A 138,378-nucleotide genomic window follows, 5' to 3' on the forward strand; every position below is an offset into this window, starting at 1 on the left:
CATCGGTGAATGATGATATCGACGCGGCCCTGTGCTCTGTATCCTATACATCATTCGACAATGCTGTTGAGTTGGTTCGGAGAGCGGGGCACGGGGCACTGATGGCTAAGGTAGATGTGGAAGCAGCGTTCAGGCTGCTTCCCATACACCCGGACTGTCATCACCTCCTAGGATGTTACTTTGAAGGGGAGTTTTTTGTGGATCTATGTCTGCCTATGGGTTGCGCTATCTCTTGCGCCTATTTTGAGAGGTTCAGCACATTCCTAGAGTGGGTAGGCCCGAAGGAGTCGGCAGGGGGTGCGGTGGTACACTACCTTGACGACTTCTTGTGCGTCGGCTCGTCAGGAACAGGGCGCTGTGGCCAGATACTGAAAGTATTTCAGTGGGTGGCGCATAAGTTCGGGGTACCGTTGGCAGCGGACAAAACGGTGGGACCCGTAACGTGCCTCAGTTTTCTAGGCTTAGAAATTGACTCGTTGCGGGGGGAATGCAGGTTGCCGCTCGACAAGCTGCACGCCCTACGTCAATCGGTGGACATGGTCGCGAAAGCGAAGAAAGTGACTTTGCGAGGACTGCAGTCGTTAATAGGGAGCCTTAATTTCGCTTGTCGGGTGATTCCCATGGGGAGAGTTTTCTGCCAGCTGCTAGCTCGCGCGATGAGCGGTGTGAAGCAACCGTCGTATTATATTAGAGTGTCGGCAGAGATGAAAGCGGATTTAAGGATATGGGCGCGTTTTCTGCAGGAGTTTAATGGAAGGGTGTTTTTTCGGGAACCAGTGGGGTAATCTGAGGATGTAAGGTTGTTCACAGACGCTTCGGGTAGCGTAGGGTTTGGGGCCTTTTTTACGGGACGATGGTGCACGGAGGAGTGGCCAGAGGCCTGGAGGGCGAGCCCGCTGATTAAGAACCTGGCATTCTTGGAATTCTTTCCGGTAGTTGTGGCAGTGGCACTGTGGGGGGAGGAGCTATCTAACAAGAAGGTAGTGTTTTACTCCGATAATATGGCGGTAGTACAGGCAATTAATGGCTTGTCGGCATTCTCGCTGCCGGTTGTTTGGTTACTGAGACAGTTGGTTTTGTTATGCATGACAGTTTATATTGTGTTCAGGGCTAGGTATATTCCGGGGTTGGAGAATGTGGTGGCTGATGTGCTGTCTCGTTTTCAGTGGGACCGTTTTCGGGAAGCGGCACCGGAGGCGCAGGAAATGGGGCAAGCCTGCCCGGAGGAGGTGAGGCAAGCGGTGCGGGGCTTTAGGAAGGGTAAGAAGGCTCGTGACTCAAGGAGACCGGTTTCGTTTTAAGGTGCTGCAGGGTTTGGTGGAGAAGTTGCCGGGTCTATGTTTTTCCGTGTTCAAGGTGGCGCTGTTCACGACGGCGTTCGTGTGGGCCTTTTTTGGGGCGTTTAGGATAGGGGAATTGGTCAGCGCCAACAAAGCAGGAGTGGGTGGGCTGAGATTGGAAGATGTAGCGGTAAGTTCGGACAGGGTACGGATACGGCTGGCCCGTTCAAAGACGGATGTCTTTGGGAAGGGTTGTGCGGTTACACTGTTCGCTTTACCTGGGTCGGGGTTGTGCCCAGTGGCTTGTGGGGCCACTACCAGAGGTCAAAGGTTGTTTCTTTCTTCACGCTGATGGTTCAGCGCTGTCGCGCTTCCACTTTACAAGGGTGTTTCGGTTGGGGTTGCAGAAGATGGGCCTAGACCCCTTACAATTCGGAACGCACTCATTCCGCATTGGGGCGGCCACGGAGGCCGCGCGACTGGGTTTAGGGGATGAGCGGATCAAGCGTATTGGTCGATGGGAATCGATGCGGTTTCGCACATACGTGCGCCCAGACAAGCTGGTTTGAACCCAAGGAAGTGGGGAGCAGCAGGGCTGGGGGTGTGCGCTGCTTATCTTTGTTTTGTCTCTTCTAGGTTGGACGGCATGGATAATTGGTCATTCGTACGTTTATTGGGCTCAGAAGAGGGCTGCAGTTCGGAAAAACGGAATACAGCTGGGCTTTCCTTTGGAGCAGGTGGAAATATACTGGTTTGGTCATCGGGGCTTCGACTGGCAGCACATCGGTATGGAACTTTTTCGCAAGGTGGCAGAGGGGGCGTTGCCTGATGTGGTAGTGGTGCACGGTGGGGGTAATGACATGGGTTTGGTGCCGCTGCGTGATCTGGTAAGGCGAATGAAGAGGGATGTGGATCGGCTGCGGGTGCTGGTCCCTGGTGTGACGGTGGTATGGTCTGAGATGGTGCCTCGGTGCAAGTGGAGACACGCCAGGGACACGGCTGCGGTTGCACGATGTAGGGGTAGGGTCAATAAGATCATAGCTAGCTTCATTCGTAGAATAGGGGGTGTAGTAGAATTGGAGGAGAGGTTACCAGGTTACTTTAGACCGGACGGAGTGCACCTGTCTGACGTGGGTTGTGATTTGTTCAATTTAGGTTTACAGGATGGTACCGCTCAAGCCCTATTTATGTGTGGTGGGGGTCGCACATGAGCTTAAGGGGTCAAGCCATGTGCTGTGGTGGAAATAGGGCTTGGGTAAACAGGTATTTTGTGGGTTAGGAAAGTGTTAGGCCAAGGTCTAGGCTGGAGTAGGCCGGACTTAAAGTGTTTGGTAGCTTCGAGCCCGTCGGTGGCTACGAACCAAGGGATGTAGGGGTGTCTGGGTAAACCCCTGCAGGTAAACAAATGTTGGGGGCCTCTTTGGTAGGCCGGGTGTTATTCGTTATGTATTATTTATAATGTTCGTATTGTTTTGGTATAGTTATTACTGTTGACAATGACCCTAAATTGTTAATTTAAATGTTTTAATAATTAATAAAGCTGTGGACGTTATACTCCAACAGAGTAAGTGGTGTCAGTGTTTTATTTAAGTTTATTTAGCACATGCCGAATAACGTCTGTGCACATGTCATGATTTTTTTCTTTCATATTTTCTGGAAATAAGGACAGAATGAATTCCTTGAAGAAAACTGACAAGACTCTTGGTCTTTCTGTATTCCAAGTTTGTTCCACTGGAGTGGTCCCCAAGATCTGTGACCTTTAATTTTAATTGCCAAACCTCGTTAAAGAAATATTATAGCATTAGGAAAATACAGATGTGCATTCCTAAAGCTATAGGTGTCCCTGTTGCTAATTGTTTTTATTCCTCCCCCCGTGTACATTAAAATAATAATTAAAAAAAATAATAAAACAAGTTTTACTTAACTTTTTCCTGCATCAAGTCGCCCTCGGAGCTGCTTATTTCTCCACCTCCTGACACGTGACGGAGATGGCATGGCCTCCCCTGCCGATGTCCAATCTAATACTCCTCATAGAGGTGCTTTGAGGACCTAATGTGGATGTGTAGTGAGCACTGTGTGCACATTCTATCTACCCCATAGGGAAGCGTTACGTTAGTGCTTTTCTATGGGGGCTTCTGCATTATTTGAAGTTTAATTGGCCGCTGCCATGGAAGTGCCTCTAGTGGCTATCACACTGACAGCCACTAGAGGTAGTTTTAACACTATAATTTAAACACTGCAGTTTTTACAAATGTTTTACACTGTATGGTTTAAGGGACACTTCATTAAGATAAAGTGATCTGAGTGGCAATAGTGTCCCTTTAACTAGAGCTATATGTTGATCTGAAAAATCATCATGTTGGGAGGAACAAGAGAGCTTTGTTAAATGGTTTAATTTACACCTCATCTATGGCTGCATGCTGGGATCTCATAGACCTTGGCATGCACTTTTTCAGGTTTGGGGTGTTTTAACTACAAATAATAAAAACGTTTTATGGCTTGGAGCTATAATCAAAGAATTACACCAGTTTATTTCTTGCTATTTTCTTTTTAATTTTATTGTTAAATTTTTCCACATCACAAGAGAAATTAAGCACAAAAATATATCACAATCAGATAAAAAGCATCTGGACAATACGTGCATATATGAAAAGTTTACTATATGAGAGGTTTTTGAATACAGTAAAGAGAAAACAACGATTAGCTTAAATCACATGTTAGAATTAGATAAGTAAATTACTCATGTCGAGAAAGCAGAAACTCGTGTTAGACCACCGGATGGACACACAAAGAAGTTGATAGCTAACTAATTAGTAATGTAACGCAGGGGGTTGAGCGCCCCCAACCTAATCGGCTTTAACCTACACCACACTGGAGGACCCTAATTTCTTGAAAATGTATTTGTGTGAGGGCCCCACTGGATTCCCAGGGTGAATCCCAAGGAAGCAGTAAGTAGCTCCTCCCACCACCCACCAGTAAGTCGAGTCCAGGCTTTGATTCTGCAATCCCCGGAATGTTTTACTTTAAACCCTACTAACTTCTGGTGGCAATAGCGATATCATCGCCGAAGAAGTGAGTGGCCCCCATAGGAGACCCCCTGCTTGGCTCTGGAACAGAATGCAACTTCTGATATGCTGGAACTTGCTGTAGATCATCCAGGTTGGCCTCCGGTTTAGTTGTAGAGTTGAAGGCTGTAGAACTCAGCAAACTGGGAGCAAGCAATGTCGAATACTTGTAGGGTAGCTTTCATTAATTCTGAGTGAACCACCTCCTGCTGCACATAACCAGCATATTGCTGTTGAAGTTGGTGTTCCACCATGTACACATAGCCAGCAGCCATCTTAGGCAGGCTATGTCGGTATAGGTCTGTAGTCGCTCTTGTGTGCTTAAGTAAGTTATTAAGCCTTGATGGATAACCACCGCCACTCTGCGTTTCAGCTGGAAATAGGGTCGGTGTAACGAAAATATACCCCAACACGCAGGATTCAGCTAAACAGAAGACAACACAGAGGGGAGATATGTCTACCGGACCTTAGAGTGGTCAGGAACGATCCGAGGTCAAGGGCACAAAGAGACAGCGTAAACTAGGACTAGCCGGGGACTGGTACACAGGAAACAGCAAGCCGGCAAACAGAACAGATAAGGATAAAGAGATAACGTAGTCAGAAAACAAAGCCATGGTCAAGTACAAAGGAACACAACTGAATACAACAAGCGCGAAAGGGAACTTTAACAGAAACCACGATAGGGCAAGGAACTAAGGGAAAAAGGTGAGTATATATAACTAAACACCTATTTTGATTGGCCCCTGTCATATCCACGCCCCCAAAAGGTAAGTGTATGGGGAGTGTGGCATGACAGGGACCAATGGGAGGCCTTTTCCAATTTAGGCTCCCGCTGTCCCTTTAAGAGCGCGCCCGAGACCCGCGGCGCGCTCTTAGAGTCAGGCGGAACACATGACCGCTTCTCGCGGTCACTGCCCGCCTTCCTGTTCCAGCCGTCGGATGAGCGGCGCGCGGCTCGTGCAGCAGCAGGACCGCGCGCGGCTCGAACAGAGGACCCCGGCCGGCCCCTGGAAAGGGTAAGTACCGCTACAGTCGGTAACCGCTTCACGTGTACCAGCCAGTTCGAAGATCGTGTAAGTCTCTACCAATCTCTTGAAAAAAGCTCTAAGAGGAGATTAAACCAGAAACCTTAAAAGATTAGCGAGGATCTCTTTCACAACACATCTGTCCGACATGGAAGTCAGGCCCTGCACCCCTTTATGCAAGTTAAATAATACGCTGAGTTACACTAAGTAAGGCTGCAAGCTGTGTTAGTAAATATCATGTAGCTTGGAAATAACTTCTGAGTGTAACTTATTTTTTTATATTAGCTGCTAAATTGTCCTAATGGTAATATTATAAGGTATATTTATACCTTAGTATCTTCAACTATTCAAATTGCCTTTCGATCAACTGTTGTTGCTACATATGTTAACATTGTGGTCCTCTGATAGTACATGACACAAGAAACATTAATGCAGGTTTTCCTAGTGGCTATCAATTTCTTAAAAGAATATTTCATGGCATAGTAGAAAGAGAACATGCTGTGCTCTGCATATATTATGTTGGCATTCCCTCTACACGAAATGCAAATTTCCCCTAATTATTGGTCCTGGTGATATTCATTATCTCTCATTTTCTACATATTCAGTCTTAAGACATAAAATGGATTCCTTCAGGCGACTCTATTTGAAAACATGCAGAATGTTCACAGATTAACGCAGAGCCTTCCTGAAACAAGTAGATTCAAGTTATGGGCATCGCATTCAAAAAAACCTGCAGAATTGTGCTGTGGTGATGTGGGAAAAGGAAAACGTATTATTTTGGAAAACGGCACATTCAACAGCCCCATTTAAAGAAAAACTAAAGCATTAGGAATACAAACCTGTATTTTTTATTATAATGTTTTTTTATTGAAGTAAATATATCACAGAGTGCTTTTTGTCATGGCCGAATTAACATGGGGGTTGATGGAGCTGCAGCTCCAGGCCCATGGAATAGGCCCATTTATATATATATATATTTTTTTTTAATAAAAAAAATTTTCCCTGTTTTTTTTAACTACTCTTCACATGCTCTTCTTTGAGTATGGAAACTTAAGAGGGATGTATGGGAACAAAACTTGTGTGGGCTAGCTGACCATGCACACTATGCAAGTACTTTTTGCTGCTTCAGTTTCTCTAACACTGTAGCATGTTCACTTTCTTCTACACTCACTACATCCATCTTTCCTCTATCCCAGGCTGTATACCAGGAGCTTCTGCCTGCTAGTAAGAAAGTAAGGAGAGGACTGGACCAGTGAGTGCTATGGGACAGTCCTTAGAAAGCATGGAGCGAGCGCATCATTAGACGCATATATGCCAAGCTCAGGGTGCTGTCTACATAGTATGCCCTTAGTTGGCCAGCCTGTATGATTGGGAGGCAGCATGACATGCATTCACGCCAGGCTGACCATCTAATTCTTTGTGCAGACACGCCCCCTTTTTAGGCATGTTCACCTCTGTGGGCGGTTCTGGTTACATGATTCGCATCAGTGGCCCAACCTTTTACGCCGCCCACCGACCTCCTGCTTCACTGGACCTGCTGTTAGGGGGTATGGATTTACTTGAAAGATGAAAGTGAGAGATTAGCATAGGGTATGTGTTTTCTTCTAGCTTTATCCTGTGGGTTTCCCTCCAGCACCTTCCAACCAGCTACATGACGCTTAGGAGGTATGACTGTTTTAGTGTTTTCTGTCGATAAGATTCTGTACTTAGGCCCATCAATCTGGCCCTGCTTTTTGTAAGTTGAGTCAGGCAATAATAGCATAAGCACATTGCATAAGGTTCACAGAGAGACATGTTGATAATTGTAACTCAATTTCAATATAGTAACAGAAATACCAAATTTTTTGTATAATAAAACTTTTATATAGAGTCTGAAAACAATAAATTCTGAGTTGTCTCATAACAATTATAAAGATAAAGACTCTCTGGGTCAACCTATGGGACTGAAAGAGTGGGTAAGATGTGAGTAGTAAAACGATCCCAAGCAATAAGTAACCTAGTATAAGCATCAAGAAAACTAGCATGCTAAGGTATATACAATTTATTTTCTGACTTAAATCCAGATTAACTCAAAGTATCGCTGCTATAAGGTGAACAGCAATGTGTTTCATTGCTGTTCACCTTATAGCAGCGATACTTTGAGTTAATCTGGATTTAAGTCAGAAAATAAATTGTCCCACAGGTGAGTAGTAGGGAATCAGTCTATACCTGTTTGGGCAGCATAGGTCTATGAGACCCGATATCCAAGCAACCTGCCACTACAGGAGCCCATGAGAATCCACCAACCAGTACAATCTACCAAATATATGGGGAGCCAGCTGAGATATAAAAAAATTAAACATAACATGTGTAATACAGTTGATATACACAGTGGAGCACTTTATTTAGTAGAACTCACAAGATTAAGATGTATATTTGAATTCAGGGTGCCTCTCCCAAAATCTGAGCGAGGACATGATACCCTCCAGGCCAGGCACTCCAGAAGTAGGCATCAAATAGTAAAGGCGGTGTGTAGAGGATATTCACTGTGGCAGGACCTGCTTTGTATGCATAAATATCTCTCTAAAGACTATATCACTCACCCTTGCTTTCCCTACCTTCCCTTCTGGACATACATCGAGAGCGCTCTCCCCACCCAGCAGTTCCAGGGAACCGGAATAAGCCATTAGTACTTCAACAGGACTTAGCTGTAATTCTCTGGAACTTTAGCTTGCCTGCTATAAGCAGCCCCTCCCGGTCAAGTCCCATCCTTGTTTTCCTCTGCTTCTACTCTGTCTAGAAGAGTGCTAATTGGAGGGAAGGTACAATGAGCACTTAGAATCGCTCCCCGAAAGCCAGAGGGGAGCTCCCTTTTGCCACTGCACAAGAGCGCCCGTAAAATGGCTGGTGAGAACCTGGTGGCATTTTCCCAATCCCTATGGATCTGAGTGCTCTTTTGCCAGAATGGGCGCTCAGATCAGACCTTTCCAACGATATATTGCTTGTGGGAGATCGGGGTTGTTTTATTAATGGTTCTGTTTATGTAAGAAGTTCTGTATCCAGGAGATAATTGATTTAGCGAGTGGTGACTCAATTATCTCCCAAACACAGAGACGCCAGGGAGGGACTACCTATGTGCACAATGGAGACTCCCACCACCATGTCCCATTAAACTTTGTCATTGTCCCACCATCAAGTGTTGTCTGATGTGTGGGGGGAATAAGTTCTTTAACACTACACAGCACTTTCTTCCAGCTCAAGGGATATTCCAGCAGAGATACCCAGCAAGGGTATAGGAGCTCCGCTACAATCACTCTATGTCTCCAGGAGAAGGCCAAAGGCCTAGGTAGGTTTTGAAAAGCATGCAAAATGTCAAAAGCCCCTAGAAAGCCTTGTGTTGGTTTCAGACCTGCACTTCATTATGTGTTTCAAGGGTAATCCTGACATGGACCCCTTGCTCACTGTGCCTAAAGGGTTATCGACTATACCTCACTGACAAGGCCTAACAAGGCTGAAAATATCGTCTGGGGTTGTATCTCGTGCAGAGAGAGCCAGCCTACATTTCGAATCTGGACTGCCCTTTTGGGTGGGATCAGTATGATATACAAATGGTCTAGGTTCTCTTTTTAATGGTCTAGCTCTTTTGATGAGCTAATACCAGCTTGAGCATTGGAAACCTGAAGCGCATGGTTGGTGAGCACAGCAGGTTCGTCCAAGCTTCCCTATAGGTAAGTGCAATGAAAGCGACCTTAGTGGCTTAAAGGAAGCTGCTAAAAACCTATAGTGTTTTACATTGCATGGTTAAAAGGACAGGACCACTTCACCTAGGCCATTTAATTGAAATATAGTGTCAGGAATAGGGGGGAATCCTAACACAGAGTGTAAGTAAAGTAGTAACGTACCGGACCTTAGAATGGCTTGACTAATGTTACTGAGAGAAAGAGAATAAACAGGACGTGCCGAGGTCAGGGAAGCCAGAGGTAGTACAAAACGAGAATACCAGAGAGAAGAATAGTCAAGACAAGCCTAAGTTCAAAACCAGTAATAAGGTACGATTCCCCTTTTTATATATATTTTTACATAGAATTTACCATTTGCAATGGGAATTATGCAGGGCCATATTGGGAATATGCTGGGCCTGGTGCTGACAATTATGATGGGCCTAATTACAAAATCTTATTGACCAAAAACACTAAAACAATCCTACCTCCTAAGCGTCATGCATCTGATGGAGATGGTGCTGGAGGGACCATGCAGCTATGAGAAAATACATACCCTATGCTAATCTCATGCTTTCATCTTTCAAGTAAACCCATACCCCCTAACAGCAGTGTCCAGTAAAGCAGGAAGTCTATGGATGGGGTAAAAGGGTGGGCCACTGACACAAATCACATAACAGGAACTCCCAAAAGGGACGAACATACACAAAAAGGGGGCATGTCTGTGTCCCCATGTCACTAGGACACTAGGGGACATTGAGAGACCTGGGGACACCGAGACTCTTGGGGACACTGGGAGACATGGAGAAATGGGGACACTGGGTGACTTTGGAACACAAGGGGACACTGGGAGACATGGTGCACTGAGACACTAATACATAGGGCACACTGGAGACTTGATAAAGACCTGGGTACAGGTCAAAACTTTGTGTTGTCCAATAAACCTGCTTAAATCTATCACAGTGAGTGCCTGAGATTTTTTTCTTCTATACTAGGGGAAACTGAGACACTTGGGGGCACTGTGAGACATGGGGACACTGAGAGACTAGGGGATTCTGAGAGACACTAAGGACACTGAGACACTAAGGACACTGAGACACTATGGACACTGGGAGACATGGGGCACTGAGATACTCTGATACATAGGGGACACTGTGATACATAGGGGGCACTGGAGACTTGGTAAAGACCTGGATACAGGTCAAAATGTTGTGGTGTCCAATAAACCAGCTTAAATCTATCACAGTGAGTGCCTGAGATTTTTTCCTTTTGTACTAGGGGAAACTGAGACACTGGGAGACATGGGAACACTGGGAGACTAGGAAACACTGAGACACTAGGGACACTGGCACACTACTGACATTGAGAGACACCAGGGACACTGGAAGACATGGGGATACTGAGATACTAGGGACACTGGCTGGGAGACATGGGAACACCATGGGAACACCATGTCTCCCAGATCTCAAAGTCGCCTAGTGTCCCCATGTCTCCCTGTGTCCCCATGTCTCTCAGTGTCCCCTAGTGTCTCAGTGTCCCAATGTCGCCCAGTGTCCCCTAGTGTTTGTATCCCCATGTCTCCCAGTGTCCCAATGTCACTAGGACACTAGGGGACACTTAGAGACATTGGGACACTGTGAGACATTAGGACACTGAGACACTGGGAGAGACATGGGGACACTGAGATACATGGGTAGACTGAGAGAATAGAGGACTCTGGGAGATTAGGGACACAGACACTAGGGACACTGAGAGACACCAGGGACACTGGGAGACATGGGGACACTGGGAGACATGGGGACACTGAGAGATTAGGTGCCACTGAAAGACATGGGGCCACTGTGTCCCTAGTGTCTCAGGGTCCCCATGTTCCCCAGTGTCCCTATGTCTCCCAATGTCTCAGCGTCCCCAAGTTTCTCACCGTCCCCAAGTCTCGCAGGCTCAGAGCTGCTATCTGCATTCTCTGTGCAGAGCTGCTCCCCCGCGGAACAGTGAGTAGAGAGAGGCAGGCTGTAACTTCTTATCCCTGCCTCTCTCCACACAAACAGCTGGCAGGCGCTAGTATTGCAGAATAATCTCTGTTTATACTGAGACAGACATTTGTATTGCCGGTATTACTGCAATACCGGCACCGGCTAGGCAGCCTTAAATACCTGAGAAATACTTCTGAGAAATATGTGGCAACCATAAGAAATACATGAGAAATACCTGGCAACCCTAAGAGTAGTGTGTGTTAAAAAAAAATAAAAATGTTTTTTTGTTTTTTTAAATCAATGGGCCTATTCCAAAGGCCTGGGTCTGGAGCTGCAGCTCCATCAGCCCCTATGTTAATCTGGCCCTGGGAATATGACCGAGTGAAATGTACAGGCAGTATACTGCGTATACTCAATGTGTGCCTCTTTCGTGTTTGTTTAAATTTAGATATCAGTTAGAAGATATCAAGAAGGTAACAGTTCCCTTATCAGTGAATGCATGCAGTACTCTGTGTTTCTATGTACGCATGACAGTTTTTAGTGCTTTCTTTGGTATCTATTCAAATGCTCTCTGCATAAAAAAGGGTGGATAGTATTTATTTTCATTTACTTTTTAAATATTTCTTCTTGGTCCTATCTTGGTAACAATGACACATTGTAGACTGATGACCTCAACACTGAGTGACTCCAGAGTTAATAGATTATAAAATGTGTTTTCCATGAACACAGGAGTAAATAAGGTAACAGCTCCTAAAATTTGCTTAACAGATTGCAAAGATTGTCACAGAGAGAGGTGAAAAGTGGAGGGGGTATTATATTTAGAATCGTAGATTCTTAATGAAAGTTCCACAACACCATAGGATTTAAAATAAAAAAAAACAAAATAAAAAAAATAAAATACAGCGTTTGGAAAGAAATGAAAATACAGTGGGTAAATAGTTCACTATTTTACATACGTTTTTCTTTGATCTATTACAACTACTAATGTAAATTAGTAACAGAAATCTTGGAAAGAGATTGGAAGGAAAATAGGTCAATTAGAGGATGGAATGAAATATAAAACCAGAACAAATTAACAATAAAAATAAATAAAAGAGAAAAAGATTGCAATATATAGAGAAAAAAATAATGGGATTATAAGATTTAAAAAAAGAAACAGGGATAAAGGGAATTACTTAACACTGGCTACTCCTCAGATGGCTGCAAGAGGTGCTTCCTGGGGCAGTGCTGCACAGTGTGACTGCCATTCAGTGTCTCCACCTTCTGCATGCAGACACTGAACTCTTCTCATAGAGATGCATTGATTCAATTCATCTCTATGAGGAGATGCTGATTGGCCATGACTGTGTTCGGCTTGTGTTGGCTCTGCCCCTGATCTGCCTCCTTGACAGTCTCAGCCAATCCTATGGGAAATAATTGTCACTGACTCAGAACGCCACTTCTGATGATGTCAGCCAAGCAGGCAGATCGGGCTTACTATATTTAGGAGGGTTAGATGGTGGTTTTAACACTATAAGGTCAGGAATACATGTTTGTTACTGTTGTTCTTTTAGGCAGAGGCCCTCTAGACTTCTGTACCAGTTTTTAGCTGCATGTACACAATATTCAAGTTGATGGAATGTTTATTAAATGCCAACTTATCTGCAACCCAGTGGTATAACAGACAGCTGTGTAATCTGCTGGCATTTCAGAATGAATTATAGTACAAAGGGCTAAATTATGTGCCTATAAAAGCACTCATTGTTTCAGTTTATTTATGGATGCATTTTTTTGTTGAATGTTATCAGTTTAAATATATTTTTATTAAAAACTATGTAAAAATCAACACTCTATTACATCAAACAAAGATGTCCATAACAACTTTGAAGCCAAGTTTTTCCTTATCTGGGAGCTGGAGTGTTGAGGGGGATCAAAATATTTTTAGACATGTTGTCGTGAGTTGGTTCTGGAAAATTTTTGGTGACTTATTAATGACAATTTATGTAACTAAAATGTAATTTACAACAATAACAATGTATTTTATTTATACAGACTGATTCCTAAACACATGTATTTACAGTTTAACCCCTTAAGGACACATGACATGTGTGACATGTCATGATTCCCTTTTATTCCAGAAGTTTGGTCCTTAAGGGGTTAAAGACACATTACTGTGAGTATTATTGCGGTAAAGCTCTGGTATAAATGCAGACACATTTGGAGCTCCTAAAAAAGGGATATAAAACAGAGACAGAGGTATTTGGGCCTAAAATAGGGACTGTCTCATCTTAATAGGGACACTTGGGCGGTTTGTCATTTCTAATTCTCCACATCCATCTGTCTCTCTCCCTTCCAGCCAAATCTTTCCATCTTTCACCAGGCCTTTGGCTTGCGCATCATAAATTTACTTGGCCTTATGTGAAGAATGAAGGACCAGACAAACAGATAACCAGGCCAGGCCTCTGTGGGATCCTTCTCTGACCTCCACCAGTACCTCTCTCTTCCTCCTAAACCCATCTTGCTCTCTCTACACACCAACTCTATCATTCTCTCCCTTCTCCAGCCACATTGCTTTTTACTTGCCTGTTTGCACAGCTCAGCTCCTTATTGTTAAATGCGTGAGGAAGCCTGTTGAGGGAATGGGTGGGCTTAAAATGCCCTGTCCACGCACTCTACCTCAATTTTAAACATTTAGACAAGGGGATTGTGATACTTTACAAAGTGTAATAGTTGAGCTAATAGAATATTGTTATACCTATTATACATAACAAATTGAAATATTGAATTGAAACATAAAAGCCTCTTACATAAAGCTTATGTTGTATATGATGAATTTAAACATTCCTATAGTGAACACCCAGGACAAGTGACTGTTTTTAAAGTACAACAGACTTGTTGTATGTGGGGTTAATTTGTGTATTTGTACACAATAATTTAATATTTAAAAGGTTTGTTAGCAAAACATTTTTAGGAAAGTGAACGAGACAATGCTGGAATATATAATCGGAATACATATTGTAGTTTTATCTGCAGTTATGTGGAACAGTTATGGGCACAAAGTTTGTCTCCAGATATACCAATCTCTTTGTAGTGGGTTTGGAAAAAAAGGAGCATATACAGTGTATATAAAGAGCATGCATAATTATTAAAAAAAACTGATTTTAAAGTGTTTATTGGGCTTAATAAAGACTAATAACTATGGTTATATGATGCATATTTATAGCATGTACAGAGAAGATCAGGAGGGGTTTATGTCAATTGTCTGGGTGGGTTAGCATTTTGTACCTTGGACCTACTTTCCCTAGTTCTACCCTAGGTAGGATGGTTGTTCTAATCTTTTATGAAATAGCGTCTCCATGTATGTGGATCAAAGGATTAAGCATCTACCTATTATTAGGCTATGGTCTTTGCAAACCCCATATTATATTACCCCATATTATAACATACTATTATTGTCATCTGTCACAGAGCAGATGGTCGAGTAAAGAGCAGAGACCTGGCATTCATTATCTTCCACACCACATAGCATGTAGGAAGAAATAATTTAACAAGATATATATAACACAAAATGGTGTGGACAGATATTGGCGCTTCAAATTATTTTTCTAATAGTGGTTTTGGTTAAGCTGCTGAAAACACTCCGTGGGAACTCCAAAAAAATCCCAAGAACACATATAACTTTGAGTCTGGTTAGTGTTTATCCCACCCACCAGACTCTCAGTCCGAGTGCAGCACTATATCAATATTCTTTCAATACACGTACAGTGAAGTGCAAATAAATATAGAAACACTTACCCCTATAAGATTATCTCTTAGGGGGTTTACATGTAAAAAAAGTAGAAAAAAACAAAGAGACACATAGAATAATTCTGTGAGGTATAGAGGAATGAGTGTTGATCGGATATATATGAAAATACACACGTTTTTTAGAGCCTTTTGTGATATAGACTCTAAACAATAGCGTATATGTGTCTTTAAGGTAGACAGCATTGACCCCTCTTGTGACTTTATTTTCCTTTCAGTTGTTAATGTTATCCATGGTGTACATTGTGGGATAGAACAGAGTAGGGAAAAATCTAGGTGTATCACCCTTGATTGTAAATTGTATGGTAAGTATATAACAGAAAAAACTGCTCACCTTTTTTAGAGCTTTTTTGTAACTGGCTCTAAGTATCCTTACTCAGTGTCAAATTTCAGGGTGACACCTCCCTTACTGGAACTAGGTACAAGATGCAGATGGTGTAATGTAAGAAAGATTTATTGCATATGAATTAAAATAACCATGCCAACACACAGAAACACAGGCGAAACGCGTCTTGGCGGATGGAGAAAGTTCAATATATTATACATTTGTATATATATATATTTTATTTGGTAATATTTTAGTGTGTTATTTTAATTCACGAGCGATCAAATTAAAATAAATGTGTGTGCATGAATGTATGTGTATACAAATACAAAGAAAATAGTCCTGCGCTCAAACTCCCATTACTCCTGGGCGGCAGCAATGACCATAGTACACATCAGCCAAAATACATATAGTAAAAAACAAAGAAAAAAGGTACATGCACTCTTTCCACATCCCTATGTATTTTTAAACAAATGAATGTATGTGTGTTTGCATTTGAATGTGAGTGTGATTATTAATGTGAGTGTGTGACTATGTATGTGTATATATAAATGTGACTGCATGTGTATGTAATTTCACTTACACTAGGGTGTTAGAGGGATTACATATGCCTCTGACCCCAGGTAAGAAGTCAAACCATTAATAAACGCATATGCGGGGGGAGTGAGGGGGGGTCAGCAAGACGCTCCTGGCACCATAGCCACTGTAGTGGTTATGGTGCTTGGCATGTTCCTTTAAGAGAAAAGCAAACTCCGAATGTAATTCTGAATTACTTTTAGTAAATACACAAATTGCAATGTTTATGTTTCATTCAGGCATTTTCCCTAAATGTAAGCACATTTAGACATTACTATAAAAAAAAAAAAATCTCCTCATTAATTCATTCATGTTGCCCAGCATATTATAAACAAATAACAAGTTTTTATTTTTACATTAATAAATGAACTTTCCCTTTATCTATGCTTTAAAACCATTAACCTTTTAGTGTTAGGCCAGGTGACATATCCCTATCTGATTGTGGATTTCCCCTTGGCTAGGGTACATTAAGCACTGTGAACTTTTGTGTAAATGTAAGTTATTATATTGATTCAGTACCATTTAGCATTGTCTTTTATTCTCACTAGATTTGTTTTAGTAATCTTTATCCATAGCATTCAAAGTGTATCAACCACAGCCTCTCCCCCCTTGCCAACCAAGCATCCCTCCATGGCTTTCCACGCTTGACATCCCCAACATGGCGGCGGTGGGCGGACCAGCATACGCCCTGCTCACAGCCAGTCCGCGCATGCGCACCGCGGCGGGCGGATCGGATCCCGTTTCCTCTGTCAGGGCCGCGATTGAAGAGACACTGAACGGAGGCCTCCACCCCCCCAGGGTCACAGAAACCTGCAGCAGGAGCCCAGACCCAGCCACCCCGGGGCCACGGACCCTGCACCCTCCATCCTAGGGGCCCCTGAATGGGAGGTCCGTCAGGCTCATTGTTCCCCCTGCTCTGATAGCCCACCCTGGCCATTAACCCCTGCCCTCCTGGGACTGCTCTGAGCATTGTACCCCCCAGCAACATCCCCCCAGCTCTATCCAGACCTACTGCTCCCACTGCAATGTCATTATAATTATTATTAATATTCCATTATTTAATACCAGCAGCCCATCTCCCTCTGCCAACATAGCAAATCTCCCCATTGTACCCCATTATCTCCTCTCCCTCCTCCTATAGACCCTGATCTCATACAGAGACCCCCCATTATTATCATTGGATTATTAAATCCCTACCCCCCCTCCACACCCTTTCATCAGTACCCTGATTTCAATGGGAGACCCTGGACATCTCCACCTCCAGGTAAGACCACCACTGAGCATGTCATATTGCAAATGGAAAGTGTCAGCTGCATATCAAAAAAATAATAATTTATTTATATATATATATATATATATATATATATATATATATATATACACACACACACACGTATCTTGTACATTCTTAATTTTTTTTATTGCTTTTATACAGGTCTGCACACGTGTTTGTATCTGTGTGTATATATATATATATATATATAGATACATATTTACTTATTCTCATGTTTCAAGCTCATTGTTTACTTTTTTTTTTTTTTTTTTTAAAGATATAGCCTGCAGGCTAGCATTTTACATTTTGTAAAAATACATTTCTGGGCTGTGATCACATGTAGTTAAGACATTGTACACATTCCACTCAAGGCTGCAAGATCAGTAATATTGTTTATTGAGCGATCTTTAATGTGATTGTGAGCAGTGCACACATCATTAAAAAAAAAGGATTTAAACAGATTCATGCTGTATTTCCCTTTTGTGGATATATTTTTAGGTTTTTAAGTTGAAGGCCGGTTGCCCATTTTTGGTATTTTAGCGTTTTTAGTTTAGCAATGTTATTTAGAAAACTTCCTTCCTCTTGCTCCAATGAAAATTGCTAAAATGTAAACTGGTTCTGGTATTTTTAACTGCATATAATGGCAACTGCTGTATATTTTAAAGAACCTTCTTAATGACCTAATAAACATATAGGAGTATGATATAAATATGAGTTTAGCTTATTTTTAGCCAAAAAATAAATTTAGCAATTACCCATATAACCATTTGAAGGGTGCTGCTGTTTAATGGACTTAAAAGCATAGTGGTGAATTTCTCTTTCATATTGTATGCGGGTGCCTACGATAATTGTCAGCTCTGTGGGGACAGGTCAAAACTACAACTGGAGTTGGTGAAATTTGATTGTATGAATTGTAATGGTGAGGTAACGAGAGCACAGATTATCTGTATATCAGCAATGATTTTAAAATATATATATCTATTGCGTAAGTATATCATATAGCCTCAAATTACATACTATTCCCATTATGACAGGCAATTTTGTAATTTAAAGAGAAGAGTAGTTTTCCTGTCACTTTTTTAAAGTACAAACACATACCGTACTATACGTTAGTTTTATAAAGGACAGTTTAGACGTTATATATATATACACTGCACTACATATTTACAATTTAAATGAGAAAGTTTTGAAACTTACATTTTCCCCCGATTTGCATATTTTTTTTTTTAAATAACTCGTATCCGTAGGTTTTTCAATTTTTTTCAGTTACATGTCATACAGCAAAATAAGCACAGTCTTTAAAGCTAAAAGTTCTAAAATTTGATATGTCTAGAATCTAATGGGGTTATTCAGTAATCCCTGAATTGTAACAAATAAAAAAACAAATTGCAAAACTGAGGCTGATAAAGCCAAGCTGTCATTAGAGAATTTTTCCAGGTAAGACATTTATAGAGCACATTTTGCAAATTACTTTTCATTTGTTGCAATTTGGAGTTTGGGGAATAACCCAGTAAGATTAATTATGTTAAGTGATTAACATATCTGAACGAAAATATATATTTTGCAAAAAATATACATCCGAGGAATTTACCAAAGGGGCTTTTGACACTTGCAGCTGTTTTATCTTTTCTGACTATTTTTGTTTTTAAAAATACACTTTGCCTAACCTAATTTGTTCTACTACAGTAACATATCCGATTCAGCTTTTATTTAAACCTCCCGGGTACGGAAACGTCCCTTATGATAGATAACCTTTTATCATGTTATTTGAATTTATGGGGTGGAAACTGGAGTATAGCCTTTTTGATATAAAATTTTGACAGTGGGCCTACAATTCACTTATGAGCAGTTCGGAATGCCACCTTTTTAAAACTGTTCAAATGGTTGTAAATGTACCCCTAAACCTCACTCTATCTCATCCATGTACTCACTAAAGAACTGGTGATTAGACTTAGCCAAAGCCTCTAACAGTTCAGTTATAGAGTTGTGTCCCCTTCATTCCTGTAAAGTGAAAGGAACATTATAAGGTTAGGAATACAAACATGGATTCCTAATTCTATGCTATTCAACTCACTATTTTTCTAGGGCCCCCTAAATTGAAGGGGGAAGAGGAGGGGGAGGGGGGAAAGTCCCCCCCCCCACATTTTTTCCTGCGCAGAGACTCACTCTGTGCAGCTGCCCTCACCGCCCCTGGTATCGTCGTCACCTCTTACTCTTGGGCATGAGAAGCATGTGGACGGCAAGTGCCACACTCCTCCAATCAGATGCTTCTAATGGGGAAGCATTGAATCCAACGCTTCCTCTGTTAAGCATTTGAAGATATTCATCATGCAATGCATGAGGACATCTGACTTGTTCGTAACAGCAAAAGCAAACTCCAGTGACTGTTGCAGACTAGAGGTTTGTTTAGCACCTGCATTGTAAACATTACACTATCTACAAAAATGACAATATTTTTAATTGCAATAGCAAAACAAGAGGACCACTGCACCCAGACCACTTCAACGAGATGAAATGGTCTAGGTGCCGATATTGGTCTTTGAAGCACTGAAGAAGCTAAATATTTACAGGTGAGAGATTTTGACATTGGGGGTGATGGATACAGAATCCCGTTTTTATTCAGAGTCACTGGTAGTGTGAAGGGGTGACATGGAGTCCCTCTAGGCCACTGAATGACTTATTGCTCAAGGGTTTAATTTCTATTTGTTTATTATTCATGGTACTGGGAAATTTGGAGACAATGCCTGCACTTACTGTCAAGCCTTTCTGTAACTCCTAGTCACTGTATGGTAGATACGCTCACACCCCCTATGTCACTATATAATGGTGGTGGTGGTATTTTGTTATAAGGAGGATAGTGGAAAGATTTGTGGAGTGTCGGGGGAAACTGATCAATGAATAACGTAGTGATCAAGTAGTTAATTTTCTTTTTTGATTGGGGCACCCAGAGAGCCTGGCATGCTTATTTCTAGTGGAACAAAAACAGAGCATTTAAAAACTTTGAGAACGGGCAAAACTTAGAGAAACTCAGTATTTTGTCCTTCGTTTAGTCCCATTTCAGGCCTCAAAAATGTTTTTTCTCACTTGTACCATTGCAAATAGAAAACTATACTACTTGCATATCTGACTGATCCCACTCACTAGGGCAGTCCACAACCGAAATGCTGGCAAGTTCTTTCTGCACGCGAGATACAGCACCCCCGGATGATTGTTTCGGCCTTCTTTGGGCATCGTCAGCGAGGTGTAGCTGATACCCCTCTAGGCACAGTGAGCACAAAGTCCACATCTGGATAACCTTTAAGCTTAGGGAGAGCCCAATCAAATGCATTGCATCAAAAACAGAGAACATTTTTAGAGAGACGGAGAATATATTCTTATTTACCTGCCATGTTTGTTACAGAATGTCAGTGAAAGTTACTTGACCTCTAGGGACCATTTCATATGGCTGCACTGGTCATTATAGGGCCTGGAAGTGGTTAAAGATTCTGAGCAGGGGTGTAGACACACATATCTACTGAGTCTTATCAATGAGAAACACATAATTTGCTTAGCCATGGTAACTTCCTGACTTCTCTATTATTGTGGAAGGGGCAGAATCAACACTTGGTTCCAGTAAAACTCATTTCAGATGCACTTCCCATTCATTCTCACAAGTCATTTTAATTGAGTTATTTAAAATAATTCTATTGCCAGTTCTCTGGTGATATTGCCATTTATTATGGCAGCTGTATTCATATCCGGTCGCAGTTTCTTATTTCTCATTGAAAGTTGTAGAATCAGTTTTGAGGAGTTACAGTTTAAAACTAATTATCCTTAATTAGAACTCGACAATCTGGCCTCCATATTAAATGAACACTATAGTCACCTAAATGACTTTAGCTAAATAAAGCAGTTTTAGTGTATAGATCATTCCCTTGCAATTTCACTGCTCAATTCACTGTCATTTAGGAGTTAAATCACTTTGTTTCTGTTTATGCAGCCCTAGCCACCTCCCCTGGCTATGACTGACAGAGCCTGCATGAAAAAAAACCAAAAACTGGTTTCACTTTCAAACAGATGTAATTTACCTTAAATAATTGTATCTCAATCTCTAAATTGAACTTTAATCACATACAGGAGGCTCTTGCAGGGTCTAGCAAGCTATTAACATAGCAGGGGATAAGAAAATCTTAATTAAACAGAACTTGCAATAAAGAAAGCATAAATAGGGCTCTCTTTACAGGAAGTGTTTATGGAAGGCTGTGCAAGTCACATGCAGGGAGGTGTGACTAGGGTTCATAAACAAAGGGATTTAACTCCTAAAGGGCAGAGGATTGAGCAGTGAGGCTGCAGGGGCATGTTCTATACACCAAAACTGCTTCATTAGGTTAAGTTGTTCAGGTGACTATAGTGTCGCTTTAAGATCGGGTAAGGTTGCACGCTATGAATTTAAGATGCAGTGAAGCTCCCCGGGTGACGCTATTATCAATTTGTTCCTTTTTTTGTGTTCCTTTGTAGCCCGAACACATTGACTGGTGATTCTATTCTGAAATGTGGTAGCAGGGTTATACAGTCAGTTGCTAGATTTGGTGCTGATATGAAGTTGTACCTACACTACCTCTGTTTACTGCATTAAACATTTGGATGAACACCTACACTTCCTCCGTCACACAACGATAACCATGGCATCTATTTAACTTCATGAAATTAATTTTCTTACTAAAATGTTAAGGTGAAGGTGAGTCTCGAATGCTTCCTGTGTCAAAGAGATAAGATTCCTAACTTTGAAGTTTGATTTCCTAGCGAAGGAGCATTTATACCATGTTCTAACACCCAAATGTTAAAATTAAAACGTGCCTATTCCTTCCTAGGAGCAGCCTTTTACTTCTCTGGTAGTTTATAGTTGCTATAAGTTTAGTTTTTCTTGACAGCATTTAGGAATCTAGATGAAATAGATACTTTCTTGTTATTTATAAATTCTAAGCAATATTATGGGTTACTGTAAGAGGCATACTTTTATTAAAGGAACACTGTAGTGTTTGAAATTCAAACTCCGCATTTAGATTGCTTTAAAAGCCAAGTCTTGACTCTGTTCTCACAGAGAAATTGCCGCCAGTGGCTGTCAAGAAGGCAACTACTAGAGGTGTTTTCAGCCCAGCAATGGAAACAAACAGCAATGTTTTACATTGGAGGACCACTACACTCAGACCACTTAATTGAGATGAAGTGCTCTGGGTGTCTATAGTGTTTTTTCGACACAAAAAGCAAACAGCACCTCCGATTACTACAACTTGTGGAATGAAGCATGCAGACGGTCAAGAAGTTATATTTTTGTTTGACAAAATGTCAGCATAGGGAAGATGCAAGATTGAGGGCTTTTAAGTGTGGATTTATTTTACAATAACCGTGATGCAATAAACAAGTGAATAGCAGTTCAGCATACTATTATTATTATTTTATTATTTATATAGCGCCATCACATTCCGTAGCGCTGTACATTGAACGCCTTGATTTCATCCAAATTGTGACGAATGATACTAACTTTCAAACATTTAGAAAAGAATCCCTATTTATCTCAAGTGGATTTCTTTTCCACATTCTCGATTTTATTTAGATTAAATTCGGAACTCATCACATATCATAACTGGCTATTTTAAAACTGGAAATTTTTGAGAATGGCTAGTTTTATACTAACATTGCTAATCTGGGGGGAAAAAGTGAGCTGGAAAGGTTTATTTGCTAATTTTGGCCTAAAACACACAATTTCTTTGTCAGTTCTACTCCGGGATAATGGCCAGACTTATTCAATGTGACATGCCATAAATTATCAGCCATTCATTACAAGAGTGGGATGCTGAATGACTCCTGGAAGCAAGATAAATAAATGATGAGATTTGCGCAACCAGACGGAGTAGTGTAGATAAAAGTGCAACAAGAAATTTATTGAAGGACACAGGTTGTAGACCGTTTTTCGGTTGCCCCTTAGTCAGTGCACAAAATGTCCTTAAGTGTACAAGACAAACTCATACATATTAAGAAAACAAGTGATTGCATATCCCTTAGTACCTCCCCCAAAAGCAAAGCATCCTGCTGCCATTGCCCTGGCTTCCCCGCCACCGCCGCGCAGGATCCTGTGGAAGCAACATTTATACCAGCATAAAGCACTCTCTTTTTTACGGTTTGTTTTGTTAAAGGTACATTCTAAGCACCTTAACCAAATTACTGTCCTTATGTTTAGTTGTTTTTGCCAACTGTTTCAAGAGGTTTGACAAAAATCAGCTATGTTTCGCCAGTAGCCTAAGCCTACCTATGTGACTCAGACATCAAAATAGAGAATTTCAGTTCCTCATTTTCTGTAGAATATTTGAATCTGTGTGAGTTCACATTACATTGATGGCCTGTGAGTGCCATGCTTTTACACAATTTAGCCCTGTAGAATGGCTGCAGTCCTTTCCATAACACCTTCAAACAGTGATTTGGCAGTGCATGAAGGGTTGCAGATCTTGATAATGCCTTCAAACGCATTTGCTTACCAGATTCAATTACTATCTTTCTATTAGGGTAATTAGTCCTGTTGGTTTAGCAGTGTTGTTGGAATTATTTGGAGTCCAACAATACTCTTTTTGTTTTGTTTTGTGTTGTTATTAATTATTTTAAGGTTTATTTTCGCAATATGTGATGAAATAATCAGGACATAATTGATTATTTTGCAAAGTGCTCCTTGTCTGCATGGTTAGACTTCTCCTTCACATATACATTTTACCTGTCTTTGCACAATAGGAAGATATGTGTAGGTCAGTGCTTTTACTGCAGAAGTCCCTGTGTGCACACTCCCTTGGGATGTATGTCAAATATTAGAGTAAGCTTGGCATGCTGTGCTGCTCCAGCTGTCCAGCCAAGCCAGGGATGAAATATTCCTACGATGGCCTGTCTTGTCTCTGGGTTATTTTTACTCTGGTCCTTGTGTCATTGATGCTTTTTATATTTCCCGTCTCACGCTCTTTTCAAATTCCTGCCTTTCATCATTGTGCAGATTTATTGAATCGCCCATGCCTGACATCAACATGTAAATCTATTGTTTGCACAGTATAAGCTAGGGTTGCAAGTTTACATTGCTCTCAATTAATATTGTGTAGCGTTGGAATAATCAAAAGGTAATTCTCCGGTTATAGTACCCTAAATTAACATCAACCAGCCTAAAATAAAAATTTCTGTGGATGGCTTAGCGTTTTAAGAATTGTGACACAAATACTGGATAGCTACATGTTAGGTTGCTGATGATTGATTGCATATTCAATTAAACTTGCAGCCCTTGTCAGAATGACTTATATTTCCTGTAACTCAATATCGACACTTTTTATATGAACCTTTTACTGTACGTGCTTCTTTTCCATAAGGTTATAAGTTTATGTACAAAACTGAACAGGCTCTTTTATTTTCTTATCAACTATTACATAGAAACATAGAATGTGACGGCAGATAAGAACCATTCGGCCCATCTAGTCTGCCCAGTTTTCTAAATACTTTCATTAGTCCCTGGCCTTATCTTATAGTTAGGATAGCCTTATGCCTATCCCACGCATGCTTAAACTCCTTTACTGTGTTAACCTCTACCACTTCAGCTGGAAGGCTATTCCATGCATCCACTACCCTCTCAGTAAAGTAATACTTCCTGATATTATTTTTAAACCTTTGTCCCTCTAATTTAAGACTATGTCCTCTTGTGGTAGTTTTTCTTCTTTTAAATATAGTCTCCTCCTTTACTGTGTTGATTCCCTTTATGTATTTAAATGTTTCTATCATATCCCCCCTGTCTCGTCTTTCCTTCAAGCTATACATGTTAAGATCCTTTAACCTTTCCTGGTAAGTTTTATCCTGCAATCCATGAACCAGTTTAGTAGCCCTTCTTTGAACTCTCTCTAAGGTATCAATATCCTTCTGAAGATAGGGTCTCCAGTACTGTGTACAGTACTCCAAGTGAGGTCTCACCAGTGTTCTGTACAATGGCATGAGCACTTCCCTCTTTCTACTGCTAATACCTCTCCCTATACAACCAAGCATTCTGCTAGCATTTCCTGCTGCTCTATTACATTGTCTGCCTACCTTTAAGTCATCAGAAATAATCACCCCTAAATCCCTTTCCTCAGATGTTGAGGTTAGGACTCTATCAAATATTCTGTACTCTGCCCTTGGGTTTTTACGTCCAAGATGCATTATCTTGCACTTATCCACAAATGTTTACATAAGTCCTATACTGACCTATACACCAGCCTCAGATTGTGGAAACTTAAGTGGTATATTAATTTAGTGGTAAACTGCTGAAGCTTGTAAGTCTTATAAGCGATCATCTTTGGGAATTTGGTAAAACTCAATATAGCTCTGGTGCTGCCCAAACCCCTTGATGACACTGGAACCCGATGAGTGATTATAATTGTATACAAAGTGAACATATCCTGTCGAGATGTAGAATGAGGCTATAAAGGAGAACATGGATGGTGGTCCTACTGTGTCATGCTATCAGTGGAAGTGGAGTATAAAACACAGGAGCAAAATAACTGTGTCCAGAAGGGAATAGAAATTGGCAGATGTTATGTACGTATTTAATGAAGCATAAAAAATTCAAGACTTGAGTGGTTGGTGCAATGTGAAAATGTAATTCAGCAGTTTGTTTCACCCCATCTTACAAGTTGAGAGGAATTCTAGTGATGTTTTTATTTTTTATTTTTTTATTTTTTAATGTATTGATGTGTTGAAATTGTGGAGGCTTGGATTTGCGGGTCCAAATGGGGGCAAGTAACTTTTTTGCAATTTGTTATCTTCTGTCCTGACTTGTTGAGCTTGGGGAGGTCTCACTACAACTTTGGGTGTGGTGTTTGCCAAATCAAACACTTTCATTGAATAGATGTTTAGTCAAATATAGAATTATTCAGCAAAGATTGTTAGAACAGATTTGTTTCTTCACCAAAAAATAAAACTACCTTGGACATTTATTCCAGTGGATCACAAGTGAACCAAACTGGTATATTTTAGAGATTCATATGTAGAAACCAACAATATAAAATATTTGTTTTAAATATCTAATGTATGCATTTTGAACGTGTATGCTAGTAAATGTATAGTGTAGTTGTTAGGAAGTGTCCACTGGGTGGAAACCTATAGAAGATGTAAACCTATACCTCTACCGTGCAAATGGGTTTTTAGGTGCCGCCATCTTGGATCCCTTCTTATAACTCCCAATGAGTTAATCAATTGTTTTCACATTCATGGCATCAGAATACATTTAATATTCTTACTTATAAGTTGACTATATCAGTTCCTCTTTAAATACACAAACTCATTAACCGGCTCCATATATGTGAAATACAACATATTCAATGTGATTCTCTGCTAAGTCTGCAAGTTAGCATTGTAGGTGAAAAGAGAGGAAGAACGTGTAAGAGGAAGTAATAACATTACCATGTTTATAAGCACAGGGCAAAAAAATGAGAAAATCAAAGAGGAACGAAATTTATGAGATTAACAGAGAATGTATTCAATACACGGGGTGGGGGAGCATTTACTGGTTCCCAAGAGAAAGTGGGAGACAGTAGCACATTTTAATTATAATTTTTTTTTTTAATTCTTTATTTTTGCTTGCAATTCTTGACAGTGCATCTTGCTTATCCACGACGGCCAGAGCAAGTACTTTGAGTACATAGGCATATAGAATGATAACATAAGCACAATATTAAAAGTATAACAAGCTGTGTTAGGTGTACTACTGTACAGTGTTGTGTGGAGGCAGTCTGTCTAGGTGCGAGGAAAGGGTGGTGTTAATGTTTAGATCTCTCGACAAGAGACTGATAGTGAGTGCATTAATGCGTAGGTGCCTCACGAGGGTGGGATGAGCAGTTGGGGGCTGTGTGCCTGAGTGGTGCTTTTTATGGTTTGTTCCCCTGATCTGCTGTCTCCCGTGTGCGTGGGTTTGGTGAGAGAAAAGTTGTTTCCTCAAGCTAGGTGAGCGTTTGCATATTGTGCGAGGTCTGAGCCTGTGAGCCCGGTGTGTGTATTGTGTGGTCTAGCATATGCAAGCGCGTTTGAAGCCCCTGACCAAGGTGGCTGCGGGGGGGAAGGGGGGGAGGGAGGGAGGGAGAGTAGTATTATCTGTTACTGAATGTGGTTACTATATCCGCCGTCTTGCCGGCGTGTTCGTGTCTTAAGCCTGTACCTAGCGGAGCTTAGGCAGGTAAGTATGAGCATGCAATTAAACAAACAGGAAAACTTTTAGTAGTAGTGTGGTTGCAAAAGTCCCATCTGTGCTTGTCATTCGGGGTTGTCTGTCTCCTGCTGGTTCACTGCTCTGGGGACGAATGGCTTTATGGAGGCCGGGTACCATGATGCTGCCGATGTTCCCGCGGTGGCGGGTGTATCCGGGGGTGTTAGTCCCAGGGTCTCCAGGAGGTTTGCCGCTTCTGACATTCCAACGATAGGTCAGTCCTGCGGCTTGCAGCAGTGTCGTGACCGGTTTAAACGATTTGCGGAGCATGAGCGTGGATCGTGTCAGATCTTGGAAGAAGGCCAGGTTCGAGTTTTCAAAGGTGAGTGGTGTTTTTGCCTTTTAGGGCTGAGAGTATTTGGAGTTTGTCAGGTAGGGAGATGCAGCGGAGGATAACATCTCGCCCCTTGGTAGACCGGAGGTGGGGGGGATTCGGGAGGCGGTATACGCTGTCAATTGCCACCTTCTTGGCCGCTGCGTGTAGCAGAATTGTGGCCAGCATTCTCCTAATGTAATGAGGCAGGTCCTCTGCCGTAATCGTTGTGGGAATGCCCCTTATCTTGATGTGAGTGCGTCTCTGGCGGTCTTCCAGGGTGGAAAGCTTAAGTGACATAGATTGTTGCTGAGTTTGTAGTGTTTTTATGGAATCCACCATCTCGGTGAGCTGGGACTGTACCTCCGTTAAGGCGACTTCATTAGTTCGGACTCTCTCCGACACTGCTCTTTCTTCTGTTTTGAGAATGGCCGAGTTGGCCGCTAGCAATTTGTGGATTTCAGCTAGCATTAATTTGAGATCCTTTTTGGTAGTCGGTGCGGAGTCGTCGGATGGTTCCAACGACACAGCCGAAGATGTTTGTGAGTGTCGCGGGCCCTCGGGTCCGTGTTGTGGCGCCATGCTCTGATCTTTGTTGGGGTTTCCGTTTGCGATAGCGGGCCTAGGCTGCGACGGCCGCTGGAGCATGGCTCCTATGTCTCTGCCCTCCACCGGGGTGTGCGACTTTTGGGAGCGCCTGCCCATGCCTGGCATGATGGTCGGCGAGGTAGACTGAGTTAGGGCGTGGGGTGTTTCAGCGCTGGTTGTTGCGATGCCACCAAGGAAACTCTCGAGGCCTGGCAGCGTGGGGTAGGCCCCGGTTCTGTGCTTCCGTTGTGCCGACTTTGGTGGCTGAAAGAAAGGCATCGATGCTCCCTGCCTTTCTGGTTCTAGTCGTTTTATTGTGGAGTTCGGATTGGGCTCGGTTCTGCCGCTATCCGCAGGATTATGTTTTTGATTTAGGGAGCTTTGAGAAATGGCGTCTGGTCAGGATGCTTGGTAAGCCCCGCCCCCTTAATTGCCTTTTTTTTTTTATTCTTTCTTTTGTAATTTTAACATGCACATTGCACATACAAAAAACATTTTAAACAATGAGGTATAAGGGGGTAGCATGTATTATATCGTCATACAGGCCTAGATTACATCTTGATTACTCATGAAGGTATTAAAGCATGTAGTTGTATATTTAACTTAATTTCTTTTGCTATGTTGACACTTGCCATAAAACAAGTTACAGAACTAAGGGGAACACATGTACAAACAAAATTCTCAAATAAATAGAGAACATTTTTTTTTATTTTTTTTAATTCTTTATTTTTGTTGTGCACAATATTAACAAATAACCTTGGTGCACCACAACTGCGACATCAGCGTGAATTGGTGAACATTTGCAATACTAGTTGTGACATTCGCTAAACAGGCACATTTTTATGTTAGAGACATCAGTATTTCAATAGTTTAGGTTCTCGTTTAAGTGGGTTAGCGAGGTGCACATGTCAGGAAAGGGTAAACAGAGGAGTGACAGAGACGAAGTATGACATGTGCAATCATTGAATGAACACGGCTTTACAATGTAGTATATGTTAGGTTGATTCTATCCTATCTCTTGTCTGGCTAGGCTGGGAATAAGTGGTTGCATATTGCGCTAGACTTAAACCAGAAATAAGCCTAAAGAGCCTAAAGGAAGCATATAATAAGCATATAATGTGAAAATACTACTGATGGTTGTAGATTTGAGGTGTTCTAAACAAAGGAAATAAAAATAAAAGTGAATGCAATCTAAGTTATAACATGTAAGCAAGGTAAAGCACTTGGTTTGGTATGATTCCACACAGGACATTTAGCCAATGCCACTTAGAGTCCAAGTCTGATGAGGTAGCTTGCTACCGGGTTCTGCCCCACCTTGTTGCTCTTTCTGTGTGCGGCATCGAACTTGGAAAGATGGTGACCTCCATGGGCCGATGTTCTTGTGTGCCAGGCAGCTTAAGGGGACTACCTCTGGGTCATGCTGCTCCTGCCGAGGGAGTCCAGATATCCATGGTCGAGGTGGTTAGTAGCGTCCATGCTGCTGGGTTTGTCGGAGGAGCGTTGCCTGCCGCTGTGGCTTCTTGCGCTTTCTCGCTTTGTTAGCCGTGCGGGGGGGGGGGGAGGGGGGGTTGTGCATATGCTTGCCACTTCGTGTAGTAGGATGACCCCCGGGACCCGCTTGGCTTTTAGCAGGCGTATAGAGTGACTCTCTGGGTTGCTCTCTTTCACGAGATTCATTTGGTGTCGCTTCAATAAGAGCCTCCAATTTGGCCCAGAAATCAGCAAAGGTCGCATCCAGTCGCTCCAGCACATACTCAGCCGCACCTCCTTGTGTCTCCATGGGCTGATTCAGACCCGGCTGGTGGAGCAGAGGCCTGGCCGCCATCTTAGGTGAGTCAGCCGTAATCAGGCGTCGTGGTATGATAGCTGTGTAGGGTCGACAGAGGTGCCAGCCAGTGGATACCGGGATAACCCCTGCCGGTCTGGGGGGGGGGAGAGAAGATAGCTTTGTTCACCAGGATCACATAGCAAATGAAGGAGCTCGGAGAGCGGAAGTCTCTCCAGAGCTCAGGCTTGTGTAGGCCGCTGGCCACTATCAGGACGTACTGGGTCCAGAAAGGCTCACAACGAGTATCCTCCGGTGCACCAAAGACCCCTTGGCAATTTGAGTGCGTATTGCGGTCTGATTGATGGGTGGCCCGGGTGTAAATCTTGATTTATTGGGGCCAGATGCAGGAGCTCTTGCAGAGCACGTCTGGCTTCCTTGGCAGTCAAGCTCCGCCCCAATAGAGAACATTTTTACAAACAATTACTTTATTTGTGAATGCTACCTGCTCGCTTCCATTTAAATACTGTTGCACCATTTCCATATAACGATTGTATGCAGTCTTTTTGCTTCTCATTCTTTATATTGTCTTGCCCCGTTATGCCGCCATTTAATGGCCAGTCTTTTTTCATCTGAACACATTTATATGTGGATTAAATTTCCAATGAAACAGGGGACTGAGACAGCCTTGTTTAGACCGATAACCATGAGAGACCCCAAGTGGGAGATTTTATGTAGAGAAAACATGTATTCGGCTGTTCACATTGTCTGTGCATTAAATTTTTTGCAGACGTTACTGGAATAATGTTGATAGTTTATATTTATTTTTTTGTACCACATTGGGTTTCAGAGCTCCATATTTTGAGCCTTACATTACTAGACAGACCTTATGTGACTCACTACTGGAAATCTGGAGTGTCCATATCACACAAACCAGGAGATTTCTACTTGCCAATGGCTGATGGGCAGGTGGTAATGTTGAGCCCTACTGTATTATAAGGTCAGCCCTCAGCCTATTATTGCTGTCCAAACAAGGAGGCATTTATACGGGTAATGAGGTTGTGAAAATTCTGCATTATATTAGTGGACACTGAGAGACACTGAGCTTTGGGTGCAAGGAGAGAGACTTTTTTTTTGTGTTGTTAAACCTTTCAAATGTCACCCCTTGACTCGGTATACCTTGACCAGCACTATAAACTTGTAGTTGTTATGATGCTACCTTAAGGACCTCACATTGGTGGTTTTTGTTCGAACGTTTAATTGTTGCACGTCTAAAGAAATGCATTCCTTATTGGACAGGACCCTGCGTTAATACCTTCTGGTTGTGTGAGGCACAATTCCTCCAACAATAAAATCGTTTATGAAGTGGGTAAACCCACAATCTTATAATGTGTCCTTCAATTTTTTATTAAGTCGGCCAGCTAAAGCTATGATTCCGTGTGAACAATATTACATAGATTTAGAAATATGAGAAGCAGAATGCCAGGCCAAGAAAAGGCATGGCAACAAAGAGGCAGTATATAGTGCCTGCGCCCCCTCCCTTCATTCTATGTCTCAGAGGAAGTTATTCGTAACTTGTAACCTGTTCTCTGTTAACGGAAGCAACATAGCCCTGCAGAACTGTTTAATGAGCCTGAATGATATATTTAGCAACATTACGCAATAGAAGTTATTCTACCTACTCACTTTACTATGCCTTGTTTACATCTGTCCTGTGTATGGCTCCTAATCCTCTTAAAGTTGAAGAAACTAATGTTAAAGAAGAATAAAAATATATATAATTTGTGTTCCTTTTCTACTGCCTTCTGCTTGTTCTAAAAAAGAAAATGTACAAAACAATTATCATACTTGCCTTCATACCAGCTAATGACAGTCAGTCCCCTGTAGCTGTTTTCCTGGCTGTGAAGTCATCAAAATATATATACAACCTTTCAATAGCGAAGTAGGCGATATCTATATAAAAATAAATAAATCGCACATAGTGTATTACAGAATAAACATAGAGGACACGCAGGATGATAATGTGGAACTCACAAGATTGCAGTGATAATCGAGCCCATCATCCTCAGTCAGAAAAAATCTTCAGAATATATGAAACACAATCTTCTATTTTTCCGGATTATACTATTTGGGGGACTTACTCTGTATGCTGTCGTTACCACTTCCGGAGTGGATTACATGCTTTTTTATTTGGACCCTGTTGTAAGTGCATTGAATAATAAATTCTGTCAAGTTTTATTTCCATCTGCACTATTATTTGGTCTCTTTTACCTTACAAGGAAAAATAGAAGATTGTGTTTCATATATTCTGAAGATTTTTTCTGACTGAGGATGATGGGCTCGATTATCACTGCAATCTTGTGAGTTCCACATTATCATCCTGCGTGTCCTCTATGTTTATTCTGTAATACACTATGTGTGATTTATTTATTTTTATATAGATATCGCCTACTTCGCTATTGAAAGGTTGTATATATATTTTTATATCTGCACCTTAGAAGTGTATCTCTGGTTTTGCATCCCTACTTATTTATTTGTTACATTATTGTTTTTGGTGTTGTAAGAGGGCACACTTTTTGGTAGGTTTGCTGTCTTTGTTTTTTAGTGGTTTGGGTATCTCTATTGCCTTATCTGTGAAGTCATCAACTCTGACTTTTAGCTAGTCAGATGCTTCTTTTTAAAAAAATATTGAGGACACACCGCGCATGCACGGCAATCACCGCAGTACACCACTTCAGTGATTGCAGCAGCCAGCCAATATTGGCGTGTTTTTAGTAAAATGTAAACATTGCTGTTTTTGGTTGTGGTTTTTGGTGCTTGGTGACCCTTTTACCACTCAGGACCCGTGTTAAAGGGACACTATAGGCACCCAGACCACTTCATCTCATTGAAGTGGTGTGGGTGCATTGCCCCTGTCCTCGTAACCCTGCAATTGTAAATATTGCAGTTTTTATGAAACTGCAATCTTTACTTTGCAGGGTTATATGTCTCTCTATTGACTGTCAACGAGACAGGCACTTGCGGGTCCATAGCAGACTTTTGGTCTGCTAAATGACAGTGGATATCCTCACGCTTTGCATATGGACATCCAGCGTCACTGAGAACAACATAGGGAAGGCCTAACTCGCCTTTCTGTATATAGTGGTCAGCTTTTTGGTACCAGGGAAAGCAGAATCTGTATGCAGACAGTGAACCAAACATGTATAATGAATTGCTGTTTGACATACATTTTAGAAGTGTATTCTTAGCCACTGTAATGAAAGACTTGAGTCCATATAGATGCAGGGAATTATGGGGCATGGAGCTCAATGTAGAGCAGTTAGGGAAGGCATCCCTTTTGGTTTCTATGGTAATTGATGTATATTTTGCACATGATTCTAAAATTACTTCAGTATTGCGGTGATCTATATTGCTGTTGCCTTAATGAATCCAAACATTAAAATGAACTGGACATTAGCAAATTGAGTGCATGTTAAAGGGTTACTATAGTGCCAGAAAATTACAAAACTGTAATAACAGTAAATCTGCCCGGTGCTAAAGAAAGGATTAGAAGCCCGTTGTTTACTTACTTGATGCCAGCCCTGATTTCCCTTGGCACTGGGTCACGGCTCCACCTACTCCAATGCTACAGATGAGGGGGGCACTAATACGCGCGCATTAGGCCCTCCCTATATGAAAACATTGAATCAATGCTTTCCTATGGGAAAATAGCTGACGCTGCAGAGCGTGAGGACGTCCAGTGTCGGTTAGCAGACCAAAGGTCTGTTAACAGCCAGGAAGTGCCTCCATGAAGCTGCCACATTGCAGCACTAAGTGCAATAGGGACATTGTAGTCAGACCACTTTTAATGAGATGAAGTGGTCTGCGTGCCTATAGTGTCCCTTTAAGCTCACATTCTGATATGTATACATCTCCCCTGATGCTTTGCATTCTATTCTTGAATAAATAGCTACATGCCTGTCAACATTAACCTTAAAATTGGCTGAGGTTCAGATGAAAGGCCATAATCTGGTTTGCGTAGGCCCTCATCATGGCTTGCTCCCGTATACAGAACTTATTTTGCATCATTTACTGTATGGCTTGTTTACCCATGGTACAGCACTGGGGATGTTATGTCTATGAGTAGTGTGCAGGGAACACTGTATGAATGGCTGTGAGATAACAATCCAAATTAACTCCTATAACTGCTCACACACTAGCTTTTGGGGAGTGAAAACAGACCCCAGGAAACTCAACACGAAGGGTTTGACAGTGGACCACCACTGCTCTCAATGGCCATATTGTAACTGTGACAACTAAGCCGCACCCCTATATTTCACCATTCTCCCAGCCACCAGTGCCTGATGGGAAACACATTTTTTCTGTGATTGATCACCTTTTAAAAATTTCCTCTGTCTTCTTGGAACACACAGGGGCTTTTTTAATCCTGCAGCAGGGACTTTTTTTGATGCCCCAGCACTGAGAGACAAGGGCAACCTATACTACTATTTAACTGGCATTTCAAAGCACTGCGGAAAATGTAGAAACCTGCTGACCACCTCCCATTATTCCATATCAACGCCATAAAGAGAATACTACAAAGTCTACATGTCTTACAGGTAGGGTTCAGCAGCGCTACAGGGGAGAAAGATCACAAGTAAGTTCCTCTTCTCTCCTCATACACGTAGATGTGCAGGGACATTTATAAAAGTTAAGTCAACAGTAAACAATGTATACGTTTATTGTGTATTGAGTAAATATGTAGCTGAAAAGTTATTTCCATTTAATTTAATTTTTTTCTGACATCAGCATAGTGTTAACGATTTCAGATACGGAGCCCGCTGGCAGCCTTGGAAGGATTCCTGCAACTTCTGTCATGCTCCAACATGCTAGGAATTTTTGGATGCCCTGCAATCCGTATGTGGTCAGGATTGCTGCGTGTTCTGTAGCCTTGTCCATTAATAGTGGTCGCACAGGATGAAGAGGTCTGCCGTGGTGCATGAATTTTCAGTTTGGCTAGTAGTTTAGGAATTGAAATTCTGAGCTTTTATATATTATGCCTGCTTTAAATTATAGCATTATATGAGATATAGAAAGAAACCACCCACCTCTTGGTTGTCAATCAAGGGTGCAAAACCGGATCCGAGGCTGGCAAACTCCAATATATATCAATGGAAAAGCGAAAATGATTCAAACACTCATGGTGAAGATCATTTGAGGTCGAAACGTTGCTGCTGTTACTTTATGCACTTCAGTAAATCTGCCATTTGACCATAATTGAGTGCCTGGATAATTTTAGATTTTCGATTTATAAATTATAGGGACTTTAAAGGACATCTATAGGCACCCAGACCACTTCAGCTTAATGAGGTGGTCTGGATGCCAGGTCCCCCTAGTTTTAACCCTGCAGCTGTAGCCATAGCAGTTTCAGAGAAACTGCTATGTTTACACTGAGGGTTAATCCAGCCTCTAGTGGCTACTAGAGGCCGCTTCCGCAATTCTCACTGTGAAAAATCACAGTGAGAAGACACTGACGTCCATATGAAAGCATTGAGTAATGCTTTCCCATGGGCGTTTTGAGCCGTGCGTGCGCATTCGGCACTGACGTCGGCAGGAGGAGGAGAGTTCCCCAGCGCAGAGGGAGCCCGGCGCTGGAGAAAGGTAAGTGGCTGAAGGGGTTTTAACCCCTTCAGCCCAGCAGAAGGGGGGGCAATGAGGATTGGGGGGACCTAAGGACTACATAGTGCCAGGAAAACGTGTTTGTTTTCCTGGCACTATAGTGGTCCTTTAAGTTCTCTCAAGATCATCTTTGAGCTGAACTTTTGTTCTTTTACAAACTGGAATGATTCATAACCGTTTGGAACCCTGCCTTTTTTTCCCCTTCTAATTCTTGACACTCTCACAGTTAACATCATTAAATTAGTTGTTCTGAAACTTACCATTTGTTGGAAAAAGACTATTTCCTCCAGCCCAGCTATTATTATTGGAGGAATAATTGTGTTCATATGCAAATAGAACACAGTGTGTTGTCGCTGCAGAAGTTCCTCTTTTTATTAAAGATTTGCATTTGACTATTGCCATCATGCAAGCCTACTTCCTCCTCCACCCCTTCCCCTTCTTTGGTGGGGAACTAAACCAAATTCAGCATCATTTTACATCTCTTCTCTACCTTCTTTTGTTCAACAGAATTATTTATTCCTCATAATGCTATAGATATGTGAATGTATGAAATGCCATTTAATTAAAAATGCAATAAAAAAAATTCACTGGCACTCCAAATGTGAAAGCCGCAGGCAGATTTATTGTAACAATCTTGAGAAAGACCTCTTGTTAGGTCGAAACGTTGCTGTGCATTTTGTTGCGGCTTTCACATTTGGAGTGCCTGTGAATTTTTCTTATTGCCTTATCGTGTTGGGATTGCTGGTCCTGTTCCAGAGCACCCGTGGCCCTTGGGAGTGAGTGCGGTTCCTGCGACCAACCCTTAATTAAAAATGGTCTGTCTTGCATAAAATGTGCGGATAAAAAGCTCACTTTTGGGTTAGTATATATTTAGTAGGTTTTGCATTGATAAATAAATAAAGTACCATTAAATTTATAGATTAAGCGCGTTTCTAACATTAAAGGGACACTATAGGCAACTACATTACTTTATGTAATTGAAGTGATCTGGGTGCAGTGTCCCTGTACCCCGTAGCCCTGCAATGTACAATATTGCAGTTTTTCAAGAAACTATCAGACAGCCAGTAGAGGCACTTTCTCAACTTTCACAAAGTTTGACTTTGCATGAGGACGTCCAGCGTCTTCTAAACCCTTTAGGAAAATATTGAGGCAATGCTTTCCTATAGGGAAGGCCTAATACGCGCATGGCACTCACTGCGCATGTGCATTAGGCCCCTCCTTCTCCAAAAATGTCTTGCATACTCTACAGATCTCTTAACTGTAGCTTTTGCAAGCCCTCATCTTCCTCAGCCCAGACTTTCTGTGGCCGGGCAATCCCAGACTTCCCAACGCGACTCAGTGTGTGGTCTTAGACAAGCAGGTGCCCTGGACAATTGCCTGTCTTTTGAATTTACCTCCACTGAGCTAAACTACCAGGAAGTAACAGGACCGGTTGTCTGATTGACAGTGAGGGGGTGTAACAAGGTTAATTTTAAACAGTGTGTGTGTGTGTGTGTTTTTTTTCCAAACAAGATAACTTATACTTACATAATCTTTTTTTTTTTTTATCACCTTTTTTTTTAATTTTATTTTTTATAATTGAAAATTAATACAAAATATCAACTTTCTGTTTAGCAACAACCAGGTTTGTGTACAATTACAGTAAATGATCATGTTTTGCTTAATAGTGAACTACAGTTGGTACAAAACCAACCTAGATATGGGATTGAAAATACAAGTCAGCCAGTATTCAGATGAACTGGGCTCCCCTTCCTATTATCTATGAAACTAGATCACTTGTCCTGCACAGATTCTATAATAAATTGTTAAGCGATTCTTGCCCTTCCTTGATGCTCTGTTCTAAATGAAGCAGTCATTGAACAGATTCAGTTTTCTGTGCTTGTCTTTACAAGATTTGCTTACATTCTACTGCCCTCTTGAATTGATGTACCTCTCACATTTCAGTTGACATGTCTTCTAGAGGAGCATGACCTTGGCATTTTTCTGATTAGGTATCTATACAGTTTGGGCTGTGAAAGAGTATCTGCACCTTTTGCTAGGTTATTGTTGCAACCTGACATATATGTGAGTTTCTCCTTATAATACATTTCAAGAGCTGTAACAGTAACATTTTTCAACTCAGCCCTTGTCACTGTGACAGGATGCTGAGCAGACAGTGTCATGGGACAGTCTAATAACTGCCTTTTTCTCTCATTCATCCGTGACAATGACACACTGTTTTCTGCTCCCTCAACCAGAAGGCACACAGATTGAGTGTCCACACTGACAGTAGTAATGGACGTGTTGCCACACTTTCTGATCGACTCTTTGTTACCATGGAATAAAGTCAATTTAAAGGATCATGAAGCTGATATATAAAACCAACTAAGCCACGCATTGCATATTGTATGGGCTATGCTCCCATAAGCTATTTCAAACACTTTCTAAATAGCCTGCAAACGCTTGGTACACTTTAATACACAAATGTCTTATTTGGAACCCTTGTTAAAGCGTAGTAAGCACAAAACGGGTTGTATTTCGAAACATAAATTGGCCTAGCAATTTAGATTTAGGACAAGATAAAAGAGCTGTAAACAGCTAAGAATTGTTTATTAAGTCAACTATTTTGGCCTAAAATGTTATATTTTCATAGGAGTTCCCAAAAATTACCGTTAATTGGATAACTGTTAAAGAACAGATTTTGTTTAGAAAGGTCAGACTATTGAAATCAGAGATCTGCATTATTTGGAATGGGTAGTTTGTTTAAAACAGACCTCCATTGATGACAGGATTTGGCACATGGTGTTTTGGGAAGCAAAGATCTACGTTGTTTGGAATGGTCTGTCCGTGTGATGCAGAAATCGTCATTGTTTGGAACGCTCTGTCTGTGTGATGCAGATACCAGATATCAGGTTTGTTTGGAGCGGTCTGTCCGTGTGATGCAGATATCATCGTTGTTTGGAGCGGTCTGTCCGTGTGATGCAGATATCGTTGTTTGGAACGGTCTGTCCGTGTGATGCAGATATCGTTGTTTGGAACGGTCTGTCCGTGTGATGCAGATATCATCGTTGTTTGGAGCGGTCTGTCCTTGTGATGCAGATATCGTTGTTTGGAACGGTCTGTCCGTGTGATGCAGATATCGTTGTTTGGAACGGTCTGTCCTTGTGATGCAGATATCGTTGTTTGGAACGGTCTGTCCTTGTGATGCAGATATCATTGTTTGGAGTGGTCTCTCTGTGTGATGCAGATATCAGCGTTGTTTGAAGCGGTCTCTCTGTGTGATGCAGATATCAACGTTGTTTGGAGCGGTCTCTCTGTGTGATGCAGATATCAGCGTTGTTTGGAACGCTCTGTCTTCGTGATGCAGATATCAGCGTTGTTTGGAACGCTCTGTCTTCGTGATGCAGATATCAGCGTTGTTTGGAACGCTCTGTCTTCGTGATGCAGATATCAGCGTTGTTTGGAACGCTCTGTCTTCGTGATGCAGATATCAGCGTTGTTTGGAACGCTCTGTCTTCGTGATGCAGATATCAGCGTTGTTTGGAACGCTCTGTCTTCGTGATGCAGATATCAGTGTTGTTTGGAACGTTCTGTCCATGTGATGCAGATATCAGCGTTGTTTGGAACGCTCTGTCCATGTGATGCAGATATCAGCGTTGTTTGGAACGCTCTGTCCATGTGATGCAGATATCAGCGTTGTTTGGAACGCTCTGTCCATGTGATGCAGATATCAGCGTTGTTTGGAACGCTCTGTCTTCATGATGCAGATATCAGCGTTGTTTGGAACGCTCTGTCTTCGTGATGCAGATATCAGCGTTGTTTGGAACGCTCTGTCTTCGTGATGCAGATATCAGCGTTGTTTGGAACGCTCTGTCTTCGTGATGCAGATATCAGCGTTGTTTGGAACGCTCTGTCTTCGTGATGCAGATATCAGCGTTGTTTGGAACGCTCTGTCTTCGTGATGCAGATATCAGCGTTGTTTGGAACGCTCTGTCTTCGTGATGCAGATATCAGCGTTGTTTGGAACGCTCTGTCTTCGTGATGCAGATATCAGCGTTGTTTGGAACGCTCTGTCTTCGTGATGCAGATATCAGCGTTGTTTGGAACGCTCTGTCTTCGTGATGCAGATATCAGCGTTGTTTGGAACGCTCTGTCTTCGTGATGCAGATATCAGCGTTGTTTGGAACGCTCTGTCTTCGTGATGCAGATATCAGCGTTGTTTGGAACGCTCTGTCCATGTGATGCAGATATCAGCGTTGTTTGGAACAGTCTATATATATATATATATATATATATACTCCTATAATTCTTCAGTTTCTAACCCTAAGTCTTAGTCAGATGTATAAATCTAGGGAGGTTTATTAATGTATTGCTAAAATAGTTTTTTTTTTGTTTTTTTTTGCTCCTTTTTTCTCAGATGGAAAGTATTTATAACCATACTCAGCATGGACTTGCACATTTCCATGCCTGAAGATATTTCAAGTGACTCTGACTACATCATCTGTCCTTCTACTTTGCTCATATAATTATGTTTTTTCCTGGTAAAATATTTGCATTCTTGGGCTGGAATCCATTTTAACTAAAAGGTGATAAGCCATAATATAAAGACACTAGCAACAAGCAGACAAGAAACTGCACAGAATTTTAAATTGTAGGGTGTCCCCATTCATACACAGTGAGTGGTACAAACGAGCAATAAACATGCAATGAGGAAAAAAAGAAACAAAAAGAGAAAAGATGAGAAGAGGGTACTGCTGTGAGGTAAAGACCTAAAAAGGATGTGCAGGCTCCTAACAGTCACTAGGCAGGAGAGCGACTGATATAGAATCATGGGGGTTCCACATCTTATGGTAGAAAGCCATGTTTGAACCTTATGGCCATCCAGTTATCCATTCACTAAATTTTGCCAATTTGAGCCTTCACGACAGCCATGGTAAGGACCTCTCTCACCCAATCAACTGCTATTGAAGTGACTTTTGTTTATCCATTGCCAAAAAGCTAGGGGGAGAAACACATTTAGTGATGAGAGAAGCCAGAAAGCTTTATATCCTGGCTAGTAGCATAAGACTTGAAATTTGAAGCCCTGATTGTACGGAACCCGATGGAAAATTTGGAAAAGCCGCTGAATATCAAAATGTTGTGACACAGTGCTCACATACAGTCATTACAGGAACACTGCATTCATTACTATCACTATCGCAACCTAAGGCCTCAATTCTTTCTATGCTAGAGTGAATCTCTAAGAGACCTAGTAAAATGGCTGCCTACGTGCACAATAATTTTGAGCAGTAACCAAGCCAACAGCATGGACAGGTCATCCAGTGAACTGATGGATAAAGTAAAAGCAAAAATGAGACCACATTTACAGTAAATTTCAAGGAGTTTGCTATTGAGTTTACTCCAGGTTTTAAAGGGATACTATAGGGTAAGAATACAAATTTTTATTCCTATCGCTATAGTTCCCTTTGGCACCCTGGTCAATAAAGGGTTAAAAACCCTTGGCACTGGGTCGAGGCTCAGCCTCGTCTACCCTTATGCGACGCGGGGGCTAATGCGCAATACTTTTACTGTGCGGATTTAACTGAAACTGTATGTACTCATGCAGAGTGTAAGGACGTCCAGCGGTAGTTAGGCGACCTTTAGTGGTGGTCTTGTAAACAGCCACAAGAGGCCGTCTCAGTGCTGTAGTTTCTTTAAAACTGAAATGTTAAACATGGCAAGACTTGGCAAGACTAATAGGAACATTGTATCCAGACCACTTCAGTGGGCTGAAGTTGTCTGTGTGCCTATAGTGTCCCTTTAACTACAAGATGTAAATCTCAGGGAGATATGCGAAAATAACTAATGTAAAACAAATTGCCAACTTTTTACTACACAATGCATATAGGGCTGATGGAGTTTACAAGAGTCTGAGAGGAGGGTTGCCACATGCCAAGGTACAGATTTGAGCTGTGCTAAACATTTCTGTTTGCAACGTGAATAGCAATGCTAGGGCAAAGGAGGAAGCAAAGGGCGGCTAAATGTAGTTTTGCTATGCAATATCAAACTTGGCACAAGTATACACATTGGTGGAAAGAGGATGTTTTAAGCATATTTTTTTGTTTAATCTTCAATTTGTGGGAGATGATTTTAGATAAAATGATGTATAGATAAAAAGTGTATATCTGCCTGAAACAGACACAGACTTTATAATCCTTGATGATTCATTTTAATATTCTAGGCTGAGTACTTTCAATGTATGTCTGTTTTATCCTTAAAGTACTGCAAGCAGGCAGAATATCCTCCATATATTCACTGTAATAGGAATGACCAGAATTCTATCCTCCGTAATAAACGGTATTCTGGCCTGTTACTTACCACATTGTAGACCGTTCCTCTGACCTGTGCTGCTCCGTCTATGGCCAAGCAGGTTAAGATGTGCTCCCATACTGCATTTTCTGCTCTGTAGGTTAAAACTGATTTTATGTTTAATAACCCGCATACACTTGCTTTAATGCAAACTGTCCGTTTTTGTTTTAAACGTAGACTAAATGTATTTTGGTAACTTTGCACAAGTATTTTTGCATGTGTGATAACACTCTGTACTTGGATAACTTCCTCTTAAATAGAGCAGAATTTGTCTTCCGAAATAACGTCTAAGTGAGGAGCACAGAACTTTCGAGTGTATTCTGATGTTCCTTTTAACGTTCATTTCAGATGTACTTAGAATCTTAATTATTGGCTTAGATGACGGGTGGCTCAAAGGTAGGTCTTCCGTTTTTGCAGAACTACCATTATGCTTTGCTTCATTTAGAATGCCAAGCATTTTAGTAAACCTGCCACGTCACAGGGTTTGTGACACACAATTTCACCTCCGTTCTCCTGATCACCTGACAGCCGCCACTGTCACCTAAAGTCAGGAGGACTGAAGGAATGTTCACTGTCAGCGCCTGCTTAACCGTACTCCTGGTGCAATTAGCGTTAAATTCGGGGACATTTAAAGATAATCCGACACAGACTTACATATGTCAGGAGCTTACCTTCCCCTTCACATCAGAGCCGCCATGTCCTCACTGAGGACAGGGTTACTCTTCTGTAACTCTGGTCTGCCCTCTCTCATCCTGCAGTCTTCATTGAGTTCTCCTGCTTGAAGATGCTTTCTCAAGCAGGACATAACTCCTCTCTGACACCGACATGCTGGCATCTGATCAGAGTGACATCAGTCAGTCCGTTTCTTTTCTCCCAATTTATACAGGTGTTTGCAAGATGTACAGATAGAGTTTAATTCTCTTTAAAAAGAGTGTTAGTTGCAGTTGGTACATGCTAGTACCCATGTGCTCTCCTTTTTTGGCCAGAACATTGTCGTTGATGTTAATTGTATCACAAACACGCCCACACTCTGGCATCGCCACCAATCACCTCATATTAAAACCGGCCAACGTTGGTTGTTCTGTCACACGAATTTAACTTCTAGATGGGACTCCACCTTTTGCCCTCCCATGGTTTAGAGCAGGTGTAGGAAACCTTTGGCAAAACCGATGTTTTGGACTGCATCTCCCCTGAAGCTTTGCCAGCATTATGGCTACAAGCGCATTATGGGACATGTAGCCTGCAACATCTAGTTTAGGGCATTCCTAATTCTGTTTTTTTTTTTTTAAATACAGCTGATGATTTGCTTTTTAACAGGAATTGTTTTAAAATCAGGAACTGTTACTTTCATTCTGAACTGATTAAAATAGGGAGGAACTCTGAAATCTATAAAAGGAGAGGCTTCTATATCAATTTGTGCCAACTTTCATTTATTTTGGGTTGGCTCTTCTCTTCTCGAAAACAACCACTGTGAAATTGTAATGCATGATATTTTGTGTTTTGTTTTTTTAACAACCTGTGTTGGCCTACTGCAGTGGTTACACAATTCGCGTAAGAAGTGGTCAAGGGTCAGATATAAAATGGCATGTTAACATGAGAAGACAAAGTTGCAAAGCCATAGAAGGAAATGCCTTTCATTGAACTTGTGCACAAGATGTGAAAATGAAACTCACCTTTTTAATTCTGTTGCAATTTAAAGTGCATTAAATAGACATACCAGGTTGGGACATTATTCATTAGCCGAGTGTGTCAATAAATAATATAAATAATGTCCCATCTTGGTGTGACAATGAGAAAGTCTGAACTTCCATTTTACAAGGCTCACAATTTCCAGTGAAAATGTAGCCCTGGCGAGTAGAATTTACCTTTGTTGTGGATGCCATGGAGTCTCCAGGCTTGCAGTGGCAAGTAACTTTTAAGACCTGGCTAGTAGCGTAGGACTTTTAAGCCCTGCATTATACCATTCCAGTTCAGACCAGAAGCAGTGCAGACACCCCAAAAAAGGTACGTGTCAAACCTTTAAAAGGGTTCGACAGAGCTGGGGGACTATGTGCACCATAACCAAAGCATCACACTGTAGTGCTTATAGTGCATAGAGTATCCCTTTAAAAGTCACAACAAACTTTGTTCAGATATCACGCTAAAATGTATAAGCTACAAAAAATGGGATGCATGGCCTCACTAGGAAGTATCTATATTTAAAAAGACTCTATTGTTTAAGGCATTATAAAGATAATACATTTTAATAAAAAAATAATTAAGCAATATAAGAAGGTTACTCACCTCTCCTCGATGCTCTGTTGTGGGCCTCTCTTTTGTCAGTAAGAGACTCATCATAAACAACAAGGATTTATTTGATAAGTTTATTTACTTTTTATCCCCAAGAACAGTTCCACTCATTACATAGGATGATTGGAACTGCTCTGTAAATGGGAAAACAACCATACTGTAACTGCGGTTTAGTGAACTAGGCTGTGTCCAATGCCTTTTAGAACTGCAGGCCTCACGAGGATAGCGAGAACCAGGCCGGAACCAGGGGTAGGCAGCCTTCAGCACTCCAAATGTTGTGCACTACATCTCTTATACACCCTGTTCCAAATTATTATGCAAATTCTATTTGTGTCACAAAGATTAAATATTTTGTTTTTCAGTTTAACTCGTGGATGGCATTGTGTCTCAGGGCTCTTTTGATCACTGAAAACAATCTCGGACACCTGTGATAATTAGATTGCGAGGTAATTCCACATTATTAAGCAGAGCACCATTTTCATGCAATATGGGGAAGAAAAAGGATCTCTCTGCTGCTGAAAAGAGTGAAATAGTTCAATGCCTTGGACGAGGTATGAAAATATTAAATATGTCACGAAAACGAAAGCGTGATCATCGCACTATTAAGAGATTTGTGGCTGATTCAGAGCACAGCCGAGTTTGTGCAGCAGATAAAGACATATTGAGGAAGATTTCTGCCAGATCCATGTATCGGATCAAGAGAGCAGGTGCTAAAATAGCATTACATAGCAGCAAACAGATATTTGAAGCTGCTGGTGCCTCTGGAGTCCCACGGGCATCAAGGTGTAGAGTCCTCCAGAGTCTTGCAACTGTGCATAAACCTTCTATTCGGCCACCACTAACCAATGCTCACAAGCAGAAACGGCTGCATTGGGCAGAAAAATACATGAAGATTAATTTTCAAATAGTCCTGTTCACTGATGAGTGCCGTGCAACCCTGGATGGTCCAGATTAATGGAGTAGTGGATGGTTGGTGGAAGGCCACCCTGTTCCAACAAGGCTGCGACGTCAGCAAGGCAGTGGTAGAGTCATGTTTTGGGCCGGAATCATTGGAAGAGAGCTGGTTGGCCCCTTAAGGGTCCCTGAAGGTGTAAAGATGACCTCTGCAAAGTATGTGGAGTTTCTGACTGACCACTTTCTTCCCTGGTACAGAAGGAAGAACTATGCTTTCCGTAATAAAATCATCTTCATGCATGACAATGCACCATCACATGCTGCAAAGAATACCTCTGCATCAATGGCTGCTATGGGGATAAAAGGAGAGAAAGTTATGGTGTGGCCTCCATCCTCCCCTGACCTCCATCCTCCCCTGACCTCAATCCTATTGAGAACCTTTGGAGCATCCTCAAGCAAAAGATCTATGAGGGTGGGAGGCAGTTTACATCCAAACAGCAGCTCTGGGAGGCTATTCTGACATCTTGCAAACAAATTCAAGCAGAAACTGTCCAAAAACGCACAAGTTCAATGGATGCAAGACTTGTGAAGCTGCTATCAAATAAAGGGGCCTATGTTAAAATGTGACGTGACCTGTTAAAATGTTTAAAAAGTTAAAATGTTGTTATAAGTTTGATTGAAATAGCTTTTGATTTCAGTAAATATGCTGCAAACACAACAAATGACGATTTTCAGTTCTTTACAACCTATAAAGTGTTTTGAAACTTACTGTGCGTAATAATTTGGAACAGTGCATTGTAAGTTTTTTATGTTTAAAAAAAAAAAACCCAATGTTATCATTAGGAGGTTTGTTTGATAAAATTTGAATTGTACTCTTAATAGTTGATAACGAGAATTATGCTGACTGTTATTTACATCAATTATTTAGGTAAATGAGAAAAATATCATTTGCATAATAATTTGTAACAGGGTGTAATGCTGTTACAGCCATAAAGCTGGCAAAGCAAGGTAATCTACAGCATCGGTAGTGCCAAATAATACCTTCTCCTGCTATAGACAAGATCAAAACAGGTAAATAGATGACCCTTTAACGGAAGAGCAAGAAATTGGCACGTTTTGGGATACTGGTGTCCCGAAATATCCACATGTTATTTTGCCCTCCTGTTAAATGTGGGTAGCACTAGAGAACCCGGCTGTACAGGTTTACATTTTTTGTGTTTGTTGTACTATTTTATCAGGAGGAAGCAGCGCTGGTCTTTATGTATTGCAGCAGCATTGGTTAGATTTTTGTTGTTGTTGTTGTTGAAATGTAGACTGTAGTATTGTACTTTTTTTCTTTTTTCTTCTTCTGAGCGGTTATAGGGACTGCATTGGCAGTGTATTAATGAACTCATGGATTGCAATGGCAAAACAGTCGTGCACTTTAGACAACTTTCCAGATTTCTTCTTTCACTGGCAACTGTGAAAGTAAATGTCCTGGTGATATTTCCGTTTGTAACACTGTTTGGAACTTAAAAAAAATGTTATCTGACTTCCCCCTTAAAGCAAAATACCAATTCAAACAATGTCTAGCGTAATTTCAGGGGGACCCAAAGAACCCCTAGTACAAGGGATTGGACACTAGATGACCACGTCATCTAGTGTGCCGAACAGCTGCTAAACCAATTAATCCGATTCACCAATAATTGTGTTCAGTAAATGGAAGCTTTGCTACAACTAAAGAAATTAGTACCTTCTGACGGTCTATACATGCTTTCATTGCAGTGCATTAGAGAAAGCTGTCCTGTGATTCGGCTTGGCTGAGATGGATGGGTCTCCATTCACTGAACGCCAGCAATTAGCCCAAGTATTAAAGGCCATTTGTGTTTAAAAAGGGTCTATTCTCTTTTATTGGTTGACCTCATGTTTCCATTGTAGCCGGCAGCCCATTGATATGCTAAGTACCAGAGAGACTTCAGGTCATGCAAGTATCTGATGGAGACTCGCTTGAATACTATTTGTCTGCAAATCTACTGACCAGCTTGTTATAGTAGATCTATACGGTAAAACTAGAATCTGTATATTCATAGCTAGAATTGCCGTGGCTTGGTGTAAGGGACCGGTAAAATGCAGTGCATTGAGAGACTCGCTGCTCACCACTTCTAAAAGAGGTTCAACTTCGTGCAGTTATAAAAATCTGTCTCATCTACAATCTGAATTTGAAGTTTCAGATCATATTAGAAGTCTTAGTCTATTTGCAATCATTTGTTTGTGATTGCTCTCCACTTTTACTTTTCATTTCATGATTCAGTGCATGTATTTTCAAAAATGCCCTTTTGAAAAAAAGAATAAAAAAAAAAAATATATATAAAATATATATATTTTTTTACCATATCCTTAGTTACCATCAGTTATTCCTTTGAACTTTGTATATAGGAAGTGAAATTGTGTTGCTGAATTTCCACCCTTTTAAAATATGCAACAGAATTTACAAGGGCTGCTGATGCAAATATGGCAATATCTGATACAAATATACAACCTATTATGTTGCAGTACACAGAGGTTTCTTTTATTCAGCATAAATGTTATATATTTTTAGTGTTTAGTGCTCGTGAAAATAAATTAAAGTTTTTTTTTTTGCTGTTGTCAGTTTTATCATTAAATATTCTATTCATCCATTAACTGGATATTCAAGTCATATTTTTATTAATATTAAATTGAGCTACAGAAGAGAATGGTGTTAGAAACCATACCTCATCTGTAGCATGCTCACAGGGAGAACTGTATGTTGAATTAATGTATTGCTTGACCACATTAAGGCTGAGAAACAGTTTGTAGGAAGATATTTACACTCATCTGCTTTTGGATGGTTTGCCTATCAACATAATTGTCCTATTTGAACACATTAGTCTGTGCCGTTGGATGTTTAATATCATTTGATAAGCCCTTCCGATAAAGCTGAGACATTTACCGCACACGTAGAAACATCATGAAATGGTTTTGTGTTGTGTTTGATGCATATGATTGGGAATATTTAGTGTCCATTCATCATTGGCTTCCAATTTCCAATAACCATTGGTGAGTGAACACTTAGCCTTTGGCAAGTAGAAATTCACCCCTGATCAGTATTCTGTGGCATCCGGTGGCGAGTAAATTTCAAGGCCTGGCTAGAAGCATCGGACTTCCAATTTTAAGCCCTGGATTCATAATCTCTTAAAGCAATAACTTTGTAAATTCACAGATGTTTTTGTGAGCTCTACTTTAGTGGGTTCAATTAAAATTAGCTGCAATGTTAAGATAAGCGCAGCCAGTTATGGCTTTTTAGTACACTGTTATGTGAGAAAAAATATACTAAAAATACTGTAATTCCCTATTTCAGATTGCTTGGTTTTAATGTTCCTCAGAGAGTTTCTTTCATCTCGAATCTTCTTATCATCACAGAAGCACAAGGCCATATACGTGTATACTAATTAGAAAAAAAAAACCACACAGATCATAGTGTAATATTGCTATATTTTGAGTTATTTCAGAAGTTGATGAAATTAAGGCACTCCTGATATGATCTTTGAATCAAACTTCCAAACTATATCCCTCAGGTATAGGACATGCAAAGAGAAACTAATCACAGTGCATACTGGGGTAAAAAAAATACCTGACTTTTATTTGAACTCACAAAGAAAAAAAATGCTGTACATCCTTCCCTTTCTTTCTCGGAGGATAAAAGTTAATTATAATAAAATACATCCTAAGCAGCTTTTTCTACTGATATAAAGTTTTTCATGGTGATACCAAGGAACATGTAATTGTAGTTACAGAGTGGAAGGCCACATTCCATGGTTTACTGCCCACTGTTTTTTTTTTTAACTCTATGTGATTATTGCCCTAGGATAGAGCAAGGTAGGCTATCTTCAACAGTCCAGATCTTGTAGACTGCATCTCCCCTGATGCTACGCCAACATTATGGATGTAAGAGTAGGAGGTTATGGGAAATGTAGTAATAAACATCTGGTGTGCCAAAGGTTGCCTATCACTGCCCTAGGTTATGCTACACCAGAGGCTGTTGAAAACTGACATCTCCCATGAGGCTTTTCCAGCTTTATTACTGGCAAAGTATCTTGGGTATTGTAGTTCTAAAACATGCTAGTCGTCCTTTGGTAACTTGTATGTTTGATCTCCTTTGCTAATTTCTGACCTTTTACAATAACACCCACCCTAATATGCTTTATAATTTGCTAAAATGAGCGGATGTTTTCAAGTACGTTTGCATGAGCAGCGCAATCGTGCCATTACTGGAGAGACAGTTAACTGGTTTTACTATGGTTTGTCAGAAGTTCCATCCACACACTATAGCCATGGTTGATTGTAGGTCAATGGTGGGATCTCCATGCCAGTGGCTAGATAGCCAAACATGGCATGACAATTCCCCATTCCTCAAAGCAGGGGCCTGGACTAAATCTAATTAAAAGAAGCAATTCCGAGACGGACCTGTGTTATTGGCAACACAAGTGACCTGGCAACATTTCCACCTAAGAGTAATTTGTCAAACCCTTAGGGGTTGGAACATCGCCGGGTCCCTTGTGTGATGACTACAACTATCCGCACAACTCCACAAACACAGTTATGTGTCTGCATTGCAAACAATGAGGTGGAGATACTTACTCACAGGTGAAGCATACTCAAGCATTGAATAGGAATAAAACACATAAAGCCTAAGTATGCATCTATACCACACTCACTCAGCCACCACAAAAGTCCAACTCTGGTGTATTGCTTAGGGGGTAGTTACACTGGGTTCAAGTACACCCATGCCTGAAGGACTTGTAATTTAGACCGTATTTCCTCAAACAGTTAAAGATATAAAGCCTTACCATCCAAAGCAACAGAAGAAAGGAAATAAAAAAATATTCTACTACGGAAGTGTAGAATAGTACTTCAATAACTTGGCAGCATAAAATGTGTGAAAACTCAGATTTATTTACTAAATACCAGATTGTAGTGACTGGATTTGGGCTAAAATAGTCCAGCTTTGACTGTGTCTGAGTTTATTCTGGCTTAGATCTTGCACTTTGATTTTCAGTTTGCTTCACCTCGTAGTGTAGAGCTGTATGTAACCACTTTCTGTGAAAATGCAGCCATTACCATGAACTGAGCAAGGCAGGCAATGTAGGGGAGAATGATTGGTGCATTTATTATGCGCTGTCTGAAATACATAGAGGTCTTATAGAAACTAGAGCGTTTGTAAGATTTAGATTTAAATTGGGGATCCAGAAGGAAACTGCAAATAAAAATGCTGGTAAACAGAAGTAAGTCTCTGTTACATAGTTACATAGCTGAAAAGTAGCTGAGTTAATGTGAATGTTAGTAATGCTGTGTGGGAAAGGATAGAAACTGACCCTTCCTATTACAGATTACGAAATTCTGAAACAGTCATTTCCCGAGTTCCAAAAATGTCTACAAGAGCAGGAAACTGCTCAATTCAACGTGAGATGGTAGGAAGAATGTCACCATACTATTTTATATATATATATATACTATTGTACTTGTGGTGCCTTGAGTGCCCTCAGGAGAACTAAGGGAAGCTCCTAAGCAGGAGTTTATGGGTCTCCTGTACGTGTAGTTGAGACTAGAAGAAGTGCCTGGTGGGGACTTCGAGTAAGAAGGTAAACCATTTGACTTCTACAATGGGGGGACTCCAGGGCATTACCACTTCAGCACACAAGTAGTACCCTTTTTATGAATGGGGAGACAATAAGTGCTACCCCTGCCCAGAGTTAGAGAAAGCGCATGTAGATGGTTACAGGGAGGAATGGCGCTGGAGAGCCAACATAGGCGCTAAATGGTTTAATTCCTAAAGGGAAGGAAATGTCAGGGGGCTCCTGACACCATGACTTATTTTCGATGAAGCTGTTATGGTGCCTGGCGTGTTCCTTAAATGAAGAAAAACAAATAATGAATCAACACAATTTCATTTCGTTTCCTCCTGGTGTTTATTCATTGTGTTGCGTCATGAAGCTTAAAGATGCTTTATACGAACGATGAATTCTGGCCTGCATCTCTTAATAATTGATTCTGAGGAAAACATGGAAAATTCTGGCATGTTTAGCTGCAAGGCAAAAGACGAAATGGCAGGTAACAAACTAGTTTGAATTATGATTTGTAGAATTGCTGAATGTTCAACTTAACCTGCATTAACCCTTTCGCTACCTCGGTATTGGGGGGAACGGGGAGTTTTTCATTCTGGAAAGTAAAATGTAAACTTACAATTCATGTCAATATGCATAAACAATATGCTATCACTTCTGAGATTTTCATACAGATGAATTCTATAAAAAGATCTGTTTATGCTTCAACAGAATCCAACATATCTACAAGTGGCTCATGATCAGCCATCTTCTCTTGTATTGCACAATAAATGCCTACGGCACCTTAGTACACAAGTACGAGACTATTATTCTTTGTAAGATCCCCCAGAACACCTTGTTTTTGTACTCTTGGACATGTGCAAGAGTACACGGTTTATCCATCCAAGCTCTTGGCAGCTAAAACTACCAGAAGCTGAAGAAACATGACAGCAGGAAGATGGCGGGGCTATGGAGGAAGAACATCACCAATCGCCCACTAGCCACCTCCATACAAGCTGACATGTCCCCACTCTGTAAAAAGTGTAAAGACTGCTCAAGTGACAGTGCTGCTTTAGACACAAGACTGCAATTTCTATGTTGGACCTTTGGTAAAGAAACACTCCAAGTACCATAACCACTACATCGTGCTAACAGTTTGACAATTTACTTGGGGTCATGTTGGTTGCTGGTCACCTCCTCCATTCCGAGCTGGGATCTCTCTAAACTGAGCAGTTCTATCTTCTGTTTAAATTGAAGAATACTTTCAATGCCGTTAGAATTTTAACTTTTATTAATATTGCAAAAAACAGTGATTATTAGTAGTCGAAAACTGCTAATGATGCAGTTGCACCATGTGCTATAATGTTGTAGAAACAATTATTGATTGGGAAGGCAAAAGCAGGATAAACATAATGAAATACACATTATATTGACACCAGATATTATTCTAGTATTTTTGTAATGGGATATTTGCACATTTTAATGATCTAATTTCCAGCCCATTTTCATTTTTCCTCCTCCTCCTCCTTGCTAAAATAGACAGGCCACATTAAACAAAGCCAGTCCAGTCTTTACTGGACTGTAAGTCTGTAGCCTACTTAACGCCTTCTCTTCCAAGTTATTTGGAAAAATTAACTCTGGAAAGTAATTTGTACATTTGTTCTGCAAATCAACATGCCAAAATAGATCATTATGTATCACTTTTTATTTTTTGTTTTAAAATGATGAAACATATTAAAAGTGTTTTGGAATGGATGGGTACATATGCCCACTTTATAAACATGGTATTAAAGCGTTCCTAACTTCATTACGTTGGGATTCAGAGCAAGACTAGGAGCTAATCATATTTGCATCCAAGCAGCAAGAACAAAACATAATGTAAACACATTATTCACGTGCGAGACATTATGAATTTATACAGTAAATGTCCTGTAGTGGGAAGTAACATCTAAATGCTTTGTATTAAAGGTACACTCCAATCACCATAACCACTACAGCCCACTATAGTTGTTATGGTGCCAGAAGTGCCCTGGCTCTCATAGTAAGCAGTGACAACTTACTTTGGTCCCCCAGGAGATCAAGTCGCAACCACTATCAGTAGACTTTTTAAAGAGTATACGGAAGGAAACTTTAAACGTATGAATCTTTTCATTTTTTGTATAATTTTTCACAACATTTTTTTTTTAATGCGTTGTATAGATAAAAAGTAGGGAGATCAATATGACTGCATATTTCCCCTTTAAGGATGAAGTAGCTGCATATTTTGTGCAGCTGCCCACCCGAGCAAGCCTCATTCAAATCACAAATCTTTTGCGTTCTCTGCCCACTCTTCTTGTCCTTGACAGCTGTCTGCGTACGCCTAAATAGCAAACAAAACAGATGTTGGTTCCATCCAGGATTAGAGAGGTTAAATGCGCACTTTATTCCATCTAGAATGACCTCCTATGACTGGGTTGGCATATAAGGCTCTGATTGTCACAGCACAATGGGCATTTTGTGCCATTGATGAGTGGGGAAGCAAAGTTTAAAGGCATGCTTGTTGGTAAGGTTGGCCAGAAATTTTGCTAGGATATCTTTGGAAGATCTCTGACAAGTGACAGTTCTTGATTCCCTCACCCCAGTAAATGCTTCTGATGTTTTTAATTGAGTGAGATGTGTAGAAGACGAAAGTATAAACAAACCACACATACTCATGCAGCACTTTTGAGCTGCAGGTGACACCAAAATTCCATGCTGGGAAAGTCTTGGGACAGTCATCCCATTGTGACACATACACACACATTTTCCCCCTCTGCATCATGTTAAACTCACTCATGACGTGTGCTATGGTGGTGTAAAAGGGAAAATAGACATTTGTTAATATATATATTCATATAATATATATATTCATATTTTATAAACAAGCTTCTGCTGCAAAATGTAAAGTGACTGTGACACTTTTTGTAAATGCATATTCTTCTTAAATATTAAACATGAAGGGCAGGCCATTTGGAGTGTAACTCTAATCTATCTCAGGCAGCCTGGGCCATATATTCTAGTGTCGAACTGTCGTAAAGATGCACCATGAATGTGGAATTCCAATTGCCAAACATCATGGACATGTAGATCCTGCACCAGACAGGCAGCGTTTTTTTCCCATTTATTTTTGCCCATACTTAGATTGCGGCATTACTAATGCCATCATTGTCTTGTCTGCATCAGGCATGGCCAGGCTGACACACAGCCCAGATCAGAAGTAGTTGGGTGGACTGCTTTCATGACCCTGCTTCTTCTAAACTCACAACACATGGACCAGGTGGCATCATTGTTGAAGTTATTTAAAAATTAAACACAGTGCATCACACAACATGTGTACATTTACATCACACAATAAATGTGTATCCCACACATACACCTCTGCACTCGCACACAGACACTGCACACAAATACACCTCTGCACTCGCACACAGACACTGCACACAAATACACCTCTGCACACTCACACAGACACTGCACACAAATACACCTCTACACTTACACACAGGCACTGCACACAAATACACCTCTACACTTACACACAGGCACTGCACACAAATACACCTCTACACTTACACACAGGCACTGCACACAAATACACCTCTACACTTACACACAGGCACTGCACACAAATACACCTCTACACTTACACACAGGCACTGCACACAAATACACCTCTGCACTCACACACACACACACTGCACACAAATACACCTCTGCACTCACACACACACTGCACACAAATACACCTCTACACTTACACAAAGGCACTGCACACAAATACACCTCTACACTTACACACAGGCACTGCACACAAATATACCTCTACACTTACACACACACACACACACACACACACACACTGCACACAAGTACACCTCTACACTTACTCACAGGTACTCACACACTACACACAAATACACCTCTGTACTTACACACAGGCACTGCACACAAATATACCTCTACACTTACACACACACACACACACACACACTGCACACAAGTACACCTCTACACTTACACACAGGCACTGCACACAAATATAGTTCTGCACTCACACACAGACACTGCATACAAATACACCTCTGTACTCAGACACTGCACACAAATACACCTCTACACTTACACACAGGCACTGCACACAAATACACCACTGCACTCACACACAGACACTGTCATGAGGATCCCTGGGTTTGGAATCGGTGTGAATGCTTAGCAGCCTTGCGTCTTCCTGTACTCTGATATGCTCATTGACTGGGATTTAGCTGTACAGAAATAGACTTGCTTCTGCTTAGACAGCTGTAGGAATGCAAGGAATGGTCAGCATCCGCCTACTAACTGACCATTTTAACCCTATCTAGCTTGTCATTCAGCACAGTAAAGAGTGATGATTGCAGAGTTTTACTTGTTCAGTTTACCTTGGAAGGTCCTGCACAGGTTTCATTTTAAGATTCACTTTTACCATCTTGTTTGTCAGTTGTATTGGCTTGCATTGTTGGAGGAATAATTTTAAAGGGGCACTATGGCGTTGGGAATAGAAACATGTATAAATAACACCATAGTGATTTGTTAACTTATTTAGGTGTTGCCATATCACTTCCCCCATGAGGGTTTAAAAGGTAGTTTTACTTGCCTACACTCCCTTGCCGTGGTGGTCTCATTTTGGCCAACCTGGCAAAGATCATCAACATTGATGATCCTCGCCAATCCAGTGTTTCCTCTTTGGGAATTGGTAGGCTAGTGTGCATGCGCGATAAAATGTTGTGCTGCTCCAACAAATGTTCTCTACGAGCAGAATTTGATTGAATAAATCTGTTACTCTGCACAAGCACCCTCTAGTGGCTTTCAGGAAGACTATCACTAGAGGTCTGTTTAACCCTCATTATATTGCTGCCATATCTACTAAACTGCAATGTTTTAGACTGCAGGGTTAAATCTAAAGGGCCACAACCCTCAGACTAATTCTTTGAGGCAAGTGGTCTGGGTGCTTTTAGTGGTCCTTTAAAATTAGGTTTGAAGTAGCACGGTCACTAATGAGGTATTGTGATGAAAAATCTGAACCATGTGTTAAATGAACAAGACAAGATTTGTACTACTTTTGTGCCATGTAAGAGATTAGTTGGGGCATACAGGAGCTTCAAGCAACTTCTTGTGCAATTTCCCATAAGCCTTTGATACGTTGCCATGAGATGCACTGCAGAGGCCTGGGAAAACTTGCTAAATCTTTCATAGACCTCCATTTTGTACTTTCATGCATTGTGTGAAAGTACCCGTGTGAAGCAGGCTCCCTGCAGGTGATGCCATCAGGAAGCTGACTGAGGATATAACCGTGCTGATAAGAGTCTGGATCAGGAAAATATTTCTACTATCCACGCCTCTTCCCCAGGGCACACTTTATGGAAGCCGACTTGGGGAGAGAAATGCAAGGTGCAACAAGTAAGCATTTTCGTGTGCTAGTTGGTGGCTTCTATTTACAATTCACTAAATTTCCTAATTCTGTGTGCATATTCAAAGAGTACTGGGTACTAAGTGTGCAAGGAAATGGCAACAAAACCCTACTGGTTTAAATAAATTATCTTGTGGTGCCTTGACATTTTTTTTTATTCATTGTGGTGCCCAGAACAAATGGGTTAGGGGGTCTCTCAGCCATGATGGGACCTGACCATCATGGCTGAGAGACCGTGTTCTTCACGAGCTCCCGCACAAACTCGTCAAAAATAAGAAAATATGGCTCCTACGGGCAACACAAGCGGCAACCCCAGACACCCTCCTGCCACCCACAACAGGGGGCACACGAGGGGTCATCAGGCGACCCGACTGGGGCCAGTTGGAACCGCGTCTGACATTGCGGCCTGGTGTGCAACAGGCGGGGGAGGCAGTCGCTTCCTCCCCCCAAACCGGCGGGGGTGATCCCAGTCCACCCGGGGGTGGTGACCCCGGTCATACGGAGAAGCAGAGTGGCGCCAAGGCGGGAAAGAGGAGACCTACCTAAAATGGCGGATGCGACAAGTGACGATACTTCACGAGATATCCTCACACTAATCCACAACCACTTTGTGGCATTCTGGAGGGTAAGCTGTACATATATGTCCCACCACAGCCCTTTGCAAAGCGATCACCGCTACCCAACTCCCAGCAAGCGAACCAGCGCACGCACAGCCGCCCTACTCCCTCACTCACCCTGGCACGGCGCCAACGCAGACCCACTCACAACCCCATCACAGCTTCACCACACGCCGACCCGGCACAGACCGACACCACGCTCCCAAATCATCCCGGCAGAGGGGACACAAGGCACAGCGCCAACTACAGGCACAAAGTGGACTCAGGGGAAAACACCCAGGACAAAAACCTTGCTGCACGACAGCAACCATGATGCAGCGACATAAGAGTTTGGGACTGGCAGCACAAGGGCACAATGAAGGGAGCGAGACTCTCGTGGCAGAACGTAGCCTGGCCCCAACGGGGAATTGGCTGACCCTACATATATGCAGAGGACTCTCCCACCCCTGGCAAGTAATTCCAAGGGCACCAGTAACAGACTCAAAAGTTTTTACAAGCGCATATTTTTATTTTTAATTCTTATTTTTACTTTATATTTCTACTTTTTATAACCCTTGATGATACGACTAATACTGTAAGAGAACAGAATTGCAGATAGCCAGGGCCAGCTTATTGATTTGGCTTCCCTTATGTACGCCTACTACGAGACACAATCGCCTCACAGCTTAGCGAGTTAAGCATCTATGCACATTAGCATTGCCACATCGTTTTATGTACCATTAAGGTCTTATTCCTCTTTCCTTAAAAATGATTGGTTGCCGACCTATGCCTACAATTAACTATGAAACCAGAGGCGCACCAGGGGTTAAACCTGCTGCTAGCCTATACCAACCATTCGTAATCCACTCTTGTATAAAAGCTAGACTAAGCCTATATTAAGCAGATCGAATGTTACTCTATGATGCTCGAAATTAGCTGACTGGATATGAATCAGAATTAGCTGTTAGACCCTCTACTGTTTACTATTCAAAATATCTCTAAACAAATTGTGCTAGAATTCTCATGAACCTCTATGTTCAAATGTGTATAATGCGGTGGAGGAATGCCTTTGGGGTACCTCACAACCATCTGTTTGTTATAAGCTTATGCACTACAAAAATAAAGAATTAAAAAAAAAAAGTGTGAAATTTACAGAGCTTGGGATATTTAACAGACTTTGCCACATCTTTTGTTGCCTTTTTCATTTCACTATTCAATTTAGTGTATTGTGCGTGTCTCCTGACATTTCATTTGGACAAAGAAGGGGACACGTTAATATTAGGGGTGTGTGTGGGGTTTAGGCCAGGGCAGAGCTGCTCTGAGAAATTGTAAATGACTTACTAATAACAATTTATACAACTAAAATGTAATTTAGAACAAGACCAATGTATCTTATTTACACAGACTGATTTCTAAACACATTTATTATAGTTTAAAGACACATTACTGTGAGTATTATTGCTGTGGAGCTCTGCTTTACACTCTGTCACACCAACAATATGGAGCTCCTTGAAAAGAGGGACATTAGGTCAGAAACAGGAACAGAGAAAATAAGTTCAAAATAGGGACTGTCATTTCTAAATAAGGACACTTGGGAGGTATGATTGTGTTACTTAAAGGGACACTATAGTCACCTGAACAACTTTAGCTTAATGAAGCAGTTTTGGTGTATAGAACATGCCCCTGCAGCCTCACTGCTCAATCCTCTGCCATTTAGGAGTTAAATCCCTTTGTTTATGAACCCTAGTCACACCTCCCTGCATGTGACTTGCACAGCCTTCCATAAATACTTCCTGTAAAGAGAGCCCTATTTAGGCTTTCTTTATTGCAAGTTCTGTTTAATTAAGATTTTCTTATCCCCTGCTATTTTAATAGCTTGCTAGACCCTGCAAGAGCCTCCTGTATGTGATTAAAGTTCAATTTAGAGATTGAGATACAATTATTTAAGGTAAATTACATCTGTTTGAAAGTGAAACCAGTTTTTTTTTTTCATGCAGGCTCTGTCAATCATAGCCAGGGGAGGTGTGGCTAGGGCTGCATAAACAGAAACAAAGTGATTTAACTCCTAAATGACAGTGAATTGAGCAGTGACATTGCAGGGGAATGATCTATACACTAAAACTGCTTTATTTATATAAAGTAATTTAGGTGACTATAGTGTTCCTTTAATGCATTTGTTCTGGTTTCCCCCCCAGTGTATAGTTTCCTTAAGGTCTCCCTAAGTTAAAAGTGTGATCCAGACCTGGTGTTCACTGTGCCTAGAAGGTAGATCTCACTGATGATCACAGCTATGTTTACAGCTGGCAGGGTTAACTCTAGATGGACCTGGCACCCAGACCACTTCATTGAGCTGAAGTGGTCTGGGTGCCTATAGTGTCCCTTTAAAGGGTTTGTGCATAGCATCCGTGATACTGTTAATTCAACAGCTGAACTGATATCATGTCCACATACCAGTGTGCTAGATTTTGAAATAATTTCTCTCCCTATGTCACGCTCTCCACAAAACGCTGGATGCCATTTTGAGATGTCTAGTGTGTGGATGTCTTTGACTTGGCAATGGCTATAATGTAGACTCCGCCTCCTCCCCCTACACCCCCCCCCCCTTCCGCACTAGGGGTCTGGCTAAGTATTGTGAGAGTTGTAGTTCTGAAAATGCTGTCAGTCCACATTGTTACCCCCCTCAGTCCTCGAAAGCAGAATTTGAGAAGGTCTGTGTTGTCAAGTGTGTAGTTGCTGCTATGGCCGAAGTCCTTCCATTTATGTAGCCTCTTCTGTCTCAATGCATCTTAGTAGGGCGGGAGGGGGGCTGAGATAGTGACTTATCCTTGGCTGTCATTTTCTTTCATGGAATATTTATAGCCAAGGTCATAGAGTCTACATATTGCTCCCTTGCTGTTTAATCACATCCTTCCTCTTACTTGTTATTTTGAGTCTAAAGTACCCTTTTTTCCCCCTTATTCATCCTGCCTCCTCCACCCCTTGTCTGTTCATCACTGTATTTCTCATGATTTTTTTTTTTTTTAACCCCCCTCCTCCCTCATTTTCATTCCAGCCAAAAATAGCAGCCAGCAGCTGGGATTACTAAATATTCCTCTTTACCCCATTAATGTTTGTGCAGGCGCTGAGAGGGATCACTCTCCCATGCTATGTTGTTTTTTGTGTTTTGTTTTTTTGACGCTGAGTTCATGGCTGTATGTAAACCCTGCATAGCATGTTTCTCTAACTCCTATCACGTGTGGATGTTATTATTATCAGTGTTGTTAACTAAATGTATGTCTTTGTCCCACAATGAAGGGTAAAGTTACTGATAATTTATGTTCTAGTATGTATTGTAAGGTGAACTTTAACATCGTTAGTGCATCAAATGTGTACCATATCAGAAAACATTGAAAAAAAAAAACCTCTTAAAAAAAAAAATTTTTAAAAAATTCATGAAATTGATAGAACTCTGCTTTAACCCCTTAAGGACCAAACTTCTGGAATAAAAAGGGAATAATGACATGTCACACATGTCATGTGTCCTTAAGGGGTTAATTAGCATATTTAAATACAGTATGCAGGTAATGCATTGAACAAAAAGCAACATTAATTAACAGGAATGCTTTTAAAGAAACACACCAAGCACCATAACCACTAAAGCCTGCTTGCAAACTACAGTAAGTAGTCAAATCATTTAAGGCCCCCGTCACTGCTTGCTATGGAGCAGGAAGAAGCATTTGTACAGGGCCGAGTTAACCCTTCGTAAAGGGTTTGACAAGTTATTTTAGGAGGGCACCAGGAAGCTCCTAGCAGTATAGCTGTTATAGTAGACTGTAGTGGTTATGGTGCTCAGACTAGTCCTTTAACGTTCCTGTAGCTGCTGCCGATCCATACACAAACAGCAGCAGATATTTTGTCCAAGACCTGGAATCTCTTAATCTGTTTTTTTGTGCTCCGACTTTATCCAGTAAATTCATGTCCTGCAGCTTGTAAGATTTGCTTTTTGCCTCTGTTCTGTTCATTATAAAAGGAGACATGGAGCTGCTGAACATGCTTATAGCGGCCATACTGTGTTTGCTAATGGCCTATTGATGCAAGTGAGCCAGCCGCGCATGCTTACAGTAGAGTATCACGCCCTGTGAGGGGGCAGCCAGGATGGTGGCGGGTACATAAAAAGTTTTAAAAACAATTCTAGATACCTCCTCGCCTTTGTCATAAGAGAGATATGGTACAAGCAGGTTATACATTGTTGCATATAATATTTATGGCATTATTCTGTCCATGATTGCTCTCTCCATTTGGCTAATGTGTATTTAGAAGCAGTGCTAATTCGTATTCCCCTGTAAGTAATCGCCACCACAGCTGCATTTTATTGGATTTACTAATACCTGCAAGACAAGATTCACACTACTCAACACTGGGTACTAAACTAGGCCTATATGTGTGAGCATGTATGTAATGTGTTTTGATTCAATTTTTTAACACACACACTCTTCGCTGAATTGTTACTACATCTTTTACATATGCAGAGGAGCATAATTTGTGCCATTTTTACATTTTTTTTAATTTGAAGTGTTATATTTGAAAGATTTAAAACAAAACACACATTATTTTAAAGACTCTACATTAAAAAGATAGGATAGGATAGATAAATCATAAAAAGTACTTATAAGGTTAATGAAGCAAGTTTGGAAAATGGGTTGAATCCTTAAAACAAGTAGTGAAGATTCTGTCTGTCCCTATACCCTGGACAATACATATCACGATAACAAAGATGTAAAGTGATGGAGCAATAAAGATAAAAAAAAATAAAAAAAACTTGGAACTTTGCACCCTGATTAAGAGAGCCTGGAACTCAATTTTGTTTTTAGAGATTAATACGTTATTGGGTATTACATCATTATGGGCCCCCGAATCAACATTTACATCTAAAATTACCCCCAATTATCAAAAGAAAAGAAATGGCTTTTGATTCGTGCTTTGATATTATTCAAAATATATATAGCTAGAAATTTTAAGAAGACAACAATAGACACTTAGCCTCTAATTAAAGAGGCTATCAAATTCCAATTTAAAATGGAAAGAGGCATAGCCTCACTATTCTGTATTAATCCTCTCAGATACAAAATTTGGGACAATTGGATTAAGATCCTTGATCCCCCATCTATAGTATGAGTCTGAACGATATACGCTGCCAGTACCCGCCATAGGGGACTATCCCGATCTAGAATGTACATAAAATGAATTGCACAAATTGTTGCTCGAACTTAAAACATTTCATTATCTGTCCTTTGTTTTTATGTTGTTTGTATTCTTAAATGTCATAAGATATCTGTATAGAACTATTCAAATATAATTGTATTTTAAGGACAGCTGGTAATTGTCTCTCTAATGTTGTGTGTAGTAATTTTGAAAAATGACTTCATAAAATGTATTCTAAATAAATAAAAAGCTTCCATTCTAACTCCTTGAAAGGAGCATTTTCTCTTCTAAAAATAAAAATGGAAAAGACAGAAAAGAAGATGCTGCAAGTCCTATATAGGAAAATACTACTATACAAAACCTATACACATCCAATGGGAAACATATAAAACACAAGAAAGGACTGCACCACCACTCTAGAAAAAGCTGTTAACACAAACTAATACCCAGCAATATAGACTGTCTACACCACTAATTTTGTGGGATGACGAACAAGTGACCAGGCAATACAAGATATACAATTAAATAAACAATTTATTCATAATGCATCTTAAAAAACTTTGAAGTGATATTAAAAATCGGTACATAAGCAGGAATAGAAACTTGACAAAAACCCACTGAAACTATTGGATTCAAAATGTTGAAATAATCCAAATAGGTAAAAATAAACCAAATAGATGATAAATGGTTTCCACCTCCCGATTTAAATGTCCACTGCCTACTGTGTAGTAGTTAATCAGGCCTCCTCAATAGCTTCTGGTCAGCTTCTGACACTGTTTGTAGTGAAAAATCCTCAAGGTTCACTCTAGCAGGCATAGTGTAAAAATCCTTTGAAAAGAGCAACTTTGTTAAAACGCATTTGACACAAGATTGCAGCTCTCACTTCACTGCATATATAGGTTGTCTGCACAATAGATATAAAGATGGCCAGGGATCGGTGTATTCATCTCTCAATACATCAAATTCTAACGGTGAATCAAATCTGGTTAAAGGTTTGATTGTGAGTGCTACATTAGTCATGAAGATTTAATGCTTACCGTCACGGTGAACTCCTGTGGTTAGTGATTGCCTGTGTGGTAACAAATCATGTTAAAGGCCATGCTATAAAATAGATCCTCATATTCATCAGCTTTATATGCCGACTACGGTCATGGCGGTCATTGATAAAGGATATAATACCTGTCTTACTATACCCTATACCAGTGTATAAAGCAGACTCTAGTTCAATGGAAATCGCTTTCACTAGCAGAATATGCTCAGCAGTAGTGATTAGCTGGTTTATCCCGGTGAAATAGCTCAGTGGGCTAATGCATCAGCGAAATCTGTTCTAACCCTTGGGTCGCAGGTTCAAATCCCGGCAGTGTTGACTCAGCCCTTCATCCTTCTGAGGTAGATTGGGTGATAGTAACAACCCCTGGATGTTGGGCTAAGGTAACATCCCCAGGACGTACTTGGAAACCAGAGTAATCTGAATGTACCTTTCCTGGTTAAATACTTTATTATTATTTATTTGTGTTATTTTATATTTCACATCCACTAATATCCAGTACAGAGCTATTTATTTTACAGATGCAGCAGTAAGACTGGTGCTGTGATGGTGCCCATCATTATAAATGGTGTTAATGCTGCACACTGAGCCGTCATAGTATTGGGTAGAGCTGTAACTTTGGCAGCCAATATAAATGATGTTAGGATGATGCCAGGGTGTTTTTTAAAGGAACACACTAGACACATGAATCATTTCAGCTTGTCAAAGTTCTGCATATGTCTCTAGTTTTGTTATATTTGTTATTGTTTAAAAAAGTGCTGATTTCGATAATCTGCATTTTTATAAAACTTTGTTGAAACAAATTTTCGGCAAAGACAGCAAGGAAACATTTTCTTCTTCTTTTTGTGAACTTCACAGATCTATTACAGCTCATGGGGGATTATTGGAAAGCGCGTGTGCTTGTGATTCCAACACAGATGCTTAAAATAATACAAGCAGGATATAATGTAATTTTTTTATTTAAACAAAATGAGCAGTTTCCCATTTATAAATTAAAGGGGCACTTTAACTCATTGAAGTGGTCTGGGTACAGTGTCCCTATTGCCATTAAACCTGCATTGTAAAAAGAAAGTCAGTCTACAACACAGCCACTAGAAGAGCTTTGGGGATGTTTGAGGAGAGCTTGTCTTAGTGGTTATAAAGAGGTTAGGGACCACTGGCTATAAGAAGGTTGAGCAGCTCCTGCCTACGTGGGTTTCGAAAGGTTGAGGTGCATAAAAGTTTGCGGGGAAGTTTGATGAGCTAAAGATAAATTCAAATACTAGTTTCCTCTATTCGTTGCTTTTATATACTTGATTATGCGGCTAGAAAATGTGATAGACATGCAAATTAACACCTGTCCTGGAATCCTTTCTCATTGAATTTGGCTGTATAGAAGCTAGCAGTGCTTGTGTGCGATATAATTTGGCTTCAATGTTGTGTAACTCCACGACCAGGTATTCTACTTTGATCTTGAATACACTGACCCAATGAACATTGATTCACACTACTGAAAACCAAGAAATATCCTATAAGGCCAAGTGTACCAGATATTAGAGAGGGACTATATCTTCGAGAGAAGTGAAGTGACCATTCTTTGTTCCTTTACATCAATAAATGCTTTTCTAGCATTTATTGGGGAGAAAAATGGTGTGGAGGAGAGTAAAGAAATTCCACATTGTGGTTACTTCATCATCCAATGATACATCGAACAGAGAAATGCTGTAAACACGCATGCACAATGCATTGTTTCCAGTGTCATGTGAACCATGTGTATGGTGCTGCAAGAGTTGAATAATTGTATATAAACTAAACAAGTAAAACTAAAGGTGCTAAAAAGATTAAACATTTGTCTTTAACCCCTTAAGGACACATGACATGTGTGACATGTCATAATTCCCTTTTATTCCAGAAGTTTGGTCCTTAAGGAGTTAAAGGGACACTCCAGGCACCCAGACCACTTCCGCCCATTGTTGTGGTCTGCGTGCCAACTCCCCTCACCCTTAACCCTGCAAGTGTAATTATTGCAGACAGCCACTAGAGGGACTTCCGGCTTCTTAGAACACGAAAAGTGTTTTAAATTATGCTGGACGTCCTCATGCTATGCTATGCATGAGGATCTCCAGCATCGCCGGAATCCCCATATGAAAGCATTGAATAATGCTTTCCTATGGAGAGGTCTAATGCACGCGCGCGTGGCAGATCTCCCCCGCCAGCTGACGTCGCCAGGGGAGGAGCGTGGGCGGAGTCTGACCCACCGCTGAGGGACATAGGTGCTGGATTCAAGTAAGTCACTGAGGGGGTTTTAACCCCTTCAGCAACATGGGATGGGGGTGGGAATGGAGGGGGTGCAGTGCCAGGAAAACGGGTTTGTTTTCCTGGCACTGGAGAGTGCTTTTAAGACCATAGATAATACACAAATCGTGCAATGTGATGTTCAAACCATTTAATTTATAAAAATAAGTGCATATGAATGAAATGCAAACAATACCTATTAAAGTGCACTATGTCAATAGTGCTAATGCAATAATGTGTAAATTATACAACAAAGTGTTACAATTAACTGTGCAAAAACAGTGCAAAGTGCAACAATCCACTTACATCAGTATATATCCACATACAATAGATTAGCAGGTAAATAGCTTCAATTTAGTATCACATGTAAAAAAAGAAAACACACACAATAGGGCTTAGTCGTTAATAGAGGAAGGAGAAGCACTCACAGAGGCAGAGCAGTACAGTCTGCTCTAACTATATTCACTCAAATAATATACCAAGGACTCTGGTAAAGATACTCAAACTCTATTTGCACGTTATTGGATTAGCACTATTGGTATAGTGAATTTTATTCATATGCACTTATTTCTTATCAATTAAGTGGTTTGAACACCACATTGCACTATCTGTGTATTATCTATTGTCTTAAAGGCACAGAGCACTTTTTTATTTCTTATTAAGAATTGACTAACATTTTAAATTTTTTGTTGTGCTGTGCCAGTCAAAGTTTTGTAAATCACGGAAACAAGAACACATTTAGATATCATTTAAAAACACATAGCACTACCAGCAGCTAACTTTTTGTTAGCTATGAGGTTTTTTCTAAAATCGAGGAAGTGACCGCTACTCTTTACATAGGCAGTCTATGCATGATAATCTACAGAGCGCTGTGGTGCCTATGGTGCCAGCATTCTCCTGGTGTTGATGCCACAGTAAGGAGTCAAACAGTTTTTGAGGGTTTGACACTTATCTAAGTCGCTCAGACGCTTGTGTTCCTTCCAGTGTCCTTGGATATTTCTAAACCGTATGATTCACTTCTGCTTTAGATGTGTCAGTGTTTTAGGGCAATTGAAGTCCAAAGTTAGATAAAACTGATATTACGAAAGCGAAATGATAAGTCTCCGTATCACAGAAGACTGGGAGGAGCGCCCAAGAAGTGATCCAGGTGATTGTCAAACATCTCAGAATCAGATTACTTACCGTGGGATTTATTACACCAAAACTACTATATAGTGCACTCTACTGCACTGTGGGTGTTCCTTTAAGATAACTGAAATTAAAGTGAACCCATGTTTAGAGTTTCACTTTTCTTGGTAACATTTCATTATGCAATTAATATATCATTAAAAATATAAAATAGAAAAAAGAAGTGCGTTGTGCTCTGTATCAAAGTAAAATAGAAAAAAGAAGTGCGCTGTGGTAATTTCACTTTTAAATTATTCACAGCGCCTTTATTTACTCTATTTTTTTCTTGTATTTTATAAATAATGTATAAATCATTACCCACCATCTTTTGCTTGCTACCTGCCACCTGTCTTATATCTAACAGCGCAAAACAGACCTTCATAAAGCGTGCGCACCCTTTATTACCCTAACACTGACCTTTTAGCTTCTCATTGGACATGACAGGTGCACTTTAAGTGTTCTAATGATCTTGCTCATTATGCAGCACAATGTACACAATGATTTCTTATCACAATGTACACAATGATTTCTTACACATTATACACAATGATTTCTTATTGCAAGTGGGTGCATCCTGGCCCCTAGCTAGCTGAGTCTTTGTTTACGGTACATGCAGCCAGAATTCACCCACATTCACTATGGCAATGCATGAGCATCCTCTTACCACGCTTCCGGGGGTTTTTGAACTAGGTTTAATTCTACAGTAAAAGGTTGCTGATGCATAAAAAAAGGCAGGTGAACAGATTGTATTAAGTGTTTCTCTTCCTATTTTTGGTCTGTGTGTGGTTAAGATTTAGGTTGGGTATTTCTGATATGGCGTGTGCAGAAATGGGAGCTTAAAGGGGAACTGTCAGTAGTCTGGTATTTACACCATTAAATAAAACATGGAAAATTACCTAGAACTTTTTCTCTTTTTTTTATTTATACTCCATTTGCGTTTAAAATTCTATGAAAGATTTAACAATTTGTTTCAATCGAGTTCAATCAGAGCACCGGCAAAATAAGGAGATATAGAAACATTGTTTAATTTCTTCTTTATGCCAAAAAGAACAGATCTTATAACAAGTTAGTTACCGTAGATATTGAGGAACCCTTTCTAGCTGCCTCTGTTCTTTTTACAAAGAAGTATCTAAGTACTAGAGTGGTTTTATTATCCAGTGGCATTCTGATTGGTAAATGTGTTACTGAGAATGCCGTCATTGGACTATTTAGCTACACATGTTACCAAAGTGGAACTTTGTAAGAATTATGGGAAATGTATTTCACGAACCTCTCTGGTGCTAAAAAAGGTGAGATATCACTAATCTTAGTCCTGCCACATCCAGCAGTGTCATCATTTTCTCCACGTTATAGAAAAAACTATTATTTTATTTTTATATATCTTTGGTTCCATTTACAAATTTTTTGTTCTCAGCTAACCTTCATAAGCAAAGTACATTTTCTTTCATCTAATAACCCCCCCCCCCCCCCCCAAAAAAAAAAAACCCTTCTAAATTGTTATACTTGTTAAATCACCGTTTTCTTTAACAGTTGTTTTAATCTAAAAGAGCAGTAAACCGGTGTTTCTTTATCTTGCATTAGAGGAACTGATTCTGAAAAGGAAACCGTGTGCCTTGCTTGTTATTTACTAAATTTCCTATAACTCAAATAATTTAATAGGAACTTATTCACGAAAAGGCCCCTCCTGTGAGCTGACAACCATGTTTCCAAACCTAGACATACAACACGTCTTAAGCTTAAATGCCAGTTATTGAGCAGTATATCGCAGTGTCTTATATCTTTTATTTATTTGTTTTCCATATCACCTTTCCTGTCTGTTCTATACCTGGACACATAGCTTATATTTGGTCTATTAATTGGCAATGGATTCCATGAGCAAGCTAGATGTTGTATTAAAGGGCCAAATGTATACCCATTAAACACTTTAGCTTGCTTAAAAGGAAACAATAGGCATCCAGACCATTCCATCTCATTCAATTAGTATGGGTGCCTTGTCTCCTTAACCCTGCAATCTAAAACATTGTGGTTTCTCAGAAACTGCAATGTTTATATGGCTGGGTTAAGACTGCCTCTAGTGGCTTCCTGCTGTTTCACAGAGTTTAATTTTACATGAGGTCATCCAGCATCTTCAGATCCCCTGGAAAGCATTGAATCAATGATTTCTTATGTGGAATGCCTTGGGCTCACATGGTTCCTCCTTGATGACATCAGTGGAGGCAGAGAAAAAAATTGTAACCCTTAATTTTCCTAACACTAAAGTGTTCTTTTAAGTGCTTTATGTGTGAATAGTGAGTCTTTTTTAAAAAAAATTTTTTTATTTGAGATTGGCACTTTTATAAATAAACCTTGTTATACCCTCCTGAGTCACTGTCGGTTACTTCAGTGGAGCTAAACTCAAGATGGAGCAATTGCTCAGATCACCTGCCTTGCAATTACTTCTTATTAAGCTGCATTGGGAAGCCTGTGATTGGACAGTCACAGAAAGCCTGGGTGAGGTTAGAAGGGGAGGGCTTGCAAAGGCAGCAGAAAAGAGAACTGCAGGTTTAGCAAAGTGTTTTTAGATATGCCACCAAAGGAAAAATTTATAATTTAATGCATGCATGTTTTCATTGAGAGTACATCTACTAAATAGTATGTTTGTATTTGGGCAGTGGAGTGTCCCTTTAACTTGATTACAAGCCAGTAAAGTCTTTGTCAAATATTAATTGGACACATTCTAGGGTACATTGCAATGTCATACATTTCATGGCAAAATGCCTTGATAGTTCCTCTTAACCACACAAGGAGGAGTGCAGGATATTGAAAAGGAAACCAACTTTAAAATAGAAGAGAGTATTTTATCTTTCTGTGTATTCAGATCCTGCTGTTCTCGTAATAGGCATCGAAAGCCCGAAAACCAGCGTTGAAGAGATCTGCAGACAGCAATATGGAAGCAAAGAGCTTTTTTATTTTTTTTTTATATTCAGTGCTGGAAGTGAAGTTGTTATTCATATCCCGTCTCTGTGGGTGCTGAACAAGCCAGGCTCTAACACTAACCCACTTCCTTTGCTGAAGCTGGTAATTTATAGATCTCTAAAATAACTCTGCAAAGCCTTTACATCAGCAGCCCTGGGTTGCATGGTGCGGTCATTTCATTCGTTTTCCCCTGTCTCTCTTAATCCCTATTTTATCCCTGGTTACTAATGCATCCTTTCCAGTACTCTTTGATGGTGGTAAACAAACTTCTAATGATAATGCCCGTGGGAGTGTAGATACCGCTTTTAGACTTTAAGAATTGTGGGACCAGGCATAAATAGAATTCTGCTTGTCAATAGAAGGGATATTCTTTCCAAAATGCTAAAACTGTTTTTTGTGGTAAACACTAGCACTAAACAGAATAGTGTAGTGTATACTCTTTAGGTGGTTCTTGTACGTTAAGATGAAATAATTGATCAACTATTGAAATATTCTTTAGTTCTTGAAGTGATTGGCAGCTGTAAGTCTTGTTATGGTCAGCATTCCCCCCCTTTTTTGCAGGCTGTTCATCATGGGGCTACAAAGCACGCAGAAGATTGCCTGTGGCCTGCCAATACACAATACTTTAGCTCATATGTTGAATCTACATGTGCAGTAGCAGTCAGGGTATGCATGTTTCAAGCCAACAGATCCAATGCATGAAATATAGCAGTCTTCATCCATTATAGTGTGTTCTATCATTGATTTTAAAACGTTCTAATGTGAGACCAGCAGTTTTTCTGTTGTTCCTCTCATTTACCTCCTTTATGTCCCTCACCTCCTTGGCTTGTGTTGGCATCCATTTTGTGCCTCTCTTAGCCTACTCTCACCTCTCCACTGCGGAGTGTCATGTGGCACAGTCTTAAACACAAGCTGCACGTTTACAGAAACACTATAGTGTCAGGAATTAAAAACCTGTATTTTTGACACTACAGTACTGTTATGGCTGTTTAGGTCCTGGCCCTGCTTCACGCGTGCCCACGTTTTCTCCCACACTGCACTGGTCTTGCAAGACCTGTCTCCGCCACCATTGTTGATCTCAGCCAAGCATTGGGAGGCTGTAGTGCATGCGAAACGTTGTGCTGCTCCAATCAGGATCTCTGCATAAAGATGCATTGAATCAATACATCTATGGGCGGAACGTTCAGTGTCTCCATGCAGAACGTGCAGACACAGAAGGCCAGTGCTGCACACTGGACTTGAAAGCATCTCTAGTAGCCAAATGAGTGACTGCCACTAGTGGTGTTACTAGTAGGCACCAATTTAAATGCGGCAGCTTTTACATTCAAAGTCCTGCAGGGACATAAGCTTTCGTGGTTCTGGTGATTGTGTCCCTTTAAGATGGATTATTAATCTTACAGAATTTTGGCAAAACTGTAAGATAACATTTATTTTCATAGATTTAAACATGTATTTAAATTTACTTTTAAACTTTTGGCATAAAGTTTGCATTTCCCTTTTCTTGACCACAAACCTCATTCTTTTGCATGCAGTACCTGTGTTGCAATATTAGTCTCTGTGAGGCTAGACAGTGACAACAACATGTGAGGAATGTGTCTTTTATGTATGTAGAGGGAGGGATTCATTAAGCAGTGAGTTGATGGCTTACATTTTACCACACCATATTACCTTGTCTCACAGTGGATTAATCCAACCCCATGTTAGTGCTTCATTGTTAAATACAGTATGTAACAATTAAGGCAGGGAGAGGGCTTTAATACAAAGACGTTTTTGCTCCATTTATTTTGCTTTAACATAGCTCAGGTCAGACTAGTCCATACATGCTTCTGTCTGACAGAATCTGGCCTTAGTGTGTGTGCGGGTGTATGAATGAGCAATGGCTGCTCTGCTCGCACTGCATTGTATATTCATTCTCACAATAAAGTCTGGAATTACAGTCTGAGCACACACAACAAGCAGATCCGCTTTATATCAGACAAATGATTGGTGTAGCTCCGTGTCACATCTGAAACACTGGGTGTAATGCAGGTTAGGGTGCAGGTAATTTGTTTTTTGTATTTTCGAAAAAATATTCGCTTTGATCCCATTAGCTCACCCCGCCTGACCTGCCCCCAATCCCACAATGTTACAGTCGGCTGTTTGTGATTTTATTATGTGTAAGTGTAAATGCAGAGAGAAAGACAGTTACCCAAATTTGTATCACTGGTTCAATCCTATGTTTAACTTTCTGTATCTAAGTTTAACTTATATACAGAAAATCAGTTTGAATTACAGTTGCTATATTATTTCAGTATGTCCTTTGTGTGCGCTGCTGTATAGTAAAGGTGTGCTTCTCTCTAACGATGGCCTTATGCCCATGTCTGCCAAACTGGTGTCTACTTTTAGAGCTGTACCCAAGTAAAAACTATTAAGGTTTACATCATTGCAGTTCAGGTTTTGTTTAATGAGTATTCCTGTTTTTGTATCTCCAGGTCTGATGATACTGTGCAGATTAGCATCTCTCTGAGACATCTTTCCAGACCCCCGCTCCCAACATGTCCGTGGTACAGGTGAGCAGTTTATGTTCATTACATCCTACCCTCGCTGTGCTTTTCTCATCTCTAATGCTCTTCTAGCCCTCACTAGTGTTTGGCCCAACTAGTGTTTTAAATAGTTTAATTTGGTCTGATTTTACAGTACCCATACCCTATGATCTACTATACAGTATAGTAGCCAAACCACTTTCAAATGTATCCACGAAAATCTATTTGCCTTTAGAAAATGGACACTATAAGTACCCAAAACAACTTTAGCTTATTGAAGTAGTTTTTGAAGTAGTTTGGTGGGTAAATCACCTTTTCAGCACGCTTGAAGCAGGGCCAGGATCTAAACAGCCATAACAGTACTGTAGCGTCATGAATACAGGTTTGTATTCCTGACACTATAGTGTTCCTTTAAACATGTAGCTTGTGTTTAAGGCTGTGCCCCTGCAGTCTTACTGCTCAATTCTCTGCCAATTAGTCGTTAAATCACTTTCCCTAGCCACATTTCCCTTCCTGTGACTCACACAGCCTTCCTACACAATTCTGCACAATGCCTAATGTACATATATAGGCTGACGGATGTTATCATACACTAGTCGTAGGTATTTGTTTTTCTAATTTTTCTGAATATACTTCATTTAAAAAAACTTGATTAAAAGATAATTAAATTAAAAAAAATTAGAAGGGGTGGGGTTCAGGCACCATAGCATTAAGTACCTTTAACAGAGTTATTCGCAAAAGTGAGAATTCAAGAAGAAATCAAACTAAATTTCACATTTAAGACCAAAGTAGCCAAACTTGGAAAAATACAGCTTTGCTTTCAGTTTGGTTACTCTGGTCTTAAATTTGATTTCCCCTTGAATTCTCACTTTAAAAAAATAACCTTATTAATATGGCCTCTAATGGCTGATATGTACTTAGCAAAATCTGATGCACATGGCATCCATCCACTGAAGGAGACAGAGACTAGTTACAGGACAGTACATAATATCAAATTATTTTAAAAGAAAGGGGGCCTTTACTCTTCTTTACCTTTCAAACATATCCTTTGTAAGTAATAGGAAATTTATATATATATATATATATATATATATGTCTGCTGTCGTTTTAGGAAAGACATTTTCTGTAAATGAATGTGCTTCCTTATTTTTTCCTCTAATTTATTCCACATTTCTCCATGTTTCTCTGTGAGTCTGTTTTTGTTCTCTTTGATATCATGTTGTTTACTTGACATCTTTTTGACTCACATCCACCATATTTGAGCCATGGTCCTATCCTTACATTGTCCTATTTTCTTGCCCTGCTACCCAGGCTCCCTGGCATACTGGCACAGAATGCATCGCTAATTATGACTTCCATGGAAAAGCTGATCAGGATCTTCCATTTAACAAAGGAGAAGTTCTCACCATTGTGGCAGTGACCAAGGTGACTATGAGATGCAGCATTGTTCTTGTACCACACTTTGGGAAAGAGCTGCTATATTTGTCATGAAAATCCCAACCCATGAATATAAGAATTGTCAATGATATGTTGAGCGACTCCTGCTGCCATGTGCTTCTCCTTAAAGGGACAATATAACTATAACTACTACAGTTTAATGTAGTTGTTTTGGTTAGTATAGTCAGTCCCTGCAGACTTTTTTATGTGAAAACTGCCTTTTTAGAGAAAAGGCTCTGTTTACATTACTGCCTAGGAGCACCTCCAGTGACAGTCTCACATATGGCCTCTAGAGGTGCTTCCTGGGTTGTGCAGCAGTGACATCCAGCATCTCTATGCTCTGCATGGAGGCACTGAACTTTCCCCATAGAGATGCGCTGATTGAATGCATCTCTTAAAGGAGATACTGATTTGTGCAGCACTGTGTTTTTCTGCGCATGCGCAATAGCCTCTCAATGCTTTACTATGGGAAAGCATTGGATGGGCTAATATTATCAAATTTTGTGATCTCAGCCAAGGAGACGGAGCTAGTCATATCGAGACCGGTGCTGGAATAAAGGGAAGTATTCTCACCTTTTAAAGTAAGGCAAGGGGGAGCCAGGGACCTAAATAGTGTTATTGTAACTATAATGCCAGGAATACATGTTTGTATTCCTGACACTACAGTGTTCCTTTAATGTTTTTTTGTTAGTTTAACTCTCTATACCTAAAACCAGGTTGGGGCCCCTGCCTAGAGCTGTGCTTTATTTCATGAACTCAGAGTTTTCACAACTTAAATTTGAGGACAAAAAAAAGCTGAATATTAATTATGCCCGACTCCCCCCCCCCCCTGCCCTTTATTGAAAGCACATTGTAGCCTGTCCTGTCTCTTTGCAGATACACACTCCTCATTAAACTCACTACTTCCTAGAAGCTCTCATTACACAACTTGTGCTTCAGCAACCAATCAGTCAGACAAATGACGGTGAGAACACTCTCAGGGTTATTTACACAGGTGAAAACTGTGAGGAATTAAAATTAAATTTCCAGTTTAAAACCAACGTAGCCAACTGGCAGCTTAGCTGACTTGGACAATATTTTTAGTTTGCCTGTTTTGGCCTGAAATTCGCTTTAAATTCCTGACAATTCCCGCTTTAGTAAATAACACCGTTTGTACTGGAACGAGCACAGGGATTTTAAAATAAATCTTTCCTCCTGGCTATCACGCAGTGTCTGCCACGATGTGGGAGCCCATTCAAGGAATACAATGGTATGCATCTTTAAAACTGCATGCGGTTTTATTCCACAACTGAGTTTTTCTTTTTCAATTAAAGAAGCAAAGATACAAGAAAACTAAAACAAGTTTTGTTTCTAATTAAAAGACCAAAGAGTAACACTTGTCTAAGGCAGTGTGATTTGAGCATTGGCCAAGTGGGCAGGACTATACTAAGAACTTTGTCACCTTTGAAATGTTCTTATAACTAATTTAGAACAATCTCCAAAGTATTGTATTTCTATGTATCATTTATTAAAAACGTTTAATCCAATTTAAAAAAAAATATTAGTCATGATTATTGCTTTACGCCTCTGAAATATATGAAAGTATTCAGAGCTCAAAGAAAATAGATACTTCAGGATAAAGAGGGAGACCCGTTTGCGTCAGATTGAGACTGTCACTCTAAATGTTGCTCTTGGGAGGTCGGCCAAGTATATATTTTATGTTCTAATGACTGAATCTGAAATTGTAGATGTAGAACATTATTGTAAGAGCCACAAGGACCATTTTGTTCAGCAACTATTTGTGCATTGGTAGGTCTGGATTAAATATTTAAAGTTAAAATAATTCAAATTGGGAGCTGTATTTAACTGGACCTATGTATTTTTTGACATGGTCTATTCAGGATCCTAACTGGTACAAAGCAAAAAACAAGGTTGGACGAGTGGGATTCATCCCTGCTAACTATGTACAGAAGAGAGAAGGTGTAAAATCTGGGACAAAGCTCAGCTTGATGCCGTGAGTACAGTATCTTCACAGTCTGTTACTGTGAACCCTCTATTTGTGTGTTCCACTACTACATAAAGAAATGGTACCAACTAACCGCATGTTTTATGTGTCTGTCTGCCCATTCTAAGGTGGCAGCTGTGGTGAGGTATGTAATTTTGAAAGCTCCTCCCCAGGTCAAAAGATTTGAAAGGTTTTATGAATGTGATATGGGTGATTTAACGATTAGTAAAATACCATCCAGTGGGTGTGTTTATTGATAATGCTATAAAATGTATTCGGAGCTTTCCAGAATAATGCAGCAAAATAAGTGAACTTTCCTCCTTTTATTAAAATCCACCCATGGCTTATTGAAGACATTGATAAGTGACATTTAAATAAAAAATAAAAAATAAAAGGTGTGCACTGAGGCTTACGTAGGGTATGTGGCACCTGAGACAATTCGGCATCCTGCACATCTTTTTCTACTTGTCCCCCTCGTGCCTTTCTAACAACCATCTCCCCCACATATGCATCTTTGTCTGTCTAGCGCTAATCCACCCTCCACTTGTCTCTAAAAAGCTGTCTTTTCATTCCCCAAACCTTGTGTGTCTTTCTTCTCCCTCCTTGCCGTCCCCTTTATGTGTCATTTACCATTCTCTACTACACCCTTTTTTGTGTCCATCCTGCACCTCCTCCTATGCCATGCCGTACCCCCAACTACACCGATGTGCCCAAGCAGGACTGTGCCTTGGGTGAGAATGTTTTACTGGCTGGTCTCTTAGTGCTGCTTTGAGCATGCAGCATACAATGTGAGTGGCTAGAGAGGCAGGAAATTAAATAAAGTCACAGTCTTCCTCACATTTTCATTTACCAATGACAGACAGGGAGCACGTGCTCACCTTCTGCCCCAGTCCCACTCACACTCACCATGTTCTGAGTCAATATACAACTGAGTGGGAGCTGCTATATGCACCCTTCTCCCTTATTGGCTGTCATCCTCGGCAAATCACTTCCCTCCCTGTACCTAGATCCTTATTTGAGTCAGATGCTGAAAGTGTTAGCAAGATATCCTGATATAGTTTGACAGTGTCAGCTCAGTCCAGAGTATGGTGCAGTTTGGTTGTTATATACCAGCAAGAACTTGATGCACGTGTTTGGATTGGCATTCACATGAAATGTAATCTCCACCGTACTTTCTTCACTTTGGTTTCATATTAGGTTTGAATAATATGTATGCAGTAAACTATTTCCATTTTAAACATAGTTAATTAGAACACCGTTTGACTGGTAAAGCAAATGTAGAGCTGCGGAGGTGTGATAGATTGGTGCAAGCTGTGGGATACTTGCCTCCCACTGTTTTCATACAACGATCTAAGTTAGAACACTTGTTTACTGAATGCTTACCCATTCATTGCAAATCTTACCGCTATTCAACTTCCAGAAATAGGCCTCTGCCACTTGATGGTATTTTTCTCACAATTCTGTAAATCAGTACAAAGGGAATATAGTGAAACATATTTACATTTTGTTATACTTTGATAGTTTTTGATATATTGATATTTTTTTGATGTTTATATTTGAATATGTTAAAAAAAAACATATATATATTTTCAAAGTTTATCCAAAATTATTACACTTCTGGAATGCTGAAGGTTGGGTACTAGTACCCATAGGGCATTATGAAAAAGAAAATATTTAAAAATGTGGGATAACCCTTTAAGGCTGGTTTAGGATTATTGTAGTTTTGCAACCTGTACGTTTTCACCACCCCTGACTTGGGTATTCTTATTAAAGGTTTTAAAGGCATGAGGCTGTATGGTTAAAATGTTTACAGGAAATCTCACAGTTTCCTCTTGCTACTAGCCATTGTTGAGTAGAAATTCACACCTGGTGAATTAGCTTGGACCTTTCAGGCTTGTAGTGGTGAGTACATTTTAAGGCTTGGTTAGTAACGTAGGACTGCATATTTTTAAGGGACACTATAGGCACCCAGACAGCAATGAAGGGAGAAAATGTAAGTGAAGTACCTTTTTTTCTTCTTCTTCTTCTCCTTAGATGTAATGACTCGGGGACCCAACATCTAACAGGGCATTATAGTGATAGAATTGCACATTTGTATTCCTGATTACAAGGTGTAATTAATCCTTGTTCTTATAAAGACATACAATACAAATGTGAATCATTGCCATGTTAATTATATATTGTTCCAAGCATCTTTGCAGTATTGTTTAATCATTAAACAATGATTTTGTACAGCCATAGTTCCAGGCGTTTCCTATCATGTGATTAGGACTGATGGCTAATTATATACTTAATGGGTTTTATCCAATCTTGTTTGTGAAGGTTGCACTAAGCTTGCATATTACTGTAAGGTTCTGGTGACGAGTGTCTTAACCCCTTAAGGACACATGACATGTGTGACATGTCATGATTCCTTTTTATTCCAGAAGTTTGGTCCTTAAGGGGTTAAACTTCTTCTGTTCTGTTTTTCTTATCATCCATGTCCTCTTTCATAGTTTAAAAAATAAATTACATTAAATTGGCAATTTTTACATTATTTTTACATTATTTTATATAAGAATCATGCAAGTGCTTTTCCCAGTTAAGTTCTTAAAGGTATTATCTTGGCTAAATATGTCTTCCCCTTCTTTTTTGTATTTATCGTCTATAAGTACATGTGCAGATTTCAGTCTTATACATATTGTGCTAAAGTCGTTACCGGTACTTCCTTTTCTATCCAGACTAGCATCTCCTTAGCTGCTAGTATGCAATTTCCTCTTGGTATCTCAGTTACCGTTTTAGATACAATTAGCATGACGTAATGATTCTCCGAGTGTGTGTGTGAGGCAGTGCAGAGAGATGGTGACATCATTACGATCAACCCTTGCACTTTCTACCCTGGCTGACGTGCCGGTCTGCCTTTTTATTCCCTATTTCTTGGCACAGTGTTGTGTATATAGAACATTAGATTGTGACTGGATATTCCCGATTTAAATCATTAACTTTGAAATGTCACTACTGTCAACTTTGACTGCGCAACTTCTTTACACCTAATCCTTTTCATTTCAATACACACCATTCCTCCTCTATATTTAGTTCCATTCTTCCTCATATTTCCTTGTCCTTTACTCCTAATCTGTTGACCTACTTCATCAAAATGAAGACGTTATAGTGTCAGGAGGTCCCTGGCGTTAGCTCACCTTTAGCGGTTAAACTGTTCTCCAATGGTTTAACCCCAGAGTATGTGTTTCAGCCTCGTATCTCTCTGCCCCTCTGTCCTTATCTTTGCTCAAAATCTTGCGTGATGGTTTCCAGGTTTTGAGCAAACGGAAGGACAGGGGAATGGGGGAAGGTACTGGAACACAGTTTAACCCCAAAGGTGAGCCAGCTCCAGGGACCATAACAACTTTATTTGAAATTATGTTTTTGCTTGGAGTGTCAATTTAAATGCTGTTTAATATAGTAATAAATAAAACAATATATTCTATTACAGTGACTGCAAACGTTGTTGTCTATGAATATTGCTTATACCATTAACCATATTAATGGTATAATTAAACATTAAACATATTGGGTTAAAGTTAATATATATATATATATATATATTCTTCAAGGGCTTTAGTGTATTTTAAATGAATTATATATTTATAATCTTAATACTGGTCATTCTTCTGTCCAGTTTATTAAAACCTTTGTTTAATTGCATCATTATAGTTATAAAAAATATATAACATCATTATACTTATAAAAGAAGAAAAAAATGGGGTAATTCTACAAGTGGAGCTTTGAAAAGGAATATTCCATTTGTTTATGTGGTTATGGTTCCACTCTTCAATATGTACTTCACTTTGCCAGTTAACATTTTATATATATATGTGTGTATGTGAATATATACTCATATTTGCTGGCTACTTGAAGGATACTACACTGTATTCTTAACATTATAAGCCCCTCCCTTGTGCCTCCCCCCGACCAATAAAGGGTTGAAACCCCTTTATTAACATACCTGATTGGTCGGTGATCCACCCCATCCAGCGTTTTCTGAGGTGGGGGGCTAATGTGCGTACGCGGCGAGCATGGCTTTAATGCTTTCCTATGGGAATTTCACTGAGGCTGGATGTTCCCATGCAGAGCGTGAGTGGGTCCAGCGTCAGGCGACCTAAAGCCATCGCCAAGCAAGCAGGACGCTCAATTAGCTGAAAAACAAAAAAACACAAATAAATTAACTACAGTCAGAGCAAACCATTATTCTTCAATGTTTCCACCCAAATATTTAGAGGGAACTGTAAAGTGTGAGTATATTCACAAACCAGGTATTTCATAAAAATAGCATTTTTCTTTTTCTCTGTTCTCCAAAACTAGCAGAATTGTAAGCATTCTCCAACTCTTGGCCAAAAACTGCTAATACTCTAAATTGGAAATTATGTAGAAATAAAAAGAGTAAACAAACTCTGAAATGTCACTTTTTTCTTTTTTTCATTCTTTATTTTGGACAGGACAGTAACTTCTTTATACCTAATATTTGTTATTTCTGTACACACCATTCCTCCTCTGTACTACATTCCATTCTCTTTCTATCACATATTTACCTGTCCTTGTTCTTGATTTGTTGGCCAGCCTCCTTTTTTTTTTTTTTTTTTCCCTCCTTTCCTTTCACCGTCCGTCCCTCATTTACATTTAAAGCTTAGGGACTTCCTTGTGTAAAACAGAAATTCTCTGCCATAGAGCTGGAGTTTGTGCTGTGACTGCCCTGTCTATTCAGCTCTAGCAATGTCTCACCAGCCTGTGCTTTCTACTCATGTCATGGCTGTCAGGTAATCCGTAACACCTTTAACAACCCATTTCATTTGTCTTGGGATTGCTGCTTTGTGTTTACATTCTAACCTCCTAACCAGTCTGATTGTTTAGTATTGCTTGGATTTTCTAGTGCCGTGTGTCCCGATTGCCTGCTTTTGTTAACGTTTGATTCCCAAGGTCTGCCCTCCCTGCTTTTGGGAGATTATCATGTTTTGTTGTTACGTGTTTGTCAATCGTGATCCTTTTACCTGTCACACCATTTTAGTAAATTGTTCATAATGTCAGATAACTTCCTGGTATAACATGTGTAACTCACAGAAGGATCCCTGTTCTTTTACAGACTGTGATTTTACTTTCTTGCCAGTTTCAAAATGTATCACAGAGGGAGTTGTTCACTAAACTGGACTTTTAGTAAGCTAGCCTGGAAAGCTGAGATGAAAACATTTTAGCTCTTTTGGCATAACATGTTCACTTTACATGTCAATTTCCTACAACTCCTGATTCAGCAAATAAACCCCAAAGTGAAAGTGTGTGTATAGAACTCACTAAACACAAGTTGTGAGTGGGGGTTGGATCTAGCATTTTAACATAGTGTAACGTTATCTTGTTTAACATATTTAGCTGCTCCAAAACCTCTCTTTTGTGTCCACAAAATGTATATACACGGTGAGCAAATAGGACAAATAATTGCTGCTTTTTGTTTGTGTGTTGGGGAGAGGCAAGTCATGCAAAATAACGTGTTTTGTTTTTTTGTTTTTTTTGCAGACATGTTCTGTATTTTATTTATTTGCAAGAAGCCTTTTGTTAGATTCTGTGAACCAACTTTATACAGCATTATTTACTAAAGTGGCCGCAATAGCATTTTTTAAAAAACATAGCTGAAATCGGAAACAAAAATGAAGTCGGCTGTTTTGACCTAAATTTACTTCCTCACAGTTCCAATGTTAATGAATTACCTGATTGTGTTCCGTAGTGAGCAGACATGACTTAATCATGTTTATCACTATTACGCGTACAGTCTTGGGAAGTCTCTTTGACCTCTGTTATGAAGCAGTGATCATTATTCTGTAATTAGTAAGTCACCAAAAATGTCCCAGAACTGCCCAACCGTGAGTGTACACCTCCAGTCACACCCCTAAAATGAAAGTGTCACTCTGTCCTTTTGATATTTTGGAAGGTGTACAGTGAGGCTATTCTGAGTGTAAAATTATTCATAACCGTTTCCTTGTAAAACGAACCTGGGAAAGTGCATTGTTGAATATAGTGTATACATCTAATGAACCTATAGAGCAGCACAATGCTGTTACTGCATAGATGTTTACCATTCTCTAAGACCCAGCCCTTTAAAACAATTTCTAATGAAATGTCAGGAATATGACAAACATTGTGGTATACAAATTTTTTTTAATTTTTTTTGAAGGTGGGGCAAAATCTGATTTGTTATACTTTTGTTACTCTTGATGATCTACATACAATTTTATCATTTCATGGCATTTAAAGGGTTATTTCATCCCACCAAAACCAGTGTTTTAAGAAAACTGTTTTTGTTCAGATTAACCCTTCCCATTTCCCCCACCCCCTCCCCCCCAAAAAATCCTGGTGCTTCCTGCATCAAAACAGGCCTTTGGTCTGGTATCTGACGCTGGACGTGCTCACGCTCTGCATGAGGATATCCAGCATCAAATTTTTCCCCATAGGAAAGCATTGATGTAATGCTTTCCTACTGGAAGATCTAATGTGCACGGCATTTGCTGCACATTGGAGGAGGCGGAACCACAACCCAGCGCCAAGGGACATCGGCGCTGGGAAAAGGTACCGTAAGTAAATAAAGAGGTTTTTTTTTTTTTAAACCAGGGGGCATGCGCAGAGGGGAACTATAGTGTCAGGTATACAGCTTTGTATTCCTGGCACTTATCGTATCCCTTTAAAGTACAACAGTCAGCTCAAAAATATTTTCAATATAGTAATCCTTTAATCAAGTTTTGAAAGGAAATAGCTTCTGTTTTTTTTTTTTAAATGAAGTATTTGTATCTAACAGTATCCTTCAGCCATATATACACACCTTGGTTCATACAGTGTTTGAAAACCGATAGTCATTCTCTATGGTCTTTCCTGCTTCTGTGTCTGGTAGTCATTCTCTATGGTCTTTCCTGCTTCTGTGCCTGGTAGTCATTCTCTATGGTCTTTCCTGCTTCTGTGCCTGGTAGTCATTCTCTATGGTCTTTCCTGCTTCTGTGTCTGGTAGTCATTCTCTATGGTCTTTCCTGCTTCTGTGTCTGGTAGTCATTCTCTATGGTCTTTCCTGCTTCTGTGTCTGGTAGTCATTCTCTATGGTCTTTCCTGCTTCTGTGTCTGGTAGTCATTCTCTATGGTCTTTCCTGCTTCTGTGCCTGGTAGTCATTCTCTATGGTCTTTCCTGCTTCTGTGCCTGGTAGTCATTCTCTATGGTCTTTCCTGCTTCTGTGTCTGGTAGTCATTCTCTATGGTCTTTCCTGCTTCTGTGTCTGGTAGTCATTCTCTATGGTCTTTCCTGCTTCTGTGCCTGGTAGTCATTCTCTATGGTCTTTCCTGCTTCTGTGCCTGGTAGTCATTCTCTATGGTCTTTCCTGCTTCTGTGTCTGGTAGTCATTCTCTATGGTCTTTCCTGCTTCTGTGCCTGGTAGTCATTCTCTATGGTCTTTCCTGCTTCTGTGCCTGGTAGTCATTCTCTATGGTCTTTCCTGCTTCTGTGTCTGGTAGTCATTCTCTATGGTCTTTCCTGCTTCTGTGTCTGGTAGTCATTCTCTATGGTCTTTCCTGCTTCTGTGCCTGGTAGTCATTCTCTATGGTCTTTCCTGCTTCTGTGCCTGGTAGTCATTCTCTATGGTCTTTCCTGCTTCTGTGTCTGGTAGTCATTCTCTATGGTCTTTCCTGCTTCTGTGTCTGGTAGTCATTCTCTATGGTCTTTCCTGCTTCTGTGCCTGGTAGTCATTCTCTATGGTCTTTCCTGCTTCTGTGCCTGGTAGTCATTCTCTATGGTCTTTCCTGCTTCTGTGTCTGGTAGTCATTCTCTATGGTCTTTCCTGCTTCTGTGCCTGGTAGTCATTCTCTATGGTCTTTCCTGCTTCTGTGCCTGGTAGTCATTCTCTATGGTCTTTCCTGCTTCTGTGTCTGGTAGTCATTCTCTATGGTCTTTCCTGCTTCTGTGCCTGGTAGTCATTCTCTATGGTCTTTCCTGCTTCTGTGCCTGGTAGTCATTCTCTATGGTCTTTCCTGCTTCTGTGTCTGGTAGTCATTCTCTATGGTCTTTCCTGCTTCTGTGTCTGGTAGTCATTCTCTATGGTCTTTCCTGCTTCTGTGCCTGGTAGTCATTCTCTATGGTCTTTCCTGCTTCTGTGCCTGGTAGTCATTCTCTATGGTCTTTCCTGCTTCTGTGTCTGGTAGTCATTCTCTATGGTCTTTCCTGCTTCTGTGTCTGGTAGTCATTCTCTATGGTCTTTCCTGCTTCTGTGCCTGGTAGTCATTCTCTATGGTCTTTCCTGCTTCTGTGTCTGGTAGTCATTCTCTATGGTCTTTCCTGCTTCTGTGTCTGGTAGTCATTCTCTATGGTCTTTCCTGCTTCTGTGCCTGGTAGTCATTCTCTATGGTCTTTCCTGCTTCTGTGCCTGGTAGTCATTCTCTATGGTCTTTCCTGCTTCTGTGTCTGGTAGTCATTCTCTATGGTCTTTCCTGCTTCTGTGTCTGGTAGTCATTCTCTATGGTCTTTCCTGCTTCTGTGCCTGGTAGTCATTCTCTATGGTCTTTCCTGCTTCTGTGCCTGGTAGTCATTCTCTATGGTCTTTCCTGCTTCTGTGCCTGGTAGTCATTCTCTATGGTCTTTCCTGCTTCTGTGTCTGGTAGTCATTCTCTATGGTCTTTCCTGCTTCTGTGCCTGGTAGTCATTCTCTATGGTCTTTCCTGCTTCTGTGCCTGGTAGGCATTCTCTATGGTCTTTCCTGCTTCTGTGCCTGGTAGGCATTCTCTATGGTCTTTCCTGCTTCTGGGCCTGGAGTGAAGCAGTGAAGACCATAGAGACTATGGAGGGCTTAGTGTATTTCTGGCTGCAAATACATTAGTGGCATACAATACCATACATTGGCACAAAGGTAGTTTTTGTCATCTCTACTTAAATACAGCCCAGGGCGCACACTCCCAACTGTACTTGGATTTTGATCGTGAAAGGAAGAGGAATTACTCCCATGCAATCTATATCAGAATGGGCTGTCTTATAGCTGCAGTGATATTTGCAAATTGCTATTTATTAGCCACTGTGAGCAGGGACCATGTCAGAGGCACTGTGCAAAAGCATATGTGATTTTTGTTTGTTTGTTTGTTTGGTTCTCACTGTCCCTAAAGTGTGCAATTGATGCAGGCTTATCTCGGAAATAAAGTCATTAACTTGCCTGGACTAGTTTTTATGTGAAGTTAGAGTTTTGTTGACTTCACTTCACTTGTACGGGTGTTTCCCACTAGCTTTTCAGAGGGAAGAGTTAAAAAGCGTTATTACTTATGGCTGTGTTACTTATGACTTGCATCATAATCCGTGAACTTTTTTTTTATTTATTTTGAATTCTTTATTTTTGTAGTGCTCAGATTGACAAACATGCTTATATCGCCACGACAGCAGATACAAGGTGATGGCATAACAGAGAATAAACAGTTTCATGGCGAACATTGACAGCACAATTTTTTTTTAAAAATGAATCAGGCTAAGAGCTGAGTTATGAAGAACGGTTATAACATTTTGTGTTGGTAAACTGTAGTTTGAAAGTACAAGCTATGGATCTTAAAGGACCACTCTAGGCACCCAGACCACTTCAGCTTAATGAAGTGGTATGGGTGCCAGGTCCAGCTAGGGTTAACTAATTTTTTTATAAACATTTTTTTATAAACATAGCAGTTATCAATTAGTTAAGCCTTCCCCTTTTTCCTCTAGTGGCTGTCTCACTGACAGCCGCTAGAGGCGCTTGCGTGATTCTCACTGTGAAAATCACAGTGAGAGCACGCAAGCGTCCATAGGAAAGCATTATGAATGCTTTCCTATGCGACCGGCTGAATGCGCGCGCAGCTCTTGCCGCGCGTGCGCATTCAGCCGACGGGGAGGAACGGAGGCGGAGAGGAGGAGGAGAGCTCTCCGCCCAGCGCTGGAAAAAGGTAAGTTTTAACCCTTTTCCCCTTTCCAGAGCCGGGCGGGAGGGGGTCCCTGAGGGTGGGGGCACCCTCAGGGCACTCTAGTGCCAGGAAAACGAGTATGCTTTCCTGGCACTAGAGTGGTCCTTTAAGATCCGGTCAGTAACTCGCTAAGTCATTAAAGTCAGACATTTGGTAACACATGAGTAGACCGTAAGCTCACAATTTAAAGCAACACAGGATTTGAAATAGTTGCAAACTAGGTTAAATAGATTAAACAATGCTTAACGTTTACAGTGGCCTTTGTGTTATACATATAGATGAGCATATACAGTTGAAGCTTTGCCAAGGTATTTTGTAGTGAACATGCTTAAGTTGAACTAGCCAGTGGTTGTGTCAACAATGGTAGAGATGCATAATATATACACACTGAGTGAGATATCGCAGGGTAGAGTAAGGGAGATTATGAGCGACAATCAAAATGTGGAATTAACAGGTTAATAAGCGTAGTTTGGGTAATATAACATGCTAGGATAATCAAGCCGTGCGTACATTTTAACTATGTGTTGGTAGGTGACATGAAAAGATATAATGTTGATGGTACACATAATCAATAAGCGCTTAACATGAAATGTAGTGTATCGGCAGGTGTGTCAGCTGTTTCAATGCAAAGGACATTGCTAGTATGGTAATTGCAGTCAGAGTATGCAAATCTGTTGCAGGGTAAAGTGAAGAGATTTTCCTCTAATTTGTCCCTGAATGTCTGTCTTTTGGTGAAGTTACCGCAAGTGTCCTTTGCGTGGTGCGAGCCTTCTTGTAGGCTGCTCAGCCGATGCCCTGTGATGGGGGGCTGCAGGGGTACAAGTGCCTTGTGTCCAAGGCGATCCTGACTTCCCTGGGTGTGAGTCCCTCTCCGGCTTGTTCGCTCTTCCTGTTCTTCTGTGCTGTGGCGTGATGTTTTGTTGTAGCCTTGGATTGCAACCAAGTGACTTGCTGGCGTGAGACAATATGTTCGGGTGCGTTGCTGGGACTGTGGGGTTGCCCGGCGGTCTCATACCTGCGTGAGTGGGTGCATGCGCCCAGGTTGCTCGGGTTCTTTTTCCGCCGTCGCGGTTGTCGGCGCTTATTTGGCAGACCGGCCACCCTGAAGGCTTGTAGTGGGAATCCGTAATGGCGGCGGCGTGTCGCAGGGCGGATCCACGAGGCAACCACCCGAGCCACTTGAAGGTAGGATAAACCCCTGTCACAGAGAGTGTTGCAGAAGCTCAGGCAGAGTCGATTCAGGGTCTCCAGGGGGTGAGAGTGTGGGCAGCTTTCTGTGTTCCCTCTCTTTGGTTTTTGCTGGGCGGCCATTTTATATTTTATATTTGCTCCGGCAACTCAGCTAGTTAGTGTGAGTTTACGTAGGTTTCTTGGTTCCAGGTACCGGCTAGGGTGGACTGGGATGACCCCCACCGGTCCGGGGGGGGGGGGGGGGGGGAACAGGGCTCTATTACAAGCTTAGGAGGGCACTAGGTCGCGCAGAGCGGGGGATTGGCCGCCTCACCCGTCTGGCGATACTACTAGGCCTCACTCCCGGCACCCTCGGTGGACGCTCCGTGCACCCGTGGGCGGCAGACCCGGGGCACCTCGGCTGGCTCCTGAGGTGAGTACGATTTGGTTAGGCGTTTTTGCAGGTCCTGGCTGGCTGGAGAGCAATTATTCCGGTTCGGAAAGAAGATTGAGCTCGGAGCTCACACGAGGCACGTCCAGCCGCCATGAAGCTCAGGCCCCGCCCCCCTATCCGTGAACTTTAAACATCAAAGATTTCCAAAAAGCTTTGCTTCTTTTAAGGTTCTTTGCCTTGGTGTTTGATTGTCTTCTGCATACTGCATTTTCCTTTAGAGATGGCTTCTTCAGCACCCCTGGTAAGACCATTTCTAATCTCTTAGACACTCTGGCCACCAGTTCTTGAAATTCTAGTTAGGCTGGCTATTGCCTTGTGAAAGCAAAACTAATGCACGTGCTTAGCCACTCCCCAGATCTGTCTACTCCAGCCTGATCTATCTTACATTGTAGCATCATTGCACAGATATTTAAAATTGCTTCATGGGAAATCCGCTATGCTAGTGGAAGTGTTTAAAGGGGAGCTGGAAAGTATATATATCTAACAATAAAAGGGATACTCCAACCAAAAAAAACTGTGGTTGTAGTAACCCCATCTGTGCTGGTCTCCGTTCCACACCACAAAAAAAGGCTTAAACTTTCCTCTTTTCCCTCGCCAAGACCAAGTTGTACCTCAGTCCACTCCTCCTCACCTTGGAGCTGAGGGAGTTGGGGAAGGGGTAATGATGTCAGGGAGCACGGACTGAGGGAAAGACAGTGGCAGGAGTTATACCACCAGCAGTGAAGCGGCTTATATCTGTATGTGCAATGTATCAAAGTGAAACACTAAACATACAGACTCTAGGCACCATTGCCACTTCAGATCACTGAAGTGGGCTTGGTGCTTGGTGTAACCCTTTAACTAATGCTAGTTATAGCTATTGTTTTCTTGTTTTCCCCCCACAAATAATTGTCTTATAAATGACATCGCCGCCAGTTAGCCCCTGCATTGCCGTACACGTTGATTCATATGTGTGTATGGCACTGAGGAAGGAATGCTTGTATTGCACATGAGCACATTCCAGAGCATTATGGGTCATTAATTTACCCTGAACATGGAAGTGCCGCGTAGGTAATGGCATTTTACTCTTCCCTTAACTACACTGTTCATCACAGTAAATACTTTAACAGCATTTACCCAATTTAATAAGTACCATTAAATCGGGTAATAGTAACAACCCCTGTTTGTTGGGCTAATGTTACATCCCCAGGACCGACTTGACAACCAGAGTAATCTGAATGTGACGTTCCTGGTTAAATGCTTTGTTATTATTATTATTTATTGGGATGAGGAAACGAGGGACTGTCACTCCCAGAGAACGAACATTTCTGCTCTAACAAAATACACCTTGGGGGAGAGATTTGGGAAATAAATCTGTGTTCTAGTTATAATCTATAAATATCAATCACATATTTTTCTTTTCATTTATTCTATATAAATACCCGCCCCTCCTTCCTTCCCCACCTTCTTCCTTCCCCTCCCCCTCCCCCCCCCCCCTCCCCAAAAAAGCATGTAAATAGTTTGTGTGGCCATGGTAGATGATGAGTGGAGCAGTCTACACACTATAACTCTATGTGGCTGTGGATGAAACCCCCCAGTTCTTACGAATCTCCCACCGAGATGTTTTTAAACAGCGGTCTGAGCGGGAGGTTCTTAAGGCCCGTGCAATTTTTTTTAAACTTTTCAAATGGTTTGACCAGGAATTGAAGGACAATATGTCCCTTTAAGGAACATGTAGCTAATTCCTCATGTAGTGTGTAGAGTCAATTGCTCTAGGTTTGGATCTGTAAACCCCCCCTTTTTTCCCCCAAATATTGAATTATGGCTTTGCCACTAAACCAGAAGAAATCTGGAGGCAACGAACCCCATCTTACGATAGTAGACATTTATGTAAATTTCATTCCATTATTCATCCATTGTCCGGACATTTCACTTCTCTTAATATGTTTCTCTTCAGTGTTCCTGTAAATTGATATACATCTCATTAAATCACAGCCTCTTATATAATAGATTACACAGACTTATTCCTGCATAACATTGAAAGTGATTTTGATGGATGACACGATACTACTAGTATCTGGCCGTGTGCCAAAATGACATGTTAATCCATTTGAGTAACTGTACCTTGGATTACATTTATTATTTAATTTCCTAAAGCAGGGATTGCGAAATGTGTGACAAGGCATTGTGGGAGTTGTAGTTTGGGAGCTTACCATCCTTGCCACATTTACCCTAAATTATAACCATTATGATTTATTGATATTCCACGAAAATGACACACCAAGCACCATAACAACTACTTGTCTTCGTGGCATTGTTACCATATGAAAGTCCTCTCACAATTATTCTGTGAGGCTCTCTGTAAGAATTCCAGCATGGAGGCTGCCCACTTGGAATGGTATCGCAATTCTCAAACCTTCAGTGACAGCTGCTGATAATAAAGGCTTCAGAGAGCGTGAGTCTGTGATATGCAGAGTAGCTCCCAGCATTCCACTGTCCAGGAAATGGACTTTTAAACTATCTGATGCCATGCACAAGGTTATCTGAGAAATATTTAAAAACCATCAGAACTGTCTTACGGTTTTTAAAATTCTATTTGATGATTCTGAGATGATTTTTGATGACAGAGAAACTTTACATTTTATTTAAACAAAAATGAAAGCATAATCATTTTCACATTTGCTCATAAAGTGGTAATCTTTCAATCGCCCACCAAATATGATGCAGTTTAGAAGTTAGAAAATTGAAAATACTTGTCAACAGTGTGTGGACATTTTTCACCTCCATATTATATCAATACTACCAATATCCAGTAATAAATTCTCCTATGGCGGGATAGGTAACCTTTTAGTACATTGCCAAAAAAAACAAAAGTTTAAGTCCTTTAGCGTGCCAGTCCTATTTTTTTTTTAATTGAGGTGTGTGTGTGTTGCCATATTTTGCTTGTGTTGTTTATGGCTGTTGCAGTTGTATTGTAACGTTGTATTTGTGCGTATGTGAGCTGGTATATTGTATATGTTCATGAGTAGTTTGTGGTATTGTGTATGATACATCAACGTGGGGCTGTGTATGGGGGGGCTGCTTCTGGGATTGTACGTGTGGATATGTGTATGGGGTATATGTGTATTGGGTTGTTTATGGTATTGCATGTGAGAGGCTGCTTGTGGGATTGCTTGTGCATGTATGTGGATTGTCAGTGGTACTGTGTGTGAGCTGTTTGTATTATTTTTATGTGAGGAAGGCTTCTTCTGCAGCTCTGTAAATATAGCAGTGAAATCTGGAGGCAACGAACCCCATCTTATGATAGAAGGCATTTATGTAAATTTCATTCCATTATTCATCCATTGTCCGGACATTTCACTTCTCTTAATATGTTTCTATTCAGTGTTCCTGTAAATTGATATACATATCATTAAATCACAGCCTCTTATATAGTAGATTATATGGAGACTAATGGGGACAAAGGCTGGCCAGCTGTACAGGTCAAGGGCAGGAGCTGTGATAGCTGCTGTGGGCTGCTCTACTCCAGTGCAGATTCCAATTTACAAGGGCGGGGAGGAACTGATCTGAGTGTGCAACAGAAGATATCTGAAGTCCAGCTGAGACTCCTGATAGGTCACAGCCTGTATGGATCTGTCAGTCCTGTGTGCCGTGCAGAGCCACCTCGAGTGCCATAGATTGCTGACCCCCTGTCTTAAATTGAATGGAATCAGTAGGGTAAAAGTCAGTTCTTTTCTTAATGTAGCTAGTGCATTCTTTTCTTAATGTAGCTAGTGCATTAAAAACAAAAAACTGACATCTTCAAAGTTCCCAGAAGAATCACTGCTTAGTTGATCTGCCCGCCACTGCACACCAGTTGTCCAATCAGGAGAACCTAATTTGGATCTCTGGGGTCTAACCTTTTCCTGTAAACTTCTGCCTTCCAAAGTTTGATGTGATAAGTTTATCATCACACAGTCCAAGTTGTGAGTGCAGCATGTACAACTTGGTCAAAACCAATACCTACAACCTTAGAACTCTTGCTCCATGCCATCTGATTGACATTTCTGAGGGGCAGGCTTCGAGCTGCAGGGATTTTAATACATTGCTCCGGTTCTAAATCTCTCTCAGAGCTGTGTGTAGACTAATAGTGTCCCATTAATAAATCCAAAGATCAAAATGTAAAAATCATTCTTATGCATTTATGGCAAATACAAGAGAAGTGTAAAAGACTTTCACTTGCCACTTCAAATTTCTTTGATACTCATAATGCTTTATAATTCTCATGTGTCTGCCTCATTTGTGTATTTCATTGATTTTCACACATGGGTCATACTTCCAGCATAAATGGATTATTTAATTTGTGCACAATGTGGTCGGTATCAGAAATACAGCATCTGAAGGATAAAATCCTGGGAGCATTTTTACAGCCCTGTTAGCTGATGTCACCTTATAAAGTCATTGTACTGGACCAGGTACATCTCAACAGCAAATAGACTTCATACAGTCTGTAGGCCATTATTGTGCATACGTATGTCTTTTGTAAGGCCTCCTGGATGGTAAATTAGAAATGTTATCAGATATTCTGATGTCCAGTTAGCACCAAGTCATGCATAACATTCTATATTTTACTCACCAGGCAATAAGTGCACACAGTTAAGGACGACGTATGAAAGTTTTATGGTGCAATTCCACTCCTTAATCCAAATGTGCAGATATGTGCATGTGTGCGTTTTTTTTTTTTTAAACATTTTAAAACATCCCTGGTATGAAAGCCAAAGAATGCAGAAATGGCACTATAGCACCTGCTGTAACAACAACCCACATGCTATGTGAAAAACAAATGATATCATTATCCTGTGCTCAACACAGGGCGGAGGAAGCTAGCTTTTATAGTAACATGCAAGATTGGTGTTGGGGGATTTAATGGAAAAGATAAATGTTGCAGAAGAGGACATTTTGGGGCCAAGGGGGTGTTTGGGAATTAGAGTGCTGGCTACTTAAGTGGCCTGAAGGTTAAAGACCTAGGGATTAAGTGTGGTAAGGCTAAAGGCAAAATAAATCTGCACTACGATGATTTGCCTTTGGGAATGGGGTAGTGCAGTTCTTCTGTTACTCTTTGCAGTGTTTTTCAATGTCAGCAAGTGCAAGATTGTGCATGATGTCATCGTGGCTTGGTCTCCAGAGCCAGTGTGGTTCTGTAAGTGCTCACAAGGGAATAAGCTTGGAACTATGTAACATGGAAGAGATCTCTAATGAAACCCATTCATTGGCGGCTCGCATTGTTATCGTTTAACACTTGCATCGATATATTTATTTAAATGGAAAGGTCAGCACTTTCTTTCAATAGACTTCCTCATTCCTGTTACACAGAGGAATGCGAGCAGTAACCAGCATGTTACCTCTTCCAGGTCATACCGTTATTGAAAGATTGTTGCAGTCCTGTGTGCTTGTGTACTCTGTGCTGTGTTTTTTCAATAGACGCCAGGCTTTTGGTTAATAATTTTTCAAGTTGTGGTTTGTGGTGTACTCCTTCTTTGCAAAGGTTAAATTCACCCTCCATTTCTCAAAGCATCGCAAGTGGTAAATTAATCACAGGTTTTATCTGTAAACCTGCAGCATCTTCCTGTTTATTCTTTCCATTGAATTCAGTTTTTCATTCTGTTGTTTTCTTTTACCTTGTTGTATCATCTTTGCCTTTTACTCACTCTTTGCAGATGGTTCCATGGGAAGATTACAAGAGAGCAAGCCGAGCGACTCCTGTACCCTCCCGAGACTGGATTGTTTCTGGTACGGGAAAGTACCAACTATCCAGGAGACTACACACTCTGTGTAAGCTGCGAGGGCAAAGTCGAGCATTATCGCATCATCTACTCGTCCGGCAAGCTGACAATCGACGAAGAGGTGTACTTTGACAATCTAATGCAGCTCGTGGAGGTAATCCAACATAATAATGCCTGACTCCAAAATTCAAAAAATTTTTTTTTTTTTTACATATTACAGGGGAAAAAAAAGAAAAAAAAAGAACCAAGATTTTATTGTAAAATTAAAAGAAGAATTTATGGGTACTTAAAATCGTACCATTTTGCCTTGTTGGTTAGAAAACACACAGTGACAGTAAAACTGTGAATAATACATTTCAAAATATTTACACTTGCTTTGGGATATATGATGGAAACATTTATTCCTGTCTCATTCTGATATAAATGGTTATATCTGCTCATAACCACCAGATAATCCAAACAATTTTGCTGGGAGTTCCCATGGATGTGTCTCTATCCAGTACATTAATATAGTAATTAATAGGGATGCACTGAAATTTTCAGCCAAAAATGGGCCTATCCCATTTTGGCCGAAAATGGGTCAAACCTGCCGAAAATTACACCCTTCCTCCGCGGTATTCATTTTATAAAAAAAAAAAAAATAATAATAATAATTTAAAACAAAATTACAGCACTGTTATTTAGCCTGCACCTTCACAAACCCTGTCAGAGACATGCAAAATGCTGTAAATGTCTCATTTTCTAAGCACTCCATGAGCAAAGCTCTACACTGATAAATTCATAAATAATGTGCTCTGATGCTATCAGTATATGTCCCATGCTCCTCTTTGTGCCTGGAAATACTTAATCTCCCAGCATGCCAATCTGCCATTAATTTGAGCATCAGCTCTCTTGCAAATAAACCCCCCCGGTACAAATCACTTCACCAGCACAGGATGCCACGCCCAGCCAATGCCCCGCCCATCGAGTGCAAGCCACCTAGCTCAAACCGTGGCGGGGCGCCCCTTGTTGAAGCCACGCCCATCACCACAGGCTCGCCAGCCGCTCCCCATGCTTGAGCTGTCAGAAGCCGAACCATGGAGCATCAGACCAGGATCCATGGCACAACCCGCTCTTTGTATCCTCTGTGTCCCCTCCTCCCCGACTGCCGGCCATAGCTAGCTCAACATAGGGATAGGGATACATTTCTGAACTGCTACAAGCACTGCTCTCCCAACAGCCACCTAGAGCTATATACAGAGTGCTCTCCATGTATAGACAGTGCCTATATATACAGCTAGCTCTCTATCAATAGCTATATATATATATATATAATTAAATATATGTGTGTGTGTGTATATATATATATAGATCATACTCTTGCACATCCAGCAATGTGGTATAAATGATTCAATGCACCAAATGCCACCTAGGATGCTACACTGGGGGAACCACCCAGCCATTAAATGGCAGAATGAATATGCACAGACACTCTATTAAACATCACAAAGAAGGATTGTACTGCACTCCTGTGGGACACCGTTTTACCCAGCTTGGCCACTCAATCAAGGACCTAAAAATGAAAGTACTGTAAGGGGGTTTTAAAAATACCCAAGAAAGAAAAACTTTTTAAGCCAGAATTATCAAATTGTTTAACAGCAAGAATAGAGGACTAAATATTGATTTGGGTTTCCTGTCCCACTACCAGCACTTTACATGAACACTCTCCCAGGATTATCTTACTGTTCTGTCATATGTATCAACACTTTAAATTGCTTTCCAATATGTTTATTCTATCAATATACAAAGTACTATGTATAGACCAAAGCTTTCCCATACCCTTATGCATGTATGCTTATATATGTGACTGTGCATTTATATTTGTTTATATGAGTTCATGTGCATGTATGTATATGTGTTTGTGTGTTTGTGTGTTTGTGTGTTTGTGTTTGCATATACATATATATTTGTGTGCACTGTCTGCTCGTTTTTTTTTTCGTTTTGTCTTTCTCCCTCTCCCCCCTCACTCTGATCTTCAGAAAGATATATTTATGACCCTCTGCGAATGTTGTCTATTTTCCATCAAACCTGTGTCTTATCTGCACTCCTGTCGCTTTAACCCCTGCATCAAACTCAACTTTGAATTCTATGTGTCGTCTTGCTCAGAAATGCTTCAGACTTGAGAAAGGGAGGTTCTCCCGAAAGCTTGTCATTAAAAACATTCTGTTAGTCCAATCAAAAAGGTATTACAAGATACGAATTTTATCAGATTTTTACATGCATACAGAAAAAAATATTTTCAAATCTTTTGGGTGTCAGCCCAGAATCTTCATTTCGGTGCATCCCAAGAAGGTTTATTCACGAACTGTCAAGTATTTGCGAATTGGCAAAATTTAGGTCACAAATTTTGTACAAGATCAATTTTCAGTAAGTAGTTTGTAAGGGGTTTCCAGTAGTTTTCTATAGAAACAACTGTAGACTTTACTACTTACAATCTGTGTAGATGGGCTAGTTGGCGGCACATAGATCAGGAACCACAATTTGCTACGACTGTGGGATTAATGGCAAATGGAAATGTTGTATTCTGATCCTCCTAACCTACCCCAGCTGCTGGGATGATGTACACGTTCTGCATTGTTTAGAGAACCAAAAAGGAAACACTTAGCCCCTCACCCAAAGGCAATGATGGGTAACTACTGCACCACAGATATTTTTGTTACCAAATTCCCCACCTTGTCCACATGAGACAATTGTAAAGCTTTTGGGATCACCATGAGTGGCTGAGTTACTTCCTGGTTTGGTGTAAGCTCACAGCAGAGGCTGCACAGCCTGGATATTTGCATTCTAGAAATGGAGGGACACTAATGAGAGGACTGTAATATTAAGTCACCAAGCTTGTATTTCAGGTTTTTAAGGTCTAGAGCAGGCTTCCCTAAACTCTGGCCCTCCAGATGTTGCTGAACTACAACTCCCATGATTCTATGAATGAAATAGGCTGAGAATCATGGGAGTTGTAGTTCAGCCAACATCTGGAGAGCCGGAGTTTGGTTAAGCCTGGTTTAGAGTGTCTGTCTTACTGTTACTTGTACTATACCTTTTAGTATGTGTTGTACACTGCAGAGTCTGGTAATGATATGTAAAATAATACTGCCGCTGTAAACCAGCTGTCAATGTATTCTGTGTCCATCTTGCGAAATCAGTTTATAGTCACTGTTTTATTTCACATCCCGAGTGCTAGGGAACACAGAGCTAATCTATCAAAACATGTGCCTTTCTTCAGATATGTAGGGATTGGAGCATATTAATGTAATATGACAAGTTAATGACAATACACTATTTTGGGGGTTTCTAACCATATATTATATTTACTCCCTACTTCATCTTTGTGTTGTAGTGTGTGAAACTCCAACACAGTCTGCATTGCAGCCAAATATTTGGTTTCTCACTACACAGATTTACCTTTATTCTCCATATTTAGCCATCTCTATTTTGGCTCGTGCCATGAGAAGGGATCTTGCTAATTCTGTTACAATATTTTTTTCATAATTTAGATTTTAGGTAATAAAAGCTAATTTTAGTTCGTTAATTCATTATGTTTGTGTTTGTGTGTGTGTGTGTGTGTGTGTATTGTATTGACGCATTCAGTATAAGTAAGATTGTCCCTGCATCCCCAATATAAGATGATGATAAGAATCTGTGGACAATGCATGTTCTCGTCAGACATAATGATCCACTAGCTGCTATATTTTGCCATCATCTTGTCTGTACCACTGTGTAATGCTTTGTCTTATATTATTTTTTTTGTTTGAATTTTATCAAAATGCCAGTAAAATTGTGAGTTTAAAAAAATTGTGTTTGAAGAAAATGACACTTTGTGAAATTCAACTTTTCAGTGTGCGTGCTTGTCGATCCTGTAGAACTTGCTAGTCTGCATGTTTTGAAGTTGAGAAGGATCAGGTTGATGATTAAAACGAGCGCTAAGCCTTTGTTTACTGCCCCTTTAAAAGAAAGAGAGGGGTTGATTAATATGGGTTTGCCTGTTTTATGACAAGAGTCTGGATATTGATGTGTTTAGTCAGGCTTTATATAGTGCTGTCTGTTTTGATGTTTTCGATCCTTCTCTGTGCGTGTTAATACATGGAGTTCTATAGTGCTGTTATTTAATAGCAATAAACTGCCCAGGCTAATGTATGATGAGTGTGGAATGATGTGCACAGAGCTTACTGGTCTCCGCAGAAACCGTATGCTTAGTGAAAACATCTGTGCTCGCTAATTAGTATAAAACTGCTAATTAGTATAAAAGCCACAGTGGTTACAATGCAATTAAACAGAGAGAACGTACGTGTCTCAGAAACCATTCTAAGACATATGTGACAGAGCCCACTGTATTATATCAGTAACGTGTCACATCTCTCTCGCTAAATAAGACCAGCTTGGTCAAAACTGTGCAGCCTGAGGCTGGATTCTGGTCGCTGGTTCTTTTAGATCACAACCCATGCTATGGTTTAAAAAAACAAAAAACTTTACATACTTTCAAAAGTGAAAGTAGGTTTTGTCTTGCCGTTGCTCCAAAAATATAGCATGCACACTGTAGTGGTTTTGGTGCAGGGAGTCCCTGGATTCTGTGCAACAGTAATCTGTCACACCGTTAACAAATGGCCTGATACTAACCTTGCTGTTTAGAGGCAACCGAGATCCTATTAATATGAGTTGATCTGATGGAAATTCATACTACCGTACCGTATCATACCAGGTTTAAACAGTATTCTGTGACTGAGAGCATCAGCTGACCATTACAAGGTGGAACAATTCTAAGCAGCAAAGCTTCAAGGGTTATCTTAGGAGGAAATTATACATGTGAACCTTTTCACGTAAAGAGACACTATAGTCACCAAAACAACTTTGTGACTTGCACAGCCTTCCTAAACACTCCCTGGAAAGTGTGAGCTAATGTTTACACTTCCTTTATTGCATAGTCTGTTTAATTTAGAATTTATTTCATGTAGTTAACTGCTTGCTAGACTTTGCAGGAGCCTCCTGTATGTAACAAAATTCAATTTACAGAGCAGGAGAAAAAAACATTTAAAGTTAGTTACATCTGATTGAACATTAATGCAATTTATTCATGCAGGCTGTGTCAGTCACAGCCAGGGGAGTTGTGGTTAGGGCTGCATAAACAGAAACAAAAGTGATTTAACTCCTAAATGGCAGATAATTGAGCAGTGAGACTTCAGGGGCATGATTTATACACCAAAACTACTTTGTTAAGCTAAAGTTGTTTTGATGACTATAGTGTCCCTTTAACAACTAATTGTAGTGAATTGAGCAGTTAATTACAAAATTTAGGCCAAAATAGGCATGCAGTGACTACAATATAGCGCAGTTTCACTATAGTTCGGTGTTTAGGGAGTTAACACCAGGAATGTTTATCAGACTCTGCCTTAACCCAAAGCCACAGCAGGTATCGCTTCCCTTGCCTGCTCGCTGCCGACTAGTTATACAGCTAAAAACCTATGTGATCGTCAGAATATAATATTTTGCAAAGCTGCAAAGCATGATTGTTTTTATCGAGCTGTGCTGCAAATATCAGCTGCACTTCTGATACGAGCCATGTGGTGCGACCATCTTCCTGAGAATGACTAACAAGCTTCCGGTGCCAGGAACTTGGCCTCAAATGACAATGCTGCCTAATCTCATGTGAATTGTGCTGAGCTGTGCTCAAGCAATGAGTGTAGACTCAAGCATTGTGTGTTTCTGCAGGATGGTAGTATGTAATAGAGGGAACATTGCCAGAATGCAGGACACAGGATATGGTTGCACTAATCTGATTGAGAACAGATTGCCTCTTACCCTGTTTAAATCCCTGATTCCCCTATACTTTTTTTTTTCTTCTTCTACTTTCTATCTTTTCCCACAGCAATAAAGTGAACAGCAACATGTTTACAATAAAAGTCTTTGAATTTAGTCTCTGCATATAAGATGCTGTGGTTTTTGTTCTACGTACAATTTCCTTTACATAAATGGTTGTCAGTAGGTCATAAATTCAACCTAAATAGCTTAGAATATCCCTGCCCCCGTCCCACCTCCAGCCACACACACTAAACGGAACGTGTTCCTCTCTGTGACATTTTAGGGGGTCTGGTGAGGTGCATTACATAGCATCACTTCAACTTGGTATACCAGGAACAATGTACTGTAGACACTGTTACAGCTATGGCAAAATCAATCGGATGGAAAACTCTTGTAAAATGAAAGATTAACAGATTTATTAATGAACAAATGCACAAACTCCGCCTCAGAGATGTGCATGGTGTTTGGTGTTTCCCTTAAAAAAAACAAAAAAAAAAAACAACCTAAACTACATGTTCCATCATGCATTGCCATTCTAAAGGCCAGAAAAGCATCATGGGAGTTGTAGTTGTAAAACATCTGGGTATCTATGACTTGGACACCCTTGATATAGTGAAACATTGTGAATAGTTTTATGCAGATTTAATTTGGGATGTGTTCACTAAGAGTGATTTGTGAACAGTGACTACTGACTTACAACATCCACAACAAAGTAGGTAAGTTGGAAAACATACACCGCTCTGCCAAATTGGAGATCTTCTTCCCAGTGTGCTCTTTTGCTTTAGATTTGTCAAGCCTGGTGTCCACTCTATATAACTTACTGATTAGTAAATAAGCCCTGGCGTGTCAGTAAGCCTGCAACGTTAGTGCCAAAGTAAATTCAAACTAGAATCCTTCATTCGCATTTTAGTGAGCTGACCAATGAGGATTATTCAATAAAGTGTGAGATGTTGGGAATTCAAAATTAAAGGGACATGTATCACTTGACAATTGTTTTTAAACTAGCACCAACACTTTTAAACAAATATAAAAAACAAAATAGAACCAAACAAACAACAACTTTGAAAAGTATGTCTTAAACATTTATAAACGTGGTCAGATTGCATTATTGGGCACACCTTTCAGCCAGGGGAGTTTCTTCAGCCCCCTAACCCTTTCTCCACCCTTACCCACCCAGCTCAGTGTCAAACCCGTCCACTAATGAAAGAAACATGGCATTATTGAGCAGCAGGAGAGAGAAACCCAGCACCAGATCCTGTTCTGTATGAATCAATCTGATCCGACTCCTTCTATTTCCCCGCTGGTCAGGATGTTGCAAGGTGAAGAGATCTTCCAACTGCACATGACTTAATCTAACTGACATGTGCACTTCACTTTTTCAGTATTCCTAGGGATAGTATACTGATTGGTTAGATCAGTACCTCCCCAGGAGTTTGTGTGGAAAGCATAAGAAAGAAAGAGCATGTAAATATGAAGGAAAAAATATATTGACCTGCTTTTTTTCAGGCTGCAAGTGAGGTAAAATCTCTCATTAAAGCGAAGTCTCAAAGTGATGAATGTCCCTTTAATTTAACTTTTGGGCCAAAATAGCAGAACTGAAAATATAACTGACTTGGAGACTTTTTCCTGTTCAGTAATTACAGCCAGACATTTGAAATCCACTATACATTCCTAACAAAACAATACTCACGTTAATAAATAATCCTTTCTCTAAATTAGATAGCTATGAATTGAATATTAAGTAGATCTTAATCTGCAAACAAGATTACTTGAGTGACCGTTAGACTTAAAGAATAAGCATATCTAAAATACTTAAAGTATTCCAACACCTTTCGCCATACGGTACGTCATTTTGCAATAATCTACTTCGTCGCACAGAGCATGATGCCAGTGGACGTGTGTAGAAGATGGCCAGTTATGTGAATCACGTTACTTGTGCTGCCCAAAGGGGAGGGTCTACCTAGTAAGGGGACATGAATGAACACTAGGCTGCTTGTCAATCCCAAAAACCAGGGCATGCTCTCTGCAGGGACCTAATTCCCTTAGCGTAGCATGAGCGCATCTAATAATGTCCTCGTGCTACACTTTTTGTGGACAGTTCCCTGATGTCCCCAAGAGCAGGTCAGGATGGCAGTACAGGACCTGTAAATCAGATCTGGCGTGATGGTTGGGAGGCATGCGTTAAGTGTTGCTTCTCCTGTGTCTGTCTCCCTCAAGTCAACGGTGCTACCATCATCTCCACCACGCAGGCTTGCTGTCTAGGTGTTCTTGTTGCCTCTGACCTCTCCTTCACACCTCATGTTCAGTCTATCGCCATATCCTGCCGCTTCCATCTCAAAAAACATCCGACCCTACTTAATGCCAGATGCGACAAAGGTGCTGGTCCATTTCACTGTCCTTTCTCGCCTTGGCTACTGTGATCCGCTTCTCAGTGGTCTTACATGCTCCCAACTTGTGCTGTTACAGCCCATAATGAATGCGGCAGCGAGGCTCATCTTCCTGTCCGCCCACGCCTCACCCTTCTGTCAGTCCCTACATTGGCTTCCTGTAAGATATAGGGCTCAATTTAAAATTCTGGTTCTTGCTTTCAAATCTCTACATAATGCTGCTCCCAAATATATATATCCTCCCTAATACACTAGTATGTCCCGTCTAGGCCCTTACGCTGTGCTGAAGACTTACATCTATCTTGTGTCCGTACTCCCACCTCTAATGCTTGCCTTCAAGACTTCTTGAGGGCTGCAAATCATTAAAAACCCACTTCTTCATCAAAGTGTATCAATTAAACTGTTAATAGCTTCCGACTGATTCCTCTCTTGCAACTGTCACTAGTCTAATACTATCCTTACCTTTTTGTGTCACTTTACCCCACTCCCTCTAGCATGTAAGTTAATTGAGCAGGGCCCTCGACCCCTCTGTTCCTGTGTGTCCAACTTGTCTGGTTACAACTGCATGTCTGTTAGTCCACCCACTGTAAAGCGCTTCTTTTCACTTGTGTTTTTTAGTTGTGTTCTATAGCAAATAAAAAAATAAAAAATGTTAAAGGGGAACAGTCACTTCTGGAAATTACACCAATAAATAAAACATAGGAAACCACCTATAACTTGTGTTAACCTTTTTACCCTCTGATGCTCTATTCCCTTTAAAATTTTTATTAAAGATTTAGCAAATTACATAATAATCCAGTAATTGTAGGACCAAGCCAAGGCACACAATGCAAATCAGGTGGAGAAATAGAAACATTGTTTCAATCCTCCTCTTCTCTGTGCTGACTGCCAGGTGCAAAGGACAGAGCTTATAACAATGATTGAATGATTGGCAGGCAGCTAAGATGGAAGTGTACAGTTGCAGAATAAAGGTAAAGGCATCGGGATGAGAAAGAGAGAGAGTGTGTGTGTGTTTGTTTGTTTGTTTGTGTTTTCCTATGTTTTATTTATTGGTGTAATTTCCAGAAGTGACTGTTCCCCTTTAACATTGTTTTTGCCACTTCAAAGGATGTTTAATATCACAGTTATACCTTATAACAAATATGCCTTTGTGCAGAGAAAAATAAATAAATGTATATAGATATATTTTGTTTTGTTTTATCTTTTCAAATACATATTTGTTATAAGGTATAACTGTGGTATTAAATATCGTTTGAAGTGGCCGTTGCCCCTTTAAAATAAAGTGCTTGTGCTTATTGTGTGAAACGTCATTGGAAAGCATGATTTTGTGACTTTCTCTCAAACTGCACTTTTTGTTCACTTTTTTTTCCCTTCGTATAGTGGCAGTACTCACAGTTGGGATGTTCCTTCCAATCTGGGACAAGAAGCTCCCCCTTCTTCCGGTTTTTATGCCTGTGCTCCGCCTGCTGCCTCCATAAATCCTGTATGCCCTGTACACACGCCAGTTCTTCTTGTCCCGGCAAACGGGACGGACAGGTTCCCCAGTCTGGTGGAGAAGGTGCGATCAGCACAGGCTGCTGATCGGGGAGGTGTGCGCCCGATAGCTCCCCGGGCGGGAGCTGAGTGGCAGAGTGTTTCCGGTCCGGCGTTACGGAACGCGACCAGGTAGGGCAATTTATGTGGCTCTTCCGCAGGAGTTCCCGGGCGGTCCTCCTCGTGGGACTTTACGCATGCGCACAGCCATGGAACGCACGCCCGGGTGACGTTGCGTTCCACCAAACCCGGTATCGCGCTACTGCGCATGCGCGATCCGGAGTTTTGGCGCAAAATTTCAAAATCGGTATTTAAGCTGTGCTGAACCCTTCTGACCCCAAGGGTGGGTGTGCAGTTCGGTTTTTCCGTGTCACCAGCCCTCCTACACGGACCTCAGGTGGCTAAAGGTGAGGTTTAACTATTTAAACTCTCCTCTTTATCACCTATTATTATGCATGCGTTTATTTTCTTTAAAAATTTTATTAATTTCATTCCTTATTCTGATTCACAGATATGTCCAGCCCTATAGCTCCGGACAAGGCAGATAAGGACAAGATGTCTACTTCTGTGCCCAAAAAAGCCACAAGCAAGTCTAAGCACTTAAGTTGTCTGGAATGTGCTGTTCCTCTACCTGACGGATGTCGCAAAAAGACATGTAACCAGTGCGCTTCGGTATTACTTGAAAAAACAAAACAGTCAGATATGGCATCCTTCCTGGGCTGGTTTCAGGAAAATTTGTCCCAGACATTTGAGTCTTTTAAGGATACGATGAAGAAAGACCCTGCAATTCAGGAGAAATTGCCTAAAAAACGTAGGAGGAATAGATCCCCTTCTGAGTCTGACGTCTCTTCTGGAGAATGTTCCTTTTCTTCCCCTTCGGATATTTCCAGCCTAACTTCTAGTGTGGAGGAGGGTTTTCCACCAGAAGAGTTGAAAAAATTCATTAAAGAAGTGAGTGCGGCTTTTCAAGAGACGGAACCTACCAATGTGAAGGTTAAAGGTTTCCCTATGTCTCCAAAAATATTGGATCTCCTTCACAGGGAATGGAAGAATCCTGAAAGACGGGCGTTCATTTCAAAACATTTTAAGCTACTGTTCAAACTACAGTCTGAGGAAAAGTGGGAAGATCTTCCTAAAGTAGATATTCAGATTGCCCAACTATCTAAGAAAACCACTATACCCATTGGCGAAGTCTCAGGCCTCAAAGATCCTATGGACAAAAGAGCCGAAACTTCATGTAGAAGAATATACCAGGCCGCAGGTTTTCAGTGCAGAGCTGAAGTTGCGGGTTCAGCAGTGCTCAGAGCCCAGAGTGTTTGGCTTCAAGCACTGGAAGATTCCCTTATGGGAAAATCCGATACGGACCCTTCCCATCTCATGTTCCTGCTGAAGCTATCCAATGAATTCCTTTCGGATGCTGCTGAGGAGTTTCTTCGTTTATCAGCAAGAATTATGGGTTTATCATCAGTAGCCAGGAGGGCTCTTTGGCTTCGAACATGGACAGCTGATTCAGCATCGAAAGCAGCTTTATGTGAATTACCCTTCGAGAGGAACAAGCTGTTTGGTACCCCGTTGGAAGACATTATTAAACAAATGTCAGATACAAAGAAAGCCCTTCCGCTGGAACCAAGAGCCCAGGGATATAAGAGATTCCAGTACAAGGGCCAGCGGTCCTTTCGTTACCAAGGGCGGTTTCGCAGGTTCCACAAACAGGGTGGCAACAACAGCCAGTGGTCTAGGCATGAATCCAACAGACAAGACAAAAAGAGGAAGTTTTGACGCCAAAAGAGTGGGAGGACGCCTTCGGTTCTTCACCCACGAATGGAGAAAGAGTACTTCAAATGGGTGGATTTTAAGAACCGTTTCAGAAGGTTACAGGATAAAGTTTTCATCAAGTCCTCGGCCATCCTTCCTTCTGTCAAGCTATCCTTCAAAGGTAAAAACAGAGGCCCTGCTTACGGAAGCACTCATCCTTTTAAGAAAAAATGTGGTGGAGAAGGTACCCAAAGGTTGGGAATTTCAAGGAGTCTACTCACGCCTTTTTCTGGTGCAGAAACCAGATGGATCCTTTCGTCCGATCCTAGACCTAAAGCAAGTCAACACCTGCATACCATACCAGAAGTTCCGTATGGAGAGCATTCTGTCTGTAACACACATCTTACAAAAGGGAGATTTCATGGCAAAGTTGGATTTAAAAGACGCCTATCTGCATATTCCAGTGGCAGAATCTTCCCGGAAGTTTCTCAGATTTGCAGTTCTAACGAGAAGGCGAAGGATTCTCCATTTGCAGTTCAAGGCTCTTCCCTTTGGCCTATCTTCAGCTCCTCGAGTTTTTACAAGAATTCTGGCACCCGTGGCAGCAGTTTTACGTCTGAAAGGTATTGCGATTGTTCCATACCTGGACGATTGGTTCCTGAAAGCACAATCAGGACAACTGCTAGAACTTCATCTCAAGATTGCAAGGAAGGTTTTAAAAGATCACGGTTGGATCCTGAACCTGGAAAAGTCCGAATTAACTCCGTCTCGGAGTTTAGTATTCTTGGGGCTTCGGATAGATTCCCAGTCCCTATCTCTTTTTCTTCCAGAAAAGAAACAAGTGGGGTTTTTCAAAGCAGTATCAAAGCTGCAAAGAAACTTAAGCTCAATCAGAGATGCTATGAGGTTGCTAGGCCGCCTAACGGCTACAATACCGGCCGTCGCCTGGGCAAAAGCGGAATCCAAACCGTTACAGTGGGACATTCTGTCCCAGTGGACACGGAAACAGGAAGATCTGGACTCTCCCTTCCGTCTATCCGATACGGTGAGAAGACAACTGAACTGGTGGAAAGTAAGAGACAATGTCCGCTCGTCCACATTTCAAAGGGCCTGTCGTTCGCACTAAAACGGTGGATTACGATAACCACAGATGCCTCCCAGACGGGTTGGGGCGCTCATCTAGGCTCTCATTTCCATCAAGGGCTTTGGAACAAAGAAGAGGCATGCGCTTCCTCGAATTTCAGGGAATTAAAAGCGGTTTGGGAAGCCCTGATTTCCTTCAGTTCTCTCATCACCAATCAGTCGGTAAGGATTCAGTCGGACAACGCCACTACGGTGGCCTACTTGAATCGCCAAGGGGGCACAAAGGTAAAAGCTCTTCAAGATCTTTGCTACCACATAATGGCTTGGGCCCAAGCGAATCTTCGAGCAATATCAGCTACCCATATCAAAGGGTCTCTAAACGTTATTGCAGACGACCTCAGCAGAAGCCATTGGTCTCAAGCAGACTGGGCTCTATCAAACACAGTTTTTCTGGAGCTGGTTGCACGCTTCGGCAGGCCAGAGATGGACTTGTTGGCAACAAGGAGGAACAGAAAGGTGCAGAGATTTGCATCACTTCATTCGAAATATTACCCAGATGTCCTAGACGGTCTATCGTTCCCTTGGGTTTTCGATCTGGCTTATGTCTTCCCTCCTATAGCCCTTATACCACGAATTGTTCAGAAAATAAGATGGGAGAAGGCAAGAATTCTGGCAGTCCTGCCCTTCTGGCCGAACAGAAGTTGGTTTTCGGAAGTGGAAAACATGGCCATCTCTCGTTGGCACCTCCCGGTCTCTTCTCACATTTTAGAGAACGTGAAGCTTCCAGAAGAAACCCTAGCAATGTTTCACCTGACGGCATGGTTGCTGCAAGGATGATACTCCAAGGTCAGGGTCTTTCTGACCGTCTATGTGACGTTTTGCTGTCATCTGTCCGCTCGTCCACTTCAAGAATCTATTTCAGGGTTTGGATGAAGTTCAGAACCTGGTGTTATCTCCGGAATTCTGATCCGGCCAAAGCCTCAGTTCCGAAAATTCTTTCTTTTTTGCAAGATGGGTTTGAAACCGGTCTAGGGGTATCTACACTCAAGGGCCAGATTTCTGCGCTTAGTCACTTCCTGGTTCAGGATATTGCATCTAACCCTCTTGTTCGAAGGTTTATTAAGTCCATACGGTTGAAGAGGCCTCCCAGGCTGGTTTCCTTTCCTACATGGGATTTGTCTCTGGTTCTTCAGGCCCTTTGTGAACCACCATTTGAACCTTTGTTTCAAGTCTCCATCAAATTCCTTACCTTCAAGACGGCCTTCCTGGTGGCGGTTACCTCCGCTAGGAGAATTGGTGAAATCCGAGCTCTATCAGCTTCGCCGGAATTCACCATTTTTCATCAAGAAAAAGTAGTTCTACATCCCAGACCTTCATTTTTACCTAAGGTTATTTCAAGTGCTACGATCAACCAGCCTATTGTTCTGCCAGCCTTTTGTCAATCACCCACATCTGAGCTAGAAAAGAAATGGCATCTCCTTGATGTTAGGAGATCCCTGAAATGCTACCTTCATAAAACTCAGGAGTTTAGATCCTCTGATCATCTTTTCATCTACTTTCAAGGCAAATGTGCGGGTAATGCTGTCTCTGGACCCTCATTAGCTAGATGGCTGACAAATACCATCAGGTTGGCCTATCGCTCCAAAGGGATTCCCCTAAAATTCCCAGTAAGGGCTCATTCAACTAGGGCTATGGCTACCTCATGGGCTGAAAGAGCTGCGGCTTCGCCTGAAGACATCTGCAAAGCGGCTACTTGGTCTTCATTGCATACCTTTATCAAACATTATAGGCTGGACATATTCTCATCATCTGAGGCTGAATTTGGGCGTAAGGTGTTGCAAGCGGTGGCCTGCTGAGTCCCCACCCTTTGTTTTTTTACCGGGATCTTGATATATCCCAACTGTGAGTACTGCCACTATACGAAGGGAAAAACAGCAATTTTACTTACCGTAAATTCCTTTTTTCTTTGTATAGTGGCAGTACTGGCTTTCCCTCCACTTTTTTGTATAGATTAAATGAATTTTGCATGATTCAGTCTCCGTTTGGGTTCTTTTTTATTACTGGCGTGTGTACAGGGCATACAGGATTTATGGAGGCAGCAGGCGGAGCACAGGCATAAAAACCGGAAGAAGGGGGAGCTTCTTGTCCCAGATTGGAAGGAACATCCCAACTGTGAGTACTGCCACTATACAAAGAAAAAAGGAATTTACGGTAAGTAAAATTGCTGTTTTCTGGGGTCCTTTGTTAGTCTTGTCTCATTATTCAAGCTTCTTTTCATACAATACAAATGTCATTGCAAGCTATATTGTTATGCTCCCATGCCACATTGTAAAAAAGTTAAATCCGTGAAACAGGCACTTAGAACTTGTATATAAATGTGATGATCCACAATACATGATTAGCAGCTTCAACACTCCTGTGGGTTTTCTCCTAACACACCATGCATTTTGGTATAACAAATTTGTGCACTCCACTTTGGTTTGTGGTGTGGTCACCACAAATTTGTTATAACAAATCACTTGCCACATTGCCCACATGTGACATTGCCTATATTTATAAAGTTTGTCCCCATTTTAATATGCACACATTATATTATATCCACATCATACAACATAGCACACAGTATATCATACCCACTTTATGCCACATTGAGCACATTTTATTACGTCCACATCCGTGCCATGAATGAAGATTTTCTCTGGCTACAGCCACATTCCATGTTTCAGAGTGACACTTCAATGAAGTCAGGGTTGTTCAATAGTTCATATTAAAGGGAAAACACACACTGGATTTGTCTCATTTTTACCTTGACACTAGTCATCCTCCTCTGTTTGCAGCACTACACCAATGATGCCGATGGACTGTGTACGAATTTGACAAAGCCCAAACTGATGGAAGGAACCGTGGCTGCTCAAGATGAGTTCTCCAGAAGTAAGTACCTGTATCAGCCCACGTGGCGAGCATATTGAGAGTAGAGCAGTTCGGATTGTCATATCTACCATTATTCCTAGACACAAATAAATTATTCTAACTCATGAACAGTGAATGAAAAGTGCTGCCCTGCAGTATGAAGAATTGTAAGAGGCAGGAGAGAAAAATTGGTTGATTTGCAAAGACCTCTTTGGAGTTTTCTTTCTACATTCTCTTACTCAGGACTGAAATTGTGTGAATCACTTCCACTGCAAAGTAGATTATAGTGGCTCAGTTGACTTTTTTTATTTTTATTAACATGTCCCAAACCTAACATCATTGTTAGATTGCTAGCAGTACAATACAATATTATTTGGCAATTTTCGTTTCATTCCATTCGCCTGGTTTGTTTTTTAATCTTTGTGTAATCAGTCTCCCTTCTTGTTCTTTTCTCTTGATCGTTTTTTGTCTTCTAATCATGATTTGCCACTACTGCTTCCCCTTTGCTCTCATAAATAATTTTCACTCTGTTTAGTCTGATTTTCCATATGCATCACATATATTTTATTTCCGCCACAGCGTGACTCTGGAACTGTCAGACCTCATGACTTAACAGCCTTGCTTCTAAGAAATCCTTATTGGCCAGAAACAACATTTTTAGATTAAACTGATTTTTCTTAGAAATCCTATGAAATGGTTGTATGGGGATTAATTTTCACTGTTTCCTGTGTAATTGGATCTGATATTCCGGACAATAAATATGATTTTCATGCCCTTTGAATTAAACGGACACTATGTAAACTTACTTCATGTAAACACTGCCTTTTCAGAGAGAGGGGAGGAGGGGGGGCAAGCCACCTAAATGGTGGGTTTTCACTATAGGGTCAGAAATACATGTTTGTGTTCCTGACCCTATAGTGATCTTTTAAGTTGAGTTTTACGTGTTGGAATTGAGTCTACGTGGCCCATAACACATGACTCTTTTCTGTTATTACTGTTATTTATAAAGCTCCGACTTATTCCGCAGCATTGTTCACTGAATTTTTACACTTGGATCTTTCACCCCTGTCTGTTTCAGGTGGCTGGGCCCTCGAGAGGAAGGATCTGAAACTTTTGCAGGTTCTTGGCAAAGGCGAATTTGGAGGTAACATTTATGTTTGTTTATCTCAGGGGCGACTGAAAGGTAGACCTTTGTCATTATGATAACTTTTGACTGTTTTAATTTCAGTAAAAATTACAACACAGTCTTTACGAGCATTTGGGAAAGAAGAAGGAGGGGGGGGGGGAGGGAGGCACAGAGCCGAATTAACACCTAGCCATCTTTGGCGTTATTAGTGTTAATATCAAACTATTTAACCAGATAAAGGCACAGTTTCCATTAAATAAGGTATTACCTAACTAAATTAAGGCTTACAGTACCTTGATCCAGTTTCCTTGTAATGTGGCAAACCATTTAGCAGCAGTTTGCCCTCTTACATGGGTCACCACTGGTCTCTAATGCACCATGGCGATCTAGTAATGCCCTTCCAGCTTCTGTATAGATGGAGAAGCCGGAACTGAGAGCAAACTTTAGTTCTGGGCTGGCTAAGGGCACCTCAATGATGCTGCAGCAGAGGGATTAAATGTGTTATGTACATTCAGACTGCAGGCACCATGACCACTTCATATCACTGAAGTGGTCATGGGGCTTGGAGTAACCCATTAGCTGCCTTTAAAATTTTGAAATGTCTCAATATAATATTTGTTATAACATACCATCTCTTTTATATATTTTATTTCATTTATGAATATTGTATATATAGGTTTTAGTTTTTTTTTTTTTTTTAAGAGATCCTGTGCCTTTTTTGCCCCATTTTCCCATTCTGGTAGCGATCTTTATTCACCTTGAGTCAAACTGACCGTTATCCCAACCAAGGCTCATTAATTCGCAACTTTTCAGAGTCTCCTGTGGGCAAAAAATCCCCATGATTGAAATGCAGGGGACAGGAGCCAAATTAACTCGCTTAACTGAAAGTCTGGCCCAAGGTGCATCAAGAGGGCTGTCAAAAAGAGGGAGTGGGAAAGGCAGACACGTGATTTCTTCAATAATGTCAATATACATTAAATATATGAAATATAAGTGATGTATTATAACATAACGACTATATTAATATATTACCGTGGTACTCTTTAAATTGACCTTGGAAGGATTGAAGGCTGAGTTAACCTTGGTGAGAATCTCACCTGTGACTGGAATACTGCCACTGGATCTCTATCCACTGAGCTGTCTCACCATCCAGTTTAATTGATTGGATGTTGTTTTATGGATTTACATAGCAGAGGTGACCAATCTTGATTTAATAGAACAATAAGACTGACCATACAGGGGTCTTATATGTGCAACGCCGCATTGTGCAGTTAAGAGTAATTTAGTCCTCTGTATCCGAACCCGTGTGTTTATTAGTAAACCTTGCAGAATTTAACATGTTCTGAGTGACAATACGCTATCTTTACAGATGTTGTGCTCGGCGACTACAAAGGGTCAAAGGTGGCCGTAAAATGCATCAAGAATGACGCCACGGCACAGGCGTTCGTAGCGGAGGCATTGGTTATGACGTGAGTGGAGCGAATTTATATTCTTAGAGATCCCAATGAACCAATACACAGTTGTAAGAGACACAAAAAAGTCTGTGCATAAATAAACCCCCAAAAATAATCCCAATGGATTTATACCATTTTTATCTACTTGTGCTGTAATACCCACTTAAAAAATATTTTCAGGTTACTGGTGGCTATCACAGACAGTGGCCCACATTCCTCCTATTTTTGCACCTCCTATTCCAGACATTACAAACCTGTATTTTGTCTCGTCTTGGGTCACATATCCAGTGTGGATTTTGGGATCGACACCTCATACATGCCTCTCATTCACTTACTGCACCAACTATCAGAGCTGTCTACCTCTTTCACCTTGCCGTTCTCAGACCTGCTCTATAGTTCTAATACAGAGTTCTACGTTTTTCTCACCATACTCTTCTATAATATATATTAACACATTTTTCTGATTTCAGTCAACTTCAACATAAGAATCTGGTCCAGTTACTGGGAGTCATTGTTGAAGATAAAAGCAGTTTGTACATCGTCACAGAGTTCATGGCAAAGGTGGGACCCTTTAATTATGTATCGTAGCAATAATACAATACCAAGCAAAAAGGTGAAATAATCAAATTTCTGCTAATTGTCACGTTTCATATGATCGCATTAATTTTTTGTTTATGTTTCGATTCGATTTTTGTAATATTAACAAAATGTTTATGTATCCTGTGTGTGGCTAATGTTTTTATTCTGTGTCTTCCAGGGGAGTTTAGTGGATTATCTGAGGTCTCGTGGAAGGTCGGTGCTGGGTGGAGAATGCTTACTAAAATTCTCACTGTAAGTGTTATTTCAAAAGATAATGTAAAATATCTCAATTGGGGGAAAAATAATATTGGCAAAGAAATGCATTCCAAAAGTATTACTCTAGCGCTCTCTACTGGTCAAAGTACTAACTGTCACATAATACAGATTGTGAGAAAACCATTCTCTAATCTACAGTATTGGTAGTGCTAGTAAAGTCCAGCTGTACACAGAAACCGCTACTCAACTATTAAACAACATTATTTATTGCTTTATAGTTGGGGTTTTAAAATAATATACACACATCTTGTATATCAATTCTTAAAGTCACAATACTAAATGTCAAAGACTCACCGATTATGACAAGCAAATAATCTTCAGCCTTACTACCCAATAATTTACAGTTCCCTTTGAATACACTCAATGAGGGTACACAAAGCCATGTATCATCCCGTCATCTTGCATATGTCATTAATTGGATAGATGAGAAGGGAGATCTCCCCAGAGGTGGCACTTAATGCAATTTACTGTAGTTTAAAATTACATTGTTTGTTGTGTTAATTAATATTCACAATAAGTGTGAATATTTAGGAATTAAGTGTGATTGGAAGTAAAATTCCAATTTAGGGCCAAAATAGCTGAAAACAGCTGTTTTGGTGTATTTATCCAATTTTGGCTATTTGGGCATAAAATTTGAAATTCACCCTGAATTTCAAACCGTTTAATGAATAATACTGTAAGTGTAATCTCTGTAGAAAAAAAAACTCTGTTTTGTAAAAAAAAAAAAATAAATAATGATTTCTCTCTTTTTTTCATAGAGATGTATCAGAAGGGATGGAATATCTTGAAAGCAATAACTTTGTACACAGAGATCTTGCTGCACGCAACGTGCTGGTCTCTGAAGATAACATCGCCAAGGTTAGCGATTTTGGGCTCACCAAGGAAGCATCTGCTATACAAGACACTAGCAAGCTGCCTGTCAAGTGGACCGCACCAGAGGCCCTGCGGGAAAAAGCAAGTTTACCCTCTTTGCTAGTATATAGTAATGCTACTTGTTATAAATGCAGCAGTTTTATACGATCCAAATAATTAGTACCATAACCACTACAAGCACTGTTATTAATATGGTTATTTATATTATTGCAAATGATGAATTGCATGTAGTATAGCCTTATAGTGTATTATTTTGTAGCAAGTACATACAAGTTAATAGCTTTTAGAAGAGGTATGTATGCATACATTGCAATTGAATACACCAAAAGACTAATATACATGGTATATTTTATTATAAATAATAATAATAACAGTTTTTTTCTTTTAAGCATCATAGAGTGTGTGTGTGGGGAGAGCCACGTTTTTAAATTTGAGCGTAAGCCTACATTTTTGCTTGTATATGAAACTTTTTAACATTTATGAATTACTGTAATTTTACATTTTGCGAGAAACCGGAACAATTTTTGTGCGTTACTTGTGAAAACCTTCTAAGCACTCAGAATTAGAAGTAGCTGCTTACACAATGTTCTTTTCCAAGGAAAGAGTCCTAAACCTGTTTAATTTTTCACTTAATAACATTTATTTAGCGTTTGTTTTAATATTCCATACTCTGTTGTTCATGCTAAACAAATATAGAGGCTTCCTTAAAGTGGAACTTTCCAATTCTCATTCTCACATTGCCGTGTTCGGTGAGGTGAGGAGTGCAATGGAGGTACCTTACCCCTACAGTACTTACACCATGTTCAGGGTAGCATAATTACCCAATATATCATTGTGTGTTTGGGCTGCCAGAGAGAAATGCTGTATAAGCATATGCAGGTTCCTTTCTTAATGCTATGTGTGTGCATATGTCACGGCAGGGGTGATATCATTTTACATAACATGCTCTGGTATAAATTTTGAGCTGGCTGTCTAGGAGTGTTTAGACTCCACATGTGACAGTTCCAGTTGAATAATACTTGTTTGGTAAAAGAAAAATTTGAGTGTTGAGGATACTGAGAACAGGCTAAAACTCAATGGCCTTCCCTTCACTTTTTTCCAACTCCGGTCTCAAACAAGTTTTAGCTCACATGTGTAATTGCAAAGAGAACTTGCACATTTTTTATTTCGAACCTTTGCACAAAAGATACAGTGACTGTAGATCTTTTTGTCTCTCGCTGGGCCTCGTTAATGAGACACAGTGAGCTTGGGGTCCACAAATGGATTATACATTTTACTTCGGTTTCTCTGGTCCTATACATTCCTGGTTTAGTAAAAACTGTTTAGTGTTTTCACAATTCCGATTGTCCTCATCCTTGTCAAAACAGCTAAATGCAAATCTGGCCATGCGTGTATCTACTACTATTACTACTGCAGAAAAGAGAAGCGATGGATTTTTATTGGCTCATCTGTCGCAAGGGTATATCTTATTAAAATTTGTTACATCCCACAAAAATGGGGTTACCATACTGCTTAGCCTTTTTTTTTTTTTTTTTTTTTTAATTCTTTATTTTTGTTGTGCAGGAGAGTACAAAGCGCAATTATACGCCACAACAGCGTACATACAAATTAAAACATAGATAGATTAAACAGTGGCTTGGAAGATTTTGCACAATTTTTTTTAAATATAACTAGCTTGAGGCGTCATGTAAAATCAAAAGGTTTTTAACGTATGATAAAAAACAGTGAGAATTCGCTTGCCGTGTTTTTACACCACATATACATAGTAGATTAAACAAGCTATTTACGACATTTCACAGGTTGGTTTGGTATAACCTACGTGTATAGTCATGAGGCATGCGTCTCTGAACAACTACGCTTGTTCTAAGTGGTGTGCGTTTCCTTATACGTAGATTTAAAACATAGAAAAATCAATCGTGTGTCAGATCGCTTATCATTAAATAATAGCATTCTTGTAAGTGTGCGACATGGCAGATCCAATAAATTTCTAGTAGTATTCGTGGAAACAAGATTAAGTACATTGCAAGGAGCGTAGTTGCTAACCAGCCCTTCTAGGAGTCTGCACAGTTAAATTAAACAGAATAAACACAGTTTCTAACTTGCTTAAATGCGAGCTGGTCTGGGCATAGGCATTCTGAGCATGTCTACGGCTGACTATGATCCCCTGCGCTAGCACACAAGAAAAACTGAGCATAGGTAAAAACTGCCAGCAGTCAGATATGGAGTTCGGTTGAGAAGGTATAGAAAGATAAAACAGGTAATATTGGGCACTTAGCCTTGCAAGAAACCACAGTCCCGGTAGATTCAGCCGATGCCTTGTTGGGGCTGGTTGTGTTCGCTCTGCATCTTTTGTATCAGCTCGTGGTGTCTCCCCTGTGCGAGGGGGCGCTGAGTTCCTGGTGCCTGTGGAGGAGCGTTTGCTGGTGGGGTATATGGTAAGCGGTCAGCATGGGTGAGCTTGCAAAAGGTCAGCACAAAGTCCCGCTGTGAAGGTCTCACTGGTGGCACTTCTCTCCCAATTGTCCATGCTTTCTCTTCTTTGGGCTGTGTGGGGGACCTCCGTCTGTGTGTCCAGCTGGTGTGGTGCTGTGCCATCTCCCGGTCAGTGTTGTGGCCGTCACTGTGGATTCTCGCATGTGGAGCAACGCTCTGCTTGCTGAGAGTTGGTGGAGCCGCTGAAGTGTGAGCAGATCGTGCTCGTCGGTGTGTCACCTTCCGGGGCATGAGGGTGTGAGTGCTGGCCCTCCGTGCAGGCTTGTGGGTTCTGCTTTGTCGAGGGATTGCTGTGGAGGTACGGGGGGGATTCCCACCTATTTGGCGTCGTGTCGCCGGGCGGATCCATGCCGTTACTATTGTTATCGCCCTCTTGAAGGCCTGTCTCCGGGTGTGAAGCTTGGTCCACAGATTGGCACATAGCCGGTAATAGAACTCTCTTGTGCACTTGGGGGGTTTGCTGAGTGTGCGGTCCTTTATAGGCTGTGTCTGTGCCGCCATCTTGTTTGTGCCTGGGCTGCTTCGGCTCGCTTGAGATCTTGTCTCCTGTGCTGGTCGTGGCTTGGGGTTGCTGGTGTGGACCGGGATAACCCCCACCGGTCCAAAGGGGGGGGGGGGGAGGCCCAATACTTCGGGTGCTGCAGTGTTAGGTGAGCGGGGAGAGCGGCCGTCTCTTTCCCGCTCTGCATGAGGTAGGCCTCAAGCCTCCGGTCCGGTTTTCCAGTAGGCATTTGAACAGGCGATGTGTCCCCCGGTACCCCTGCCTCCATATATCAAGGTGAGGGTCGGTGGGATTCTGAAATAGGCGATTTTCCCACTGTTTTCTGCCAAAAATTGGGTTCAGGCTCGGGAGCTCACAGAAAGCATGTCTGTTCAGCTTCCCGGTCAGGCCCCGCCCCCCCTGCTTAGCCTTTTTAGCTGACATGTGAGCTTAGCCATTTACAAATATACAGTAACCTAAGGCAACGCAGTCAGAAATCGTTTATGTCCATTCTACTCATATTAAGCTTGTATATGTACATATGTGTCAAGCGATCATAACCTTCAAAAAATGTGCACAGTTTTATCTACTGCCTAATTAACGCAAATCTTTGTTTGACTCCGCATACTCAAGCTGTTGTGGCATGACATGCTATATGTGTTTTCTCCATGCACAAAATAAAGAATTTTAAACAAAAATGGGGTTACTTATCCAATCTTTAAATTTCACAAATACATAAAGTTTATTTGCTTTTTATTTATTTTTATTACAGCTTTTTTCCACCAAGTCTGACGTATGGAGTTTTGGGATTCTACTGTGGGAAATCTACTCCTTTGGGCGAGTGCCTTATCCACGCATTGTACGTTTTTTTGTTTTTTTTTGTGACCTTAATTTAAAGTGATCTGTGCCTCCAAAATGTTCCAGGAATGAAAGAGGGGGATTCTTATTGTTTTAAAAAAATACTTTTTATATATACCTACAATGTGAGGGTGATAGGTGGCAATAGCTTAAACACCATCAATAATATTATTAGAATTCACGTTTTTTTTTTGTTTGTTTTGTTTTTAAATGTATTAACCTTGTCACGAAGTGCAGGGCTTTAACACCCAGTAATGGTACAGACTGTCATGACTTTAAGGTACCAGCAGGGCTAGATCTCACCTAGTTCCAGGAAACCCCAAGTAGCCTTCGATACCGGAGACTCTCCTATGTCAGGGCCACAATTATTGACTGATAGATGAGCTGTATGCCTTATTTCTCCTTCAAAATTTATATATAATATAGGTGGATGTGCTTAACCAGATAAAAATGTGGTGGAATGAACACATGACAAAATGTCAAAAAGGCCTTTTAAAAGAACCTTGGTTACACTGCAACAAAACGACAACTTTGTTATTTGGTCAAAAGTTGCAAGCTAAGCTATATCTGTTCCTAAGTGTTGTTCATACCATATTATTGAAAAACAATGACAGACAGATGTTTAATACGAATGATGTAAATGGCTTGTCATGTAAACCACTTGTACGATTTTGAGGCTTCTGCGCAAGCCACATAACTGCATAACTCACGTATGTCTGTCACTGACAAAATAAAGAATTATAAAAAAAAAAAAAAGAACCTTGGTTAAACTTCCAGTTCATAAAGTTTCATTATATATACTTCCCTTTTCCATATTTTTTTTTTACTATACTATGTTAAAAAGTGATAAGTAAATATGGAGTGTTAACTTTGGAGTATTGGACATCTACATCACTTGACCTATTGACTTTGTATATTCTAGTGATCTTACAATGAGTGTATATAATAAATATGGATGTTGTCCTGTGTATCTGACTTGCCCATTTTATTTCTTGCCAGGCCCTTAAAGATGTAGTACCCAGGGTGGAGAAGGGATACAAGATGGACGCCCCAGACGGATGCCCACCAGTTGTGTATGACGTGATGAAACAGTGCTGGCACCTAGACACCAATCAGCGACCCTCGTTTAGGAAACTAAGGGAGCAGCTAGAGCATATCAAAGCCAAGGAATTGTTCCAGTGAAGCAGATGCGAGGCTAGGAAGTCTGCTGTTACCATAAATCCAGAGAGACGGACTCAACCATATCATGAATGTGGTAACAGACACCAACAGGACATATGTATATTCCTCGATACCTATTGGGCTCTCTGGAACTCCCCCTGCCTTCTGCTACCTACCATCCTTGTGTCCAGGAAGGCAAACATGCCATGCTGGTCTATAGAAGGAATTGCCGATGTTTCCTTAATTGGTTTTGATGTTAAAACTTCTCAAGTCTTCTTTCCTTTCTACCTACGTCTTGTACGTTTTACAAGAGCATTGAACGGTCACAGTGGGACAATGACTAGAAGCAAAAAGTGTTGACACTTTTAAAGAGAAGATTTTCTTGGCTACCTTGGGACTGAAAGGTGGCTCAATCAGAATGCCTTTCCAGTTTTTTTTGTTTTGTTTTTTTAAATTAATACAGTTAAGAATGCATGTTACAGATCTGGCAATTCTTTCTGTATTTTGTCTGCCTTATTTAATAGCGTCATTATAAACTGACAGACCAGGCTGGCTTTGAAAGGAGTTTCCCCTAGCTGTTAATAAAAAAAAAAAAAAAATGTAAAAAACAATAAAATGAAAAAGTATCTAGGGGAAGTGGTACAGTACAATGTTACTTCTAATGCTTTCAATCCTTTGATTGTTGTCTGCCTCCTGTATTCACAAATATTGCTGTTTTCTACCAACAGCAGCGAATGTCCAATGGTTAGGTGTGATCACTCTCAAACTTGGAATGTACCTGCTCTGTTCTATACAGATATACTTTACTTTCACCAGATCTCCACCTCTAACACATCTCCCTCTGTGAGTAACGTGACAAAGAAACCTGAGGACGCTGACATTTCGAAACAAAATACATTGAAATTTTCTTTCAAATACATTTCAGAGAAACCGCGGGCTACCGATTGGTGAGTTTCACGTAACCAACCACTGTTTTAGCCTTCTGGTAACGAATTCACTGCCAGAGTATGCAACGACCTTGGCATATTGCATGTGGTCCTTGCCTTGGCTAATAGTGGGTTACAGAATTGTGTAGCCAGGACAATCCATTTTTATTTTTTTATTTTTTTTTATTGTTATCCTCCACTTCTTCTACAGAATTAGCAATGTGAAAATTGTGTTTTGCAACAGTGTTGATTGGTCAGCGCCATTTTTTAGGGTTGTGATTTGGAAGTACTATAATGCAACATCATTTTATTCTGCGTTAACGTGGTCTTCTGAAATGTGGACAAGGAAGAATCTGTTAGTAATATTTAGATTTTCTTTTTCTGTTCTCCCCCAAATCCATCTCCTCAAAGCTTATAAATGCTGTGTGACATTCATGTCGGCAGTACCTTCTAGATAAAAATGCATGCAAGTTGACTTTTCTGACATCATTGAAGTGAGGGAATAAGTCTGCAGCTGGTTTTCAGCATTTATTTTCTTGTCAATGTTACACAAACTGGGCATGCGGTATTTTATTTCATTACCAGTGTTTACATTTCACTGGGAGACGAATGATGCCTTCTGCGTCTCGTGCAGCTCAAATTGCAGTGTTTAACTGGCAGCTTCTGGATAAAGTACCATACGTACTATCAGAGTACTGCCCACCAAAGGATGTGTCAGAAGCATGGTGGACAGCGGAGTGAAGATCAGGGTCAAGTTTCAGATTATACTTAATTATCAGTCATGTTAAAAAAAAATATATATATACACGTGTTTTTAAGTGGATTACTGGTTTTTAGACCCATAGGATATTTTTGCTCAGGGAATCGGTTGGTTGAATCCGAAAACTGCAGCAGGCCTTTTTTAGATACTGGCTCCATCATACCTGACATCTCAAAACCCTTAGCCATTTTTATTATTTAAAGTTCACCTTCCTCATACAGCATGGTTTCTCACTTTATCCCACAATGTCTCCGTGTAGATTTTTAGGGCATATTACCTAGGCCAATCACCTTTGGGGTGAGGCATTTTTTTTTTATTATTTACACAAATGGCTGAGCCGCTTTGTAACATACCAGTATTGTTTAAATTTAGATGGTAATCCAGTCATATTATGGAGTCCCCTGTGTCGTTTCATGTCCGTGTGCCATTCAATATTATTTTTCATTTGGAAATTGACAGGATGGCAAGGAAAGTTTTTTTGTTTTTTTTTGTTTTGTTTTTTTAAAGACGTGTACATCCTGTTGGCAGGTGGCCCTCTCATTTAAGAGGCTTTCAATTTCCGTCTCATTTGTGCGCTTGTGTTTTTGCTATGATGTTTGCTGTGTTTTTGTTCGTTTTTTTGGGGGTGGGACAAGGGTTTGGGGAAGGTCGTTTTTTTTGTCTATATATATATTTTTTTTTATATTTTGTTATAAGTCACAAAGATAATCGGTCAGCCTTTTCCGTTAGGGAGGTGTTTTACTGAAGTACGAATCTTATTTTTCTTGTATACAAAGACTAAAGGGTTGGGGGGGGGGGGGAAGGGTGGTCGGGATATCGATACTATCACTCTGGAAGGGAGGACTCGCTTGGCTTTAATCGTGTGGAAATTGTGTGCATGCTGTCTCGTGTCTTCATTTCCAAAGGCCTTTCCTTTCTTCATTCCTGTACAGTGCTTTAAACACATGTATATGCTGCATTCGGTGGGATTAAAAGTGTAATAAACCATTCCATATGGGTGACCCTTTCTTGTTGTGTCGGCCGTTTTTTGGACTTTACTACTCCGCACATGTATTAATGACCAACCTCAAATCCTGTACTTAGATTGCTTAATTTTTAGGGCTGAGATTTTGCATAGTCATAGGGACCACTCCAGTCTTGAGTTGAACCATTATTTTATTGCCCTAATACGTTAAAATTATGGAGTCAGTATATTTAATGGAACACTATAGGGTCAGGAACACAAACATGTATTCCCGACCGTACCATGTTAAAAACACTATCTAGCCCCCTTACTCCCTTAAATATATAAATATAGTAACATCTTATCTTTATTCCAGTTTGCTGGTGCTGACTCCACCCCTGATCTGCCTCATTGGCTGACATCATCAGAAGTGATGATCTCAGCCAATCACAATGCTTTCCCGTAGGAAAGAATTGGATTGGCTGAGATTTTCAATTCTGGTGGTCTCAGCCATGGAGACGGGCGTGGGTGCAAACACTGCCGTGGCCAATCAGCATCTCCTCATAGAGATGCATTGAATCAATGCATTTCTATGAGGAAAGTTCATAATCTCCATGCAGAGGGTGGAGACACTGAATGTCTGAAAAGGCAGTGTTTACAGCAAAAAGCCTGCAGGTGCTGACTATACTCACCAGAACAACTACATAAATATGTAGTTGTTCTGGTGACTTTAGTGTCCCTTTAAAAACAATATTAAATATATACTTAAATTTTAACTTCCACCCTTTGCTGTGAATTCTAAGGGTTTGCTTCACATGAGTCCTCCAATCAGAATGCTCCCTTTTTGTGGCAGTGCCGATCCTATCCCATACTATTTTCACAGCAATGCTTTTTGGGTACAGCGTGTGTTTCTGGGAGTTTCTCTGTAGAAAGCAAACAGCTGCACTAAAACCACCAGAGACGCTTGCTGTGCTGGTTCACATTATATTTGTGCTATTTTTATGGACAGGAGGAAGAATAGCGTCCCCTCTGACATATGTGCGTTGAGTAGGTTTAAAGCTACAGTGCTTATTTACTAATTACTCTTGTTATAAGAGGATACATGGGGACAGTGGACCTTCTTGAATTGTAACCTGTAAGTTGTTATGGTGCTTGGAAGAAAAAAAGGGATTAATTTGTCCCCCGGAAACAAGGCAACACATGATGTTGTAGGGGTCTCTTTAAAGGAACACTATAGTCACCTAAATTACTTTAGCTAAATAAAGCAGTTTTAGTGTATAGATCATTCCCCTGCAATTTCACTGCTCAATTTACTGTCATTTAGGAGTTAAATCACTTTGTTTCTGTTTATGCAGCCCTAGCCACACCTCCCCTGGCTATGATTGACAGAGCCTGCATGAAAAAAAAACTGGTTTCACTTTCAAACAGATGTAATTTACCTTAAATAATTGTATCTCAATCTCTAAATTGAACTTTAATCACATACAGGAGGCTCTTGCAGGGTCTAGCAAGCTATTAACATAGCAGGGGATAAGAAAATCTTAATTAAACAGAACTTGCAATAAAGAAAGCCTAAATAGGGCTCTCTTTACAGGAAGTGTTTATGGAAGGCTGTGCAAGTCACATGCAGGGAGGTGTGACTAGGGTTCATAAACAAAGGGATTTAACTCCTAAATGGCAGAGCATTGAGCAGTGAGGCTGCAGTGGCATGTTCTATACACCAAAACAGCTTCATTAAACTAAAGTTGTTCAGGTAACTATAGTGTCCCTTTAAGTGGAATAAGATATGGAACACAAATGTGATTAAAATGTTATAATATATTTCTATGTTTCTGAAGAATTGAGTAGAACATAATAACATATAAATGTAAAAAAAAGCTGCAACTGGAGATATTGTTTAGTGCTCTCTCATATAAATGACCTTACATCTAAAAAGCTGAACCCTGGACATGCAGACAAAGATTTAAAGGTAAGGATCCAAATTCAGTATTGCAGGGGCACAAAAAGAAGAAATAATTACAAAGGCAACATTATTCATAGATGCTGCGCTGCCGTTGTAGAACGCACTTAAAACAACCTGATAAATTCTACACCATGGAATGCACTCTGTCTGAAACACTACAAATCAACGCACTATGTTATGGTTTATATGGAATTGAAAGTTAGTATAGTATATTGCCAGTGTACACTCACAAAGCCAGAAACAAAGCGGTAAAAGATATACTACTCTAACGGACGGTTCCCGTAACATGCAGTTCAGGATCAACAAGAACAGTGTAGCAAACTCATTTAGGTTCCATATACGGGGAGGCCGAAAATGGACAGCCTAAACATGGGGAGGGCAAGTTTAAAGGGTTACTCCAACACTTGCTATCACTAATCATTTTTTGCTTTACTATGTCCTATCCGACAATTACTAATTGGTTACAACGTCAATGTAAACGTTTAGCACATGGTTCGTCAACCTGGTCCCTACCGCCCACTAGTGGGCGTTTCAGGATTCCAGGTGGGCGGTAGGGATTTCCAGGTTGATAGTGCGGGCGGACGGGTGCGAGCCAGCGGTACCCGTGCGACTGGGTACCGCTGTGACCATTTGCGGCTCCGGCCGCCTTCCAAAGTGTCCATCGGGTGGCCCATGCTGTCAGGGCCACCCGATGGATGCGGATTGTAAGGGGGCCCGGTCAGCACTGGGGGCTTTAACAGCGTGACCGGGCCCCCTGTGATGACATCAGAGCTGGGAGGAAGTGATTCCCGTTCACTCCTCCCAGCTAAAACGGAGAGCCGCGCGGGAGCAACACCAGGGAGTCAGAGTGGGAACTCTGACTCCCATCCACCTGAGCCACCGCTGGACCCCAGGGAAAGTCACCCTCCTGCACCTTAAAGGTAGGAAACAGGAGGGTGACTTAAATATAATGTGTGTGTGTGTTTGTTTGTGTGTGTGTGTCTTTGTAGGTATGTCTTGTGTGTGTGTGTGTGTGTGTGTCTGTATGTGTCTTTGTATGTATGCCTTGTGTGTGTGTGTATGTGTCTGTATATATGTGTGTCTTGTCTTTGTATGTATGTGTCATTGTATGTGTGTCTGCATGTGTGTGTGTCTATGTATGTCTTATATGTGTGTGTGCATGTCTGTGTGTGTCTGTTTGTATGTGTGCCTGACTGTCTTTGTGTGTGTGTATGTATGTGTCTTGTGTGTCTGTATGTGTGCCTGTCTGTGTGTCTGTATGTGTCGTGTGTGTGTGTGTCTTGTATGTGTGTCTGTATGTGTGCCTGTCTGTTATAGTGGGCTACCTAGCTCAGCCTTCCTACTGGGCATTGCTATAAGGAAGGTTAAAAAATAGAAAAAAAGGGGGAAAAAAGGTGGGATGGGGAATTGAGGAGGGAGAGGAGATGAGCTGACGCACAAATGAGAAATCATATTATGCGCAAACAGAGAAGTCGTCTGAATATCACTGAAAGAGACCTTCGTTTGTTCCTTACGAAAATCGAACCCGATATCAAATATTTAGTCTCGCAGCATCAACCTCAGGGATCTCATTAATCACTAGTAAAGGTAATTTCAATTTACTTTATTGTTTTCTCATTAAACTTTATAAAGTTAAAAACCTTATAAACCTGCATTAAGTAGAAATAAAAAGATAAATGTACGTACATTTATTTTTTTTAAAACACCCTCATTTCTTAAAAATATTCTGCATTTGCGCGAAAACTGGTGGGCGGTAAGGAAATTTTTTCAACCAAAAAGATGCATTAGTGGGCGGTAGGTAGAAAAAGGTTGACTACCACTGGTTTAGCACTTATCATGAATCCAGTGTCGAGTAAAGCTCCTGGTGCTGCTCTCCATGCCCTGTCCGAAGTAATCTCTGCATTCCTGTGGAGAAGCATGTGATTGGACTGTTTTGCTGGCTCAGAGCACTTGTGCACGCTAAAGCTTCTTATTGGGCTGCATTGTGAAGTCTCATTGGGCAGCTACAGAAAGTCTGGGCTGGGGAAGAAGGGGAGGGCTTGCAAAATCTTCAGACAAGAGATGTGCAGCTTCTGCAATTTGTTTTTACATTTACCCTTAGCTGGGATGCAGACTTTAGGGATCGACCGATATAGATTTTTTTAGAGCCGATACCGATAATCTGTGAAGTTTCAGGCCGATAGCCGATAACTTACGGATATCCTGTACATTTACCATTTAAACAAAAGAAAAACTTTCTACACAAATGTATATTCTATTTATTTTGCAAATGTTTTTTTTATTAAGGTAAATGCACAAAATATACATGCCAGTCAGAATTTATGTTTTAAAGAATATATGTGTGTGTAGTGGATGCAGTGAGAGTATTTGATTAGTGAATGCAATGTGTGTGTTTGTGTAATGTGTTTATAGTGAATGCAATGTGTGTGTTTGTGTAATGTGTGTATAGTGAATGCAATGTGTGTGTTTGTGTAATGTGTTTATAGTGAATGCAATGTGTGTGTTTGTGTAGTGTGTGTATAGTGAATGCAATGTGTGTTTCTGTAGTGTGTGTATAGTGAATGCAATGTGTGTGTTTGTGTAATGTGTGTATAGTGAATGCAATGTGTGTGTTTGTGTAGTGTGTGTATAGTGAATGCAATGTGTGTTTCTGTAGTGTGTGTATAGTGAATGCAATGTGTGTGTTTGTGTAATGTGTGTATAGTGAATGCAATGTGTGTGTTTCTGTAGTGTTTGTATAGTGAATGCAATGTGTGTGTTTGTGTAATGTGTGTATAGTGAATGCAATGTGTGTGTTTGTGTAGTGTTTGTATAGTGAATGCAATGTGTGTGTTTGTGTAATGTGTGTATAGTGAATGCAATGTGTGTGTTTCTGTAGTGTTTGTATAGTGAATGCAATGTGTGTGTTTGTGTAATGTGTGTATAGTGAATGCAATGTGTGTGTTTGTGTAATGTGTGTATAGTGAATGCAATGTGTGTGTTTGTGTAATGTGTGTATAGTGAATGCAATGTGTGTGTTTGTGTAGTGTGTGTATAGTGAATGCAATGTGTGTGTTTGTGTAATGTGTGTATAGTGAATGCAATGTGTGTGTTTCTGTAGTGTTTGTATAGTGAATGCAATGTGTGTGTTTGTGTAATGTGTGTATAGTGAATGCAATGTGTGTGTTTCTGTAGTGTTTGTATAGTGAATGCAATGTGTGTGTTTGTGTAATGTGTGTATAGTGAATGCAATGTGTGTGTTTGTGTAATGTGTGTATAGTGAATGCAATGTGTGTGTTTGTGTAATGTGTGTATAGTGAATGCAATGTGTGTGTTTGTGTAATGTGTGTATAGTGAATGCAATGTGTGTGTTTGTGTAGTGTGTGTATAGTGAATGCAATATGTGTGAACTGTGTGTATAGTGAATGCAATGTGTGTTTGTGTAGTGTGTGTATAGTGAATGCAATATGTGTGAACTGTGTGTATAGTGAATGCAATGTGTGTGTAATGTGTGTATAGTGAATGCAATGTGTGTGTTTGTGTAGTGAATGCAATGTGTGTTTTTTTTAAATTATGTTTTAGTCCCCCCTCCCTGCTTCTTATCTGGCCAGGGAGGGGGGTTATGGCATTCCTTGGTGGTTCGGTGGCATGGACTGGGCAGAGGGGCCCAGCACACTCTTACTTACCTTCCCAGCAGCTCCCCTGTCTAACTCTCGCGGCCTGTGTGCTGCACGAAGTGTTGCCGTGGTAACCCGTAGCAACACTCTGACGGCCGCGGGACTCGCAAGGTTTTGATAAGGGAGCTGCTGGGAAGGTAAGAGTGTGCTGGGCCCCCCAGGACCCTGATGGCAACCCTGGTCTGCATTATCGGTATTGGCCGATACCGATATTGCTGACAGTACAGAATATCGGCCAGACTGATAATCGGTCGATCCCTAATAGACTTGTTCCACTGGCTTGTCAATCCTTGTCCGGGACAAGGAGGTTCCACCGTAGGTACTTTTTCCTTCCTACCCCAGGTGGAATCTGTAGTGATGTATATCCCTGCTGGGGGGTATGGAGTGATGTAGCTTTTCAAAGCCTATACTCTGAGAGTGATTGCTTTTCCCCAGGATGCCCACAAAGATTAGTTGAGACTGAATGTAGTGGGTTGGAGAACTGGCTTTAACGGGAGACTCAAAGTAACAGTACACATTTAACAACCAGTCACACACAGCTCGGGGTTGTCCCTTACTCCTAGGTCACGGTGTTAGATCCCATGTTTTGATAGCCTTCCCAGCTTGCAGTTCAATGTCATTACTTTAACCCCTTAAGGACACATGACATGTGTAACATGTCATGATTCCCTTTTATTCCAGAAATTTTGTCCTTAAGGGGTTAAATTGCCAATTATTTGAATGATCACTTTCAAAGCATATATGACACAAGGCAATGCAGCATCATACGTTTTAACTTTTACTGGGTTGCCGCGAGATTAGTAGATGGAGGGTAGCTCAGCTACATGATGAAGTCCTGAGAGCGGGTTGTAGGACTTTCTAAGAAAAATGCCCTCTGGTGAGCAAGTTGGGAACAACCTCAGGAAGCAAGAAAATTTACAAACACAGCGGAAACACAGGAAATTAACCCTAGAGGTCCAGATGGATTTTGATCACGAAAGGCTCGTACTCTGTGTGTGTGTGTGTGTATGTATGTATGTATGTATGTGTATATATGCTATGTCAGGTCTTAAAATGTCAAATCTATGCTGGTAGACAAGCCAAAAAGTGCTCGAGGGTCCATGGCACAATCAACAGGGTGGCTTTCTACATGCCAGGGCTGAATTTTTATTATTGCCTTTAATACTCATGTTTTCTATTCTATTCAATTCATGCATTGGCAATCTGCTGAATGAGGGATACCGATATCGGTATTCCCTTTCAGAACAGCCCTAGGCCCTAGAGCACACATATAGTACTCTTACCAATCTATGTCACTGCTTTCCCTTAAGTTGAATGATTTCTGTCCAATTAAAGATGAAAAAGCTTTAAAAAAAAAAAAAAGCTTCCTGTTTTTTTTTTTTATTAATGAATGATATAGATATACAGATATCAGCTGGGGAACATAATTACCCCCAGAATATATGACCCTGATTGGATGAAGACAAGCACACGGCCCAATTGAAGAAAAGGGAGCCCTTTTTAAATAAAATCAGCATGCAAGCAGGATACACCGATTGAGAAAGCCCTAGGAGAGGGTGAAACGCGTATCGGACAATTTGTTTGTATTCTTGGCAGCGAGCTTTTTATTTTTGTTTCTTTGTTTTTAATTGTTGTGTTTATGAAATAATATAGTCCTATAAATCACACCTGCCTGCTTGGTTGTAAAGAAGAGGCGCAGAGCGCTATCACCTTGAGCCAGGCATTAAGGTCTCTGGAATAGGTGGGCAAGACCTTTTTATTGTATATCTGTATATCTGTTTTCTCATACCTCACATACTACACCAGAAATCTACTGGTTTTCCCACTTCTTTTTTTTCGTTTCATATACCATATTTGAGAGGACAGAAGAGGGGATTGTGTCACCTAGTACATTTCTGCCTATACGATCTGAGCCGGTCCTGGAAGGCTCATTCCCATGTGAGTTGGACCATTGGACACCTACAGTCCACTTATACCCCTGACGTTATTACACTATTAGTCCCTTTTTTTCGCTCCATTTTACAGCTTAATCCCTACGTCCCAACAAAGGGCTGACACCGGATTGGTATGCTCTATTTGCTTCCCTACCTAAAAAAGAAGATTTTCAACAGATGGTGGAAGAGGTGAAGGGTACCCTGCATGCCGAGGTTTCCTCGATCCGCACCTCATTAACAACGCTAGAAACCCGCATAACTGCGCTGGAAGAACAAAGAGCCCAGATACAAGGCCTGGAACCTGCTACCGTCCGGCAACAGGTGGCGCAAATTACAGACATGCGCATGCACATAGAGGACCTCGACAACCGTAGTAGAAGAAACAACATAAGGGTGAGAGGCATCAGAGAATGTAATGATCAGGAAGACTTGAGAGGGATACTCACCCGCCTTTTCAATAGACTGCTGGGCAGGCTGCCGGAGGCACGAATAATGCTGGACAGAGCACACAGGGCCCTGCGCCCGCGCCCGCCACCGGATGCACCGCCACGAGATGTGGTATGCAGACTACAGGACTATCAAACGAAAGCGGACATAATGCTGAGAGCACGTGCAGAGAGAACATGGAGATTTGAGGGTCACACAGTGGAACTGTTTAACGACCTGTCCCACCTCACACTCCAGACCCGACGAGCGTTGCGCCCTGTCACGCTAATGCTGCAACAAGAACAGATAAGATATCGCTGGATGTTCCCGTTTGCCTTAACAGCCCGGAGGGGCACTACAGAAGCCACCATCCGCACACCTGAAGACGTCCGCCCTTTCCTAGAAGCCCTGGGGCTCCCGGACATACCGATACAGAATTGGCTCAACTGCCCCTTGAATGAGAGGAACACGGGACAAATGGCGAGCCGAAGACTGCAAGCAGAGGGGGTGAGTGGGACGGACTTCTCCTCACTCCCCCAGGCCAACCCGGAGGAATAATCACACAAGAGGAGGCGGCGGACTGGTAAATGGACTGTGACCACCCGAAACCTGGCAGGAACACTGGGACAACCTATTTGACTTTAACATAAGGCTTACTATAGAATTCTCCCTAGTACACAATGAGAAACTGGCTTAAGCACAATATGTACTCACCACTAACTATCTCACTCTCCCACAACTCATTAGCGCCACCAACATCAGGTTTAACCAGCTGATATTGCCCAATTACCTCGAGACCACTCAGGGGCCTGCTCGAAGTGGGGGGGGGGGACACGGGAGGGGGTACCACAAACCGGGACGAAGGAGCGGGAGGGGAGAGGGGGGCAGGAGGGGAGAGGGGGACGGGAGGGATAAGAAACACAGAATGGCCGGCAGACGCATTAATAAATTAACGTGTAGTTTTCATTGATGTTCTACTTGTATAAAGAAATAGGTTGACACACCTGAAAGTTTACTGGGTGGTAGCTGGGGTATACAAGAGCGACCAGCGGGTATTTTTGTTATGAAGCTCAAGTGGCTCCTACTTATGGGGAGGTATATGTCCAGATTTGTCTTTGAGCTGCTCTCGGAGGGGGGGGACACAGTTACAAAGCCCTCACGGCAGGGCCCGGAGGGGTGGGGAGAGCAGGAAGGAAGCGGGGCTAGGGCACCATACCCAAGCCCACGGGCCACGGGCCACACACAGGAGGAAATGGGGGTACAGGGACAGGAGGCACCAGCTGACATGAGGAGGGAAAAGCTGCCAAGACACGGAAACGAAATTATAGGGAAGTCGCATACAATCCAGACACAACTCAGAGGACCCACCAGGGGGCCACAGACACCAGTCCAAATACCACAGAAAACCCCAACATTAACACCCAGGGGAAAGCGGAGGAGAGAGGAGAGGGGGGGCAGAGGGGGGAGAGAGGGGAAGAGAGGAGGGGAGGGGGGTGGAGGAGGAGGAGGACTGGAGGGGGAGGGGGAGGGGAAGGAGGGGGGAAGAAAGGAGGACAAAACCCCTCAGATTGAACGCCAGCGGGAAGGTCAGGGAGGACAAGACAGGGATGTTGACCTAGGTGACAGGCGCACAGGGCCTTCCGGTGGGAGGAGACATGCAGGGAGTGAGGAGGGCGGACGGGAGGAAGAGGGAGGACAGAGGGAGGCAGAGGGAAAATAAAGGAAAAATGAGGGGACGCAGGCGTACACCCAGGAAGAGGGAGACGAGCACCAGACGGCACCGAACAAACTGACTTGAAATGCAACAACCACACTACCACATACATGGATGGCATACTTAGCCAGAGACGCGCTGCGGGGGAACGGGGTTCCCACTGTAACACACCTCAGTAGCGGGCCACTCTGACTTTTCAAGACCATCAGACAGGGCACGGGGGACGGACGACCATTCCGGACAATCCAGACACTACCCCACGGGCACACTGCCGTATACCTGGGATTAAGTACAGAGGAAGGACACAACTTAACCCTGACTCATACAGGAACCCAGAGGCACATAGCCCCTCTAAAAGTCGTCAGGAGACGACACACCACTGGACTAACGCATCACAAAGGGACAAGGAGGGAGGTGGAGTAGACGCTGAGGGAGACCCGGACCGTAGGGCCCCCTTCCGTCCCACGACTACACTTGGCACCCCCCTTTACCCCCCCTTTTCTTTCTCTTTCCTCTCTCTCTCTCTCTCTCTCTCTCTCTCTCTCTCTCCTGTTCTCTCCTTCTTCTCTCCTTCCCCTCCACCATCTGACTCTTCCTCTTCCTCCCTTGTTTCCTCCCGCCTGCTGCCGCCCGGAGAAGCGACCGGGACACGAGTCAGCAGATAGGAAAATGCCGCACAGTGCCCCCGGAGCCCAGGGGGAGGGAGGGACTGGGGAGGAGATGGTGGTTTACACCATAAATGCAAGGGGACTTAATTCCCCCCAAAAGAGAGCAAGGGCACTTAGGGAACTCAGGGCACTGAAAGTGTCGGTAGCCTTTTTTCAGGAGACCCACTTCGTCGACAATCAAGCACCCAGATTCTCCAATCAATACTACCAACAGGGATTTTTCGCCAATAACCCTTCATCCAAATCCAAGGGCGTGGCGATCCTTTTTTCGACGGGGACACCCTTCCAGGTGGAGGCGGAACAGAATGAGAGTCAGGGAAGATACCTGTTCCTCAGAGGTACAATCCACCAGATGAAATTCACCATCGCAAATATTTACCTTCCAAACAAAGGGCAAAAGACCTTTCTGAAAAAGGCATTGGATTTGCTGGAACAATTTGCAGAGGGCACGATAGTAATGGGGGGGGACCTGAATGTCCCACTGGTACCACGGATGGATACGTCGTCCGGAACATCGACACTCCCAGGCCACATCATACGTGGTGTTAAAACACTCCTCCATGAACATCAACTTATGGACTGTTGGCGCACCTTACAACACAACACTAAAGATTACACATACTACTCGACGGCGCATAAATCCTACTCGCGGATCGACTACCTGTTTCTGCAACACAGAACGCTGGATAACCTCCTCTCTGCTAGAATACCACCAATGACGTGGTCGGACCACGCTCCGGTGCTCATTTCCATCAAGCACCCAAGACCTAACCAAAAGCAGTGGATATGGAGACTGAACGAAACGCTCCTCGAGCACCCAGCAATCAAAGCCGACATCCTCGAGAACCTGATGCAGTTCTTCCAGACGAATTCCACGCAAGGATCGAACCCAGCAGTGGTATGGGAATCCCATAAATGTCTGATACGAGGCCTTCTGATCCAACACGGGGCACGCCAAAAAAGGATCCGCGCGCAAGAGATATCGGAGCTCATCACACAAGTCGCAGACCTGGAAGCTGAACACAAAACAACGATGGACGATGAAACATACAAATGCCTGACAGTAGCCAGAGCGGAACTCCAATCAAAACTCATGACTAAGATCCAATTCCAATTTAAGCTTGCCAGGAAATCATTTTATGAATACGGAAACAAGTGCAGCAAAATGCTCGCTCGAGCACTGAGAGCGAAAAGACAGAAAAGCAGGATACACTCCATTCAGTACGACAACGAGGCCCATGAGACCCCCAAGACAATCGCAGAAGCCTTCAGGAGATACTACGCAGCGCTTTATCAACTCCCACCAAGACAAGGACAAGCGGATGGGGAGCCCCCAAACGTACAGGGGGAACAACGGCAATATGTGAAGCGCCACACCACCTCCAAACTGACTGCGGAAGCGACAGCAGCCCTAGAGGAACCCATCTCCACGGAGGAAATACTGGGGGCGATTAAGCTAGCCAAAGCAGGGAAGAGCCCGGGCCCGGACGGGTACACTGCCAAGTATTACAGGACATATGCACAAGTCCTGGCACCACACCTCACGACGGCACTAAACTCGATCAGAAATGGAGGCTACTTGGAACCTAACACACTCATGGCGCACGTGGTGATGCTGCCAAAAGAGGGGAAGGACGGGAAGAACTGCGCCAGCTATAGACCGATCTCCCTGTTGAACGCCGACCTGAAACTTTTCACGAAGATTCTGGCGCTTCGCATCCAGCCACACCTGCCGGAACTGATACACCCGGATCAGGTAGGATTCGTTCGAAACCGTGAGGCACGGGACAACACGGTGAAAGTGATCAATCTGGTGCACGCTGCACAACGGCGAACTACCCCGGCGCTGCTGATATCGACGGATGCGGAAAAGGCATTCGACAGGGTAGATTGGTCATTCCTCATGGAAACGCTGGCGCAAGTAGGATTCGGACCATATATGATGGCCTGGATCCGGACCCTTTATAGGAACCCGGCGGCACGGGTCCTAGTGAATGGCGTACTGTCCCAACCATTCGATATACAAAATGGGACGCGCCAGGGATGCTCCCTGTCGCCCCTACTATTCGTCCTCAGCTTGGAACCGTTCCTCAATGCGATACGAGCCAACGCCAGGATACGGGGAATAGGAGGGACGTGGGGGGAAAGTAAAGTCTCGGCGTATGCCGATGACCTCCTCTTCACGATTACAGAGCCGCAGTCATCTCTCCAGGAGATCATGAAAGAATTTGGAATATACCACAGCTACTCAAACTTGAAGATAAATTATAGCAAATCGGAAATCCTGAACATAGGGTGTGACACCGGCACGGAAAGAAGGATTCGCTCAGCTTTTTCCTTTCATTGGTGCACTGAGGCCCTCGGATACCTGGGGGTACGCATACCAGGAAGGCTATCGGAACTGTTCAAGCTGAACTTCATACCGCTTCTGGACAGGATCCAAAAGGGACCTCCAACAATGGATGCTTCCACATATCACATGGCTGGGGAGGATAAATGTTCTGAAAATGAACGCCCTGCCAAGGCTCTTATACCTCCTACAAACGTTACCGGTGGACATCCCCAGGGAGTTCCTAGTTAAGGCCCGCAGAGCGTTTGTCCAATATGTGTGGGCAGGGAAACAGGCGCGCCTGAATCACGGGATCCTGACCCGGACGAAGATGAGGGGGGGCCTGGGACTACCGGATCTGACGAAATACAGATGGGTGGTACACCTACAGAGAATCGTGGAATGGACCCAGGCCCCCTCAGGAAAGCTCTGGATAGCGATAGAGGGGAGCTTCTCGTCGACCCCACTGACAGCGCTACCATGGCTGCCGAAAGGGGCGGAGGGAATGATCCCGCAAGACCACCCGACTATCAAAGCCACGATAACCATCTGGAAGACACTGACCCGGGGGAAACACCTAGCGCCTGAGATATCCCCATTGTACCCTATAGCGGGGAACCCGCTCTTCCCCCCGGCAGCATCACTGCAGTTTCTAACAGCGCTGGGACTACCGAAGACGTGTAGACTACACGTAAACACGGAACGAGGGTTGAAACCCCTAGCGGAACTGCCAGCTCCGGAACCTCAAGGATTCCTGACCCAATACCGGTACCACCAACTGAGGAGTCTCATGAAATCCATCCCAAACCCGGGGTCGGCGAGCAGGCCATTGACGGCCTATGAAACAATGTGTGACCAAGAGACTCTCCCGCACCACTGCATCTCGGCCCTATACCAAATGATCCTCCCAGACGGAAGAGGCAACTCATTACCATACTACACCAGATATTGGGAGAAGGACATAGGACACCCCCTGACGGAGGACCAATGGCAACAAGTATTCGAAAACACCCATAAATCCTCGATCAGTACGAAATACCACGAGTCAGGGTACAAACTACTGAGCCATTGGTACAGGACCCCGGAAAGACTCACGAACACAGGATGTCAATGTGAACCAGAATGCTGGAGATGTGGGAGGGAACTTGGCACCCAATTCCACATATGGTGGAAATGCCAGAACATCCAGCACTTCTGGGAACAGGTACATAGAGCCGTCATCCAGATAACGGAGGCAGACATTGAACTAAAACCCGAGGCATACTTACTGCATGTCACGGATATACCACCTAAGAGATACAAAAAAACAGTGCTCCCACACCTGATCAACGCGGCGCGCAGCCTAATCCCCAACCATTGGAAAAAGACAACAGTCCCAACTATGAGGGACTGGATCAGAAGGGTAGAAGACATCCGAGAAATCGAGGAGCTCATCATGACGGAGGCAGATAAGGCTCAGAAATACCACCAGATCTGGTATCATTGGACGAAGTGGTTAGCGGGAGCGGAGGGCATGGAGGGACGAGGGTCCACGGGAGCGGACCTGGAGCAGCAGGGCGGAGGGGGACCGCCCAACTCCCCGGCCTCTAACTGGGGTTTCCCGGCCTAGGGGGTCTCCCTACCGCCCACCCAGGGGGGCGCGGGGGGGAGGGGGGTGCCGTGACGGATGAGACCTCCTGACAGGGACCCACCCAAAAGAGACAGAGCAGCACATACACCAACGGATGGAAAACATGACCGCTAGTTCCAGACGGACAAACGAACAGATCATACTACCTACAGGAGGGCCGAAGGGAGGGAGGGGACCGCAGAAACAACAGGGGGGGGGGGCGAAAAACAGACACCCAGACTTGCATGAGATAGACCGCGGCAGACGGGGGAACGGGGGGGAAAGCCGCCCAGACCCAACTACAGAAAAGGAAAAGGACTAGCCTACTCTACACGAAAGAAGAAAAGGGATGAAAAGAGGGAGAGACGTAGGTAATACCTTACTGTTCGGATAGTATCAAAGTTACCATTATCAAAGTTATCATTATAGGTTACAAAGTTGATTAGACAAAAGGGAATTAACGGGAACTTAGAGGCATCATCAAGCAATGCACAAATACATCTAGAGGAACTAGGCGGGGGTGGGGGGGGGGAGGGAGAGCCTGCTGCTATCAGGGGAAGTGAAACCTAAGGAGCCAGGGCCGATGGCCCACACACATAAACCCCAACGAATTTGCAGGGGCTCGAAGCCGGAGGGGAGGAGGAGACTTAGGATTTAGGCCCACACCAGGACAGCACCTGGCCCAACATTAGGGCAAGGACCTTGTCTAAGGAGGGGTGGGGGCAGGGAGGAACAAAGGGGCAAAAAGCACCCACAGGGGCGACACAGCAATGCACACACATACCCCTCGACACGAAAAACTTATAAAGAGAGGAAAGCGCACCTAACGGAAGACACCCATATCCCATTCCACTGCAGCAATCTGAACTGCTATAGAAAACACGAGACAAACGCTGTAAGATGCAAGAAACACAGCGAGCATATTAGCACTAGTATGAAAGCCTATCTCAATTAAGCGCTCAAAGAACGCAACCTCACCGAAATAAGGTAACACATAATTACCACACGGGGAATGGAAAGACATACACCATGAGGCACACGCATACACCACATATGTTTAACGCACATATACCTGTTTTAGTTACTAGGCCCTGCTAGGCCGCATTGTTACTCTCTGAAACGGAGACCTGCGAGTCTCATTTATGCTATGTCTTCATGCTGTTACAATACTTTAATAAAGCATTTGAAATACTAAAAGTATTTCAAAATGCATTTAATATCAAAAAGGGGGGGGGGGAGAGAGAAAAAAAAACATGTGCTATAGACTACTCTTCCTAAAGCATTAAAGCAGAACTGTAAAAGAATGCAGAGTACCATTACCATTACATTCTCTGTGAGAGCGGAAATCTCACTGTGTAACAGGAGCTTCGGGCTTTCACTTCCACCTGCAAGGGGGCAGGGACAAGGCATGCCTGGAACTATAACTACTACAGCAATTTATAGTGGCTATATTACTGGAACCTTTCCTTCTATTTTAAGTATAATGGATGAGTACAAATATTTACAAGGAATGAAAAATGAAATTTAAATGAAGTAATCTACACATCTGTGGGCATGTCCATCATCTTATTTCTTCTCAATGATTGAGAAATTAAACAATGGGGTAGATTTATCAAAAGGTTAGAGAAGAACTGGCACCTGTTTTGTGAAGCACTTCTTGCATGAATTGTCACCTCAAATTGTAACTTCTCTTATTTCCTGACTGTCTGCTTCACAACCAGATAGGTGTTCCTGACAGTTATAAAAAATAAAAAACCACACACTTTGTGTTTCTGGAGTTTCCCTTTAACACCCTTAATAAAGGTTTCGTTAGCTGCTAAAAAAAAAAAAAAAAAAAAAAAGGTCACGTTTTAAATGTTAGTTACACATATTTCTTTCTTTTTGAGTTATAATCTGAATTTACACTCGTACATTATGTATCTCCTAGATTATATTTCCAGATCGCTTTGGCAGTCTGTTGAAGTTACCCCAGAATTCTATTTGCTCAAATTGTTAACAATAATTGAAGTAATGCATGCTTTATGGCTAAGAAGCAGTTTGATTTACAGTACAAACCTGTATTACTGTGAAAATTCCAAACACCCTTAAACTATTAAATCCAATGCCTTTTATTCCATATCTAGATTGATTGATTAGTCAAAGATTTCCCTGTGAAGCCTTAATGACTGAATAAGACTCCACAGGGAAATATGAACGAATCGATTTGTCTAGAATAAAAGGCATTTGACTAATCTGGACCAGCCGGACCTAATATTTGCACAACTCTGTTATCATTTTGGTGTGATATGTCCTCAGGCCTATAGTGTTTGGGTTGGTAATTAAGAACAAGCTACTATTGAATTCTGTATTTTTAGCTCTCATATCACCCTGATTCCAATACACTTCAGCTTAAACCAGAAATGTTATTAAACCTTAAGGCTTAATGACATAACAATCTCTACAAAATCTTTTGTTCCCGGCATGGAATGTCCTAATCGTTTAGTGTTACCAAGGCTTGATAACACTGCTGATGCTTAATAGGCAGCACAGGCCATGCTGGCGTAGGGCTAAGGACCAGATTGTGAGAACGTCATGAAATCCAGTTAGATTAAAACACTTAAAATACAATTACACGTGGGATCATCTCATACTGAACTGCTCTCATTGGACAATTGAACTGTTATTGTATATTTCACTTACTACCATGGACGTAGGCTGGATGGATCATCAACACAGACACATTTACAGATTAAATCCCAGAAGGACAGGAATAAAGGATTGGCAACTAATACAATGAATAATCTGGATACTGATCTCAAACCTTCTGGCGTGTTACAATGTACTTCACTGGAGTAAAAGAAATGTTTAACAACAAAATCAAAAACACCAATATTCAAAATGTTCGAATTGGATTTATAACATTAAAATCTATACACGTCACTTTTTTCCGCCATTATGTATTACAGAATAATTGTTATTTTTGATACGGTTACACTTCACTGAATGCCAAAGTTGAGGCGGTGATTGTAAACTTTCTCTTGCGTGCCCTGACCAGTCCATAAGAAGGATTTGCAATAAACAGATGTGGAATTTCGCACACAAGATTCAATAGAAATATAGGGAATGGTATATAAAAAGCGGCGCGGCTGTTTTCAAGCAAACGTTTTGTTGCATTTTCTGTTTGCGACAATATTTTCTTTAATCTGCCCTTCCCGACAGTTTTGTTCTGTGTCTAAGATCAGACTAGGACTGACAATACATATGTTAGATTTAATTAGCTATATCCTCCTGGGAACTGAGGAACAGAATTGTCTTCCAATTTCTTTTTTTTTTTTTGCGATTTCCTACCCTGCCCTACCCTACACTCACCCCTTGGACCCTGGATCAGGTGGCCAAAGGGTGAGTGGGCAAGCAAAGGCTATTTTTACTTACCTGAATTTGTCATCCCTATCCGGATGGTCCTTTTGGCTACTCTAGCCTTACATTTTATTGAATAAAGCACATGGTTTAAAATGGGATTTAGGATGCATTGTTATCCTGTATACATTGCTGTTCTGGGATACCTATAAAATGTTTTTTACATTTACTGGGTGTTTTATTCATTCATTGTCTACAGAATTATTAGGAGAGTAAAACATATTAAGTATTATATTGCATTCCTTATCTCATGGTATTTCAGACTGGGCCTGAAATATTAACATAAATGAACAAAGCCAATTATTGTCATATACAGTACGTGATGCAATACTTTGAATGCCAACAGAAGGTAAAATAAAATATCTGCATTTGCATAATGCCCACATGTAGTAAGTATGGTTACATCAGCCGACCGTTGTATCATGTAGTGTGCCTAGAGTCCTTGCAGACTGCTAGAATGCAGCCATTTACAGTCCCTCTGCAGAGTTGTAGAGGGATGGACTGGACCCAGGGAGGAGACCTGTTATTTTCTTTGCTGAATAAAAACTAGCAATGGAGGAAGTAAAATATATACAGGGTTCTAAAGTAATGCAAAACAGTGTGCACTTGTACAGACATTGTCGGGAGGAAAGGG

The 138,378-nt window shown here is 41.4% G+C and overlaps 1 protein-coding gene across 2 annotated transcripts; it reads left to right on the forward strand.

Moving 5' to 3' along the window:
* Nucleotides 1-16,439: 16,439 nt before the first annotated feature.
* Nucleotides 16,440-120,112, forward strand: CSK (C-terminal Src kinase). Of its 2 annotated transcripts, XM_063449309.1 has the most exons (13): nucleotides 16,440-16,989; nucleotides 71,820-71,897; nucleotides 73,182-73,295; nucleotides 75,188-75,300; nucleotides 92,557-92,776; nucleotides 108,047-108,140; nucleotides 109,198-109,263; nucleotides 110,615-110,714; nucleotides 111,170-111,260; nucleotides 111,457-111,530; nucleotides 112,313-112,508; nucleotides 116,174-116,260; nucleotides 117,259-120,112. In XM_063449309.1, the coding sequence occupies exons 2-13, from the start codon at nucleotides 71,883-71,885 to the stop codon at nucleotides 117,439-117,441; spliced, it is 1,353 nt and encodes a 450-aa protein (XP_063305379.1). In that variant the 5' UTR covers nucleotides 16,440-16,989; nucleotides 71,820-71,882; the 3' UTR covers nucleotides 117,442-120,112. The 2 variants fall into 2 exon arrangements, with proteins under 2 accessions (XP_063305379.1, XP_063305380.1); XM_063449310.1 differs by lacking the exons at nucleotides 16,440-16,989; nucleotides 71,820-71,897; nucleotides 73,182-73,295; nucleotides 75,188-75,300 and adding an exon at nucleotides 80,009-80,084.
* Nucleotides 120,113-138,378: the final 18,266 nt, after the last annotated feature.

This window comes from Pelobates fuscus, chromosome 3, assembly GCF_036172605.1.
Source record: "Pelobates fuscus isolate aPelFus1 chromosome 3, aPelFus1.pri, whole genome shotgun sequence".
NCBI classification, from domain to species: domain Eukaryota; kingdom Metazoa; phylum Chordata; class Amphibia; order Anura; family Pelobatidae; genus Pelobates; species Pelobates fuscus.

Bases quoted from the DNA above. Each gene is read 5' to 3' on its own strand.
- CSK (XM_063449309.1), top strand. The intron at 73,296-75,187 runs GTGACTATGAGA...TGGTCTATTCAG, and splicing joins CCATTGTGGCAGTGACCAAG to GATCCTAACTGGTACAAAGC. The intron at 75,301-92,556 runs GTGAGTACAGTA...CACTCTTTGCAG, and splicing joins ACAAAGCTCAGCTTGATGCC to ATGGTTCCATGGGAAGATTA.